Genomic DNA, 144,179 nt, shown 5'->3' on the forward strand with positions numbered 1-144,179 from the left:
GGAAAAACAATGGTAAATGAGAAAACCACCACCACATTTTAGGAAGAAGAACATTGATAAGAGAAAAAACAACCACATTTTAGGAAGAACATTGGTAAATGAGAAAATGTTCAGAGGAGTATAAGGCTGTTCAAAGATCTCAATTTCGTGCTCTAAGTGGGATAATGAATTGAGTTTGACCCAAGGTGGAGAGGTAAAAGACAGAAGGGAGAGATGGCTGTTAGCTACCTGAATACCTTGATGCCGTCTGCTTCGAAGCTTGTTGGATTTGGTGTTCACTACATTTCAGCCTGGGCCCTCTTGGTTGCTGGCTATCTTGGCTGAGCGGTGGAGGTGGGCCAGGTGTGCTGCCCAGCCCCTGCCATCACCGCAATCACCTCCAGCTGTGAGTCGTGAGGTCGTGCTCGTTGGCAGACAGTGGCAGGGCAGTTTCTGCAAGCCAGTGTGGCCGCATGTAGAGTCTCCCGGCTCTCAGTAGTACTGGAAGGGCCATGGAGCAGCTGTGGTGGCCATGGCCCGAGCCCTGGGCAGTGGAAGCCCCACACCCAGTCTCCCCGGTCCCCCAAGTTGGCGTGGAAGGAGAACATAAAGACCACAGTTCCTCAGACAGTGAGTTGGGGTCAGGGAGAAGCCTGGCTGGGATAGGCAGGCTTGTTTCTCTGAAACCCACTTTCCTCTTTGGGAAATTGGGTGGGATGGGACAGTTAGGCTGTGTATGGAGATGTGTTCCTAATGGGAAAAATCTGTCCACTACTCATCCATTTTCACTACTCAAGTGGCTTCTGGAACCAATTAACTGTATCTGAAAGGCTATCACATGGAAAAGAGATTAGACTTGTCTTGGTATCAGATGACAGAAGAAAGGAAATGGATGGAAGTGACAAAGGAGAAGGGATAATCTTTTTAACAACTAGAACTACCCAAAAGGAGAATGTGTGCCTCAGGAAGTAAGCAAAGACTGGAAAACCACTTGTTAAATATGCAGGGGTTTTGAATGGGGTGGATTAGGTAAATACAGTTCTTTCTAATGAAGTTCTTTCTAAATAATCATTTATACTGTATGATTATTATATGATTATGCCTAAACATAGTTGGATGTCGATTTACAGAAACTAATTATAACCAGACTAATAATAAGTGTTTCCGTTTTTAAAATGCCCAGGTTTATTTCTACATAGTATTCAACTTCAGCAAATTATAGAATGAGGAGATATAAAGATAATTTTAAATGGCTGTTGCCATTGGAATAGGTAAATTTTTAAAACAGGTAAAACTTGGTGCCTTCCATCCCCCTTTCACCTCTGGGTCCATCTTCCATCATTTTCTCCAAGTTACATAGTATTCTGATTCATATTCTTTCAAGGTATGTAGTATTCTGGGGATGACAGATGATGATCTGAAATGGACTCCCCAATACCTCAACTATATTGTGTTGACAGATTCAACAAATTGCTTGTCTACCCCAAAGTGCTCCTCAGCCTAAAATTTATTTCTTCCCCCTTCACTTCTGATTCAAAACTGCTGTTCCAATAAGTTGTTGATTAAGTCTTAGGCAATTTGACAAAAATGATACATAATCTCTCCACTTACCATTTCAAGCCTTGCCACTTCACGATATTTAAGCAGAATCCACCCAAGTTAGGAAAGTTTTTGAACACAGTGGGGTATTGTATTGTAGTATGTCTTCCAAGGACCAGCTAAGTTTAGATAAATTTATCACAAGAATCTTGACTACCTCAAGTAATGAATTTTTTTCAATTATAAAACCTTAAGAAAACTACTCACATGGGTACACTGTGTTTATAAACTGGATATAACACCTATGCCAGTGCTTAAGCAGTTGAAAATACTGGGTCAATATCTACCAGCTAAAATTCCTTGTGCTTCCCCCCTCCCCTCAAAAATAATGCTTTGAAATAACTTCTAATTAATAGAACAAGAATACAAGCTGGAATAATGAATCAAATTTAACAAGATGAAATTTAATAGCAGTAAAGAGTTAAAAATAAGAGGTTAATCAGCTGAAAAGATTAGATACACAACAAAATGAAGCAAACAAACAGTAGCATAGTTACAAAAAACCCAACTCACTGGGGGAAAGACTCGCTGACAAAAACAGCTGGGAAGACATAAGACAACAGTCTGGCAAAAATGAGGTTTATATCAACACCTCATATCATACACCAATATAAATTCCAAATCTATCTATAAAAAGTCATAGCATAAATTAGATGAACTAGGAAGAAAATATTTTTCAGATCTACAAGAGAATTCATGTCTAAATAAGTAATAATGATAATAGCCACCATTTATATAGAACTTTAAAGTTTGCAAATCTCATTTGATCCTCACGACAACCCTAAGGTAGGTGCTGTTATTTCTATTTTACAGATAAGGAAACTAAGACTGAGAAGTTAAGTGAGTTGTCCAGGGTCTAAATAAGTGTCTGAGGTGAGATTTGAACTTAGGTTTTCCTGACTTCAAGTCCTATATTCTCTTCACTATGACACCCATCATCTTCAAGTAGGGGAATTAAGGAAAAGGAAATAACTATTACATGCCTGGCACTGTGCTAAGCACTTTACAAATAGCATCTTTTTTTTTGATATCTCAAGTGACTCAGATCATACAAGACAAAATGAACAATTATATTATAAAAATTATATAAAATTCTGGTTACCTATAATTTCTAAAAGTTTTGTACAAATCTAGCATAACAAAATTTTGTATAAGACTTTGTACAAATCTAACATAGTAAAATTAGAAGGGAAACAGGTAAATGGGGAAAATATTCATAGCATGTTTCTCTGATGAAGATCTGATATCCAAAATGTACAAGGAACTGATATAATGGGCAACTTTCAAAGAAGGACATAAGTTATCAATGATAAAATTCTCTAACTTACTAACAATTACAGAAATTCAAATGGAAGAAACTCTAAGGTACCATTCTCATAGCCATCAATTGACAAATTTGCCAAAACAAGAACATGACAAATCATGAAGGGACCCTGAAAAATGAGCACAATAAATGCACTTTTGATAGAATCTCATTGATCTAGACACTCAGAAAAACAATTTGGAACTATGCCTCAAAAGTTACTGAGCTGTGAGTAACCTCTGAACTTGCTAAACCACTATTATTTGACCTGTATTATTGGAGGAAGTACTCTCAGGGATAACGCAGGGATATCATCAAAGTATTACAGTATAAGATCCCTTATGAAAAATATAGTATTTTTATTGTTCAGTCATTTTTCTGTTGTATCCAACTCTTTGTGATACTATTTGGGCTTTTCTTGGCAGAGACACTAGAGTGATTTGCCATTTCCTTCTGCAGTTCATTTTGCAGATGAGGAAATTGAGGCAAACGGGATTAAGTGGTTTACCCAGGGTTACACAGCTAGTAAGTGTCTGAGGGAGAATTTGAATTCAGGAAGATGAGTCTTCCTAACTCCAGGTTCAGTGCTCTATCCACCATCTAGCTGCCTCAAATAAAAAGACAGAATATTAAACATAATATTTCTTTGATGAATAAAACTTAAGACTGCCATTCCTGACAAATATAATCATTGTTCATTAATGTAGCTATAATTACAGTGTTTGCACCTAAATTTTGTACATTTCTCAGTGCAGTGCTGAGGACAATAAATGTGAATGTATTAGTCCTAGCACTAGTATATATTTTGGAAACAAGGGAATCAACTAAATTCTTAATATCAGTTCATTTTGTTGTAATTTACTATGCTCCAGTAAGAGGAGTGAAAAAACAATTGCTGATTGTTGATATCATTAATTGGCTTCAAATTAATGCTAATCCATTTAGAATGTACAGAATTTGGCATATATTTCAGGTCCATATTGTTTATATCTTTGACTGTATGAAGGATTATCCTAATACAAAAGCTTGGTTGGTTCATCAGACAAAATTATTTCAAATACATTGAATAAAATTAGAGAGGCAACTTGATGTAGTGGATAGAGAACTGGATTCATCAAATCCTTTCTCTGACATATGCTGCTCTGGTTCCTTGGTCAAGTAATTGACTTCTGAGTGCCCCAGGCAATTCTCTTAAGACTATACATTGCAGCCATACCAATCAAACTACCAAAAAATTATTTTACAGAATTAGGAAAAAGATAACAAAATTCATTTAGAAGAACAAAAAGTCAAGAATATCAAGAATATCAAGGGAATCAATGAAAAAACTAAGGAGGAAGTTGGCCTAGCAATATCAGATCTCAAACTATATTATAAAGTGGATATTCTAAAAAATAATCTGATACTGGCTAAGAAATAGAGTAGTGGATCAATGGAATACATTAGGTACACAATACACTGTAGTAAATGACAATAGTAATTTAGTACCTGATAAATCCAAAGTTCTGTACAGGAACATAAAGAGTATAGAGAAGTTGATTTCAGATTATGCTTCTTTTCCACTAAGAAAAGTTTCCTATTCAACTAGCTTTAGAGAGAGGTGTCAAAAATCCTTACAAGATTATCCTAAAGCTTCTGTCTGCTTACACATGTAGTCTGGAAGTAGACATAAGACAATCATGGGCTAATTTTGCCCACTTCATACAGTCAAAGACATAAACAATATGGACTCAAAATGTATGCCAAATTCTGTACATTTTCTAATTGTTTGTAACCAAAAAAGAGATAGTGAACATTATAAATGTAAAATGGATAATTTTGATTATATAAAATTAAAAAGCTTTTGCACAAACAAAATCAATGCAATGAAATTAGAAGGAAAGCAGAAAACACTCTGTGTGTATGTGTGCGTGTGTGTATGTGAATTTGTAGCAAGAATCTCTGATAAGGGCCTTATTTCTCAAATACATAAAATACTAAGTCAAATTATAAAATTCAAATCATTCTGTAACTGATAAATGGACAAAGGATATGAACAGGCAGTTTTCAGAAGAAGAAATCAAAGGTGTTCTAAATAACTATTGAAAAATGCAAATTAGAACAACTCTGAGGTATCACTTCACAGCTATCAGATTGGCTGATATGAGAATTAAAATGATAAATATTGGAGGGGATATGGGAAAACTGATGTACTATTGGTGGAGTTGTGAAATGATCCAACCATTCTGGAGAGCAATTTGAAACTATACCCAGAAAGCTATTAAACTGTGCATATACTTTGACCCAGCAATACTATTAAAAGGTCTGTGTCTCAAAGAAATTTTTTTAATGGAAGGATCTACTTCCACAAAAATATAGCAACTCTTTTTGTGGTAGCCAAGAACTGGAAATTAAGGGGAAGTCCATCAATTGGGGAATGGCTAAACAAACTGTAGTATATGATTGTAATGGAATACTATTATGCTATAATAAATGGAAAGCAGGATGACTTTAGAAAAAAAAATGAAAGACATGAACTTAAAGAAAGTGAAATGAGCAGAACTAGAACATTGTACACAGTAACAGCAATACTGTACAGTGAAGAACTGTGAATGACTTAGTAATTCTCAACAATATGATGATCCAAGACAATCACAAAGGACTTATGACGAAAAATGCCATCTGAATCCAAAGATAGAACTTATGTCAGTACTACTCTTCCTTCCTTCCTTCCTTCCTTGCTTCCTTCCTCCCCCTTTGTTTTCTTGTACAAAATGATTAATATGAAAATGTTTTCCATGACTGCACATGTATAACTAACTTCTTATATCAGATTACTTATCATCTCAGGTATGAAGCAGAAGGGAGAAGGAGGGAAGAATAGAATTTAACTCAAAAAAAAAAAAAAAAGCAGATTGTTAATTGTTTTTACGTGAAATTGGGTAAAAATAAAATATTTATAACAAAAAACTATACATTGCATTAATGTTGACTAAATCTTTAATATTAAATCATTTCATTATAATTTACTACTAAAAGTAAAAATAAAACAATCATTAATTGTTGATTTCATTAATTGTAATTGTATAGGTCAAAGGAATTTAATCATGAAGAATTCTCTTTACTGAAAGATGGGAAAACTCTACAATGACAATATTAGAATGAATACAAATACAACTAACTACCCATAATTGCCACAAGGTATGGCTATTTTCTTAATGCAAGTGTAAAAGGTATAGACCCTGATCTCCTTAAAAAAACAGTGATGATAATATTTTCCCATTAACCAAAACTTTGTCAGGTCAATCTAGTGTTTTTAATTATTTCAAACTTCTTCATTCCAAAATAAATATCCCATAAGTTCAGCTCAAACAGCATGCCTCCTACTTGAACCTTTCTTGATCTTTTCATCTGCTAGTGACACTCCCTCATAATTTCGTATGGGCAGCTAGGTAGCATAGTGAATAGAATGCTAGGCATGAAGGCAGGGCAACTTCTTCCTGAGTTCAAATCTGGTTTCAGATACTTATTAGCTGTGTGACCCTGGGTATGTTATTTAATCCCTGTTTGCCTCAGTCTCCTCATCTGTAAAATGAGCTGGAGATGGAAATTGCAAACCACTATAGTATCTCTGCTAAGAAAAGCTCAAAGGGTATCACAAGGAGTTGGACACAACAGAAAAATGACTGACTGTATTTACCATCTCCTACTGCAATACTTTGATGACTTGTGATATTCGTAATGAGAGTGCTCTCTCCAACAATGCAGGTCAAAAACTACCCACACCTACTCATCCTACTGTGACTCTTGTCACACTGTGCCCTCTGGTAACTCTTCCATTGAGGGGTCACCACATGTGCTGGAGGCCTCCCCATAGTTCTAATGAGATGACATGGCTAACAGTGGGAGATAGGGGCGATCAGTTCTCTCTCACTCTTGCTTTATGATCAGCCCTCCTCCTTTTCTGATGATCTCAAACAATTCGGAAACATTTTCAACAACGAGGGTTCAAAGAAAAGGAATTACCTCGTTTGTAGCCAGTTCCCCAGCACCACTCATTTTCAATATTACTTATTTATTTAACTTAAGTTTTACTGAACAGAGACAAAAGTAGAAAACAGAATAAAAAAAGGAAGCATGTCAGTAAAGATGCCGGCATAAAAGCCTTCCAACCAAAGACAGTGGAAAGAGCACTAGATTGGAAGTAGGAAGACCTAGGTCTGATAGCTGGCTCTGCCAAAGCACTGGACCTTTCTGACGTTCAGTGCTCTGTTTTTGTTTTGTTTTTTTGTTTTTGTTTTTTTTTTTAAAGAAAATGAGAAGACTTAATATTACCTTCCTCTTGGGATTATTCCAGAAAAACTATGTAGTTCTCGAAGCACTACATAAATGATAAGCACTGTGGTATGAGTGGTTAAATGAAAAAGCATTTAAGCTTTTACCATGTCCTTGGTTGGTATAGTACATGCTGGGAAAATAAATAGAAAAAAGAAGGTAGTCCCTGTTGTCTGGAAATTTATATTCTAATTGGGGAAGACAAGACAATAAGAGAATTTAGCTGAAGGATGGACAGAAAGGCCCAGGAGTCCTTAGGAGATAGTTTGTACTCCTGCTAACAGGCAAGGAAGTGGTCCCAAAAGTCAGAGTAGAGAGGGCCTGGGTCCTTCTAGCAGTGGGTGGCAGGAGAGGAGGAGGAGGAGAGAAAGGGCAATGTCTAGCCAGGAAGGACCTTAGGGAAAGGAAAGGAAGCTGGGGCAGGAACAGCTGGGCACAGGCCCACCTGTTACCAGCTCTGGATACGGAGTCCTCCTGAGCAGAGAAGTGCACTGGAGTTAGAGACCTGGTTTTAACTTTTTCCTGGTCAGAGCTGGACAGCTCACAGCCTCCCCATGCCTCTGCCTCCTCATCTGTAAAAGTCTCTTCCAGCTCTGGATCTATGGCCCTACTATAATAGAATTATCTAGTACAAACAAGACTTAAGAACTTGCTTCTTCAGCCACAGTCAGGCAAACACTGTTAGTAGCCATCTTTGAGCAGAAAAGACAATTAACATCTACACTCATATAACAATAATGATATGCTCGGTATGGAAAACACACACAGATTGACTTTTCACAAACAACTTACAAAAAAATATTGATAAGTGAGTGAGGAAGCTTATTTGTACTTGCACTTTTCAGGGAAAGCAATTCTAAGGAATGAGAAAAAAAACAAGAAACCTTTACTCCAAACAAGGTCCGTTTTGAAATGTACTGATTTGGGACTAAGAATGTTGTGACAATAAATGCTACTTATGTCTTGCCTAGGGTACCACAGCGCCAGGGAAGGAAAAATGAATTTGGAATTAGAGGTTCCGAGTTCAGACGCAAGCTGACAACTATGTGTGAGCTTGCACAAGGTAATAACTCTTTTTCCCCTCAGTTTCCTCATCAGTAAATGAAGTTCCTTGCTGCTCTAAATCTCTTATCTTAGGAAGACTACTCTTACCAAAGCTAAGTAAATACTAGTCTCCATCAACAAAGAAATCCTCCAGTTAACACAGAAAAATGATCTGGTTCAAAAGTTTAGTTGCTCTTCTCCTTCTTATGGAACAAAATGATCAACCTTTTTGCCACCACTTTAGTCATCAACACTCTTTCACTTAATCATAGCTCAGTCTGCTTTTTGAAATGGATTGATAGTGAGCCAATTTCTCATCTTATTCTACCTCTATAAAAGATAATTTTCATGACTATGAGCAAGATATCATGTGACAGAGTTCATGCAACTTAGCCTTTTCTTTGTATAGGATGGCTTTTTCACATTTCAGAAGGGGAGATTAAAGCATGGGAAAATGATCAAGATTAAATCTGAACTTTAGAACCTCTCATTTCCAAATTGAATGGCTGGCTCATACATGGAATTCCCTAAATGATCAAGATTAAATCTGAACTTTAGAACCTCTCATTTCCAAATTGAATGGCTGGCTCATACATGGAATTCCCTAACTAGAAAATGCAGTGAGAACATTCTAGCTATATAGAAGTAGTTGCATACAGAAATGTGCTGTTTCTTCAAATGTTATCTGTCCTGATAAAGGGAAATGATATAGGTGGGTGATAGAGAAATAATCATTAGGCAGTCATATTTAAAAGTTACATGGCAGAATTAGAGAATAAATTCAACATCTATCCTCATTTCATTTCTGGAAAAAAAAAAAAAAGATATCCTTAAAGGAAAGTAATGATAGAGAAAAGACTACTTTTCCTTTCTTTTTGTGTATTACAAAGATATAGTTGTGCTAAAGTTCAGACTATAAACTCTTAACTAATGCATATAAAACAAAAAAAAAAAAATCCCCAATCAATAAATTTCTTAAGGCTTGCAATCTTAAAATGCCCTATTGCAGTAAGGATTTTATGAATGTTCAATTTACACTACTCACTTTACTAAGAAAGTAACCATTATATTTTTACTAAACTAAAATAGTTACTTTAGTGTACAGCATTTAAAAATTTCAAACTGTTGACTAAGGAAAGAATAATGAATAAACATTCCAGAGTAAATATAATTATTGAACAGAGAATAGACTCACAATCACCACTATACCATAAAGCCTCTTCTATCTTGACAATATTCCCAATTACAGACTAATGGGCTCATTTATTTTTGCAACCAATCACAATGTAGTATCTTCAGTGTTATAATCCAGATTTACTTTTGAAGAAAAAAGTACAAATCCTAACTGAGTTTTATAACGAGTCATCTGTTATTATATAATCATTCATTTTATGACAACATACATTCACAAATTTCATCAAGAATATACAAACATACTACAGGTTCTCGTCTAATGTCACACTGTGGCATGAGTGTCCCCGGGCTTTTCAAAGATATGCCAACTGAACAGAAGCTTTTCTAAGTCCGACAAACTATTAGTATAGTTGTGAACTTGAATGTTTATCCCAAGGAACATAATAGCTAGTTTGGAGAGGTTCATCACCAAGTTGGCTGCAGGGTGAAAAATGTCAGGAATAGCAACTTTTAAAGACTAAAGACAGCTTTCCAAGCTGGGGACTGGAGGGAGATGGGTATTAGGGTTCAGTGGTAAGGTCTACTCATTTAATTAGTCATAGATCTGTATTGGTGGTGGGAATTATCCACACTGATGAAACCACAGATCGTTGGAAGTATATGCAATATATTTATTTATTAAAGGCACATTAACACCATGAAAGGTCAGGTTGTGCATAAAAACTGATACAATTAGAGCTACTTGATTTCTCTAGATATCATTTCAACATACCAGACATGGCTGCTGAGACAAATCGCCCAGATATTAAGTATGGTTGTTGTACAAGATGGTCATAGAATTAAAAAAAAAATAAAAATAAAAAGCCACCTACCTCTAAGTACTTTATTAGACTTTGTATTCTGATTTATTTCTGAATTTTCCCTATTTTCCCCCAACATTTCTGTAAGAAACTTTTTCTTACACTATCATAATTGGACTTCAAAGTGTCCATTTTCATTTTACTGGTAAAATAACCTAAACCATCAAATGAAGTTTGTTAGCTCTTACTTTCAAAGAAAGTCAGCCTGAAATGAAAAAACATCAGGATTGATTACAGAAAGCTTTCATTTCAAGAGCAACTTAAATATAGGAATACATAATGTTCTATTTTTGAGGGGAAGGTTTCAAAATGTTCAAGTTTTATCTGAGTTCTAGCACCATTTTTGAGGGAAAGGCCACTTTATCTGTCTAGTTTTTGTTAAGTAACAATTCATGACAATATCTGTGTACATTTCAAAGAAACTACTCAAGTTAATATCAGCTCTGTACACTAGAATTCTGGGTAGAGATCCACTATGTCTGTATGAGCTACCGTCTTTCTTTCTTTGAAGGAGGACAGCTTTGCAGTTTATTTTTTGAAAAGATCTGTAGTGCTTATGATGCCTGCGGGCAGTTGTTTTCCAAAGACTTGCTGATGCTTCATTTAGGAAGATACACATTTCAAGATTCAATCCTCTTGTGCTATTGACAAAAATCTCTCCAAAATGAGGAAATTCTAATACAAGGAAATCTATTTTCAGGACACATATAATACTTTTTTTTTTTTTTTTTTTTTTTAAGATGTTGCCCTTATCCTTGAACTCCAAAATTAATTCAAAGAACAAATAGCTCACATAAAATTTAAAACTTCTACAAAACTAAAATACAATTTATTGGAGGGAAGTAGATTTTAAGAAAAATCTTCCCAACTCCCTCCAAAACACAACTAAAAAGGGTATCTGCTTATACAAGAGCAATAAAAAAAATTAAATATTTATTTGAATAACAAGTTTTAAGTTCAAGCTGCAATGTTGGCAATGTAGATTTTAACACAGATCACAAAAAACGTGCACAAAAAATATTGGAGAAAAGGACAAAATAATGCTAGGAATTATGCTAAACAGCTGCTGATTTTTAAGAAAATGGTCTGTAACCACTATACAAAATATAAAATGTATTAAACACTACCATCCACAGAACAGTCTTTTTATTATTGATTATATTTAAAAATTATTTGTGTAGTTAATTATATACTGAATTGTAAATGAATATTATACATTAATCCCCTTTTGGTCGGCAATTCCTTGCTGCACTATAGCACATCCAATTATATTGCAAAAAGTTAGCAATTCCCCCCCTTTTAATAAAGAAAACAATTATTGATATTACAGTAAATATTATAAGATCTACAAATATGAAATGAAAATTTCTCCTTCAACTTCAAAGTGCTTTCCATGCAGAGTTAAGCACTTGCCTTATTTAACTGAGTGCACTACTAAGTCCAGGGTTGGAGAGATGCTCTTGGATCATAAGACTAGACTTTACAAATAAAAGACTGAAAGTAATCATGCAACCCTCTTACTACTACTGGGTATACCCATTGTGTCACCTAACCATTCTGCCTCTCCACTATACCATTCAAGACATCAAAAAATTATTAGACTTATAATGATAAATATACATGTAATGAAGACACAAATTGCTAAATGACACTACTACTGGTAATGTCTGTGCTACGTGAAAGCACCTTTAAAAAGAGCCTATGCGGCAAGAGATAAGTGTCTAAAGATTCAAAATGAATCAACAGTATTGGATAACAATATAATTCTCAACTCAGAAGCTGCCTCAAGATTAGGTGCATCTTCAGTTAATGTAACAGGAAAAAAAGGCAATGGATTTTATTTTATTAATTGCATCCACTCACAAATTGACCTAAGGTCACCAGATGCTGCGTAGACACAATGAGATTTTTTTACAGTCTTTAATTGTAATGATGATAAAGGAATAGATCTATTTAAAAACAAAACCAAATAGCTATTTTTGTCTAGATTAGGAGGTGGCACCAGGCGTGGGATTCACATTTTGGGTGGCCACTTGTGGTGCTACTTCGATGATCCGGGGCTTGTCTATAATTCTGGCTGTACGGTTGCCTTTCTCTACAATCCCAATAATCCATGCTTGGTGACCTTCCCCATATTTGGGGGATTTAATCTCTGCGCAGAAACGAGCTGCCTGCTCACGTGGTAAACAGATCAGAAGGCCTCCTGGCAAAGAAAAAAGGACCATTCATTAGTTTTTGACTTTCTGAGTGACAGAGTATTTCGGTACTCTTTATCCTCTTCAGCTATTTGCAAAGAAATAAACTGAATACAAATCAATTTGTTTTTGTTCTATGAACCACGTCCCTTTTATTGTCCTTAAGCTGAGGCCTATAGCCTATTCTGCCTTTCCTTCTGCAATGAATTTTCATTTTATTTAGTTATTTTCTGATGAAACTATAGAATTTGGAAATTTGCTTTCTTTCTTCCTTTTTTTTTAAAGCTTTTCAAGAAACTGCAGCTAAGTGTGGTGGGTTTGGGTGCTGAGTTAAGGAATTTGGACTAGTATTCATTTTTCCAGTTTAACATTAAAATAAAAATGAAACAAAATCAAAGTTAATTCTCCCAGTTCTAAATAATCTTTTCATGAATCCCTAGTTCTAAATACTAATGGTGAATAGTTCCCACCATTCAAATTTTTTGGCTTATACTCACATACTGGAACCGGAGGAAACAATGAAATCAGTGTGATAGTGTCAATTGAAAGTTTATGCTAAATATTTATCTCAAGTGGGTTCCTCACTGGAGAAAAGAAATCCTACTACATCCACAACTGACTTCCCATCCTATCCCATTGATTACATTCATACCTTTTCTTCTCACTTCAAACTTACTAGGGCACCATTACCCTTCTCTCCTGACAACTGAAAACCTCACCTCACATTTCACTGGCAAATTTGAGGCCATTTGTTTAGAAGTCCCTTGTCCCACATGATAATATCCACTATTTCCTCCTTCACTTTACTCTCTGATGATGAGATAACCTCTTTGTTCTCCAAGGCCAAGCCTTCTGCATGTACTTTTGATCCTATCTCATCAAACCCCATCTTCTCTAAGAGATGCCTCTGCTCTAATGTTCCATTCCTGTCTCCCTGTCTTTCCTAACCTCTGCCTTGATGACTCCACAACTTCCTTTAACATGAAATTAAAAAACTATCACCTGCTGGAGGCCTTTGCTGTTCCCCCCTGATGCTGATATGAGCTTTCCCCGCTGTGACTAATTTTCATCTATTCTGTATGGGCCTTGTATGTAACATGTTGTCTCCCACATCAGAATGTATGCTCCTTGAAAACAGGAGCAGTTTTTGCTTCTTTTTTTTCTTTTTTAATACCCCAAGATCTTAGCACATTGCGTGGCACTTAGTAAGTGCTCAATAAATGCTTATTGATCGATTTCATCTCATTTTGATTTTCTGTCTTACCTTAAAAATTTTTTTTTAAATATATTTTCTAAAAATCACAGTAAATTGAAGACTAATGTGAGAGCCAAGAGAGATATAAGTCCAGCCCCTTGTTCTAGTGCTATGTAACTGTGTGTCTGACCTGGGCATTCACCTAACCTGTCTAGGCTTCAGTTTTCTCGCCTGTAAAATGAGTTGAACTAAGATCTCTAAGACCTCTTTTAATTCTTAACAGAATCTGGTACAAGAAATTTACCTGCTTTGCTTTGCTAATCAAACAAATATTTTCTCAAATTTGTTTACCTGCCATTTTTATAAGATATTCATTTCACTGCCATCACAAGCTCCAAAAAAAAGTACAACAAATACAAACTTGTATTTTTTTTATTTTTATTTTTTACCTTTACATAGAAAGTGTTGAAAATAATTTTATTAATTTTGAACAGCAAAAACAAAGTTTAGTCTGCTACTAAATTTTCTGAGACAAGAGCTGTTTAAGTGCTTAAAATTTCAGTAACACTAAAAACACTAGAAAAGCTTGTGTCTGCCAAAGCCTGTCAGAATTTCTTTAAAAATACACCATTCTCAATGTACTTTATACCTGTTTTGACATAAGCTTGGAAAAAGAACAATAATCATGGTCACAGAAAACAGAGAAGAACAAAAAGACTTAAAAGATGAAAAAGTATAATCAGACAATAGGGAAAAGGAGCAGATAGAGGAGGTAATAACAATAGAATTGTTCTCCATAAAGAATACACTTTAAAGTCTGATACATAGAGTCTACTTCTGGTCCAGTATAATAATAATAGATCATGTCTATAAGTAGAATCTGTGGGATTCTAATTTTAACTAAGTCAAAGATCAAGTTTCTAAGGATAACTCAGCTATCAAAAAAATCACCTTCTTCACGAGAAAAGCTGAAACCTTACAAAACCATAGAAGTACATCTGACCCTCAAACTATAAAGAAGCTCAAGAACATCTATGTTGATCTTTCCTCAAAAAGAATAACATCAAAATCATGTCTTTTCTTTTCACACCGGTTCCCTGAGGTTTCCACAGAATTTTCTGGTACACAAGCAATCTGCCTTTACAAAACAACAACGAAACAAATATGATCCTATTGCCCCACCATCATAATGAAGCATGAATTTTGAGGTCTGTCAGCATTCGTGATCAATTTCAACTGAACTATCCACATTCTGTCCTAATTTTCCCCATCTCTACAGCAAAAATCACCAAAACCCAGAAATCCCTATGAACAGCATGCATTTGTAGGACTAGAGCTATAAGGGACCAGGTAAGTCAGCACAGAATAAAGCTACAGATACTGGTCCACTTAGAAACTGAATCTAAGTCTTTGATATCTCATTAAGGACAGGCAAAATGTGCCAAGTGGCCTCACCTGATGTCTCTGGACAGGTTCCATGCATAAGGCCAAACATGTTTCCACAGGCCTTACTAACGGCAGCCATCTTGGCCAACACTGGAAGATTGTGGATGACAAAGGATACTTCATTCCTCTGCTGCTTGGCAAGGTTCTGTGCATGGCCCAAGATCCCAAACCCTGTGATGTCCGTGGCTGCGTGTGCATTAAAAGTGTGCATGAGTCCAGCAGCTAAAAGAGAAAAAAAAAAAAAAAAAGATGCCACTAATTACTTATATTTGGTTATCTGATAAAAAGACCAAATTTGCTATCTTTCCCAAAAATCCTCCACAGGCTGTTGGTCTTAAGATTTCTCATTTGACAAATGTGGACACAAAATTCTCATGCTTTCTTCTACCGTCTCTCTGTTGAAAAACTAATAATCAAAAAAATCTTGGATCTAATTTTCTATCTTGAACAATAAACTTACAAACCATAACTTTAATCATTATTATTTAACAGATTTAAAATTTGTAAAGGGACTCATGAAAAAATAAAACTCTAGCAGATGATGGAACAATGGACTATCTAGAACATCCTTAAATATTAAGATAATATAAAATTAAGCTGTTTTTGTATAGACATTTTCTAAAAAGGAGACCAGAAAAAGGTTTTGACATGAAAGCACATGGGTTTCAATCTCTCTATTGTCCTTTAATGGCTCTGTGATCTTTGACAAATCATTTCCCCTTTCTGGAGCTAAGCTTCCTCATCTCTAATAAAGAATTTGGGTTACATTATTTTTAAAATTCTTCCAACTCCAAATCCTAAAATGACCTTTTAATCTGGATGAGATAGTAAGTAAAACAGTCCTAATAATTATTACATTTAAATAGTTTAGGCACAGTCCATTCAGGTTAAGTTGCCAGCAGTACAATTACAAATAAGGGGTGACTATGACTTTGTAAAACCCTGATTTGCATTTTACAAGTTTTTCACAATTATCTTAATATATAGAAGAAGAAATCACAAAGGGAGAAATGCTTTGGAAAAAGGTGGGATTGTTTCAGTTTTTTAATTTCACGATCACTCCTCCATCCCCAACTACTCTTATGTGATAAGAGTAAAATAAAGTCCAACAAAGGAGTACACTAGCCATGCTTGACAATGTAAGCCCCATTCAATGTCTAGAATATTCCCTACTTCATTCTCAATAGGATGAAAGTTCTTATCTTCTCTCTAAAAGCAGTTCTATCTCAAAAATCTATAGTTTCATATGTGTGATGACTTATTCCACAAAAGTAGATTCTGATCCACACAAGAAGGTTAAGTAAATTACTACTCAATAGAGGCCAATTCTCTGCTGATGTGACTTTTTCAACTTAAACTGTACTGAATAGATATACAATCCAATTTTGGTCCTGTACCTGAAGTCTTTCCAGTCTGACAGGCTTAGTCAGAAGTAAGAAAATAGCAATGTAGATTAGCCAGATTGTTTATACTTCACTGACACAGAATTTGAGAATCATCTCCTCTCTACAATAAGGCATTAAAAGTAGGATATTAATGGACAGAAGTATCCATTATCAAGAGACCAAGTCAGTTAATAGGAATGTTTCTAATGAGATACTGAGGTACTGACTGCATTCTTTCCCCAATACAAAGCTTCTTAAGTGTTTAAATCTCAGAGATTAATCCAGATGAAAAATAAGAAAGCCATCACTTGACACTCAAAGAACATTTACAAAAACAAAAACCCAAAACCAATTGTTACCTACTAAGATTTATTTGGCTTTATATAAAACAATTAAAAGTTCAGAAAAATAGAACTGTGAGTAACTAGGGGAGAAGAAGATTTTGGGAAGAGAAATCAATCAGAAACCTGGAGTCTTAAAGAAGAAAATGAAACCTTTTGGAAAGAATCAGAAAGTGAAAAAAGTTAATAGCTAAGATTTATATAACACTTTAAAGTTTGCAATAGCTTTTACTTATATTATCTCATCTGGATCTCAAAACAACTCTGTGAAGTGGGTGACCTTATCCTTGTTTTCTAAATAGGGAAAGTAAATCTTAATGAGGTTAAATTTTTTGTCCAGGGTTATACACTTAGTAAGTGTCTAAGATGAGTTTCAAATTTAGGTGCTTTCTGACTTCAAGCACCATATTCTCACTAAGCTAAAAAGCTGTCTCTTAAATGAAAAATAAATGATAAACTGCTATTTTAAAAAATTACAATAAAAGCAGGAAAAAGCACAGGAAACAAAATTAAAAATTATTTCCAAACCCTTTTTCTAAATTTTTATAAATAACTTTATTAAAACTCAGAATTAAGAGGAAAGCCAGAAAGGATTCTGGAAATAAATCCTAGAAAAGCATCATGAGAGTGGATATTCCTGAATATAGAACCAGATTGATATAGGCCAAAATTCTTCCTCCCTTACTTAATAACAGTACTGTGGCACTGATGCCAAGAGCAAAACAGGGTCTCAGTTCCAGCTTCCAGCCCAGTCTGAAGTCTGCAGAGGAATAACCAGGACAGGAATCCCACGTTATAGGCCAGAACTTTGAAATAAGGATTCTTATAAGGTTTTAAGTCTGTGGAATTGATGAGACAATGGTTATCTGGTTTAGCATGGTGATTAATAGTTCTCTAGTTCAGTACATGTACTTAGTACTTAATATAGTCACACAAGATTCACACCTATGATAATGGAGTATATAATAGTCAGCAAGGACTAGACGAGATTCATTCCATCTTTGGTCAGGCTCCTGGTGGCTGGCCTACCGCACTTCTCCACTGAAGTGGACTCCATAGGGCCTCTAAGAAAACTAGCCAAGCCCCAAGTGAAGGAGATAGGACTCTGAAGGAGATAATAAAGGATTTGGACTTTAACACCTGGCTATTGTTGTGGTGATTAATCAACTGAAAAGAAAGCTGCCCCAGAAACCTCCAGGAAACCACCAATCCTAGACCAAAGGAGAGTCAGCAGTTCCATCACTCTGAACCAGCTGGCTATAAGTCAGCAGAAGAATAGTTATTTGAGTTTGTAATAAGATCCAAACCCAGGCCAGGAATTTGTGAGCTTAAACCAGGGACCAGCAACTAGACCACTTTAGAAGAATTGAAAGCTCATTTTAATTTGTGTTTACCTTTTCAAATAGCAAATTAGTCTAATTTCAAATCAGATGGGGACCAACTTGAAGATTCCTAGACTGAGATATCCCTAAGATTTTGGGATAACACAACACTAAACACTCCCAAAAAATGGCAGAAGGATAAGACCAAATCTTCTTCCAAGAAGTATGAAAAGCCCAGCCTTGTCATAAAATCTGAAGCCCAAAAATAATTGGGAAGAATAAGCAAATAAAAAAGAAACCTACAATAAGAAGAGTGACAGGGACACTCAAGACATAAACCATGAAGAAAAGAATGAGTCCAGAACATCTATAAAGCAAGCCTCAAAGAAAAACACGTAAATTGGGCACAAATAAAACTAGAATTTCTAGAAAAAAATAAAGTAATTTAAAATTATTTGTTTGTTTGTTTTTTATTAAAGCCTTTTGTTTACAAAACATATGCATGGGTAATTTTTCAACATTGACCCTTGCAAAGCCTTCTGTTCCAAATTATCCCCTCCTCTCCACCCTGTCCCCTAAATGGCAGGTAGTCCAATACATGTTAAATATGTTAAAGTATATGTTAAATCCAATATAAGTATACATATTTATACAGTTACCTTGCTGCACAAGAAAAATCAGATCAAGAAGAAAGAAAAAAAATTGGGAAAGAGAACAAAATGCAAGTAAACAACAACAGAGTGAGAATGCTATGTTGTGGTCCACACTGAGTTCCCACTGTCCTCTCTCTGGGTGTAAATGGCTCTCTTCATCACTGAACAATTAACTTGGTTTGAATCATCTCATTTTTGAAGAGGGCTATGCCCATCAGAATTGATCATCATATAGTCTTCTTGTTGCCATGTATACTTAAAGTAATTTTTTAAAAGAGTTAAATATATTTTTTTAAATAAATGAAATGAGAGTACTAGAAGAAAGAATTAGAAAATAAATGAAGCCATGAAAGAAGAAATAGGAATAAAAATGAATAGCTTGGCACAAAAGGTACAAAATCTTAGCAAAACATAAAATTTCCTGAAAATTTTAATGGACCAAAGAGAAAATAATGGTTTGTTGAGAGAGAACAAGACATATTAAAACAAAATCAAAGGACAGGGGGAAAAAAAGAGAAAAAAGCATAAGTCACCCTTGAAGCAAAAACTGCCTTAAAAAGCAGATTGAGAAGATAAAAATTAAGAATCAGTGGACCACCTAAACATCATGATTTTTTTTAAAAAAGCCTATATACCATATTTCAAGAAATCATAAAAGAAAACTGCCCAGATCTCACAGAACCAGAGAGGACAGTTAAAAAAAAAAAAAAATACACTTATCAACTCCTGAAAGAAACCCCAAAAGGAACACTTACAGGAACATGGTAGCCAAAAGCCAATGCTTCCATGTCAAAGGAAAAATATAGCCAAGCAGTCTAAAATAAAGAATTCAAATACCAATGGATCCATACTTTTGATCACACATGATTTAGCAGCCACCACTCTAACAGAGCAAAGATGCTGGAATGTAATACTCTATAAGGTAAAGAGGACAGAGGTTTGTAATAATGAATAAGTTACCCAGAAAAATTAAGTATAATTCCACAGGGGAGAGAAAATTAAAGACAGGACTTCTGTGAATTCCTGTTGAAAAGAACAGAACTGTGTAGAAACTTTTAAGTTCAAACAGAGGTGTAAAAGAAGTGTAATAGAGAAACACAAATGAGTAGCTATAAGAGACTAAAAGAAACTACTTACATTCAAATATAGGGAGATGATACATATGTCTCTGAACTTTATTCTCAAGGAGTCATATATATATAGAAAGAGCCTAATTAGACAAAGCCCAGGAATGGCTGTTATGTCTAGATGATTATTATTATTATTTTTAAATGGAAGGAGAAAAGGAAGACAATAGGAGTGAGGGATGGGGGAAAGAAAGATAACTGGGATGCAAAAGCATACAACAATACAATTAAAGAGGAGATTTAGGGGAAGCAGCTGACACTTGAATCTCAAGTCAAAGGAACTGGTCAAAGGAAAAAAAATATACATATACATACATACATACATTTGGGTACAGATATACATTTTACTCAATAGGGAAAACTCAAATGGAGAATTAGAGAGAGAAGAGATTAAGGGGGTAGATTAGTTAAAGCAAAACAAAGTAACTAAAGATGTACAAATTTATAGCTCTTTTTCACATGTCAAAGAATGGAAATCTGAAGAAGAGTCCAAAAAGTGGGGAATAATGGTAAACAAGTTATGGTATTCAAAAGTGATAGAATACTATTGTGTTGTAAGAAATGATGAAGAGAAAGCTAGGAAGACTTAAGTGAACTAATGCAGAATGAAATGAACAGAATCAGTAGAACAATTTATATAATGAAAATAAAGTGGAAGAGATAAGTTACTCCAAAAGAATTAGTGACCCTGAGGAGTGTTAATGACCAGACTCCTGAGAGAGAAGTGAAGAACCCAGAGAGTAAAATGAGAAATTTTTTGGATGTAGCCAATGGAGAAATTTTTTGTGTTTGTTTTAATTTTGTTCTCAATTGAGAGGGAGATTTGGGATAAGAGGAAGAAGACAGATTTTTACTGATTGGAAAAAAAGATAATTTATCTAAAAAGATAATTTAACTAACTCTGACTGTAAGTGCCTTAAAAAAAATTCCTGTAATTACATCTATTTACTTCACTTACCTCAGACGATATAAAAACAGCCCTTTGCATCACCCTAATCCTTAAGTTACAATATAAGATCAATTAAATTCTATGTGAATAAAAAAAATATTTTGGGATAGAGTTCTTTTAGTTTGTTTTTTGCTTTGCTAAATATTAAAAAGAAATAAAACAAAAAGTATCATTTTGCTATTCTAAAAAGTTGTAAGACTTCAAAAAATAGTGTGTAGTAGTTAAAGGTTCTGATAAAGGCCTTATTTCCAAAATATATAGAGAATTGACTCTAATTTGTAAGAAATCAAGCCATTCTCCAATTGATAAATGGTCAAAGGATATGAACAGACAATTTTCAGATGATGAAATTGAAATTATTTCTACTCATATGAAATCATTACTGATTAGAAAAATGCAAATTAAGACTCTCTGAGACACCACTGCACACCTGTCAGATTCGCTAAGATGACAGCAAAAGATAATGACAAATGTTGGAGGAGATGCAGGAAAACTGGGACACTGATACATTGTTGGTGGAGTTGTGAATAGATTCAACCATTCTGGAGAACAATTTGGAACCATGCTTAAAAAGTTATCAAACTGTGCGTACCCTTTGTCTCTGTGCAGTGTTACTACTGGGTTTATATCCCAAAGAGATCTTTTGAAGGAGGGAAAGGGACCCACAAAAATGTTTGTGGCAGCCCTTTTTGTAGTAGCCAGAAACTGGAAACTGAGAGCTAAATAAATTATGGTATATGAATGTTATGGAATATTATTGTTCTGTAAGAAACAACAGCAGAATGATTTCAGAGAGGCCTGGAGAGACTTACATGGACCGATCCTGAGTAAAGTGAGCAGAACCAGGAGATCATTATACACTTCAACAATAATACTATATGAGGATCAATTCTGATCGAAATGGCTATCCTCAGCAATGAGAGGATCCAATTCAGTTCCAATTGATCAATGATGGATAGAAGGAGCTACACCCAGTGAAAGAACACTGGGAAATGAATGTGGACTGCTTATATTTTTTTTCTTCCCAGATTATTTTTACCTTTTTAAATCTGATTTTTCTTGTGCAACAAGAGAATTATATGGATCTGCACATATATATATTTTTATTTTTTAAAAATATGCTTTAACATGTTTAACATGCATGAGACTGTCTGCCATCTAGGGGAGGCGGGTGGAGGAAGGGAAGGGAAAAGTTGGAACAGAAGTGAGTGCAAGGGACAATGTTGTAAAAATTACCCATACATATGTTCTGTCAATAAAAAGCTATTTAAAAAAAAAATGTGTAGTGCTTCATTCCTGATACAAGAATTGAATTATGGTACTCCTTAAATATAAACAAAAGCTAATCAATCAATTAACAAGCATTCATTTACTACTTTGTTAAGTGCTGAGGATGGAAATGAAAGGCAAAAACAAATGCAGTCCCTGCTCCCAAGGAACTTAAATTTTAATAGATGAGATAATATGTACATAAAAATATAATTCTAAGATATAGAGCAGATAGAAGGCACCTTAAGAGGGGAACTGGCCAAGTGAGGATAATGAATTCCTGACTTAGAAATCAAGTTATTGTCTTTGCTATGCATTGCTGCCTCTCTCTAAGAGACAGTCTTATTACTATATAATTTTTCTGTTTCATTCATGGTGATTTTTTTAATAGCTCTTATCTTGGTAGAGGGTCATAATAACTATAATAATAACAATGAAATGGATTTAATTATAACAAGGTCACATTTTTAAATAGCAAAACAAAATAAAACAAAAAAGCTTCACGTTCCAGAAAAGGTAATGGTAGAAAATAGGGTAAGTAATGACAAAAACATAATTATCCATTTACATACCCCAAATCAAAGAATCAAAAAGGACATTGTTAACATTTTAATTAACTGAAAATTATTGTGCAAATATTAGGAACTGCATACATGTTTTTCTTTTATTTCATTTGAACATTTTCTGAAACTTCAGGGACATCTGAATTATAGAAATTTAAATATGAATCTAAGTTTAATGTCAACATCATTTTCCACCTGATTGTTCTCCTAGATTTCACAATGCTCAGAAACTCAGTATTGTGCAAGATGAAGTGAACTCTGAAGCTTAAATCTCTTCTGCATTCCCTGCCCCTGGGGTCTCTCTCTCAGAGTAGAGGGTGAAGAGTGGACAGTGAAGAGTTCCAACCAGATCCTCTACCATTTAAGAAAGACACTCCAGGAATTCATCTTTTTATTTCCTACCTTGCTGTTCTCCTGGATTTCTTGCTGTCCAGAATCTCATCATTTTGCAAGATGTACTCAACTGTAACTCACACCTTCTCTGATTGTATCTTGCCCTCAGCTGTAGGATACTGGTTGACCCCTTCCCTTTTCTACTACTTTTAATGTGTTGTTTTTCTTCATTAGATTGTAAGCTTCTTTCTGGATGCTTGCAATATTTTCTTCTTGACCTGGGAGCTCCAGAATTTGGCTATAATATTCCTGGGAGTTTCCATCTTGGATCTCATCCAAGAATTATAGGTAGATTCTTTCAATTTCTAATTTACCCTCTGGTTCTAGAATATCAGAATAGTTTTCCTTGATAATTCTAGAATTTTCAATTCTCTCTCCTGGATTTATTTTCCAGGTCAGTTGTTTTTTCAATGAGATATTTCACAGTTTTCTGTTTTTTTATTCTTTTGGTTTTATTGTTCCTTGATTTTTCATAAAGCCATTAGCTTCTATTTGCTCACTTCTGATTTGTAAGTAATTATTTTCTTCAGTGAGCTTTTGTACTTCCTTTCTCATTTGTCCAATTTTGGTATTTTTCTCCCAACTAGTTTTTTGTATTTCCTTTTGCATCACTCATTTCTCTTCCCAATTTTCTTCTAACTCTCTTATTTGCCTTTCAAGATTCCTTTTGAGCTCCTTCATGGTTTGAAGCCAATTCTAATTTTTCTTACAAGCTTTGGATGTAAGTGCTTTGATTTTGTTATCTTCTGTGTATTTTGATTTTCCTTGTCACCATAGTAAACTTTCTATGGTCAGAATCTTTGTCTGTTGTTTGCTCATTTATTTAGCTTATTACTGGGCTTAATTTTAACTATGTGTTAAAATACAACTCTATTTCCAAGGATGTAATGTCCCAAGATTTGTGCAGCTGTTTTTAGAAATTCTGAAAATTAGGAGGCTTGTACTATGAGCTAGCACTGTAATCCAAATATGGGAAAATCTCTGCCCTCAGTACTTGTAAAGAGACTCCAGGAATCTCCTTCTGACCAGTTATTTGGTCCCTTACCTGTGGGCTTAGATCTCCAGAAGCCACAGTTACAATACAGCCACTGCTATTGATTCAGAGGTTCCCAAAGTCCATTCCTAGTTTGCTGAGGCTCCCCTCATACCCTAGTACAATAAACCTTTACTGCTGAACTTCCAAGTCATCTTTGCCATCTGTGAGCTGAGAGGCGTGGAAAACACCATCTGCCACTGATTTAGCAGCCCCAAGGCCCACTCTGGGTTTGCTGGGGCTGGGGTTGTGCTGCCTCAGTTCCACCCTGGTACAACTGACCTTTCCTGCTGGCCTTCTAAGTCGTCTTTGGCTGGAAAATTGTTTCACTCCATCTTTTTGTGGGTTCTGGTATTCTAAAATTTGTTTAGTCATTATTTAAAAGGTATTTGGAGGAGGTTTGGGGGAAGAGCTTTATGCTGCCAACTTGGCTTCACTTAAGATTGTAAGATTCTTGAGGGCAGAGACTGTCTTATGTTTTCATTTGTATCCCTACTGCTTAGCACAATGCCTAGAACACAGTAGGTACTTAATAAATGTTTACTAACTGATTTAATTCCTACACTTTGTAGGCAAAGAAACTGTCACAATCCTGCTCCACCATTATACTTTTCTATAGAGTTAAAGGCAAATCACGGTTCTTTATCAGTCTCACAAACAACTTGCCATTTTTGTCTTGTACAGCACTATTTTTGACATCTTGAAGATACATATAACAATAGCAATGACCTACATAGTATTTCAAGGTTGCAAAACACATCACTAAAGTATTAGAGCTAGAAGAAATATTAAAATAACCTAGGTAAAACTTGTCATTTTATAAAAGAGGGAACTGAGGTCAAAGGAGATAAGAGACTAGTTGAAAGTGCCTAGTTACTAATAGCAGAGGCACAATACAACCCAGGTTGCCTAAGTCCGCTGTTTGGGTTCTTTTTCCATGAGGTTAACAACCCTGAAAGAACAGATGGATGAAGAAACTAAGACACAATCACTGTTAGTAAATACCAGAGTCCAAACTTGAAGCACAGTATCATAGGATGTGGAGCTAGCAAGGCCTTTAGTCCAACTCCCCCACTTTACGGACTCTTTAAGTGCAAAATTTTTCTATCCTACAAATTTCATATATTTAATTGACCATAATGGGGCATATGACACCAGGATTTTAATAAGCTGCTCTTTAAGGAAGTAAATGTTCATGCTGATGCTACCTTATTTTCAGAACATAAATAAATCCTATTGATCCCACAGAAGTTAACATATCCAAAACGAAACTCATAATCCTCTCCCTTTCAAACTTCCCATGGAAAGGAGCACAATCAATCTCCAAATCTACTAGTTGTGAGTTTAACATTATCTCATATATCCACTCAGCTGGGGTCTTTTTTTTTTTTTTTTTTTTTTTTTAGCTTCACAACCCCTTTTTTCATTCATATTTTTCTCACATTACTGTCAGTCACAGGCTTAATTCAGGTCCTCCTCACCTCTTGTCTGGACTGCTGGAATGGCTTCCTAATATATATATCATTTTGTACTCTGAGTCCTTCATCTTTCCATTGGGAAGATGGGGAAGGGGAGGTTAGCATGTTTCATTGTTAGTCCCAAGTGACTTTCCTACTTCAAGTATCTATTCTACCTACACTACACTACTACTCCCTGACAAAACTGAAAATGTAACTTCTCTTATATAGAAAGGGGCCTATGTCACTTCTCTACTCAATATCCTGAACTAACTTCTTATTGCCTCTGGGATTAAAAATATAAACTACATTCTTTGGCTCTTAATGCTGTTCAGAACCAAGCTCAACCTACCTGTCCAGAGACATATAACATAAACACTGTTGAATAAGCAGTTCCTTCTTGGCACTCATATTCTCAGTTCCTGGCAGGGTGCTTGGGTTCTCTCTATTTAACTTTGATTCAGAGAAATCTTTTACCCACATTAAGATCCAGCTAATGCATGAAGCCTCTCAGGATCCCAACACCTAGAGCCCTGCCTCCTAAATTATCCAGTGTTTATTTTGCATATGCTCTGTATACACTTATATATGTAGTACAAGTTTTCTTCCCCTACATTCTCTAGGGGAATTACTGTACCCTACATTACTGTAATAAGTTTGGGGGAAGTTAGACAAGACACGATTACTGTCTTCATCCAATAAGCAGTCTAATGGAACAAACACAAATCACTAGAATATACAATACTACATAATAAATATTTTAGGGAAGAGTCAGAACAAAGAGCTACATGGAGAGGGGGAGAGGTTGTTGCTGTTGGGTAAGAATCTCAGAAAAGCCCAGAAATGGAGGGAGCATTTAAGACAGACTTCAGACGACAAATAGGGATTCACCAGGAGGCAACAAGGTGGATTAGTGCTGGGCCTAGAGTCAGGAAGACCTGAATTCAAATCTGGCCCCAGACACTTAGTGTGAAACTTAAGTCACTTCAGCTCTGTTTGTTGGAATGCACAGGAGAAGGAAAGGCAAACCATTCCAGTATCTTTGCCAAGAAAACACTATAGACAGCAGTGGAGTGCTGCGTAGTACATGGGGTCAGGAAGAGTTAAATACAAGTGAATGATTCAACAACAACATGAACAACAAAAAGATTCACCAGAAAAGAGAGGAAGGAAAGACATTTTAGGTTGAAAGAATGTGTAAGCAAGGGGAATTCACATGCCAGACAGAGACATTCAGTAACTGACAGGGAGCCATTGATTTTTTTAATAGCATAGCATGACCATAACTGCATATTTCAATTCAAAATCACTAGGTAAATGCCTATGTGTGAAGCACTAGGGATTATAAAGACCAAAATCAAATACTTCTTCCTCTCAAAGAGCTTTTGTTTATTTAAAGACTTTTTTGAGATTCTCTGGGTATCTCTGAAGTCAAAGAAGTAGAGATCAACTATCCCAAATTCTACAGTGTACTTTGGGGGGAAAAAGGCTACTGGAACCACTGATGAGGTCACTGGAGAACATTGAAAAAGCAAACTGTGGTGGGGACAAAAGCTATATTGCATCAGAGGTCAAGGTGAAAATAGAAGCATAAGGAAGTGATTAACTGAGACAGGGAGAGATGGGATGAAAGTTTAATGGAGTAAAAGGACCAAGGGACAGGGCTGAGAAGAACTGAGGATATCTGTGAGTAGGTAGGAAGGAGTCAGGGGCAAAGCAAAGGCTGAACAAAGATGAAATAGGAGAAAAACTTCTGGAACAAGGTGCTGGAGGTGAGAGGAAGTGACAGGAGGATCAAGTATAAAATAAAGTAAGAGGGATTCCTCTTTTGGGATCAGAGCAAAGGAAGAAAGAGTGGGTAATAGAAGAGAATGCAATGAAGCCTCAATTTTATCAGTGCAGCAGGAAGTAAATTAGCTGCTGTAAATGCAAGAAGTGATGATCAAATTGGATATTTGAGACATTTAGAAAAACTCTGGAATAGCTACTATGGAGAAGGAAATAGGGAACATATCTTCATACCTTCCTCAGAGACTTGCACACCATTTTATACATGAAACATAACAGATGTTGATTAAACAAAACTTAATGATTTATATAACAATGAATAGCTTGCCTATGATAGGTAGAAAATCAGCCAATTTAGAGCTCAAGAAATAACAATGAAGTGCCAATATCTAAAAGTTTAAAAACAAATTCCATCCCAATACATTTAACTTATCTATGTTAAAACTCTAAAAGATGACTAAAGTTTTCAATATTCTCAATTCTCTACATACTGAGCTATATTAAACCCCCCAAAACAGGCAAGAAGAGGAAAATCAATCCGGACAGCCAGGTGAATATGTGCTACCTATTAGCTCATACAACTTTTTATCCATGCATTTACTCAAGTTTGAAAATAACACTTACCAGGAATGAAGGAGATTCCACAAAATCAATATAAAATACGTTGATTTCATGTCCTTCGCAATTTATGGATCTTCACGTACAAAGATGAAGAAGGCTAGCAACTATATTGTGGTTACCTACACATTTTGCGAGTTTTTTTTTTAAGTTCTACATAAAATTATGACTTTATTGGATTCAAGACCCAAAAGATTCCCCTTTTTCCTACCTGTTCGGTTGAGCCTAGCCATGTTCATCATTGCTTCTTGATATGCCAACTCCACATCTTCCTGGGTGACCACGAGTTTAATTTTATTCCACTTTTCTGGCTAATGGGAAGTTTAAAACAAAAAATAGAAGAGACAAATATCATTTACTTTCTTTTCATTGAACCAGTAACATAGAGTTGTTTTTGGTTTTGGGGTTTTTTTTTTTTTGCATCCTTCAGATACTCTTTATTCCAGAGGTTTTTACTTAGGTAATTCTGTATATAAAGTTTATATTTTTGACTTCCTAATGATTTTTTTCTATGACCAGTATTGTGAGGTGTCCATCAGACACTGGATCATGAAAAGCCTGCCCTCCCTCAACTCACCCTTTTGTAATCAGATATTGCAGCTCACAGGATATGTAAGACCAGCGACTGACTGTTCACGTGTCCTGGCAGAGGAACATACTGGCTGCAGTGTGTAGGCAAGAAAAGTTGGGTGTTAAATTCAGGGTCGTAGCTCCCCTCTCATGGAGGTGCAAATCACATTCTTAATCACGCCAAAACTTCAGTTGAACTTTTCTCTTCTTCATTCTCATTATATGGCTGGTTCTCATCTTTTATGTTATAACTACAGAATGGTTTTTTAAAATCCCTTTAATATATGTTTTGGGGCAGTTTACTGGTCTACCCTTGTTGATACAAGTCTTAATGAAATTGTCAATGAAAATAATTTTGATGGACTGAGACTATTGGTTAAAGGAAAGCAAAGTTTCTATCAAAGCAAACAACCCTACACATACCCCCCACTTCTCACTGGATGATTTCTGTGTACACACACACACACACACACACACACATACACACACACACACACACACATCTTCCTGGATGACCTCTGTATACACAGATCTGCAAATAGACACTCCATTACCCCCAACATGGACAAGCTCTGTGTCCAAAGGAGTAGCAACAAGGGAAGAATCTTTCTTCTTTCATCCTCATTCTGCTCTCATGAGAAATTGGCAAAGAAAAACTCAAACTGACATCAACAGGAAGGACATCTATCAGTGTAACTGAATTTTATTCTTGCCTATTTTATTCTTGCCGACCCCTCTCCCCATGACAGTTAAACTGGAAAAGGCTAAGAGACAGGAAAGGTAAGACCCAGAAAGAGAAGTTTCCATATATTCTCAGCTTTATATATATAGTTCTATAACTTACTTGCTAAAATACTCAAGCCCTGGAAGATGTTTTGAGCAAAAGGAATTCAACAAAAAATAATACTGTTATAACCTCCCAGTCATATTCAGAGATGCTGATATATGATAGCTAAGCTCTTATTTATCATCATGAATGAGAACAAGAAAAATGAGAAATGAATGTTACAGCCACAAGAGAATTCCTTGCTTTGTCTCTCAAGTCATGATATACTTTGTTGATAACTAATACAAAATTATTTATTTCTCTCTTTCAATTGTTCTTCAAGACTGATATGGCTTCAGGTGACAGGTGAGGAAAATTAAAACTTCCAAGATGTGTGAGAATCTGCAATGATCTTATTAATTTGTTACATCACTGAAAGAACCAATCTGAAATAAAGTATAGCTGTGGCTTAGCGGAGTAGTGACTCCAGAAAAATATCTTGGTGCTCTAGATTTATTCTCCACTAGCGGCTTACACATCAAATGCTCTCAGTTTACTAGCAGGGGGAGGGGGAGAAAGGACTAAAATGATCTTGATTGCTATTGGTCCTACCTCAGAATGATATATAGAAGCCCAAGCTTACTGAACTTTTTAAAGCTCACTGCTTCTTTTTGAGATATACAAGGTAGGTAAATATAAGAAGCCCCTAAGATCACACACACTCACACACACCCCCCTACCTTAAAAAAATTTTTTTTCAAACCCTTGTCTATGTCAATAGCTGACAACGCAAGATGGAATAAAATTCATCTAATGAAACAAAAGAATATTAACAATTTCTAAGAGTTTATTAACTTACATTATCCTTTCTGTGAATAAAACAAACCAATGACATTTAGAAGTACTGTTGAAATGAATACCATGGGAAGTGCCTGCCCTATAATATCTTTTTTTCTTAATCACCAAAATCAGTCATCTTATAGACAATATCCATTCAAATAAGCATAGATACATCTGTGTATAAGCACAATATAGCATGTAGGAAATAAAGCAATAGTTACATACACAATTACAGTAAGAGTCTCACTGACATACCCGTTCAAATTACTTTATAAGTATCTTCCCCTAACTTCCCAACTTCCCCTGATTCCATGTATTATGCTTACTTTTTTTTTTTTTTTTTTTTTTTTTACAAAATTGCAAGTATATATTTGTATATACACACACCCAACAATTTACTTACAATATCCAACCACTGGTGCACAGCTACAGCTACTTGTGTTCCCAGGGGTTTTGTCAATACAAGCACATCTCCTGGCACAGCATTATCAGGCCTAAAGAAAAACAATGTTAAATGATTAAAAAAATTTATTTTAATTAAGTGTGTATATGAGTGTATACACCACATGCATATATACACACATAGAGGAAATTATGCTACAAACACATTTTTTTACACACACACACATACACATGTATATATAGATATATCTATCCATACACACATTTAACTTTTTTTAAACTTATATTTGTTACTTGATATGGAAGGGCAAGGCAAAGCATTAACATTTTTTAAAATCAGGAGTCAATGATTTAGAAAATGACAAGAATTAAACAAAGTCTAATCATCCACTGAGAAAATGGGTACTTCCCATCTGGCTAGGTTTACAAGAAGAAAATAAATCACTCAGTTCTAAGCCCCTCATGGCACAACACAAAAGGCTATTTTTTCACGAATAAATGTGAAGAATGACTGCCTATCCTCTAGATCTTATTCAAATTAATTCAAATTTAGGATTAGGAAAGGGAAAGGGGAATAGACAGTTTTCTTATAATTTTTTCTTACATCAACTATATGTATTCCCTCAATTCCGATATATCTATGCAACTGTATAAAATCTAGTGCATTTAGACACTATAGAACACTATAAATTAAGAACTAAGATTATGGCTAATTCAAAGGTCAGTAAAAATATGCATGGGGGTATAAGCAACAGCAGCATGTTAACAGTAACAATCTGCATTTGAGATGTAGTATCGAAGACTGGATCAAGAAGATGCATGGCTGGAACAGAAGGTGGACCAGTCATGTATCAAGAATGACAGAATAAAGAATCAGTTTGAATATTCAATTAAATTCCCCTAAGATACTCAGAGAACAAAAAGAAGAATTTAAATGATTAGACAAATCCTCTATGAAAGATTTATGGAGAATTATGGACAAGATTCACATAGAATGAAAAAAGAATAGATTACCCATAGTATTCATAGGTAGCTTCAGCTCATTATGAATTTTAATGTTTTAAAAAGTCCTGTAAACCAGTAGTGTCAGATTCATGGGCCACACTGGCTGAGTCACATTAAAATGTTTTTGGGAAATGTAGCAAAATAACTAAAAGTATAACACTCTGGTAAAAGTTTTCACAGTAGCCATGAGATCTCTCCTTATTCTAGTTCACCCTCCACTCAAAGTGATATTTCTAAAGCACAGGTCTGACCCTGTCATCATGTCATCTACCTAACTCTATTCAACAAACAGTGGTTCCTTATTACTTTCAGGATCAAATATAAAATCTTTTGTTTGCCTTTTTAAGTTCTACAAAATTTGGCTCCTTTCTGACCTTTCCAGTCTCCTTATACCTTATTTTCCCTCCACATTCTCTGTGATTTAATGACACTGACCTCCTCACATGAGACATTTCACCTCCTGATTCTATTAATTTTTACTCATTGTCCCCCATGCCTGTTATTCTCTTGTTCTTCATCTCTGCCGTCTGGATTCTTCCACATCCCAGCTAAATCTCATCTTTTATAATAAGTCTTTCCTGATACTCCCAAGATCCCCACATTTAATGCCAATGCTTTTATTCCAGTTTATTTTGTACAAACTTTTGTACTTATTGTTTGTACATTGCTGTTTTGATGTTGTCTTTCCCATCATACTACGAGTTAACACCAGAAACTGTTTTTTGTATCTTTTTTTATATCCTCAGGGTGTAGTAGAGTGTCTACCATCACTCTACCAATAGTTGATTAATAAATGCTTGTTGATTTGACTTGATTTGTTGTCTATTATTCTTGATGATTACCAGGAGAGTTGGCCATTTTATGGCAAAACAACTTTTGACCTTTCTTACTTGGAAAGACATTCTAAAATCAAACCAACATTCTGGTCTACAACATTTGCCTATTGAGGTATATATTTTTTTAAGGTTTCAAAAGCAAAAGTCTTTTGAGACAGTTTTTCTAAAGACAAATATAGTTCATGAGAAGCATAAAAATAAATTATTGACATAAAAACCAAGATAAATTCTGTATTAGGAAAGGTATCAAATAATGGCCTAAGAACAGCTTCTACTTCTTCTGGAAAAGGGGCAAGGTAGCCAAGTAAGTAGCTTGTGCTAACAAAGAAACACACAGCCAAATGAGATTTAACATTAGAAGATAATTCTTGATTCAAGCTCAGGACTGCCAAAAAAGTAAACTTACATGATAAACTCATTGGGCTGACAGACTGTTGTAGCTACTCCACCCAATACGATCCAGGGATTCAACACTGTTTGGCCACCAGTTACAGATGTTCCTGCTTCCTCTGCTGCATCTTTAAAACCCTGTATAATTAAGGGTATCACTTTGTCCCTTTCCTACAGATTAAAAAGGAATAAATTAAAAGTCAGTAAACAAAGGAGGTCAAAGAGGAATCTAGTGACAACTTAATTTCCTGGAGAAGACCACCAACTTTTTTCAGAGTTCAAGTACAAAAAGGATTACAAAAGTCCTAAAGGCACTTTCTTCAAGTTCATATAATAGGCAGAACAGTTAACACAAGCCAAGAATTATTACTTCATAAACACAAGTCAAGAATTATTACTTCATAACTGTTCTGCTAAATGCTGGAAGATGTTTTGGGTAATTTGTAGAACAGTTACATAGATAAAAAATATAAGTTAACAGTTTTTAAAAAATTATTTTAAATTCATCCTCACATCATCCTTCACAATAGCTGGAAAATATTTTGAAAAGGAAACAACTTGGGGCGGTTAGATGGCACAGTGGATAGAGCTCCGGCCCTTAAGTCAGGAGGACCCGAGTTCAAATTTGACTCCACTCACTTAATACTTCCTAGCTGTGTGACCCTGAGCAAGTCACTTAACCCCAATTGCCTCAACAAAGCAAGAAAAAGAAAAATAAACAACTGAAGTGATCAGATAGTAGTTTTTGTTGTTGTTTTCTTATTTGAGAGGGGGAAGAGATGGTCAAACCTACGATTTCATTGGTGCTGGGAGATGCTACTGTAGAAATGCCTTCTATGAATGCAGAAAAACTGCTCATCTGTAATAGCCTGAGAGAGCTGATAGAACAGAAAGAGTTTAAGTTGAAGCTGAAGATCACTTGAGGGAGATGTTGTATTGAGAAAAAATCCCCAAGACCCTTCTAACTCAGATTCTAATTACTCCAGCCTGCAAAAAGGGCCCACTCACAAAAAAAAGTTAATCTGTAACTGACTTTGGCTGCTATTGTAGAAATATCAAAACAATTAAACCCCGCCCCAAAACCCATCCACCCACATAAGACTAAGTGGCACTAACAACACCTTCTTTATTTTGGTCTTGGTTCCTTACACTTCATGTATTTTTTCCTTATGAGGGGGAAAAAGTGCCAATTCCCAAGTAGGCTTGAGTTTTGCTAAAGCTTACTTAGGCATCTGATAATATGGAAACTACTGCGTTTAATATAAAGAACAATCCAAGACCTTTCTTATATGCTGACTGCAGAACTCAGGATGACATAAGGGGTCCAGGACTAGGAGGTTAAGAGGCCTGGGTTCTAATTCCAGCTCTTACATTAACTAGGTAACTGATCCCTTGGCCATGTACAGAGGCTTCGGTGTTTTCATCTGTAAGAAGACGGGGTTGGACTAGCCCCAAGAATCTAGGTAAGAAATGTGATTGTTAGTTTTGTGGCCTTACGCTAATCACTGCAACTCCCCTGGCCCTCAGTTTCCTTATCTGTAAAATGAGTTAAAAGTCCCTTCCAGCTCCAATATCTATAATTCTATAAAAGTGATGTAGCTAAATAAAAAAACACATTAATAATTCATGCAAAAAATATCAATACAGTAATAATTAAAAGTACTAAGTGAGGGGGTGGAGGGATGAATAAAATATGTCCTCCTGCCTTGTCTACTAAGAGGGAAAAGACATGTACCAAAAAACAAACAAAAAAAAAAAACAAAAAAAAAAAACCCTACAATAAACAATTGTGTTAGATATTATAATAAAAGTAAAAAGTTCAATGGGAGTTCAAAGGAAAAGAGATCCCTTCTAACTGGGCGATAAAGAAAAACTTCATAGAGAAAATAACATTTGAATTCATCAAGATTTGCATAGGCAGAGATCATTTATCATGAGGAAAGAATAAATAAAAAAGAAATTTAAAGTAAGAGGTTGAATCCATACTATGAAAATCTTTGAAAGCCAGGTTAAGGAATTTGGAGTTTAGAAAAGATATAATATTACTATTAGTCTTCCCCATTTACCAACTTCTTTAGAGAATGTATAGATTTAAACCCTGAGTCTTTATAACATCAGGACGAAGTGATTCCTAGGATTATAACAATTCATTTTTCCCATGTTTCTAAAAGTTTTGGATTTTCCCTAAATTGTTTTAATTCAAATCCCTTGTTCAAAATACACCTAACAGAATGCAGAGCTAGAAGAAACCTTTGGGATTATCTAGTTTAGCCTGAAGGTTAACAAATAAAAAAACCATGATATCTAAAAATTAAAAGATATTCCTGAGGTATTAGAGTAAGTGGCAGAGCTGAGGACTCAAAGCAAAGGTCCACAAACTCAGAAGTATTTCTCAATCTTACCTGACACACAGGAGGAAAAATATGTATGTACTAATCAACCAAGAGAAAGAGAACATTCTTTTTTCACAGACCCATAGTCCATAAGGCCCCTCCCACCCAACAGGGGCAGGAAGAAATCATCACTAGCATAGTTCCAGTTCTTTGTGATATCCTCGCCCCTACCTTTCCTGGACAGGGGGGAAAATCAGAATCCTCATTTTATTAATAAGCTCAGGAACTGAAGTTGAAAAGTATTTATTAAGCACTGGCCCAGGCACTGGGCTAAGTGATAGGGATACATGCAAGCCAACCAGACTTGACTTCAAAAAGCTTACATTATAAAATGTGATAGAGTATGCACTGGAAAGCAGAGAAACAGCATAGTGATGAAGTCAAAGAATGTTAGAAGGGGCAAGGCTCACAATCCTCATTTAGTTCAATCTCTTCCCTCTAAAGATGAGAAAACACAGAGCTTCAGTGACTGGCCCAGATGACATGAGCTAACTGAGCAGTTAACATAAATCTTACCCTGTCTGTCATTTTATTACTAATTCCAAGGAGCATCAACATGTTGTCACATTCCGTGACACCCATAGCGTAAAGGTCACTTAGAACATTGGCACAGGCTATCCGGCCCTGGGGGAAAAAAAAAGAGGAAAAAGTAAGCAACTTATCTACAACAATATGTTCAGCATAGCACAAATCTATAAACAAGAGGACACTTTTAATATGTCCTACATATTCCTTTCAAAACTCTCCTGCTTGTCTTTGCTTACTTCTTTTCTTTTTCTTCATTTGAAAAATATTTCAATATTCCTTTTCTATTATTATTATTATTATTATTATTATCACCTTCCCTTTCCAATTAAAAACCAAGAGAAGAAGAAAAACCCTTCTAATACTTAAGAGTAGTCAAGTCAATTGAATACACAATGACTATGTCCAAAAATATATTTCTTTCTGCCCTGTGAGTCCATAGCTTTCTGGTCAGGAGGTGGGTAAACATACTTCATCATAGGTTCTTTGGTGAGATGGTTGGTCAGTACTTTGATTAGAGTTCTTAAGCCTTTCAAAGTTTTTTCCCCCCCCTTTACAGTGTTGTTGCCCTTGGTATAATTTCTCCTCCTGGTTTTTCTGTCTTCACTCTGAATCATTGCATACTACTCAGGATTCTTTGAAATTATTTATTTTACTTTTTCTTACAGCTCAATAATAATGTGTTATGTTATTGTTAACATGCCATAATTTGTTCAACTATTTTCCAAATGATGGACAGCCCCTTAGAATCTAATTATTTTCTCTTTTTAACCTATTTAGGGGGTTTTTTTCAAGGCTGCTTTTGAGAACAAAAGATAACTATCTAGAAAACTTTAAAAAGCAGGGGAATTTTTAAAAATGGTATTAAAACAAAAAATTCTTTTCTGATGACAAAATAATAAGAACTTCCTACAAGTTCTTAGGAAAAGGATTCTTTTTAAATTTATAGTACAATTTATACAAAGACTACAATAATGGAAGAGAAAGACTTCAAAACTGATCAATGGGATGCCAATCATGACTTCAGAGAACTAATGGTAAATGTTCATCTTCTGCCTCTCAGGAGTAGGAGGGAGACGTATTTAGACAAAATAGAGGAAAAATATTACACTATTGAAGTACCTTAAAAAAAAAGTGTTACAGGTCCTTGCTTTTTTAACTTTAAATTTTTAGCATGCTATTCACTAGGCTATAGTAAGCTGATTAGGAAATTTTTCTTTTGCCACTAGGATAGTAAAACATTAAAATGTTTGCTTGTAACAACAAGCAGTTGTGTCTGACTCTTCATGACCCCTTATTGGGGTTTTCTTGGCAAAGATACTACAGTGATTTCCTTCTCCTTCTCCAATGTCACCATTTTACAGATGAGGAACTAAGGTAAACAGTGTTCAGTGATTTAGTCTGGGTCATATAGCTAATGAGTGAGGTGGAATTTGAACTCAGATCTTCCTGACACTAGGTTTGGTGCTCTATCTACCATACCACTTCACTGCCCTGTGAGGGCTTGCTTAGTATAATCACTAGTTAACATTTTCTTATATATTTCTGTTAAGGCATCAACTATAACAAATAAATTTTCTAAACTAATAGTGTAAAATCATTGTATAAGATAAATAGTTTGCCTACAATCCAAGGCTATCAGCTATTCTTTTATTTTGACACCAGCTGAGGACATGGCCATGTGTGTAGTTCTCTTGACTATGGCTGGAATTGTGGTGAAGGAAAAGGTCCATAATCTGTATCTATTCTCAAGCTACTCAAGTCTAATATTTGAAGAGGAGCATCTCTGAGTACTAATGTTTCTTCCTAATAAATGTAAAGGCCTTTGAAGGGTAGGATTTTTTTTATCCCTATTGACAGTATCTGGTACACAACAAGTACCCATTAGAAACTTTCTGAAATGATCTAAAAATAGAGATCTATAGAGACAAAAGCAGAAGGCACACAACTCAACTCTTTAAACCCTATCCAAAAACTCTTTTGCCAAAGGAGTAGAATGAACATTTTGGTAGAAGAAAGGCTTTTCCTGACCTCTGCTTCTCTTCCAGTAGAAGCAGAGTACTGAGAGAGCTGCAGAGATCCCTGTCGCCCCTACTTAGTCCTGATGCCCTTGAGAAATGAGCCTATACTGGAAACTGAATGGATGTCCATCAGTTGGAGAATGGTTGAATAAATTGTGGTATATGAAAATTATGGAATATTACTGTTCTGTAAGAAATGACCAACAGGATAATTTCAGAAAGGCCTGGAGAGACTTACATGAACTGATGCTGAGTGAAATGAGCAGGACCAGGAGATCATTATATACTTCAACAACAATACTATATGATGACCAGTTCTGATGGATCAGGCCCTCCTCAGCAACGAGATCAACCAAATCATTTCCAAAGGAGCAGTAATGAACTGAACCAGCTATGCCCAGAAAAAGAACTCTGGGAGATGACTAAAAACCATTACATTGAATTCCCAATCCCTATATTTATGCACACTTGCATTTTTGATTTCCTTCACAAGCTAATTGTACAATATTTCAGAGTCTGATTCTTTTTCTACAGCAAAATAACGTTTTGGTCAGGTATACTTATTGTGTATCTAATTTATATTTTAATATATTTAACATCTACTGGTCATCCTGCCATCTAGGGGAGGGGGTGGGGGGGGTAAGAGGTGAAAAATTGGAACAAGAGGTTTGGCAATTGTTAATGCTGTAAAGTTACCCATGTATATATCCTGTAAATAAAAGGCTATTAAATTAAAAAAAAAAAAAAAAAAAAAAAAAGGGAAATGAGCCTATAGGGAGGTGAGGTGGAGAAAGGGAGGGCTTTACAATATACAGCACCTCAGCTCGCTCTCTCTCTCTCTCTCTCTTCTCTCTCTCTTCCCCTTAAAGCCCACATTTCTCCCAATACTGGCTCTGCTTCAAACAATTCTTTATTAGCTGAGTCACTGAAAGTTGGCCTATGATCAGCAGTAATTCTCTAGAAGACCAGCAAGAGTAACTCTTCTCCCTAAAGGTTCAAGAATATACAACTTTTATGTGCTTTTTAAATTTCAAGTGATAACTAGAGGAATAAAGAAATGGTCCCCAAAAATATGAATTGATGTCTAAGGAGTCCATTTTTTGATGAAATATATAGGACATCCACTTCTGTTAGAAAATATTCGAGATTTGTTCTACTAAAGGTGACATATTTTGGAATATTTTGGAAGAAAATGGCTAGCCTGATTTCTTGTGATACCAAACAAATGAAATCAACTGGAGAAAGACTATACAAAGTATGGCTCAAGAATGAAATGGAATATTACTATGTAGTAAGAAAGGATGAATATGAAGATTTCAGAGAGGTATGAGAAGACCCATGAGAACTGATGTAAAATGAAGTAAACAGAACCAGAAACAATGTATATAATGACTACAATGCAAATGTGGAAAGATCATCTTCAAATAAGAATAAATATATGTTCAAATTCTATCTTTTCTTTGCAGAGTGGTAGGGAATAGAGGTAGGTACTATAGGTGTACATAAAATACTAGATATAGCTTCCTTTCCTCTCACTTGTTTTTAAATCCTCTCTAATCTGGCTTCTGATTCTCACCACTCAAATGAAAAACAGATCAAAATCTGTAGAAATCTACAGATCTCACTCTAATTTTTTTTCCTCCCTTTCCATTCACACAGCTAACATTCTCACTTCCCAGATATATCTGGACTACTGAAATAACCTTCTTGTTGGTCTCTTTGCCTCAAGTTCTTGCCACTCCCACCCATCTTTTAGTAATCTATCAAATTGATTTTCTTAAAGGACAAGTCTGACCATGTTATCTCCTCACCATCCCCCTACTTTCCCCTACCCATCAATAAATTCCAATTGCTCCTTAACATTCCCAGAATCAAATATAAAATGCTATTTGGCATTTAAAGCTTTTCACAATTTGGCATCTTTCTAGTTTTCTTGTACCTTACTCTTCCCCAAACATTCTATTAATATAGTTTCACTGTCCTCCTTGTGATATGACAATGACATCTCCTGATTTCATGTATTATCTTTGGTTATTCCCCCACATCTGGGATGCTCTCTACCTTCACCTTTGCTTCCTGGCTTCCTTCAAGTGTAGTTCAAATTCTACCTTTTAAGGTAGGCCATTTTTAGTTTCTTAACTCTACTACCTTCCGAAACTGCATTTTATATATCATGAAGACAGGGATCATGTTGCAGAGGGCTGAAACTATTGAGTTGATGCACTGAGGTCAGGACTGCCGAGCACTTGAGGCTAACTACCGATTGGACAATATGGGCATATGCTTGGAAAATGGTCCTTTCCACTATCTGTGCTGGCTCAATGATTGGTGTATACAGAGGATTGTAAGAGGGATTAGAGGGTAGAGTAAGACTAGCCAGGGTCTCTCTTTGGCGGTAGACAAGGGAGAAGGCGGTTGGTGGAGATTCTGCTTCCATCCTATTCAATCCTATGTCTAAGACTAAGAATAAAGACTAGGGACTTTTGCTTATCCTGACTCTGGCTGATTCTGGGGTATCCTGGGTGCTAGCGTGGTCGTCACATCATGTTTTTTACTTTTTTGTATTTTCAGTGCTCAGCACGTTGTAATAACTTAATAAATGCTCAATGAACTTAATAAATGGTTGTTGATAGATTGACTCAGTTAGTTAATGCATTGATGAGTTTGCTGAACTGGTATTTTTCCTCCCCTCTCTTTTTATGATTACAATGGTTTGGATATTATTAGGAAATGAGAATGATATCTAAACAAAAGACAGTAGGGGACTTAAGTCTAAAATACAAGTGTGCTAAAATAAAATACTAGAGTATAGGCAGGATAACAGAGATATAAAGAAAACTACACAAATGTTTATCATTCATTGAAATAGTTGAAAATGAATAAGTATGTATGTGTACAAAGGTATACATAAAAGATTGAGAGTTCCGCAATTTTTACCTAATAATTTTGCTTATCTTTATATGTTATTGTTTATGTGATCAATGTGAACAATGGACACAATAAATTACTGTAATATAAAGTATATGTGGGTGTATTAGGTAAAGTATAATTTGGATGTTTTTCTTTTAAAATAAATCCAGTTGAAATACAGAAACTTATGGACCAGACTCACCATCATGTAAGGATCATCCACAATAGGATAAATGTAATCTGTGGTCTGAACCAAAGAAAGACCACCATGTCTCAAAGGAATAACACAAGTATCCATTCCAATGCCTGTAAAGAACAGAATTACCATCAATAGAACTATCTCTTACAATTAAGTTCTGAATCAGAAGAAACTTGTTTAATACTATACAATGCCAAAAAATATATAATTCTTATTAAAAAGCATAACTGAAGTAAATGTGAAACACAACCAGCTTAAGCAATATAAGAACCAAAAAAAGCATTATTAATGTAGCAATCTAAATGAAAAATTTTACCATAAAACATTTGTGAATAATAATTATTTCTGTATAGTACTAATCTATGTGATTTTTACAATCTATATTATCTTTTCAATAAGAATTTCTTTAACATCCATCTGATATCAGAGCATGAGGTTGCTTAGTTTACAACTGCTAATTTTTACACAGCATTCTCTTTTCAGATCAACAAGTTTGCAAAGTATTTTACATTAAAAAAGCCTTTTCTTTTAGTCAGAAATATTACAAACTAAGATGAATCTATAATTCCTAAAGAACCAGAAAACATATATTTAGACACAACTGTTACCATCACTCTGATAATCTATTAGTCTTGAGATGAAAGAAACCAAATTGTGAAGTTGTCGTAGAAGTATTATTTTGCCCATTTTACAGTAAGAAAACAAGTGCATAGAAGTAAGACTTTTCTACTATCACAGTCATAGAGATTTTTAAGTGTTTGGAACTAGAACTGAAATCCAAATCCTCAAATGTAGTACTTTCTTTATACCACATGTCCTTCTAAATAATAGATGCCACTCACACAGCATTTTAAATCAATATGCATTTATGAATCACCTATGGTGTAACAAGGCACCATCCTAGGTACTAAAGATACAAATACAAAGAGTGAACTACTCTCAAGGAGCTTATATTCTTAATGGAGTTAACAAGTATACAAATATACATACTGCATAAACATAAAGGTAACACATAGATACACATTTGTTGCTGTTGTTCAGTTACATCCGACTCTGTGATTCCAATGGGGTTTTCTTGGCAAAGATACTATAGTGGTTTGCCATTTCCTTCTCCAATTGATTTTACAGATGAGGAAACTGAAGCAAACAGGGTTAAGTTTGATTTGTCTAGGATCATATAGCTAGTAAGTATCTGATCTTAAATCTTTCTGACTCCAAATTTGCCATTTTATCCAGTAAGCATCTAGCTGTCCTCTAGGACAGTTGTCCTCTACACAAATTACAAAGTAATTACAGTTATCACTTCTACACTGAAACTTTCCCCATTGTGGTCCAATATAGTGAAGGTCAGCATAAGAAATTAAATGAGTATTTTTTGGGAATTTTACAGAAGTCTTAGATGATATGCAAAGGCCAGTAGATAACACAGAGAGAGCCTATGATCCAAATTTTACAATAAAGCACCCCATAAAAGAGAAAGAAAAAAAAAGCAAACTTCTTCTCTGGCATAAAGAAAGGGTTAAAAATTTTTACTCCAATTTTTTAGATTGTGGGGATACCTCATCCCTAATTCCCCAAGATGTGGAAGGGATAATTATAATTACAAAGCAATTAAATATAAGCTATTATGAGAAAGGGTACTGGCAGTTTTGAGGAGGAAAATCAGCAAAAACCTTAGGCAAAAGGGCAAAAGATGGTCCCTGAGCTGCATTTTCAAATGGGAGGGAGGGGTAGGTTTCTTCCCTCTCTCTGGAGAGGGCAAGATTGCATCCCAGGGATGAGATATCCATTGCAAAGACAGGAGAATGGAAGATAGAAAGTGCCCAGGACGAGTTAAGGAGCACAGAGAGAGAGCCAGTTGGCAGATTCTCAGAGTTTGAAAGATAAATTGAAGCCAGAGAGTGTAGGACATTAAAAGCTAAATGAGGAGTTTATATCTTAAGGCTTATAGTTTTAAAGTATAAAAATTGATTTGCAAACATCTCATTTGATCCTTATAAAAACTCTGAAAGACAGATACTACAGGTCTTATTTTACAGATGAGGAAACTGAAGCTGGTCACAAAGCTGTTAAGCATCAGGGATTTTTGGACAACTGTTGCTAAACATTCTGAGGTAGGTATTAACATACAGTTGATATCAATTCTAAATAATTTTTATCTATTCATGAAGTAATGTGATTCAGTGAAAACAGTAATGGATTTGAAGTCCAAAAGTGTAACACAGATGACTCTGGCCCATTTAGCAGCAAGATAATTCTGGGCACTTTTTCTGAACTTTATTTTTCTCATCTGTAAAATGGGAACATCTACCTGCTAAGACGTCATGGGACCATTTTTGTTCAATGTATCAAATACTATATGTAAATAGTTTTTTATTTCAAAATCAGGTTCAGACCGCTACTGTAGTAATTTTAAATTAATATAGCTACAATAAAAAAAATTTTTTTGGCTCTTCTATAAATTCTGACTGGTTTTTTTCTCTACTTAATTTTGGTAAAAGAGGGTTTTAGTACATATTTTTAACAGGATAGCATAAACACATGCACACTATAATTCCTACATCCTTCTATGTAATAAATAATACAAACAAACAAAGGCACACAGAGTTACAATGAGATTTAAAAGAATCAATTAAAATTTTTTTCTAGACTCCTAATTAAACAAGAAATAACTAAACAAAGACAAATTAATCCTGAATCAAACACTTAAAATACTACCATACTACCACTCATATTTAAAACACATGATTTGAAGAGACCAAAGAGATAATAAACAGGCCAACTATAAACTTAAAAATTTAACTTAAAATTTGCACAAAAATAATTTTACTCATTTATCTAAATCAGTATTTGGATAATGCCATAAATAACTAAACCCAACATATACACACATACATATGTACATACATACATATGCACTTATGGAATTAATATGTAAAATGTAAATATACATATTTTAAATATTAATTAATCATAGCACTAGTTCCTTATGTGGATAATTTTTCACTTCTTATGGAATTAATATGTAAAATGTAAATATACATATTTTAAATATTAATTAATCATAGCACTAGTCCCTTATGTGGATAATTTTTCACTTCTTTTTCCATCACTGTAAATCCAAAATTGAAACAAGAATAGCAAGAACCACGCATTCCAAGGAAACAAGAAATAAAATTCTCTTATATAAGAAAACAGAAAAATTAAAGCATGACTCAGTGGTAAAACTGAAAATTTTGCTTCAGAAATAAGAATTATAAGATCCATGGACTAGATCATTTCCCTAGTAATCAGTTTCAGATTGTATTCAGACAAAGATCTTTGCAACAATTCATCATCTGAAAGGTATCTATAATCTCTAACAATTAGAGGATCTCTAAATGAACAAATAGACATTTTTCCTTTCTTGAATTTTCATTTCAAAAATTCATATTATTTTAGAGTAAAAAAAAAAAATCAACGGTCCAATCTTTATTTAAAATATGAAATTTCCCTTTTTATATTCCTATCAAGGGATCATCCCAATCTCTAACTTGAAAACTTCAAAAACCGGGAACTCACTGTCTAAAGCAGCCCAAGCATTTGTGAAACCAATCCAATAATTTAGTGTCAATTTTCTTAGGCATGATACAAGGAAGTAATATCCATACTGAAAAGCAACATATCCAAGTATCTAGAGAGTTGACTTCAAACCATTCTATAGGAAGTTTCAGTTCATGTCCGCCTCAGATAAACACTGGATATGTGAAGCTAGCAAGTCTCTTAAGCACTCAGTGCCTCATGCAACTGTCTAAAACCATAAATGTTAAGAGAATTGGTAGAAGTTTCCTACTCAAAGATCCCTACACTGAACATACATTTAGGTAATAATGAAAGGTTCAGTAAAAAGAAAGCAAAACAAAAATCTCTAACACTGAAGCTCACTGTGTTGTTGTAAGCATAAATGCTTTTAGTTTTCCTTGAGGATTAAGCCCAACTGACTCTCAGCAAATTTTATCCATCAGTTTTAGTTCTCCCTGCAGGGGCCAAATAGAAATTTAATAGTTCTCTTAGATGATAGTTCTTCAAATACTTGAAGATAGATAACATATCCATTCCTCATCACTTTTCCTTTTGGTAGACTAAACATCCTTATTTCCTTCAGCTCAGCTTTGAATGGATCTGGAGTTGAAAGACTACAGAAAAAGCTACTAAACAGTAATTGTTGAAGTTTTCATTAGTTTGTAATTATAAATCAAAAAACTTTATATGTGATTTATATGTAAACATAATATTTAATTTATACTTTTGTTTATAGCCTTAATTAATTAATAATGTATTTTGATAAGATAGACTGCCCAAACTCCAGAAACTTCCTTGGTCTCATTTTTTTGGGAAATCTTTTATAATATAGGAATATCTTTTGGTATTTATATGTAACTTATCACTGTGGTATTTCAAAGTGTATTGGGAATCTCAGATATTCTGACAAGGATGAAAAAAGGAGCAAGTAGCTTATGTTGTTTTCATTAACTCTTTAGAACTGAACCTCTTTAAAGCATGAAATATCTACCCATTATGTTCAATGCTATAGACATTGACAAAGATTTATAAATCTGTCTACCTCGGCTCTAAAACACCTAAAACAACAATCTCAAAAGGAGAGCTGCAACCCAGATTTCATTCATTTGTTTTTAAACTCAATCACTTTACAAATTATTTTCAAAAACAGATTCCAAAATTCATGACTTATATAGCATGTCATGGACCTACTTCCTCAATTTAAAGGAAATCACATTCCATTTTCACTAGTAACTCTGGGTCTTAATCTCAAAACTCTTTTCGGAAGCATAGAATGAATTATCACCTTCATTAATATCATACATAGAGAGCTTGTGATAAGTCATTGGCCAGGTTGATTTGATGGATTAATTAGATAGCACAAAATAAAATTTGGATATCATGATTTCTAGCCATTTCCTTTGAATCCTAGATGCAATATACAGGTAGTGGTAATAAAAGAAAACTTCAACGTTTAGAACCTTCTAGATAACTGAGGAGTTACTAGTTATTTAGTTACATTATTTTAACTATTTCGAATATTAATCGTTATAAATGTATAGCATTTCTCAGTCCTTTTAAATTAACAACGTAAGAGATACATAGTTATATGCTTTTTCCTGATGATTGTTGCCTTTATGAACGTCAATTATGGAGTCATTATGAGCACTGGACTTGGAATCAAAAGACCTGGCTTTCCCATTTAAAGCCCTGTGACCACAAGCAAGATACTTTATAAGCATTAGTTTCCTTTGTAAAACCAGGAAAATTACACTTGAACTATTTACTTCAGTCATTTATGAATAAAGCACTTTATAAAAGCTAAAGTGATACATAAATGCAAACTATTTTTTCTTAGTTACAATTACTATTACCCTACAGTGATTCTATCCGATCTACAAGGGTGATAAGGCTATTTGCTGGTATGCTAAATTGCATATCACTAGCTTTCTGGTGAATGCTTTGAATATTCATATATTTAGAGGTCAAAAAACTCTTAGAGGCCTGTTTTGTTTTTTTTTTCAATCTCCCTCAGAATCATATTGTTATATTTTCATTTACTTTGGAAAGCAAACAACTGATACTACAATTGCATATGAAGGAAAAGTGGAGAGGTTTTAAGTAAAAGGCAAAGGGGAAATAAAAAGGGAACAAGAATTTATAAAGCACCCACAACATATGGGTCCTTGTAATGAATAAAATGAATGAGATTTAGGGCATGAGTTTGATGCAATTACTGTGCTGTATTTCAGAGTATTTTCTGACAGTTATTTTTTGGTTTCAGATCAGAAAAAAATAAGTTGTAGATTATATGAAATGATGTCAAAATGATATTCAAAACAAAGGATTTAACACATTCCCACTTAGAGCTAGAGAATATGATTAAATATTAACAATAATACCATCTAGTTTTACCCTTTATATTTAACTAAGCAGCTTATCTCCTTTACCAGTTTAACACTTTGATGGACATAGTCTTCATGTTTTCATACAAACATGTTACTTATTCTTACCTCTCCTCTGACTCATGATATAACTGAAATTACATTATTTTAATTTGAAGCACTCTATATGTCTAAGTCTAATGACTATACTAAAGATATTAAAGCAAAAACAAAAAAAACAAACCCATAAGATTAGACAAAGTGTGCAACAATTAAATTCAAATTAGAACCACAGGATTATAGAAATTCCCAGAAAATAGATCATACTCCTAGAATTCAAATGACCATTTGCTTGTATTATGTGCTTATCAACCTAGTTAAACACAAAACACCCATTCTAGAGCTCAAGCCTGGAAAGGAATCCTTTCCATGGTTTTTAGAAAAGAGAGACAAGTATAAGACAACTAGTTAATGCCAGGCATTTAGTAAAAGAAACAAAAAATATTTTGAGGTGCTTTTCTAGAATCAATACTGATGTTCAGAATAACTCTTCCTGTTCTTCCCTCCCCACCCCCAACTATAAAATCCTCAAAGAAATATTATTTGTAAAACAATAAAGTTACTGAGGCAGGAAGCAGAACTCATATATTTTATAGGGTTTGAGGTTCTTCTTAATACTGATATTCTATGGATCTCAGTAACAAGGATAAGGTAAAAAAAAAAAAAAAAAAAGGATAAGGGTGTATGGGAGGTATTGCTTGTTATTGGAGTTAAACAGAAAATTTAAATACCTAGATCCATTCTGAGAATTTTACTTAATGGAAGGTTTTGATCTTATAGAATGATGCTCTTATCTTAAAATGGCAGGACTGCTTGAATCACATACTATATGTCCAAAGCTATTAAATTATACCCATGATGTCATTCAATACCTCTTCTCTAGCACTTAACAAATTATAACTATTTGACCTGGTTAATTGTGAATTCCTATTTGGACTATTTTTGTTTGGGTCAAACAATTTGCTAGTAAAGGTGCTAGAATTAGCAGAAGAAAAAAAGTCTAATTATAGATAGATTTGTCTATACATATGGTATTGAAATATCAAGGTATAGACTTAGTTTACATACCTAGCCTTGGCATAACTGCTCCCAAAAACTGTTCATCTTCCTGGAAGTGATTCTCTTGTAAGCATTCCAGCAATTTCTGTAGGACATCTTGTGGTACCTTGCAGCCTGTGCCCTTCAGTTCAGTGAATCGGGTTAGCCGGAAACTCTTATCCAATTCGTAACTTTCTGGGTTAAAAGTTTCCCGAACAGACATGGCTCTTCGGCACACACTCTCACAGTTCAGCCCTTTTTCCCCCCTCCTCTAGTCTATTGGTTTCTTGCGTGGTCCACCTATATGCAAGTCACAAAAAGGCAACATTAGAATATTTTCGAGTACCTTTTCAAAAAGCAAATTGCTTCCTCTCCCCCCCCCCCTACTTTCCCAATCCATAAAAGACTAATCAAGTGATTTAAAATCTTGTATAATTTTACTATATATCATTATTTCTTATATTAATTATTTTACAAACCAGAACAATAAAGACCCATCTCCAAAAGTTATTTGTATTAGGGGAAGTGGAGGAGGAAAAAGAAAAGCTTTTGTAGAGTGCTGATGGTCTGTCCCTAGCAAACTATATAGAACTCACAGAGCTGATCTAAAGAATACATGATGTTTATAGCATTATTATATCTTAGGGTCAAGCCAGAGGAAAGATAATATAAAAGTTAATGGAGATTACATCAAGTTTATTTCATGTAACTTCTTTCCCCCAAAATAGGTCCCAAAGATCTTCAAAGCACATGTTAAAATTAAAATTTAACACACAGACACCCCCCCTCAGAAATTTCAGTTGACAACTGGCCCGAAATATATTTTAAAAGTTTAAAGTTCTTGGCAAAAATAACTGTTTTGTGGCAAATCTTTCGACAAGGCTGCAAATATTCATGGAGAGGTAGTAGGGCTGTTAGAAAATCCATGGAAAACATATTAATGCAAATTCATTTGATGAAATTTTCTATAATGCCAAAATCTAATTTTAGAAGAAAATGTTTTTGCTCTGAGTCAGAGATATACAAAATAATCCAAAACTAATAGGAGATCCCACAGAAGTGTACTACTTTCAAATGGGTGTGCCTATTGTCCACAGTATAACATAGTTGCACAACATGGTTGTACTACTGTAGATTTCCTGATTTTTAAAAGATGAAAACCCATTTTTTAGACAGCAAATATGCTATCCAACAATAGGTCTTCTCTGCATCACTGACAAAGCACCATAGATACTTTAATACTCTAATTTCATTGAAAGGTTTACAACAATTAAATCAAACTAACCACCAGCACTTAATGTGCTTTCTCAGTGCTAAAGGCTACTCCAAAGTTTTTTGAGTCGAGTGAAAACCAAAATTCAGCTCTTAGATTTAACAAACCTTCAGGATTGATTCTTTTTTTAAAAATTTAATAGGGTATGGAATTACATCGGCAACTCAAGTTTTAGAGCCACTTTCCCTTACAAAATTTCGGATTAAGAATGTAATTTCCATTTGCAGCAAGTGTTTCTCCTCTTCTGGCAGGCATACCACTTACTGAAAACACATCTTATAAAGCCTAAGCGTGGGCAGTAATCCAAGCCTTAGTTACCAAAAAAACGTGTCTGGGATGAGCAATGATTTCAGTTTCAAACTTGTACACAGCACAGGGCCTGTACCACTGGATTAAAAAAACCAACTTGTCAAAAAACACGGTGTGGCATTACCACTATAGCAAAAGTCAGAGATTGGCCATTTCTTTTGATGGTTTGACAATTTATAGGAAAATATCTAAGTAGACTCACGGATTAAAACCAGACCCTCTTCATTGAAAATGCCTACGGACAAATCGATCTATTGGACACATCTTCACTATAACCCAGAGTGGGGAACCTGGAGAGAAACCAGTTTTGACCGAGGTTGTGTAACATTTACAAGTCAATTCCCAGGATTTAAAAGTAAAAAGTTAAGAATGTGAAGTCGGGGGAATCCCGAAGATCAGGAATGCTCCCATTCAAACTTGAAAGAGAACATGAAGCACCAGAGACGCAATTGTGGAGCGGGGGAAACAGGAAATTCCCATTTGGGGGGCTAGCGATAGGCAGGGACCAAGGAATGGTCAAGGAAACCGGCAATTCCCGGGGTGGTGGAGGTGAAAGTCAATTTGCTTAACAAGAGGCTACACCTCCCAGCGCTACTCCCGCCCCCAGATGTTTACAATACTTTAAAACAATGACATGAATACGGAGAGCGAAGTTTAACCCCTTCCTTCTCAGGCGCGTTTCAGTGTGGGAAGGGGGAGGGAGAGAGGCGCGCCGAGCCCGCGGCCGCTGCCTCCACCTACCTACCCGAAGGCTCCGGGAAATAAACAATGGAGCAAGCACCACCACGCGGGGGCGAGGCGGCGGCGGCCCGGCTGTCCATGCGGCCGCCGCAGGCTCGGGACACCTTAAATGCCAAGCCGCTGCCTTTAAAGGCAAATCAGGCCTCGGCCGCGGCAGGCGCTCTTTGTGCGGTCGGCGGGGGCGGGGGAGCCGACGCTTTGCACCGGGACATCCTCCGCCCGCCCCGCGGCGGGAACACCCCCCGGCCCCCCCTCCCCGCCGCCGCCGCCGCCAATGGGGAGGGAGCGCGCGCCAGGGCCGCCGACCCCCCCCACCCCCCATTACTCGGTTACGGTGAGGGGGAAGGGAGACGCGAAGGGCCGTTTTTTGGAGGGGGGAACCAGGTAACAAGGACAAGTGACAAGCGGAGGACGGAGTTAGCTCTTCGCGGGCGTTCAGAAGGGACAGAGAGGAGGAGGAGGCTGTGTTAAGAATGAGCTTGTGTGCTGGGGAGAAGTGTCGGGGATGGGGGCGGGAAGGAGCTGGAACGGGAGGCGCCCGGGAGCCGCGCGCGCTGCGCTCCCCGGGACGCCCGAGCAGGATTCCCTGAGCGGCGCGCGCACGCGGGCGGGCGGGCGGGCGCGGGGGCCCGCGAACTGCAGCGGCCAAACAAAAATGTCGGCGGGTGAAAAAATTAACCCGTGCGCTGCCATCGCCGCCGCCGCCGCCGCCCTCCCCCCCACTCACCCCTCCCTCCTTAGTTCCCTCCCTCGCTCGCTCCCTCCCTCCTTCCTTCCCCGACTCAGAGCGGCTGCTGGCGGCGGAGGCGGCAGCTACGGAGCGGGCGGTGCTTCTTTTTTAAAGCGGCCCCAACCACCCGACACTCGGGCCCCCCGCGCCAAGCCGGGCTCCCGCGGGCCAGCGGTGCACGTCTCCCAGCCGGTCCGAGGTCCCACGGAGCGGGGATTTGCAAAGGGCGCTACAGAGCTTATTGATGAATATTCCCCTTTAAGCCAGGCGTGTCTCTCCCCCCTCCCCCCCAGTCAGGCTCTTACCGGTTCGCTTTTCGCCCTCCTCCTCCTCCTGAAAACGGGACTCCCGGCCGTTCCCACAATGCACCGGGCGCAGCCGGGCTCCCTTAAGCGTCGCCTGAATAAAAATGCCGCTCCAGGCAGCTGGGAGGCCGCGGAGGAGGGGGTGGGGGCGGGGGTGAGCCCCAGACCCGCAGCTGGGGGCCTCGCCGGATCCTCGGCTCCTCAGTCCCGGGTCCCCGGCTCCGACACAGGGCTGCCAAAGGCATGCTGAGCACAAGGTGTGAGGGTCCTTTAAGGGCTGGCTACCTCCCTTTAAGGGGCGGTAGGGGCAGGAGACCTCGGAGCTGTTCGGTGGCGTGCGTGCGGCTCGGGGAAGGGGGATGCCTAACCCTGAGCCATGCAATGATTGGTCTCGGGGGAGCGGGAGGAGGGCGGGGGAGGCGTTTGCAAACTCTCGGTGCCACAGGCATCCGTCGCAGGATGCAAAAGGATTGGTTTCAAAAGTTGCGAATTGTATTGGCACGGACGGATGCGTTCGCCAGCGCACCGGGCTTCTGGTCGTCCTAGGCTCGGACGCGTTCCAGCTCCGGGGGCCGTCCTTCCCGACGTGTCCGGGCTGAAGAGCGCTACGTGGGGCACGTTGTCTTACCTGCTCCGGAGAGCCGCCTTTCCTCCTAACCAGAACACATCGGGGAAGGCCGCACGGTTTTTTGTAAAACATAGAATAAGGGGCCAGAAAAACGGTTTCTGACACTATTAAAGAACTTGAAACGTAAGCGATCCAGTTGACTTGAAAATTAATTTATCTCCCTCCTATTTTGTCATTTTTCAGTGAGAGACAAACTAATAAATTATAAAAGTCTCTAGAAAACTTTTTTGAATATTGTAATAAGCTGTATTGGATAAGTTCAAAACCGGTGTAAAGGCAGTATATTCCTCCTATTCTTTCCAATAAATGGAGTCTTAGTGTGCTATAAATCTGTAACGTAATTGTTTTTGATAACTCATGACTAGCAATTTAAGGTTTATAAAAACACGTTATATACGTACAGGAATCAAAAGATTTTGTTTTTGTTCACTAGTGCCCAATTCTTTTATGAGGATCTTAACCCATATTATCCCGTGAGGTTTTCTTGGCAAAGGTGATGGTTTGCCATTTCCTTTTCCAGTAGATTAAGGTAACAAAATTACCTTACCTTGTGTAACTCAAACTCTTCTATGGATGTTAACTTATGTAGCCCTAGACAAGCTTCTTATTAACCTCAATTTTCTCATCTCTAAAATAATAATACTCCAGCAGATAGAATGATAAGTACCCAATGAAATAGCAGATAAAATGTTTTGTAAGTCTCAAAGTGCTTATATGAAGGCTTGATAGTATTATAAAACTTTGAATATATTATTCAATATGAATATATTATTGTGTGCGCCTGAGTCACACAATAAGTGTCTGAGATTGGATTTGAACTTATGTTCTCCCAACTATCTGCTCCACCTAACTGTCCCTGAAGTCAGAGAGCTTGGGTTCAAATATTGGCCTAGCTTTTAAGTTTCTATGTAACCTTGACCAAAGCCTGTAACTCTGGTCCTTAATTCCTTTGAAGAGGTTTGATTAGATGACTTTGTCCCTCTTACATTTTGATCTAATAAAAACATTTGAATAATAAAGTGACCAAAAAAAAACCCACTTTCATTTTTCTTTACTGCATTTCATTAAAGTTGACATTTTCTAAACTATTTTGTCAGTAGGCCATCTGGGAACTTGAATACTGAAAGGACAAAAAAAAAAAAAAAATGGTGTTAACTTGACTGCTAATCACAGAAATGGGAAGGAAAGATAGAAGATAAAAGGACTTTAGGGGAATAAAAACATTAGAGATCACCTTGTCCAACCTCTTCATTATCCAAATGAGGCAAAGGCCTAGAAAAGTTGTGATTTTTTTTTTCTCCATGAAGACACATTGAATGTAAGCACTATAGTAGAGCTAGTAATGAAGCCCATAGGTAGGAGTTGTTTGAGCAAAGGAGCTGGGTTCCAGTATCCCCTCTGCCACGTACAACCTTGGGTAATTGATAGAATCTCCCTGGACCTTCCATTTGCACATCTCTAAAAAGAGGAAGTTAAATCACTTCCAGGTCTAGCTTGATGTTCCCATGTTCTTTCAGCTCCAAAATCATCACTTTTTGCCACTATGTTTCACTGCCTCTCAAGCCCATTTTCATTCAGAAATTGTTTCTATGTAATATATATTTGATGTGTAATTTAACATTTGATGTTTTAAGGAAAGACTATCTCTTAGCATTTAAATGGAATTCATCATGTGCAGACAAGCAAAATGTAGTTTTTCTTTAAACTTTTTTTAGGAAAACAAGCCTAAGTTCTATGATTCTTAGAAGGAATCCTATCTAAGAAATTCTACAGAGAACTCTGTGCTGAACAGGGTTCAAAATTCCTTTGAAAAATAATGATAATCCCTGATACCACGGTAGTGCTTTATGGTTGTTAAAGTATTTATTTGCTTAGTACATTCTCATTTGATGACTGCATTTTTCTTATTTTTATTACTTAAAACAGACCAAAAAAAACCTTCATCTTATTTTTCACCTAGTATCTGTTCTCCCATGTACTGATTGCCCTGGACAAGCTTATTATTTGAATTAATTCTTAGTTTTGTATTTATTGTATAATGTTGCATATTTGTATATACATTGCTTCTGCTTCTCTAAGAAACCATGTCTTCATTAACTTTGTACCACGTGGCCACTCAGCATGACATTTTGGACATAATATTTAACAAAAGAGTTGAATACTAAATAAATGCTGTTGATATATAGTTGTTTCATCCACTCTTTGTGATCCCATTTGGGGGTTTTCTTGGCAAAGATACTAGTGTGATTTGCCATTTCTATCCCCAGATCATTTTACAAATGAAGAAACTAAGGCAAGTAGTAGAAGTGACTCGTCCAGGGTCACACAGTTTCTGTTTGAGATCACATTTGAACTCAGATCTTTCTGACTCCAGACCTACTGTTTTATCCACTTCAACACCCAGCTGCTCTACTGAACAAATGAATCACCTTCAAACTGGAAACCTTGAGACTGGGCTTAAACATTTTTTAAAAATTTAAGTGGGTTTTTTATTTTGTTTCTTTTTACAAAGTTAACACTAAATAGAATGAACATTTTCTACTAAGTAGGACAGAAGATTCTAGAGCTTGAATTGAACTTGAAGTCAAAATAAACTGAACTCAAACTCTTCTATGGATGTTAACTTATGTAGCCCTAGACAAGCTTCTTATTAACCTCAATTTTCTCATCTCTAAAATAATAATACTCCAGCAGATAAAGTGATAAGTATCTAATGAAATAACAGATTAAATGTTTTGTAAATCTTAAAGTGCTTATATGAGGGCTTGATAGTTTTATAAAACTTTGAATATATTATGTACAACTTGCTTTTTTCTTTAAGTATATAATAAATTCAATAAGTTCCAAAGAAGGACTGCTTGTCATCATTTCCTTCTGAACTCTTGTACTCTGGATTTGGAAAAAACTTTAAAGATCTTTTTTTTTTCCAATCCTATTGCCACCTCCTTTTACCTTCCACTACTCCCCCCTCCTTAAAAAAAAGGGGGGGGGGAATTTCTTTGTTAATCAAGCAAAACAAAATCCTTGTTGGCCATGTTTATACATGCATATCTTATTTTGTGCCTTGAGTCTATTATCTCTATTGGGAGGTGAGTAGTGTGCTTCATCAGCATTCTGGAATCATTGTTGGTAATTGCATTCATCAAAGTTCTAAAGTCTTTCAAAGCCATTTATCTTTGCAGTATTGTTATTGTGTAAATTGTTCTGGTTCTGTTCTCTTGATTCTGTATCAGTTCTTACAAAGCCTGTCCCCATTTCTTTGAAAACATTCCTTTTGTCACTTTTTACTATTTTACTATTTCTTACTAAATACATTGCATTTATGTACCATACTTTAAGCTGTTATAAAGAGCTGCTAAAAATCTTTTTTTTTTTTTTTTGCATAAATGGGTACATAACTATTTGATCTCTCTAGTAGAAGCTTAGAAGTTTATTGCTGAGCCAATGGGTAGGCATAGTTTAATGAAAGGGCATAATTCCAAATTGCTTTCCAGATTGGCTGTACTATATTCATAACTCCATCGGAGTAAATACTGTTTTCCAAAGTACTTCCATCAGTTTCTTTTTTTGTGTCATCTTTCCCAAATCTGATGGATGTGAGGTGGAATCTCAGAGTTGTTTTAGTTTGCATTTCTCTATAGTAATTTAGCACATTTTCCCCTCTAACATGCTTGTATTTGTCTTGATTTGACTTGGTTTTTCCATTATATTGTAAACTCATAGAGAGCAGGGAAAGGTATTTGTTAGTTTGTCAGGAATGTAAGTAAATATTTTTTACCTGATTGCTAGACTGAAAAGAAAGTTAGTTATAAAGCAGACTGTGAATTTGAGGAAACAACCTTAGAATGGACCAAGAACAATTCACATTATTATAAGAGAAAATCCTCTTTTATTTTATTTTAAAAACACAGATCTCCAATCATGAGTATTATTCCTATTTGCTAATTTCATATAGAAATTAATTAGGAACATTACCTGGGGCCATACAGAAATATCTGATGAGATGAACATGTTCAAAGGAGTTTATGGAATGGAAATGAGATTTTCAGAGTATAAATTGTTGTCCTGTTTGGCTAATTTGTATCCTGTTAGGAAGCTGGAATGATTTCCTGGAAATGTTTGAGTCAAGTGAGTGTATATATCTAATTCTGAAGAGCTTTGTCCCAGAATCATTTAGACTACTGAAAACTAAGGACAAATTAAAATAGAAAATGGGGATAGTAAGGATTTCAATAGTATTTTTTAATAAGAGAGTTAACACAATCTGGAGTCAAATTAATAGACGCTTAAGACTTACAATGAGAGATGATGCTTCCACTATACTCTTCCCTACTTGTAGACCATTTATATCTAGAGAACCATGTACACTCAGTGATAAAGGTTAGGTAAGAATTGAGGGAGAAAATGGCCTTTTTTACCTAGTCAAAAAAAAAAAAATCCAATATGGGAAGGGAAAACCTTCAACATTTATGGCCAAAACAAACAATTACCATTGCCATCTACATTCACTCTCAGTCAGTTGGGGTCCAAAGAATGGACAACTGAAGCCTGGACTGAGATCTGTTATTGGCCAATCAATGAGCAGAGTGATTTGGATTTAAGGCATAATCCTTAAGAAAGAAATATAGTCAGTAAATCCCAAGATATCTTGGAAGATTTCAATGATCAAAAAAAATTAACATTCCTTTGGGCAGAGGACCTCCAGGTAAGGGTATGATATTCTATTTAGAAAGAAAGGAAGGGAGGAAAGAAGGAAAAAAGCTGTTGCCCAACTGAACAGTTCAGTTGGGTCCCCAGTGGGGCACCTCTACTCACATGTTGTTGCCTGAGATGTGTTGAAGACTTTAGTTTAAAAAGACCAAGGTCTATAGTTGCATCCCCTAAGGCCATCTTTGGTCATCCAGGATCCCTATCTATCCACTGGACCCAGATGGCTCTGGAGGGGAAAGTGAGGCAGGTGGCCTTGCATGGCCCTCCCTCACATCCAATTCACATGTCATGGTATCCCCTCTCTGATTTTGTGGGCCTCTTTGAGAATGAAGCACAAACAACAACAGAGGGCTATGTCCAGTTCTGGGGGCTACTTTTTAAGCAGGAGATTGGTAGCGTAGAAGACATGCAGCTAGGTGTCAATCTGGTATTTAGAGTACCAGGCTTGAAGTCAGGAAGATTCATCTTCCTAAGTTCAAATCTAGCTATGTGACCCTGGGTAAGCCACTTAACCCTGTTAGCTTCCATTTCCATTTCTGCACAATGAGTTGGAGAAGGAAATGGTGAAACTCACCCTTTTACCAAGAAAATCCCAAATGGGGTCATGAAGAATCTTAAGACTAAAAGACAAAGCTTGCAAGGAATGGTGAGGAGACTGAATTCCTTACCTAATGAGAATCACTTAAGTGCACTAGGGAAGATTTAGGCTTACAAAGAGAAGATTTAAGAGAAAAAGGATGGGCGGAGGGGCTGACACAGAGGAGCAATATGTGTATAAATGAATGACTACTTTTTAAAAAGCATTTATATTGAGCACCATATGCCTAGCATCATGCTAATTATTGAGGATACAAGGCAAAAAAAGTAGTCTGTGCTGTGTAGAACTCACACCTTGATTGGGGATATATATATATAGGATAGTTTAGCTGCAGTTAATGACAAGGCTTGAAGTCATTAGGCTGCACTGGGGAGTGAGCCCCACTGCTGACCATCATTATTAGGAAAGGGGTAGTAGGCCTAAGGGTCAAAGTAGTAAGGAGATGCTTTGTTCCTTCCAACAGTTAGGGATGGGGATTAGGCTGGGGAGGGGGTGGTTCAGGGTTGGATCAGGATGGAAACTGAGGAAGGAGGAATTGTCAAGATTAGAGGTGGGCTCTGTTGCAATCCAAAATGGAAGAGTTTAGGTCTAGCCTGACACCAGCTCGGGTTTAGGCCCTCCAAATGTCCTTCAAGGGGAAGGGAAGAATTATTGAAAATATAGTAGAAAGAGCACTGGATTTAGTGTAGAGGACCTTAGTTTGAATGCATCTCAGCCACTTAGGTTATCTTTATGTCCTTGAACAAATTGTCAAATCTTTGGGACTGTCTCTTCATCTGTAAGATGATTCAGTTGGACTATGTGACTCATATATACACCTCTGACCCTGTGATCTAATTACCTTCAAGCCTTTGAAGGATTGTCTTGTAGAATGTTCTCTTTGGCCTCTGGGGATAGAATTTGGATCAATGGATAGTAAGTAGGGAGTCAGATTCCAGCTGAATATAAGGAAAAAAATTTGCTAACAATTAGAGGCATCTGGGTGGTGCAGTGGCTAGAGCACTGGCCTTCAGGATGACCTTAGTTCAAATTTGATCTCAGACATTTACTTAGCCCCTGAGTACCTCAATTTCTACAATTGTAAATGGGAATCATAATAGCACCTCCCAGGATTGTGGTGAGGATCAAGTGAGTTAATATTTGTAAAGCATTTAGCATAGTACCTGTCACAAACTAGACACTAAATAAGTGCTTGTGACTTCCTAAATGCCCCAAAGTGGAATGGGTTTATTTAGAAAATAGATTCTTCCTCACGTGACTATTATGCTAGCTTTCCAATTGGGTCATACTGTTTCATAACTTTCTCCAATCCACCCTCATAGTTGTCAAAGTAATTTTCCTAAAGCTCACATGGGTCAGACCATGTTACTACACTTTTCAGTAAATTCCAGTAACTATTGCCTCCAGTATCAAATACAAACTCTGCCTGGCATTTAAATCCCTTCGCAAATAACATTCCACTTATCTTTCCAGCCTCATTACACATTATTCCCTTTCACATATTGTATGACTCACCCAAACTATCATTATGCAAGGCGTTCCATGTCTTGTCTTTATGCCTTTTGCACTGGTCCTCCATGCCTCAAATACATTTCTTCATTGGGAAATTTTTTTTTTTTTTTAAACTCTAAACCATGTGCCTAAACCAGGTATTCCTTCTGACTCTTTAGTACTGTCTTCCCTGTGTCCTATATGTGTGTCCTCCTATTTGCCTTCTCTGGTAACAGCCTACATCCCTCAAGTATTTTGTTTTGTTTGCTTTTCTTTTTTATAAAATGTCTTCTGTCCTAGGGACTGTGACTGGGTGATGTAAGGACAGGCCTGAACCAACTCAGATTAATTGTAATGCTCAGTCTTGGTCCTGGTGAACAGATGACAGAACATGTTTCTTTTCTCTTAGTTAAGAGGTTGTGTAAAAAATGTTGGTTTTGCTCAACTTTTCCCTTGTTATGGGGAGGGTTCAGTGAGAATGAGGTGTGGGGTAGCATATTGGGATGTAAATGAGGGATAAAAATGTAAGCGACTATAAGAACACATTTATTTATTTATTTTTAGTAATTGTTAAAGATAAGACAAGGAAGGTAAGACTGCTGTTGACAGATCCTCCCTCCTAAGAATACTCTCCCTGAGCCACTCCCTAATCCAAAGGGTATGTCAGTACCTGGAAACTTCCAACATATATAATAGAATTTGCTTTTCCTCTTTTCCATCATATTAAACCATTTAGAAAATCAATTACATTTCATTTTACCCTCACAACAATCTTGAGAGTCAATTATTACTACTATTTTATAGATATACTGAGGCTGAGATAGATGAACTGACTTGTTCGAGGTCAAAGAACTAGTAATCTTTTTGATACCAGGCCACAAAACTGTGGGGCAGAAGTGCCAAGGCAATTGGGTAATTCTGCCTTATTTATTAGGGTAAGTAGGTGACACAATGAATAGAGTGCCAGGCCTGAAGACAGGGAGACCTCAATTAAAATCTGACCTCAAATACTTGACCACAGGCATTTAACCATGTTTGCTTCAGTTTTGTCATCTGTAAAATGACCTGGAGAAAGAAATAGTAAACCACTCCAAAATCTTTGCCAAGAAAACCCCCAAAGGGGTGATAAAAGAGTCTGACAGGACCAAAATGATGGAATGACATCAATTATAATTAATAACCAAGGCACAGGAAACCTCTTAGTACTTTCCTTTACCAGTATCAAAGGCCTTGGTCAAATCAACCAAAATTGTATACAGACGTCTGCTTAATTCGAAGCATTTCTCCTGGAGTTGTCAGGCAGCAAACACCTTTTCAATTGTTCCTCAGCCCTTTCTAAAGCCACACTGGCTCTTGAGTAGATGACCATCTTCTAGGTGAGGGATCAGCCTGTTAAAGAGGACTGTGGCAGGATTTGTCAGCAATGACTAAGGGAGAGACTCTTCTGTGATTGTCACTTTCATTTATGGAGGTATACAATGGAGGTATCCTTGAACTCTTAGGGAATCACCTCCTTTTGACATATAACCCAAATAATTTCTGTCAGTTTTTGTATAAACAGTGGACGTCCTGTCTTGTAAATCTCATTTGGAATAGAATTAGCCCTGGGTTCTTTGCCGCACAAAAGGAGTCTAATACCTTTCTAAATTTCTTCAGTTGGAAGCCTAGCTAGAGGGGAATTGATTTTGACTTGAGATATGCAGTCAGTGACTTCAGCATTGGTTGATAATGGTCTGTTGAGAACATTATGGAAGTGTTCAGCCTATGTCTCTAGGATCATGTATTTATCACTAAAAAAATGTGACTCCATTAGGGCTGTAGTTTAGGTGTACCATCGGTCTTTGGCCCTTAAATAGTCTTCAAAGCATTATAAAAGTACTTTGGATTGTCACTATAAAACTGAATTTTATCTGCTTCTTACTGAGCCAAGAATTCAGATCTCTCAGGACTTTGTTTATACTTTTGCTTTTGATGGAATTAAATGCTGTCTTCTTAGAGGCAGATGAAATATCCTGGTAAGCCCTGTGGGGTTCTTATTTTTTTGTTTAGTAATTTCTGAATTTCCCTATCATTTTCATCAAAGCCATTCTGATATATACAAGTATTCTGGCCTAGATAAGGACATGTGGTGCTATATACCAAATCTCTGAAAGCTGCCTATTCCTTTTCTGCTCCACTGTTGTCAGTCACTGTTATCATTGTTGTCAATAGGCTTATTTCCCTCCAAGCTGGCAACAAACTGTTCATACATGGAGGAGTGCTCTAATCCATTGACATTAAATCTTCTGATATTTGTCTTACCTTGGAGCCACAATTTTTGTTAAATGTGAATGTTGAGCTTGGACAAGATAAATCTGTGATTGGTCTAGCACTCTGTACCATCCATCACTTTAGTCACCCTCACAAACTGTTTCTTCTCTTCCAATGACACAGTCTATTAAATGCCAGTGTTTACTGTGAGGATATATGTAATGTTCCGGGTTGGTGTTCTGGAGGTTTTGGAGCAGCCTTCCTTTCAGCAGGGTAATCACCACAAGAATAGCCAGGTGTTAAAGTCCAAAAGTCTTTATTGTCTCCTTTGCCTGGTACTTAGCTAGCTTTCTTGTGGCCTTCAGAGGGGACTTGGTTTCAGTGGAGAAAATGCAGGAGGACAGACCAGCTACAAGGTGGCTGATGAAGATGGAAATGAATCTTTCTCTTTGGCTGCAAGAGTTTGAACTCCCACCTCCAGGCTGCTTGTCTTCCCTGGCTCTGAATCCCTTATGTTTTACACTGAGTATAAACCAATCATTATATCACTAGGAAACCATTATTTGTTGTAAGATTAAATCAATCAAACTGAACTTAGAGAACTATCAATCCCCATGCTAAACTTGATAACCATTGTCTCATCAATTCCACTGAATTCACACCTTGTAAAAATCCTTATTTCAAGCTCAGAGTTATGGCCCATAACAGGTATATTCATAAAAATTTTATTGATTTAGATAAACAGGAGACAGTGTTGATGATGAGAAGGTCATGAGACATTTAAGTCTTTTTTTTTTTTTTTTTTTTTTTTTTAAATTTAATAGCCTTTTATTTGCAGGATTTATACATGGGTAACTTTACAGCATTAACAATTGCCAAACCTCTTGTTCCAATTTTTCACCTCTTACCCCCCCCACCCCTCCCTAGATGTCAGGATGACCAGTAGATGTTAAATATATTAAAATATAACTTAGATACACAATAAGTATACATGACCAAAACATTATTTTGCTGTACAAAAAGAATCAGACTCTGAATTATTGTACAATTAGCTTGTGAAGGAAATCAAAAATGCATGTGTGCATAAATATAGGGATTAGGGAATTTAATGTAATGGTTTTAGTCATCTCCCAGAGTTATTTTTCTGGGCATAGCTAGCTCAGTTCATTACTGCTCCATTAGAAATGATTTGGTTGATCTCGTTGCTGAGGATGGCCTGATGCATCAGAACTGGTCATCATCTAGTATTGTTGTTGAAGTATATAATGATCTCCTGGTCCTGCTCATTTCACTCAGCATCAGTTTGTGTAAGTCTCTCCAGGCCTTTCTGAAATCATCCTGTTGGTCATTTCTTACAGAACAGTAATATTCCATAATTTTCATATACCACAATTTATTCAGCATTCTCCAACTGATGGACATCCATTCAGTTTCAGTTTCTAGCACTACAAAAGGGCTGCCACAAACATTCGTGCACATACAGGTCCCTTTCCCTTCTTTATAATCTCTTTGGGATATAATCCCAGTAGTAACACTGCTGGATCAAAGGGTATGCACAGTTTGATAACTTTTTGAGCATAGTTCCAAACTACTCTCCAAAATGGCTGGACCCGTTCACAACTCCACCAACAATGCATCAATGTCCCAGTTTTCCGCATCCCTCCAACAATCATCATTATTTTTTCCTGTCATCTTAGCCAATCTGACAGGTGTGTAGTGGTATCTTAGAGTTGTCTTAATTTGCATCTCTCTGATTAATAATGACTTGGAGCATCTTTTCATATGACTAGAAATAGTTTCAATTTCTTCATCTGAGAATTGTCTGTTCATATCCTTCGACCATTTTTCAATTGGAGAATGGCTTGATTTTTTATAAATTAGAGTTAATTCTCTATATATTTTGGAAATGAGGCCTTTATCAGAACCTTTGACTGTAAAAATATTTTCCCAGTTTATTGCTTCCCTTCTAATCTTGTCTGCATTAGTTTTGTTTGTACAAAAACTTTTCAGTTTGGTATAATCGAAATTTTCTATTTTGTGATCAGTAATGATCTCTAGTTCTGCTTTGGTCATAAAGACCTTCCCCTTCCACAGGTCTGAGAGGTAAACTATCCTATGTTCCTCTAATTTATTAATAATTTCATTCTTTATGCCTAGGTTATGAACCCATTTTGACCTTATCTTGGTGTACGGCGTTAAGTATGGATCAATGACTAGTTTCTGCCATATTAGTTTCCAATTTTCCCAGCAATTTTTATCAAACAGTAAGTTCTTATCCCAAAAGCTGGGATCTTTGGGTTTGTCAAAGACTAGGTTGCTATATTTGTTGACTGTTTTGTCCCTTGAACCTAATCTATTCCACTGATCAACTAATCTATTCCTTAGCCAATACCAAATAGTTTTGGTAACTGCTGCTCTATAATATAATTTTAGATCTGGTACAGCTAAGCCACCATCATTTGATTTTTTTTTTTCATTAATTCCCTTGAAATTCTTGACCTTTTGTTTTTCCATATGAACTTTGTTGTTATTTTTTCTAGGTGACATTTAAGTCTTTAGTCATAAGTTATCATTGTTGCTATTTCTGATTCCATTCCGTCACAAGGAATCCCTGCCATATCTGTTACTCTGTGCATACTCTTGCATTAAAGTCACCCAAAATTATAAGCTTGCCCTCTTTCAGCAAACTGATAATGAGGGTATCCAGTTCTTCATAAAAATTTTCTTTGATATCATTTAAGTTTGTTTTAATAGGAATATAAGTATTGATGATAACAGTATGGCACTTTCCTGCAAGTGCTAGTGCATTGCCATAAGAATATTGTTCCTTTCTTTTGGGAGGCATACAAGCTTGTTGACAAGATTATATTTGCTTGTGAAACAGAAAAATATGTGTCCAGCTCCAACTTTAGTAAGCTGGCCTCATTTGCTAACCTTATTTCATCTAGGGCAGTTATTTGGATGCAGTATCTGATGAGTTCTCTCATGCAAGAACTATTAATGTTTCAATTTTGTTTTGTATTGTGGGACACACGTTCTATATATCTGTTCTAGACTTAAATAGAGAAAATGTTAATAATGCACATTAAACTTAAAGGTGTGCCCTTTGTATATCATCATTTCCCATGCTTCTCTCTCCCTTGTTCCAAGCCAGTTGAGCCAGCCAATCATGAGAGCTTTGAAAATAGTAAGATGGTGTAATGGATAGAGTTCTGGTTGTAAAGTCAGAAAGATGATTCAAATGGAGTCTCAGATATCAGCAATGTGGCTATAGGCAAGTCTTATAATCTGTATCTGTCTCAGTTTCTTTATTTGCAGAACAAGGATAATAATAACACCTGTTGTGCAAGGGGAAAAAATAGATAATGCTTATGAAGTATTTACAAACCTTTAAAGCACTATAGAAATGCTAGCTCTGATTATTTCTGCAAGTTGTAATGGGTTTGTTTCTGTGAGGATATAGCAAGGAAGGAGCCAAGTGAGCTATGTCACCCACCCTTGATAACTTTTTGAGCATGGTTCTAAATTGCTCTCCAGAATGGTTGGATGAATTGGGGTTCTACCAACAATGTATCAGTGTCCCAGTTTTCCTGAATCTCCTCCAACATTCATCATTATCTTTTCTTGTCATCTTAGCCAATCTGACATGTGTGTAGTGCTATCTCAGAGTTGTCTTAATTTGCATTTCTCTGATCAATAGTGATTTGGAGTACCTTTTCATATGACTAGAAATATTTTCAGTTTCTTCATCTGAAAATTGTCTGTTCAAAACTTTTGACCATTTATCACTTGAAAAATGCCTTGAATTCTTATAAATTTGAGTTAATTCTTTATATATTTTAGAAATGAGGCCTTTATCAGAACCTTTGAATGTAAAAATGTTTTCCCAATTTATTGCTTCCCTTTTAATCTTGTCTGCATTAGTTTTGTTTGTACAAAAACTTTTTAACTTAATATAATCAAAATCATCTATTTTGTAATCAATAATTTCTAGTTCTTCTTTGGTCATAAATTCCTTCCTCTTTCACAGGTCTGAGAGGTAAACTATCCTATGTTCTCCTAATTTGTTTATAATATCATTTTTTACATTTAGATCACGAACCCATTTCGATCTTCTCTTGGTATATGGTATTAGGTGTGGGTCAATGCCTAGTTTATTCCATGTTAGTTTCCAAATTTCCCAGCAGTTTTTGTCAAATAGTGAGTTCTTATCCCAAAAGCAGGGGTCTTTGGTTTTGTCAAACATTATATTGCTATAGTCATTGACTATTTTGTCCTGTGAACCCAACCTTTTTCACTGAACAACTACTCTGTTTCTTAGCCAGTACCAAGTGGTTTTGATGACCACTGCTTTATAATATAGTTTTAGTTCTGGTACAGCTAAGCCACCTTAATTTGCTTCCCCCCCCCCCCCCCCAATAATTCCCTTGAAATTCTTGACCTTTAGTTCTTCCAGATGAATTTTGTTATTTTTTCTAGGTCAGTTTCTTGGGAGTTTGATTAGTATAACATTAGTTTAGATAGTATTACATTCTTTATTATATTCACTCCACCTATCCAAGAGCACTTGTTATTTTCCCAATTGTTTAGATCTGACTTTATTTGTGTGGAAAGTGTTTTGTAATTTTGCTTATGTAGTTGCTGATTTTCCTTTGCCAGATAGATTCCCAAAATTTTTATACTATCAACAGTTATTTTAAATGGAATTTCTCTTTGTATATCTTACTATTGGATTTTGTTAGTGATATATAAAAATGCTGATGATTTTTGTGGATTTATTTGTTATCATGCAACTTTGTTAAAGTTGTGAATTATTTCTTTTTTTTTTTTTTATTTAATAGCCTTTTATTTACAGGATATATGCATGGGTAACTTTACAGCATTAACAATTGCCAAACCTCTTGTTCCAATTTTTCACCTCTTACCCTCCCACCCCCTCCCCTAGATGGCAGGATGACCACTAGATGGTAAATATATTAAAATATAAATGTGAATTATTTCTAGTAGTTTTTAGTTGATTCATTAAGGTTCTCTAAGTATACCATCACATCATCTGCAAAGAGTGATAATTTGGTTTCCTCCTTACCTACTCTAATTCCTTTCATTTCTTTTTCTTCTCTTATTACCAAAGCTAGCATTTCTAATATAATATTGACTAGTAATGGTGATAGTGGGCAACCTTGTTTCGCCCTTGATCTTATAAGGAATGATTCCAGTTTATCATCATTACATATGATGCTTGCTGATAGTTTTAAATAGATGCTACTAACTATTTTAAGGAAAAATCCATTTATTCCTGTACTCTCTAGTGTTTTTTAATAGGAATGGATGTTGGATTTTATCAAGTGCTTTGGTTATTGATATAGCCAATTATACTAATAGCTTTCCTAACCCTACATTCCTGATATAAATCCTGCTTGGTCATGGTGTATTATCCTAAGGATGATTTTCTGTAATCTCTTTGCTAATATTTTATGTAAGATTTTTGCATCAATATTTATTAAGGAAATTTGTCTATAATTTTCTTTCTCTGTTTTCATCCTACCTGATTTAGGTATCAGTACCATGTCTGTGTCATAAAAGGAATTTGGTAGGAGTCTTCATTCCCTATTTTTTCAAATAGTTTATATAGTATTGGAGTTAATTGTTCTTTAAAGGTTAGGTAGAATTCACATGTAAATCCATCTGGTCCTGGGGATTTTTTTCTTAGGGAGTTGATTAATAGTTTGTTCTATTTCTTTTTCTAAAATGGGACTATTTAAGTAATTTATTTCCTCTTCTGTTAATCTGAGCAATCTATATTTTTGTAGCTATTCCTCCATTTTACTTAGGTTATCAAATTTATTGGCATAAAGTTGGGCAAAGTAACTCCTAATTATTGCTCTAATTTTCTCTTCATTGGTGGAAAGTTCTCTCTTTTCATTTTTAAGACTAACAATTAGATTTTCCTCTTTCCTTTTTCTAATCAAACCAACTAAAGTTTTATCTATTTTGTTGTTTTTTTCATAAAACCAACTTTTATTTTTATTAATTCAACAGTTTTTTTTTTTTACTTTTAATTTTATATTCTCCCCTTTTATTTTAAAATTTTAAGTTTAATATTTGATTGGGGGTTTTTAATTTGTTCTTTTTCTAGCTTTTTTAGTTGCAAGCCTAATTCATTGATGTTCTCTTTCTCTATTTTATGTAAGTAAGCCTCTAGAGATATAAAATTTTCCCCTCTTACTGCTTTGGCTGCATCCCACAAATTTTGTTATGTTGTCTCATTATTGTCATTCTCTTGGATGAACTTGTTGTGTCTATGATTTGCTATTTCACCCATTCATTCTTTAGGATGAGATTATTTAATTTCCAATTACTTTTTGGTCTATTTTCTCCTGGCCTTATATTGCATGTGATTTTTATTGCATCATGATCTGAAAAAAAAAAATACCTTTACTATTTCTGCCTTTCTGCATTTGATTTTGAGATTTTTATGCTCTAACACATGTTTTTGTATAGGTTCTATGAACTGTTGAGAAGAAAGTGTACTCTTTTCTATCTCCATTCAATTTTCTCCAAAGATCTATCATACCTAACTTTTCTAGTATTCTAGTTACCTCTTTGACTTCTTATTTATTTTGTGGTTTGATTTATCTAGTTCTGAGAGAGCAAGGTTGAGATTCCCCACTAGTATAGTTTTGCTGCCTATTTCTTTTTGTATCTCTCTTAAATTCTCCTCTGGGAATTTCCATGATATACCACTTGGTACATATATGTTTAATATTGATATTGCGTCATTATCTATGACATCCTTAAGTTAAAGATAGATCTAATACTATCTTTGCTTTTACTTGATCTGAGATCAGGATTGCTATTCCTTCTTTTATTATTGCTTTTATTATTTTGTTTTGCCTCTTCATGAGATATAATTTCCCTTATTTTACCTCTACTTTTCTCTTTTTCCAGTATAATATCCTTTCTACCTCTACTTTCTTTTTCATATTATCACAATAAAATCAAATTATACCCAAACTTTCTAAGTATCCCATAACAGAAATATAGTTCTCAATAGTTTTCTTTTTACCTTTTTATGCTTCTTTTTTGAGTTCCATATTTAGATATCAATTTTTTTTGTTAAACTTTAGTCTTTTCATCAGAAATAAATTAAATTCACCTGTATCATTAAAAGTCCATTTTCATTCCTGAAAGATAATCCTCATTTTAGCTGGATAGCTTATTCTTGGCTGTAATCCAAGTTTCTTTAACTTTCAGAATATCAGATTCCAGGCCCTTCCATCCTTTAAGGTGAAAGCTGCTAGGTCCTAGGTAATCCTAATTGTGGCTCCTTGCTATTTAAATTTTTTTTCTGGCTGTTTGCAGTATCTTTTCCTTGGTATGAGAGTTCTGAAATTTAACCACAATATTCCTTGGGGATTTAATTTTGGGGTCTCTTTCAAGAGGTAATTGGTGGATTCTTTCGATGGCTATTTTGTCTTCTGTTTCTAAAATACCAGGGCAGTTTTCTTTTATGATTTCCTGTAGGATAATGTACAGGTTCTTTTTTCATCATGGCTTTCAGGAAGCCCAATAATCCTTAGATTGTCTCTCCTAGATCTACTTTCCGGGTCAATTGTTTTTCCTAGGAGATATTTTATATTTTCTTCTAGTTTTAATTTTTTTTTTGTTTTTGTTTGATTAATTCTTGAAGTCTTATTGAGTCAATCACTTCCATTTGTTCAATTCTAATTTTTAGTGTATTATTTTTTTCAGTTATCTTTTTTTAGCTCCTTTTGCAACTGGCCAATCAAGTTTTTTTGTTCATTGCATTCTTTTCCCATTTTTTCCATTCCTTCTTGCAATTATCTCATTTTATTTCTCCATTTTTCTTCTACCTCTCTTTTAAGATCCTTTATGCAATCTTCAAAGAAAGCCTTATGAAATGGAAACCAGCTCATGTCTCTCATTGGGGCTTCTTCTGGAGTTGCTGGTACATTTGTTTTTAAAATTCCAGAAATTACAATATGCCCACAAAATATCCTTCTTTATTAAAAAAAACAAAAGTTAAGAAAAACCAGCCAAGCAAACAATGGTATGTGACAGCACTTGTCATCTGTCGTCTCTTCCATCTTTACTGAGAAGGACTCAGTAGTACCCATTGCCTTTAATCTATATTCAGCTGCCTTTTAGTGTTATTTTCATTCATATTGTAGTCATTGTGAGTGTTCTTGTCTTAGTTATGCTTGTTTTGTACTATATCAGTTTAAACAGTTCTTCCCATCTTTCTCTAAATTTCTTATAGTTGTAACTTCAAAAAAATATTCTCAATATTCATTTATTACAGTTTGTTCACTCATTTTCCAATAAATGAATGCCTATTTTGTTACTGATTTTTACTAGTACCAAAAATGCTACTATGAATAGTTTGTGATCTTTCTTTGTAATCTTGGGGTATGTTACCAGGCAAATAGTATAAACAGATTGGTAGTTTTTCTCACATAATTTCAAATTGATTTTCAGAACGATTTTCCAATTCATAGGATTATATGGAGTTTTTCAGAAAAGACCAACACTTCTGTTGTGAGGGCTTTCTTAACTCTTTTCAGGGTTGCTCATCCACCATTGATGTCTACCTGTCCAATTCTCATCTGTGACTCTAAGAAGCTGTAACATGCACAGTGATCACACCCCACAGGCTAAACCAGTTGAGGGCAATTGATAGGTTCCATAACTGTTGGTGAATTAGCACATGAAGCATATGAAGACTTCCCCAGTAGAATGGGCAGATGAGAACAATTTCTTTCAACAGTGATGAAGGCAGCTGAAAGCAAGTGCTATGAAGCACTTAGAGCCTGGTCAGATATCTAAATGTCAGAGTCATCCAGTGCATCCTGGACCATTGCCAGTCGTCTGGCACCTTACTAGTGAATGATTCTTGAAGAAAGAGAGGGGCTGAAAACTTTGTGTAACCAACTCACTTAAATCCAACTCTTATGCAAGTCATCATCCAGTGATTTCATTAGTCTTCTTCAAAAATGAAGGATGAACAACAACAATTTACAGGGACTGCAAATTTTTGGTATGGGGGAAGAATGTAGAAGGAGTTCACTTAGTTGCAAGGAGCTAACTCTGCCTCTTCCAGAGTACACTGACTCTCAGACTCTTGATCCTTGGAGGTTGCTGAGCTGTTGAAACTGCCAACACCACCAAAGATAAAAGAGAAATATCTCTGGATTCACACTTTCTCCCTTGCTTAGATAAAGGCATACTTCTGAAGGGGGGCAAGTTCTTCCATCTCTACTTGACCATGCTTTGTAAACAGCCAAGAGAACATCAAAGAAATGGGAGGTTAGGCAGCAGAACTGCAACAGCCAGAGTTCTGGTAGAGGCACAGTGACTAAAGGCAAATGATCAGGAAACAGATTCATGGCAATGAGCCTTGGTAAACAAACTCGAGGAGGAGTCTGATGGCAGTGGCAGTGATGTGTGAGAGACAACAAGAGAGAGGCCAGAATAGCAAAAACAAAATAGGAACAGAAGTGATCAGTGGGAAGGGACAAGCTTTGACCTTGTCTTTTGTGGCAGCCCTATCTAGGCAAAGTATTTTTAATCATAGAAACTATAATGGTCCCCAAAAATTAGGAAAAGGGGAACCTACCAGAAGGTTGAAATAACTTTTCTCACTTTGTGGTCTTAGAAATTATTTCCTTCTTTGTTCTCTACAATATAAATAAAATCTATTCTAAATCTGATACCTTGTTAGTTTGAGTACTTTTAGAAGAATTGTTAGATAAATACTCTTTGAGGAATACAATACCCTTAAGTTCCTATTTTCATCTGGGTGGGGGCAAGTGAAACAGAGAGATAGCATACCTGGACTCTTGATATCAAGATGGAGTCTCTTACACAAGAATTGCAAATGTTGATTAAATGTTTGTTGATTTGAAAGGAGTTCAATTGAGGTAGCTACAAGTCCCTGTCCAGTTCCTATTCTCTTTCTGCCAGTTTTATCTGCCAGGCACTATCTATTTCTTTTCTAGATTGAACTGATTCATGGATTATATCATAATATACCACCAAAAGCATGATGATTTTATGGCTCTGACAACTAGGGCTCAGGAAAGTTTTTTGGGGGAAACATGAAATAGAATTTAAACTCAAGTCTGAAGTACTAACACATGGGGTCATTACTAATCTTTACAAACTAGTAGATCTAAGTGAAAATACTGTCCAAGCTCAGGAATGCTCACAGAAGGAGGGTGCCCCTTTCCATTGGACATGTAATCAGTAGAGTAATAAAACACTTTATTAAATTTGACCTTCGACCCAAACTTAAACTTACATTATAGAGTCAACCTTGGCTCTTTATAAATAGAATTGTTTCCAGTATAGTGAAGACAGATGAGGTCTTCTTAACCACTCAAATGACAATTTAATTCATGCTTTAAGACAAATATTTGATTGCCTGCTCCCAGCAAGTATCAAAGGCTATAACATCATTGTTTTCCCTTGTTCTGATGTTATATGAAAGAATAAAATTGGAATGGTGTTATGTGTTCCTTGTTTGTAATATGATGCCCCTAATCTCCCCAAAAGATTGCTTCGGTTCTGGTGTCACAATATTTCTCATATTATTATGCACTTTACTAAAGCACCCTAGACATTCTCCCCCTCCCACTTGAAAGCAGCTGTTGCATATAAACTGGGCGGCTATCCCTAAGGCATTCACAATGATTTCCAGTTTTCAATTTATAAGGGATTCTGAGAAAACAACATTATACATGAAATGTCTATTATCTTGCCTCAGGTACACTATTTTTGGTTTATCTAAATGAAACTTAATTGGAAGATCTGTTATGAAATCCTGTCCCTCACTGTTTAAGTGTATCTGTACTTTGTCATAGGGAACTGAAATTTTAGAGACCAAACTCCCCCTAGGTTGTTGGATTTTGGAAGCGAAGGTAGAATGAGAAAGCTTGAGTCTTTTTGTTCATTTTTAATAGCTGCCTACCTGCTTCCCTCTCCAAGAAATTACTTAAATAGAAGTGGCCCTAGAACCATAGCTCAAGTTAACCAATGTGTTCATTCACTACTCTTTCATCAAAGAAACAATATCTTATTCCCATTCCCATTCCTATCACATTACCACCATTTAAGCCATAACATATATCATCCTCTGCCCTGTGATCAAGTATCACCCTCAAATATGATCCATAACTAATTTGGTCAGAAGTCACTTGGAAATATAAGTATTGTAAATTGAGTCCATTTTCCTAAGCTGTGACTGTCCTTTGTTTAGTGTTTACTTAGTGTCAATAATGTGCCAGGTATTACACAGATCATAGATTAAGAATGGGTCTTACCTCAGGGCTCTACCATTTAAATTAAACAGACTGAATTGATGAAACATGAGGAAATGACAGTGGAAACGGTTGTTTTTGTTTTGTTTTGTTTTTTCAATCTTTCTTAAAGAACTCATGCTAGGAAGAAAGGTCAGTTTTTCTTTCCAGATACTATGGAAGTTGGGCCTCCCTGACTTTAAATTCATAGGATTATAGATTTAGAGTTGGAAGTGGGGAGGGAAGGAAAAAGAATAAGTATGTCTGGAGTGCTAAGTACTTTTTATTGATGTCTCATTTGATTTTCACCAACAATCTTTTGAGGAAGGAATTATAGAGGCTGATGATTCCAATCCCTTTATTTTACAGTTGAAGAAACTGAGGTAAAGGCTGTGACTTGCCCATAATCACAGAACTCAGAGAAATATATGGAACTACACTGGATAAGGCATTGTAGTATGGAGTCATAAAGATATATTTTGGGATCCTGCTTCAGGTACTTAGTCCTGTCTTCTGTCTTTCATTAGGTAATAACAATAAAGATGTCTCCAGTATGTAAGTATGTTTAAGTCATTTCTCTACTTAGGAGAGCAATAAAATTCCACGGTGGGATGGGGTAGGGAGGAGTAGTCTCCACATTTATACAGAAGTAAAGAAATTCTTGTGTAAGGGTGAAAGTGAGAGTTATGAGAGGAGTCTTTCATTTTGAAAATATCCTTGACCACCAATAAGTTGCTATAAGGTGAAATAGGAAGATGTAAACACCAGCAAAGTAAAAGATACCAAAATGGTGTTCAAGGAAGACATCTCCCGTAATGTTCAGGTTAGCTTTCTGGAGTTCTTCCAGATGGGCCTTGGTCTCAGCAGGATAGTCACCACAAGGATGGTCAAGAATAGAATCTAAAGTCTTTATTGTCTCCTTCACAGTCTGTTCACTCTGACTGACTGACCCTGTCCCCGGTTTTCTCAGCTCTTATACCCTATTACAATTACATCATTACAGCATACTGAGTATGTGTGAACTAGAGAACCATTACATCACCATACCAAATACTAAGTATATATATACTAGAGAACCATCATCTTATCAATCACACTGAGTTAACATCTTGGTGTAAGTATCCTTGTTTCAAGTATACTTCTTCAGAGTTCCAGCCCTCTACAATCTCCTTTCTTCACTTTATTTCAGGCTGAATTGACCCTGGTTTAAGGGTATTATCCCCCTCCCCCTGTGCCTCCCTCCTTCCCTTCTTTCCTTTCTTCCTTCCTTCCTTGTCAGGAAAATAACTTCAACCTTGATAAATCCAAGTCTTTTTCTAAATCTACCAATTCATCATTTCCTACACCACAGGAATATTAAGTGCCTGAAACAGTTTGTGATTTCCTAGGGAAGTAATGGTAACTCTGCCACCTCCCCACATAGCTCCTACTGGTGGCTGAATGCATTTCTGTTTCTCTCAGACTGACCAGTTTTCCTAACCTCTTCTACAATGTAACACTGATTATACAACAAGGTTATTTACCACATTTTATATAAAGAGAAGTGGACAACACAGTAACAAAGGAGAAACTACAGTTTATAGTCTCTGAGATACTTTCACATTAGCTCACTCATGATTGTTCTCATCAGTCCAACAAAAACCTTCACTACCTGAATGGATGGGAGAGGGAGGAACAAAACAGCCTCGTGTCCAGTCTTTCTACATGATATAAAATGGGTGATGTTACTTTCTTACTCTCATTCCTCTTTCCCCCATTTCTCTTCCAGAATTCTCAATGAAAATAATCCCACAGTCCTTTAATGATGATGGATTTTGAGAAAACCACTCATCTCCAGAGTTATAATTACCTTCTGTTTTCTTTACAGCAGTATGAAGGTGGAATGTCTTCTGTGATTCATTTGTAGGGGAGCCCTTGTTTCACTGTCCCATTTTCCAGTGCTACTTTATACTGCTCTGGGAATCAGTAGCTACATGAAAGCCTTGAAGGTACAGAAATAGCAAGAGTTTATGCCCCATCCTATTAGCAGAGGTATGGTATGAATTTCTGCTCACATGGTATGAACTAAGGGATATCAAAAACACTTGCCCACTGGGGAAAACATTTTTATTTTTACTTTTATAGCATTTATTGTTTGATCTTCATTGTCTAGTCCTTCTTTCTCAAAAGAAATTGCTTTCTGGTATTACATTGATGTAAATCTCATTTCTGGTCTTGGTGTCTTTGTAGAAATACTGAAATACACTCCTTCCTTTCTTCTTAAAATCATTAGCTTTTTTCAAAGTTTAATTTATATGCCTTTCTTGAATAGAACCACATTGGTTGTTAGTGCTTTCTCCCTTCTTCAGTAATGTTATTTTGACATAACAACTAGCATTTATGTAGTACTTTATGGTTTACAAGGCACTTTACAAATATTATTTCCTTTCACAAGAACCCTGGGAAATAGATTCTATTATCATCTCCATCTTATAGATGAGGAAATTGAGGCAAACAGGGGGTCAAATGACTTGCCTAGCCAGGATTACATAGTTAACTAAGTATTTAAAGCTAATTTGAATTCAGGCCTTCTTGACTCCAAGGCCAGTGCTTTGATCCCCTATTGCACCTAAATGCCTCACTCTCTATGGTAGAATGATAAACTCTGTGAGGGAAATTGACTGTTTTTCATTTTGTCTTTTTATTTCTAGTACTCAGCATATTGCCTTAAATATAGCATGTGCCTGGTATATGCTTGTTAAATTGAGTTGAATGATTTCCCCAAAGTGTATGTTATAAGAAGCTTTAAGGCAGAGAGAGACTGAACCTTCCATATAATTCTTTTGTACCTCCCAAGACACTTAACAAAGAGCTGGACACTTGTCAAAATGAATTACACCAACTTAACAGGCACCAGAAATTCATACCATCAAAGTCACATGTTTGGAATAAGGCAAGATCTCCATATCTCTCTGTTAATATGTACACATTACCATTTGAAATCTGTTTCTATGCTTATTGATATCCCTTTCTCTTTCAAAACCCATTTAATTTTTTCCTCTGTTCATGATACTTTCCCCAAATCCTTTGGCTCACAGCGATCCCTTTTGCTACCTTACTTGCTATAGCACATTATTTCTTGTGCTCTCCCTAACTATACCCTAAACTTCTTAAGAGACCATGCAACTTTTTTGTTTAAAAATAGAGCTGAGCCTGAAGTCAGAAGACTTGTGTTCAGATGTGATCTCAGACATTTATTAGCTGTGTGATCCTAGACAAGTCATTTAATTTTTGTGTGCCTCAGTTTCCTCAACTATAAAATAGAGATATTAATACCAGGGTTGTTGTAAGAATCAAATGAATTAATATTTGTAAAATGCTTAGTGTAATACCTGGCACATTGTAAACACTCAAGAAATCCTTCCTTCCTTCCTTCCTTCCTTCCTCCCTCATTTTATACCATACTTCTGGATATACAGCAGATACTTAATACATATTATATATATTAGAAGCAGTTTTCAGTAGAGGAGAAAGTTTGGAGGTGAAGAGTTAGAAAGTAATATAATTTGAGAATGAGATGAAAGTTCTCATCTAAGGTAGTTACAATGCTAATTTAAAGGAAGGGATGGAGGCAAAAGACTTTCAAAGAAAGGATAGAAAAAAATTTGGTGATTGGGTGTGGGAACAAGGAAGAAGGAAGAGTTATAATTGATTGAAGTTACTAGACTCTAACTGGGGATAGTTTTAGGGGAGGAAATGTTAGTTTTGGCCTTAAACATATTGAGCTTAGTGCATTGGTGGAGCATCTGATGGGAAATATCCATCAAGCTGTTGAAAATATCTGACTATTTTTCAGAAGACTATTTCTACTTAGGCCCCAAAGTAGAGACTTGGGATTTATGCAGAGGTGAAAGGTATGAGTTTATGGTATCAGTGAAATGCCAGAATGGATGACATGCTGAAGGACAAAAGTACACAAAGAAAAGACTCAGGGAGATACCTACATTTGTTAGGGGAAGATACCTACATTTGATAGGGGAAGATAGCTACATTTGTGTTTATTGTAAAGGAGGCAGAGGAAAAGAAAGAGAGGGAGGAGAAGAATTAAGAGAGTGTAGTTTCACAGGATAAAAGAAAGAAAAAATTTTCCTGAAGGAGAATATACTGCTTGAAAAGGTACAGAGGTCAAGCAGAATGGAGAGGTGAAGACAAAGTCATAATTACCGTAGTCAAAGCCATGACTAGGAATTTTTGCACCTCAAACTAGAAGCAAATAAGGCCCTAGTCAGCTGGATGCCGGGCAACAGCAGAGGAACAAGGGAGACAGAGACCTCAAGACATCAAAAGGAGCTTTGGGAGGAACTCATTTCTACAGATCATCTGGTAACTTCCAATTGAAAAAACATTTATGAAGCCCCCATTTTATGCTAGGCACCATGTTAGATGGAGGGAATAAAAAAGAAAAAGAAAAAAATCATCCCTGCCCTTAGAGAGTTTCCATTCTCTTGTGTGAACTGACCCTGTGATTTCATTGGTAAAGGGAACTTCTTCATGAGGAAATTTCCTTTACCAATGCAGGTCAGCACCACCTCTGTAACTCACTGTATCTTCCTGGGTTTAATTTAATTAGGTATTGTTGATTTCTATTTTCATGGATAAAGAATACAGGCATAAGTAATAATAGTGGGACTAGAGGATGGGGCCATGATATCTCAATGTGTCAAAAACAATCATGCTCCATGTAATTTCATACTTTTATCATATGCCCTTTTCTTTGTCACAGCAGCATCTCTGAAAGCAATGGTAAAATGCCAGTCTTGAATTTTAACCTTTTAACCCTCTTAGTTTTTTAGCATAGCCCAAGCAATTTGGGTGGGAGTGGTAGATGGAGAGGGAAAGGTCACAATCTGTGATTTCATTCTAGCAATGAAGAGAAATAACTATGTCCCAATTGTATCATATTAGAGTTTTCTAGAATTCCCGAGATGTTAAATGATCTGTCCAGGATCACATAGTAGGTGTCAAAGGTTAGACTTGAACCCAGGTCTTTTTGATTCTAAGACTGGCCCATAGTTCACTGTATCTTGCTGCCCAAGCCTTATTCAAAGATTAATATCAGTGTCATTGCTGCTTTGAATAATTTGTGGTCTTAGTTTATGTAGAGTAAGGATTCTTTACCTTTCTTGCATTATGGACTCTTTTGGCAGTCAGATGAATCCTGTCACCTCATTCTCAGAATCATGTTTTAAATGCATACAATAAAACTCATGAAATTACAAAGGAAGATAGTTATATAAAATATAGTCATCAAAATATTTATGAAAACAAGTTCACCAATCTTAGGCTAAAAACTTCTGCTTTATAGATCAAAGTGAATAATGTGTTGGGTATGAGGTCAGGATGATTTGAGTTCAAATCCTTTCTGACAATTATTAGCTATGTGATCCAGGACAAGTCACTTAACTTCTCTAAGTTTTCTGTGTTGGTGGAGGAAATACCCCAATTTTATCCCTTCCCTATTTCTATCGATAGTCACTGATATAAAGTATTTACAAGTAGGAGGGCAGCTGTGGGTTTCAGTTTCCTTATCTGTAAAATGAAGGGGTTCAAAATCTATCTTTTACCTCTGTTTATGATTCTACAACATAAAAACACACTTTTAATTTGAAAAGTCCTCTTGACCAAAAGAGAGGCAGTATAATGTTGGTATAGAACCAGGAAAATTTGGGAGTAAGTAATCTGTCAATTGTAAGACCTCCATTGGTAGAGTTTTCTCATTCAGGGAGTTCCTTGATGGAATCACAGGTCCAATCTTTAACGTCTTCACCAGAGAGCTCATTCTTAGGAGCCTAATCAACTTCACAGTTGGTTTATAACAGTAACAAATCAGTCTTCCCTAGTGCTTAGAATTACTTTGTGGCACCAGATTTAGATACTTGGAGAGACACATTTTTTTATTATAGATAACTAGCTGTACAAGTTAGTGGAAGAAACTCTTCTTGATTCTTCTGGAACTCAGTAAGGAATATAACTCTGTTTTACTCTTTACTCTTTCCTTTTCATTATCAGATTTAGCTTGGATGGACTATAGAACGTCCTGGTCACTACTTCCCAAGGTTGGTGAAAAGAAAGTTCCCTAAATGTGTATGTGCACTTGTTTTTTTTTTGTTTTTTTTTGGTGGTGGTGGTTGTTTTTTTTTTGCATATTTTGATTCTCCCTTCCTTTCAACTTACAATGACAACTCTACCCACATATTTGGTAAAGTTGGAGCAGCTCTAAATGAAAAAAGAAAAAGGAAGCAAGCAAGGAAGGAAAAGGAAGGGGGAGATGACAGGAAAGGAAGGAAAAAGGGAGGGCAGAAAAGGAACAGTAGAGGAAGCTTCTGAAGAATAAACAATGAGAAAAAGAGGAAGAACTGAGGCAGCATAGTATAATAGGAGAGTTCTTGACTCAGATTTAAATTCCACCTCAAACAACTACTAGCTGAATAACTTTGGACATTAATTTAGTTAATGCCCCCAAATTAATTAAATTAATCAATATTAATTTAATCACTGTAACTCAGTTTCCTTCTGTGATCCCATATACAATACAGTATAACTGGTCTTCTTTGAGAATTGGAAGGAAAGGAACAGCTTCGTTGGTTCCCATTGGCTACAAAAGGTAACTTCTGCATCCATACACACATACATACCATAAAATAGTATAATAATTATATTGTATCACATCACACCATATTGTATTAATTACAACTGAAAAGCATGAAAGCAACAGATGAAGGGAAAAAAGAAAAGTTAAGTGAATCCGTTGAAACATGTTTATTCAGCATCTGCTATTAGTTAGAATTCTTCCAGGATCTGGAAATATAAAGGCAAAACCAAAACAGTCCCTGCCTTCAAGGAGCTTGCATCCATAACGACAGACAATCAGTTCTGCTGTTATGTATATTTTGAAAACATGAATTTGTTCCCACGATAAGTTGAATCGAGTCCTTCTCACAAAAGAAAATGAGAGAAGTGCTTATGAACTGCAACCTTTCAGATACCTTCTCCCATAAACTTCAGGTCTTTGTCAAGGTAAAATGCCATATTTATTGTTTATCTTTTGTCTCCATGGGCAGAAAGAAGATTCCAAAAAGACACCAACAAAAACCAGAACAGCCCTGCAGTGACAGGGCACTAGCTCCTTATTACAGAGTCCTAGATTTAGAGCAGGATGAAACCTTAGAAGCAACTAATCTAGTCCTCTCATTTGCAGGGGAGAAAACTGAAGCCAGGGCGTTTCGGTGACTTGTTCAGTGTCTCAGAGTTAAGAACTGAGAGACGGAGGATAAAGCACCCAGGATCTCCCACCCTGGACCCAGTGGCATTTCTACTCCAGCTCAATGTCTCCCTTGGATTCTGCCAATATCACAGTATCATACTGTGTGCCATCACTATTAAAACTTTGTATCCCAACCGTCTCTGGAATGATTATCTGCCGACTATGAGGGAATTTAGTGCAAGGACAAATTAAATACTACTCATTTCAATTACTCCAATGACTTCCTTATATTACAATAATTAATCTTCATGGTGTAATGAGGTCTGGCTCCTGTCCAGAGCACCTGAGACAGCTTCTTACCCAGTACAGGATGCTAAGGAACTGCTTCTGGAAGAATCATGAGGATGTGTAAGGAAAATACAGTGGAGAAACTAGGGCACGATTCCATGAGGGCTTTCTGATTGGCTTTGGAGGCATTCAAAAAGACTGTCAGCTTTGGCTACCTCTTCTTTGTTTCTCTGACCCTCTTTGCCTCATTGCTTCAGCTGTGCTCTGATGGGGATTGCAATGAGAGAACCATACTATCAGAGTAGGGCCATAGAGTACTCTCTCGCTTCCCCAACCCCCATGAGGCACCTTTGACTTGGTTAATTGTTTTCCTTTTTAGGTGTAGTCTCTTCAGCTTTGGTTGAGAATGAGTCTCACAAGACTTTTCAGAAAGACTTTTGAGACCCCAACCCAGGGGAAGAATTCATATTCTTAGCAGTGTTACTTTTGGACTCAAATTTGGTGAGACTGATACTATATAGGAACTGAACTAAATTTTGAGCTTTAATATACCCTCCCTGTTACCCTACCCCACCAGACCAAAGAAGTCTAGGGGACTTTATCTCCACAAGGTTTGGGGGAAATGTTTATTCTTTTTTATTTTTGAATTAATATTTTGTAAAAGCTGCATGATATTAATTAAGTAGTTAAATGGAACTGAGAGGCCCCTCAAATAAAATAGCAAACAGGAAGCAGAGAAATTATTCAAATTAGAATATTCAATATAAAGATATACAAGACTGAAAGAATTGTTTTGATGGGCACAAGATGCGATTTTAACTCATTCAAGAGAAGGGTCCTGATCTGACCAAAATCGTTAGGGAAGCAAGCTATAAATTAGGGACATATTGAGAAGTTGGTTGTTTCTACATTTGTGCAATTTCCAAAAATCTTTCCACATGCTTGGAGTCAGTCCTGAAGAGGCTCTTATTTCCTCTTTGAAAAAAGAATAAATCTTTCTCCTGTCCCAAATTTTTGCACCAACTCTGTCCTCATGCATTTTCAGTTGGCTTCAGTATTCTCTCCATTTGTCTAGTCATAATTCAGCAGCAGCAGCACACAAAAAAGCACCAAACTTGATTGAAAGCATCAGTCCATATGTCTTCCAAGAATTCTCTATGGTCATCATTTTTTATTGCACTAGTAATATTCCACTTCATTCATGGAACCATAATGTATATATTTTTTGTTTTAGATTATCTTATTTTCTACTTATTTTTTTTTAAATTTTGATAATAGCATTTTATTTTCAAAATACATGCAAAGATAATTTTAATCATTCACCCTTGTGAAACCTTATGTAACCACAATTTAGTCAGTCATTCTCCAATTAATGAAAAAACCATCTTCTTAACACAAATATTATTCCAATGGTACTATATGATAAGATAGTACAGTATCAAACTTTTAAAGTTGTTGGTCACCAAAGGGTAATGAAAAACTGTGTAGTAGATAGAAGGATACAATGCATTAGAAAGATGTCTATAGGATGTCAGAGATACTTACGAGAAAATGGAAAAGGGAATGAATTGGTCATGTATCTAGAGAGATAGCTCATGATTCCATTAGATTGTGAGCTCCTTGAGGGTGGGAACTGCCATTTGCCTTTTTTTTTTTTTAACCCCAGTGTTTAGCATAGTATCTGGCACATAGTACAAGCTTAATAAATGTATGTTGATTATTTAATTTGTTGTTCAGTCATTTTTCATAACCCCATTTGGGGTTTTCTTTGCACAGACTGGAAATGGGGAAAGAAAAGGGAAGAAAATCCCAAGGGGTAAAAAATGAGATAGGATGGATCTTTTGGCAACCTGCCATCTCTCCATTTACCCCATTCCCTCCCAACCCAATTGAGCAGTCTTTTTTTACATAAAGAATATAGTTCATGGGATTGTAGGAACATAGATTTAGAATCTCAAAGGATTTTTAAAGGGCATTTTAGTCCATTTTATAGATGAGGAAACTTGAAATCCAATGAAGGATAGCGATTTATGAGAGGTCACACAAGAACAAAGAATCTAAGGTGGGATTTGAACTCATCCCTCCAAATTCAGCAGTTCTTTCAGGAATTCCAGATAGAAACTGCTTTAAAAAAAAAAAAAAAAAAAAAAGACTAAGATCAAAAGAAATTAAAAGAAAAAAGTTTTAACTCTTAGTGAACTAAATTTTAGCAGTCTCAGGTGACTTTGAGTAGCCTCTCTCTGGTGACTGACCCGCAGAGGGTCCCAGGAACAGACTAGACTGATGGAAATGCTTTTAAGGGAGAAACACAGGACAAGAGCTTGAGCAATGACCCTACTGCTTGTTAAGCATAAACAACAAAATTCTGTAAAGGAATGAAGGCGGGTGCCACCTACTGGCAACTGTGGAGAACTGCCGAGCACAAAAGGCATTGCCTCCTAGAATCCACACTTGGGCCCCCTCCAGCTTTCATGTTGGACAGAAAGTGAGTCAGGCTGTTCAGATCATTGGAGAAGGATTACTCAGGGGAGGAAAGGGAAAGGAGTACCGAGAGACCCTGTTCGTACTTTCCAGGCGCTCTGATGAGCGCTTTCTGTTTTCTTTGGCTTGTAAACTCACTCTCCACTCTACCCCCATCTTTGAATTTTTGTAATAAGTGAGCAATGTTCTCAGACTTTTGGGGTGGAGGTAAGAACCAGAGAGATAAGAAATATCCCAGAGGTATCACATCCTAAAAAGAGACCCTCTCCCCCAAATTTTACTAACCAGAATATTATGTTCTTCAATCATGCTGTATAACAATTTATTATAATTCCATTTAATTCAAGAAGCTCAAGATAAGCAACTTAGAATTTATAACACTTCAGTTGAAAAATGCCTCCAGAGAGGTGTTTTTATTGTTACTACTAGTTATTATTAATAATGCTTACAATGAAAAGCATTTTTATATAAATTTATTATACATCATTTAGGATGAATGACCTTAATATATGTTGCATCAGATTCATTATGTAATTAGGTATTTACCCTAGAGCATGAGGAATTAAAGACAATAGATATATTTACAATTACTTATTTGTACTACTAAAATCTTTTTCTTTCCTCAACAGTTTGTCTTCTTGTTAAGTTTTTGTCCATCTCTTTTATAAAAATGTATTCAAATATTTAATTGATTTATTTTTAAAAATCTTATCATGTTCTTAGTAACTGAATTTTAAAATGTATTCTCCCTCCCCCCTTCCTTCTATTCTTTTTTCCTTTCTTCATATAATCTACATTTTCAAATAGAAATATAAAAAGGCTTAAATATATTTGGTTCAGTTTGATCTTGTCTTCTGGGATAATAATAATGGCTAATAATAATGGTTTATAATAACAATGGGATAATGATAATAATAATGGATAATAATATTATTCTTAGGATGATAATAGTAGTTATGATGATGAAAAATTAACATTTATATGGTGCTTACTATATGCTAAGCCCTATGCTAAGTACTTTGCAATTATCTCATTTGATTCTTATAACAACCCTGGGGAGTTTTTACAGGGAGCTTTTACAACTGAGGAAACTGAGGTAAACAGAGGTTAAGTGACTTTCTCAGTAAATATCTGAATCTGGATTTGACCTCTGTTCTTCCTGACACCATGACCTCTATCCACTATGCCTCCTATCTGACAAAAGACTCTGGACCTATGATTTCAATGAAGAAGGAATTCCTGGGAACAGCAGGTCTGTACCTACTCTATATAACTTACAATCTTAGAAAGCTGTCAAGAGACCTGAGAAGCTGATTGCAGTGACTTGCTCAAGGTCACCCAGCCAGAATGTATTAGAGAAGGGATTTAAAGTGAAGTATTCAGTCTTCTCTCCATGTTGCCCATATAATGAAGTGATTGGTAAGTATCTTAAAACATGATGCCCTTTTTAACCGACAAATCTGGTCTCTGAATTAAAAGCCTTATGCTCCCCTTCTGGAATTAAGTTAAAATTCTTTAATAAGATAAATGAATTATTTATTAAATCTCCTTTTTCCTCTTCTGCTACATATTTTCCCCATGATTGGTTAAGGAGGTGTGGCCAAAGTTGTATATTTTTAAGGTCAGTTTTGAATCATGGGAAGAAGAGATATGACTTTAATTTTGCAAAGTAGTTATCTATTTAAGGAATTGGCAGTCTGTTTCATTTGTGATCAAGGTTCACAGAACAAGAATACATTAAAAGCTAGTGAAATAACAAAATTAATATGCAACTTTCACAAAGTCATGGCCCAGAAGAGCGGAAAATCTAAATATAAGAGTAGCTTCCAAACATGTAAGGTCATCAGGAGATCATGGAGGAGATAAGGGTTACATTAAATTGAGGCCAGTAAGTTAGAATGAAGACAGCCCAGGAAAAGGCTTGAATTCTAAGATAAAGTCAAATTAAGTTCCTTGCATAAAGTGAAAACAAATTGAAAGTTACTTAATGAACATGATCAGCCTTCTTTAGCCTTATATTTGAACTCATTCATCTAGATTCAAAACCTTCCAAAGCAAAGTACCTGGCACACAATGTTTAATAAATGCTTATTGTTGCTCACTGACTTAATGGCTTGTGTTATGTGACTTTCCATTCTTATGTCTATTCTATTTTTCCTCAGACTGATCCAATTTTCCTACCCCCTCCCCAGGTCTGATATCCTTTCTCTCTATTTCCAATGAAGACACTATTCTTTTGATTCTTGTGATTCACAAACTCAAAACCTTCAAAATTCATTCAACAACATTATTTTTGTTTTTCCCTCACCCCAGCTTCCTAACACTTTGGTAGGTCTATTTTCAAATATTTCCTTCCATGAGCCTGATAAAAGATTTTATACAACTGTTTATTAGTCCCTGTAGCTCTTAGCACCAAGGAACTGTGTAATTGCACCATGAACTATGATCATGTCAAAAGAGTTCATCTCTGAAACTGGACTGATTATGACTTAGCTGCAGATGTGGAGGAGGGATGATGACATGAGTTGAATCAGAGGCTGAACTCTTGTTCAGTAGAATTGCCAATTGGCCATAAAATTCAAGTGGAGAGCATATTTTTTTTGAACCTGTTTAGAATTTATTTTAATCTGATTTAATTTTTTAAATCAATCTCTTTGTGTCTCTGTCTCTGTCTTTGATTTTCTCTGTCTCTCTGTGTCTGTCTGTCTTTGTCTCTGTCTCCCATAATTGTTAACTGAAGAGTCACTCTCAATTTTTGCTTTCTCCTAAAGTTACTGCATTAGTATCTTTTTTTGTTTTGAAAAAGGGTAATAGCATAATTATTCCAGCCAGGTCTAAAGATACCTGATCCTGGTCAGCAAATCTCCTGAGGATACATCTTAAACTCTAATTTCCTAATTTGCCACCTTAGCTTGAGGTGGAGGTAGAGAACAGTGTAAATGAACCTAGTTAGCTATCAGATTCCAGAGATGGGAAGTAAATAGAACATCTGTCCGTCCTTTAGAATAGTGCTTGATGTAATTATGCTTATGATGTATATGTAATATATGCATATATGAGAAGATCTAGTGCTCTGAGTGATGACACCTGGTTTGGATAATTTTTTGGCAGATGACCTCTTCCAGAAGTCAGGATTTACCTCTAAGACAAATATGCCCTGATTTCACTTAGGATCATAGGTTTAGAGCTGGAAGTGACCACAAAGGTAATATAGACACACTTCATTTTTCAGAGGAGAAAACTGGGGCCCAGAGAGAAATTAAGTTTCTTAAGGATACACAGGTAATAAATGGCAAAGTTCTACCTAATTATTCAATTCCAAATATTTCGTCTTTCTAGTACATCATGCTGCCTCCCATTCTAGCTATTGAACTTTTTTAAACAGCCTTTCAATCACTCAATTATCTGCTTTCCTGGGAGTTGTAACAAGTTTTAAGGGCAGAGACTGTTACTTTTGGTTATTTTATATCCTGCACTGGATTGAAGACTAGGAACTAAGAGTTTATGGAAAACCATAGACTTCAACATTATGGGAGATTGCTGCATTTCTGAGATCCTGAACTTTGAAATTCACCTCCCTGGGTCAGACTTTTCTGTTCTTCCACATCTCCCACTGTTTTATCCTTTCCACACCTGTATTCATCCTCACTGATTCCTCCCTGTTCTGCTAGTCCATCATAAAATCTCAATCAAATTAATACTATCCTAGAAAACTCACCATATCTCAAACTAAGTTTATCACCTTTCTTCCTAAGACTGCCTCTGCCCCAGTTTTGTTTTGTTTCTCAACTATGTAAATAACATGGTTTTAAGAGGCAGAATGCTGTATCTATCACAATAACTATCCGTACAATATAGTGGATAATTAGCTAGTAATGGAGTCCAGGAAAGTAGTGCCTCTGATACTTTGTGTAATCCAAGCAGATCACTCTGCCTCTTAGAGCCCCAGGAAGCTCTTGAAGACTCTAAAGATGCTGTTACTGATCTGCTTTAGTTGAAAGCTGTTTCCACCTTCCTAGTCTTGCACTTGACTCTCCTGAATGTACTCTAGGATCCAGCTACACTAGCCTATTTGTAATCTCACACATTACACTCATCTCCCATCTCTCTGCCATCATTTTATGGCTGGAATGCTTTGCCTCCTTACCTGTGCCTCTTTATTTTCCTGACTTCTTTTAAGACTGTTCAAATCCCTTATGTAAAGGACTTTTTCTAACTGTCTCAGATGATAGTGACTTCCTTTCTAACATTACTTTTCATCTACTTTGTACACATATTGGGTATACCTAGAAGCAGCTAGGTGCTGCAGAGGGTAGAACACCAGGTCTGGAATCAAGAAGACCTGAGTTCAAATTCAGTCTCAGATACTTCCTAGTATGTGACCCAAGTCACTTCCCTTAACTCTGCCTCATCTTCCTTAACTGTAAAATGGGAATCAAAATAGCACTTACTTATCCCAAGGTTCTTGTGAGGACTGAATGAGATAATATTTGTAAAGAGTTTAGCCACAGTGCTCCGAACATGCTAGGTGCTTAATAAATGCTTAATCCCTCCCCCCATCTAATTGTTTATACATCATCTAGTGTAAGTTAGAATTTTGTCAATTTAAATTTTGTTAATGAACAAGAAATTGATTTTCTTTTTCACCCAATACTCTTTTTTTTTTTTTTTTTTTTTTTGCAAAAAGAAAAAGAAAATCTTTGTGACAGATTATATATAGGCAAAACCAAATTTCTACATTGGTTGTATCAAAAAACTTTATGTCTCATTCCAAAAGATGTGATAGAAAATGCCATCCACATCCAGAGAAAGAACTATGGAGTAGGAATATAGATGAATGCATACTATTTTCACTATTTGAAATTTGTTTTTTCTTTCTCATAGTTTTTTCCTTGTGTTCTGATTCTTCTTTCACAACATGACTAATATGACTATATGTTTAACATAATTGTACATTGGGAGGGAAGAGATAGAGAGAGGGAGAAAAATTTGGAATTAAAAATTTTACAGAAATGTTTTAAAGTATCTTTACATGTAATTGGAAAAAATAAAATATTAAGTGGAAAAACTATGTCTCTTTGTGCACCCATAATTTATTATCACCCTTTTAAGAGGTAAAGAGCTTTTTCTACATTTCTTGAGGGGATCATATGATTTTTTTAGTGATATGTTCAATTATGCTGATAGTTTTCTTAATACTGAATCAGTTTTCCATTTCTGCTATAAATACCATCTGACCATAGTAAATGATCTTTGTGACAAATTGCTATAATCTCCTTGCTAGATTTTTTTTATTGAAAATTTTTGCATTAATGTTTATTGGGGAAATTGATCTATAGTTTTCTTTTTCTGTTTTCACTCTTTCTAGTTTAGATATTAACACCATATTTGTATTATTAAAAAGAATTTGTTAGGATTCTTTCTTGGCTTATTTTCTCAAATAATTTATGTAATATTGGAATTAATTGTTCTTTAAATATTTGGTAGAATTTACTTGTTAATCCATTTGGTTTTGGAGATTTTTTTTTTCTTAAGGAGATAATTGATAACTTGTTCAATTTCTTTTTTTAAGATAGGGTTATTTAAGTGTTTTATTTCCTCTTCTGTTAATTTGGGCAATTTAAATTTTGTAAATATCTATTCATTTCACTTAGAGTATCAGATTTATTGTCATGAAATTGGGCAAAATAGCTCCTAACCATTGCTTTAATTATAGTTTCACTGGCAGTACTTTTACTCTTTTAATTTTTGATACTGGTAATATACTTTTCTAATTTCTTTTTTAAAAATAAAATTAATCAACGGTTTGCTTACTTGTTTTTCCCATAAAATCAGCCCCTCATTTTATTTATTAGAGAAACTTTTTTACTTTCAATTTTATTAATCTCTCTTTTGATTTTTAGGATTTCCATTTTGATGTTTAATTGGAAATTTTTAATTTATTCTTTTTGTAGGTTTTGTTTTTTGTTTTTTTGTTTGTTTGTTTTTGTTTTTTTGCTGAGGCAATTGGGGTTAAGTGATTTGCTCAGGGTTACAACAGCTAGGAAGTGTTAAATGTCTGAGCACAGATTTGAACTCAGGTCCTCCTGACTTCAGGGCTGATGCTCTATCCATTGTGCCACCTAGCTGCCCCCTTTTCTAATTTTTTTAAAATCCCATTTCCAATTCATTTGACATTCTCTTTCTTGAATTTATTGATGTAAAGATTTAGAGATATCTTCCCCTAAATATTGCTTTGGCTGTATCCTACAAAGTTTTGATATATTGCCTCGTTGTTATTCTCTTTAATGAAATTATTGTTTCCATAATTTGTTCTTGACCCATTCTTTAGGATTAGGTTATTTAGTTTCCAGTTAAATTTTAATTTGTGTTTACATACCCTTTCTTGAATGTAATTTTTATTGCATTATCATCTGAAAGGATGGATTTAATATTTCTGCTTTTCTACAGTTGTTAATGAGATTTTAATACCCCAATAGATGGTTAATTTTAGTGAAGGTGTCATGTATAGTCAAGTACAGAAAAAAGCATACTTTTTAAAAATTCCTGTCATTTTTCTCCAAAAGTCTGTAATGTCTAACTTTTCTAAAATTTTATTCATCTGTTTAACTGCTTTTTAAATTGTTTTTATGGTTGGATTTATCTAGTTCTGATAGATGAAAGTTGAATTCCTTTCCTAATATAGTTTTATTATTTCTTTCTGTAATTTATTTAATTTTTCCTTTAAGAATTTGGATGCTATGCTATTTGGTGCATAGATGTTAAATAATATTACTTCATTGTCTATGGTACCCTTTAGCAAGGTATTGTTTTCTGTTTATCTTTTAATTAGGTCCATTTTTGCTTTTGCATTGTTTGAGAACATGATTGTTATCTCTGTCTTTTTTTAAATCTGAGCTGAAAATAATAGATTCTACTCCAGCCCCTTATTTTGACTCTCTGTGTGTCTTTCTGTTTTCAAGTATGTTTCTTGTAAATAACATATTGTTGGATTCAGGTTTCTAATCCATTCTACTATCCACTCTCATTTTAGTGGTGAGTTCATCCCATCAAATTCACAGCTATGATTACTGCTGTGTATAGGGAATGCTATATATCCTATTTTTTCCTGTTTATACTTCTTTTTTTCATTTTACCTTGTCACTTCTCAAAAGTCTCTCTCTCTCTCTCTCTCTCTCTCTCTCTCTCTCTCTCTCTCTCTCTCTCTCTCTCTTTTTATTTGTCTCCTTTAACTGCCCTCCCTGTTATCAGCTCCATCCCCCTTCTCTTTTCAGTTTCCCTTCCTGCTTTCCTGTTGGGTAAGATAGATTCCCATACAATTGAGTGTGTATGTTATTCCATCTAAATCAATTTTTAAGAGAGAAGTTTAAGTGTTACCCCTCCACCCCCATTTCCTCTTTACTGTAAAAGATCTTCCTTGTGCACCTCTTTTTTTTGGGGGGGGGGAGGCACTGATGGTAAAATGATTTACCCAGTGTTACTGGGTAAGTAAGTGTCTGAGGCTTGGTTTGAACTCAGGTCTTCCTGACTCTGGGACTAATGTTCACAGGACAATGTGCCACATAACTGCTCCTTTGCATCCTTCTTTTGAATGAGATGACTTCCTCCATTCTATCTCTCCCTTCCATCTTCTCCCAGGGCATTCCCTTTTCTCACCATTACATTCTTTTTTTGGAGATTATCCCAATACATTAACTCACACATGTGCTCTCTCTCTAAGCAGACAATTGTTTTTTTTTTTTGGTTTCCTTCTTTTTTTAAAAAATAAAGCCTTTTATTTTCAAAACACATGCATAGTTTTCAACATTCTTTGCAAAACCTGGTATTCTAAATTTTTTTCTCCCTCCCTTTTCCCACCCCTCTCTTAGAGTAATCCAATATATATTAAACATGTGCAATTCTTCTATACACATTTCTACAATTATCATGTTGCGCAAGAAAAATCAGATCAAAAAGAAAAAAAATGAGAAAAAACCAAAAGGCAATCAAACAACAACAACAAGAAAGTGAAAATATTATGTTGTGATCTATACATAGTCCCCACAGTTCTCTCTCTGGGTGCAGATGGCTCCCCCCCATCACAAGACCATTGGAACTGGCCTGAATCATCTCTCTGTTGAAAAGAGCCACATACATCAAAATTGATCATTGTATAATCTTCTTGTTACTATGTACCATATTCTCTTGATTTTATTCACTTAGCATCAGTTCATGTAAGTCTCTCCAGGACTTTCTGAAATCCTTATTTAGACTCTTTCTAAATGCCCTAATAATGATACAATTCTTAGGATTTAGATATATCATTTTTTCATATAGGAAAACAAACAGTTTAACTCCATTGAGTCCTTTACACAATTACTTTTTCATGTTTACTTTTTTATGCTTCACTTGAATCTTCTGCTTGAATATAGTTTTCTATTCAGATCTGATCTTTTCATTAAGAGAGCTTGGAAGCCCTCTATTTCATTAAATATCCATTTCCATCTCTAATGATTATACTTAAGTTTTTTTAGGAAGATTCTTCCTAATTGTAATCCAAGATCTTTGCCTTCTGAAATATCATATTCCTAGTCCTCTACTCATTTAATATGGAAGTTGTTAAATTTTGTATGATCCTGTCAGTGGCTCCATGATTTGAATGGTTTCATTTTGGCTATTCGAAATATTTTCTCCTTAACCTAGGAACTCCAGAATTTGGATATATAATATTCTAATTGCTATTTTCCCCTCAGGTTCTTTGGTATCAGGGCATTTTTCCTAGATAATTTCTTGAAAGATGATGCCTGGGCTCTTTTTGTGATTGTGGCTTTCAGGTTGTCCAATCATTTTTTTCTTTTTTCTTTCTTTCTTTTTAAAAAAAAATTATAGCTTTTTATTTACAAGATATATGCATGAGTAATTTTACGGCATTGACAATTGCCAAACCTTTTGTTCCAATTTTTCCCCTCCTTCCTCCCATCCCCTCCCCAAGATGACAGGATGACCAATACATGTTAAATATGCTAAAGTATAAATGAAATACAATATAAGTATACATGTCCAAACAGTTATTTTTCTGTACAAAAAGAATCGGATTTTGAAATAGTGTACTATTAGCCTGTGAAGGAAATAAAAAATGCAGGCAGACAAAAATATAGGGATTGGGAATTCTATGTAATGGTTCATAATCATCTCCCAGAGTTCTTTCTCTGTGTCCAATAATTCTTAAATGATCTTTTCTAGGTCCTATTGTCTTCTAGGTCAATTGTTTTTACAATGAGATATTTCACATTTTCTCCTGGTTTTTTCATTCTTCCAACTTCATTTGATTGTTTTTGATGTTTAATGGAATCATTATCTTCTACTTGCCCCATTCTAATTTTTAAGGAATAATTTTCTTTATTAATCTTTTGTACCTTTTCTAGGAAGGTGTGGAGGTTTTAAGGAAGCAGCCTTAGTCTCAGTTGAAATAAATAATTACTCCAAAATCCAGCCAGCTGGTAAAAATGCAAACGTTTATTTCTCCTTCCAAATTAGCCCGGTTAGTTCAGAGACCTATCTCTCTGCTTGAGCTCTTGCAGCTTTGTCCTTGGCTTCTGCCTCTGCTTTCTTCAGCCTCCAGCTCAACTCCAACTCGTGGCTTCTCAATCTCCAACTGAGGCAAGTAGTGTCCTGTATCTCCCAGAGTGTTCTATTTATGTTACTTCTCTGAGAGTGGGATTGTGGGATATCTCGCAGCATGCTCTCTGGCCCTAAGGGAAGTGTGAATTCAGATATCTCTTTCTAAACCTTTAATCTCCCAAAGGTGTGAACTCCATTGAGTACTTAGATATTTATGAGCTCTCTAAAGGTATGAACGCAAGCATTGTTTCCATCAGTATTAGCAACTTATCACTTTGTAAGGATTCGCTCTCAGGTGTGAACCAATAAGCACTGTATCAGTTCTATTGAGTTAAAACCAGGATTCTGACATCACCTTGTTTCAAGTTGAGTTGACACTAGGATTCCAACATCTCCCCTTTTCTTTTGATTTAAAATATAGGTGGTCGGAGTTGAGCTGGAGGCTGAAGAAAGCAGAGGCAGGAGCCAAGGACAAAGCTGCAAGATCTCTTGGAGCCAGGCAGAGAGATAGGGCTTGTGGGTTCCAAGAGCTCTCTCCAAGTAAAACTCTCTGGAGCTCCCAGAGTTTCTAGTAACTCCTCAAGTAACTAACTCAAGTAAGTACCTCAAGTAAGTACCTCCAGCCAGTTCCCAAGCTCCAAGAGCTCCCTCTATTTATGTGATCTCCCAAAGGTTAACTCCACCTTCTGGAGGGAGAGGGATTCTGGGTTATCTCCCAGAGTGCTCTCTGGTCCCAAGAACTTCAAGGGAGGTGTGAATTCAGACTAAGCCAGCCCTGAATTCTCCCAAAGGTGTGAACTCCATTGAGTACTTAGATACTTATGAGGTCTCTAAAGATGTGAACACAAGCATTGTTTCTATCAGTTCCACTTAGGACTTTGTTTCAAGTTCTGGCCCAAAATATCTCTTTCTAAGATCAAATCAACTCCAATGGCTTAACACTTTGTAAAGATTCCAACAGGAAGGTTCCTTGCTTCCCTGCAGCCACAAGTGCTAACATTCCTTCTGGTCTTGGAACAATCTATGTCTGAGCCCTCTGCTCTCCTGTTGCTACAAGTGCTAGTGCTGCCTTGGGAGTGAGAACAGCATCCTTGTTCCTCTCTGGCTGCAAGACCTAGTACTTCTCTTTATTCTGAAACTCAGAATGTGCATGAGTAATGCAACAAGGTCCTGCACTCAATGCTAGCAAAGGATCTCCTATAATCTCTTTCTGATCAGTTGTCTGATCTCCCCCTTCCCCTTACTATCTCTGGGCTGAAAACTCTCACAGCTACTGCTGCTACTGTCACAATCATCTCCAAGTCCTGTTGCTAGTGTTGCTCCTATATGTACTTAAGGGGGGTCTCCACCTCAGTGTCATAGACCTCTCCTGCCTACCTCTTAAATTCCTCTAGGGCTAGAAAAATATTTTACTCCGACCTTTTGTTGGTTCTGCCATTTCAGAATTTTATTTGAGACATTATTTTAAAGTTGTTTGGAGGAAAACATTGGCTGAGCCCAACTGGGTTGCTGCCTCTACCATCTTGGCTCTCTCCCCTACTCGGCCCCTCAATTTGTCTGTTTTTACAGTATTGGTATTATATTTACTGTTTTATTTTTTTCAGCTCACTTCTCTCTAGAGGGAAATATATACAAGTCTTCCCAGGTTTCGCCAAAATCATCCTTTTTATTATTTCTCATAGCACAACAGTATACCATTATAGAATGTAAGATTCTTCTTTTTTTAAATTTTTATTTATTTTTAAAATTATAACTTTTTATTGACAGAACCCATGCCTGGGTAATTTTTTACAACATTATCCCTTGCACTCACTTCTTTTCCGACTTTTCCCTCCTTCCCTCCACCCCCTCCCCCAGATGGCAAGCAGTCCTATACATGTTAAATATGTCACAGTATATCCTAGATACAATATATGTGTGCAGAACCAAACAGTTCTCTTGTTGCACGGGAAGAATTTGATTCAGAAGGTAAAAATAACCCGGGAAGAAAAACAAAAATGCAAACAGTTTAAGAATGTAAGCTTCTTAAGGATGAGATAGTTTTGTTTTATCTTGTTTTTTATCTTTCTTTCTTTCCCCATTTCTACTTCTTTTTAAAATTATTAATCTATTTATTTAAAACTAAATACAATATAAAAAACACAAATAGAAGGAAAAAAAAAACATTGTCAGATGTCCAGCAGAATATCAAGCAAGATTAAAATATTTAATGATAAATTTCCATGTCAAGAAAGTATCTATAATAATCGAAGACATTCTATTCATGACTTTCCATCTTACCTTTGTTTCTTTATAGTTATCTTGACTTATGTCTTGCCATTGTACTTCAGTGACTGGAGGAGAGAGTGAGCCTCTTTTACTTAAATCGAGTTCACATGCAAATGTTCTTTGCTGTGCATTTTTTACCTTAATTCTTTTTTTCCCCCCTTTCATCCCACCCACTTCCTCCAAGCAGGCTACAGTTAAGCACAGATATATTTATGTGGGTGTGTGTTTTTATGTGTGTTCACACAACACACACACACACACACATATAAACATTTATCTTTATGCAAACATACATATACTTACATGCTTATCAACACACATAAATATACATGCACATTAATTTTTTTAAAAATCTGCATCTAAAGCAGTATCAATATGGCTGATATATTATGTAGATTTTTCTCCTGAATGAATTTTTAAGTTTGATTTAAGTTTAAGATTTTTTTCCTGATAAATTCTATTCCTAATCTTTATTATGTTTGTGTATATTTCTTATTTCCCATTCCTTCTAAGTCTTCTACTTTAGTTTTATTCCATAATTTGCCTTGTTTCCCCAATTTTTAGCACAATTCTTGATGCATAATAAGGGCTTAATAAATGCTTCATAGTTACCTGCTGTGATGAAATGGTAAAATCATTGTGATAGACAAAAAAAAGCACTATTATCTTCTTAGTTACTCATGGTAGTAACTTCAGAGTTGTTCGATTGTTCTTTGTTACTTATCATCCATTTCCGGGGAGTTTGTCAATTCATTTCTTATTATGTTCAGAGTATTTCTCATATCTAGTCACTTCTGTCCATCCTGACCTATAATCACCAGTTTAATTCTCTTTATCTTTTCTAGAACATTGTAATAGACCCATTGTTTCATCATGGAACCTTAGGGATTATATAATTCCACCTCATTTTGTAGAAGAGGAAATAAAAACTCACAGGAAATGACCAATAGGTAGAACAAAGATTTGACCTTGAGTCCTCTGACTTTAGATCCTTCTAGCATATCATATTCTTCCTGCCTGCAACTAAGATAGGCATAGCATTTATTTATTAAAAAATCTTAATAATCTCTCAATTTCTGCTAACAAGGTTTAATTTCTGAGTATAGAATTCAAGATATTACATAAGCAGGAATGGCAAATCTTAACTCTGGAGACAGAGAACCTATATTCAATTCCTGCCTTTGATTCTTATCACCCATATGACATTGAACCCGAGTTCAAATCTATCCCCAGATACTTACTATCTGTGTAACCCTGGACAATCACTTAATTTTGATAACCTTAGTTTCTTCATCTGTAAAATGAGGGGGTTAGACTAGGAGCTTCTGAGAACACTTTCAGAACTAGATCAATGATTCTTCAAGACCCAACTCATTTGTCAATTCTTCAGTTTGTCAGTGAAGGGCCCTCTGACACCTAATCATCCCATCTCAAATGAAAATGATTCTCCCTCCCCAGATTTCTCCCAGCATTTTGTCTAGTTCTCTCTTTTGCCCCTATCCCATTTTATTTGTGTCACACTTATTGGTAAACATGTCATAACCCTAATATTAATTGTTAGGTCACTGAGAGCATACACTATGTTATTTTTTTCAACTTTATATCTCCTGTGCCTTACATATTGATGTCTAACTTGTGTTTGCTAAATTAATTTAACTGCATTAGAAGAAGCTTGATTAGCTCATTACCTCTTGCCTGGACTACTGCAATGACCTCCTAATTTGTTTTTCTCAATCTAGTTTCTTCTCTTTCCAGTCTATCTTCTAAAACTAATTGGTATTCCTAAAGTATAGGTTTGACCACATTTTTCCTTACCTTTTGTGATCTCTATTGCCTCTATAATAAAATACTCCTCTATCTGATATTTACAGTCATATAGACTATCTTTTCAAACTTCATTCTTATTACCCTCCTTAATGTGGATGATATTACAAACTGACCAACTTGCATTTCTAATTCTCTTGGGTTTGCACAGATAATCCCCAAGGCCAGACTGTTCTTTATCCTCACTTCTCCTTCTCCTTTTTCTTTTTCTTCTTCTTCATCATCTTCTCTTCTCTTCTTTCTTTCTTTCTCCTCCTCTCTCTCCTCCTTTTTTTCTTCTCTCATTTTCTCTCTCCTCCTTTTTCTCTCTCCTTCTATCTCTCTTTCTTCTGGCTGTCTGAATGTTTGTATCTGTCTCTCCCTCTCTGTCTCTGTCTCTCTGTTGCTCTCTGTCACTCTCTGTCTCTTTCTTTGTTTCTCTGTCTCTCTGTTTTTCTGTCTCTCTCTCTGTTTCTCTGTTACTGTCTCTGTCTTTCTATCTTTGTCTCTGTCTCTCCCCTTCTTCCCCTTTCTCTTCCTCCCCCTTCTCCTTTCTCCAACAGTAGGAGTATGGAGACAGCATTCATATGATAGCAAATGACTGTACTTACTTAGGTGATTATGTCGGAGACTTTTTCTGAAACCCTGTCATCCCTATTACACACGAAATGTGGAAAACTTTTACTTAGCCCGAGGCACTGTTTTAGCCATTTTGAAACACAAAACAGATTGCTTGGTGGAAGGAAAGTCATCTTTATCTTTCTCTGTGGCCCTGTGGAAAGGATTGATTCCTTTAATTAATTGATTTTTTTTTTATTCTGTGCTTGACAAATGCCAGTTTCTGCCTTTCTGCCTCTCACCAACTGAATCATCCAAAATCTCCCTTATGTCAAATATGCCCAATCCATTCCATTCCCCATGCTATTTAAAGAATGTTAATGCTGATGTTCAAGTTTGTCATGATAGTAAAATCTAGCCCTTGGAGATATATATATATATATATATATATATATATATATATATATATATAATCATGGAACAACTATTAGATATATGAAGTATATAAGGTGTGAGATGAGGGAAAGATGTACACACAAACAGAGATAGAGAGACACAATCAGATAAAAACAGAAAGAGATAGACAGAAACAATGAGAGAGACAGGCTTTTAGAAAGGCAGAGAAAACAAAAGGTAGATCCGTTGAGTGCATGAAGAATCAGAGAGAGTAGGATTGAATATGTGGAAAGAAGCACATCTATCTGCAAGTAGACTCTTAGAGATGATTTTACTTTTAGGGAGTAAAAGGAGGGGTTTCTAGAGTAGTTTCATAGTGGGTAAATGGGGAGTAGGTTCTTCTGAGGCAGTCAATCCATAACTAAAACAAATCCAAATTAGATCCCTAGGTACAGAACAAGGAATGGTACAACATCCAGTCCTAGTGGGCTTAGAATGATTCCTTGCTCAGTACCATACATGTCATAGGGCTGTACCCCAGCAAAGCTTATATGGAAACCTGTGTGTGTGTGTGTGTGTGTGTGTGTGTGTGTGTATGTCTCTCTGTGTGTGTACACACACATATATAAGCCCAAGTATTATAGAAGGTAGTGCATTTCTAAGGAAAAAACATGATTATGATGGAAATTAATCCTGAAAAGGCAAGCAAATTTGAGAAGGTGAGATGAAGAGTAGAAAGGACAAAGATAATGAAACAGTGTGAAATGCTGTTCTCCTTTCAGGGTATATAGGATTGATAGGAGATACTGAAAAAGATATAAAGGCTATAAGGAGTGTGAAGAATGCAGGGAAAATTAGAGACTTAAATCAGCACAAGAAAGGGGAGACAAATCTACAGGAAAATATCAATAGGATAGGAAGAGGAAGGAAAATTTATGTAAATAATGGAAATGAAGGAACAAATAAGCAAAATATTTATAAAGAAGACAAAAGTAATATAATAAGAAAAGGAAAAACAGGCACTAAATAAACCTGTCTATAGACTTAGTAAGATATATCAGGAGATAGAAGGAAGAAAAAGTGGTCTTAATGATGAAATATAAAAGTAGAAAAGTTAAAACTAGACCAGAGTAAAGTTAGGAAAAAGGTAAGATTTTTTTTTCTTCACTTTTTCTCATGGAAAAAAAAACACATCTCATGAGGTGTTATAGATAGAAGGAATGTAAAAAAATGGAGAAGCCAGAATCACAGTTCAAGAGGCAATAGACAAATGAGGAGGTGTATTATTGGACTAAATAATCTTTGAGTTTATTTTTTTAAATTTCAAAGCAGTTTTGGAAAAAGGGAAAACGACAATCTATGCTATAAGAGCTGATTTTTTTGGATAATCATTATATATTTGAGAAAATGGTATGTTATAATGCTTATTCATTCATCTATCCTCAAACCATTTATTAAATTCTGTAGTATATAGAAAACTGTACTAGTCAATAAGACAGAGAAACAAGTAGATTTAAGACATGTAAGAGAGTTCCCGACTTCATGGAGTTTATAGGACATATATAAGATACAAATTAACACAAATATATAATATTTCATCTAATGAATGACAAGGTAATAAAATAAAGGGCTATGTCAAGAGGCTCAGAAGAGACATACATCAGGCTACAGTGGGGGAAAAACACACTAGAATTAGGATCAAATTATGTGGCTTTGAATTCCATTTATGTTATTTACCTCCGTAGCCATGCGCAAATTACTTTATCCCATAAGGTTCCATTTTTTTTCTTTTGTAAAATGACAGGGTCAGTCTAAATGACCCTGAAAATCCCTGGCAACTAGGTGTCACATTAGGTTGAACACTGAGTCTGCTATCAGGAAGACCAGAATTCAAATCCTGCCTCAGATATTCCCTAGCTTTGTAATTCTGGGGAAATCATTTAACCCCTGCATACTACTGTTTCCTTATCTCATGAGGTTATCATAGCATCTACTTTGCAGGATTGTTATGAAGATCAAATGAAATAATATATTAAAAAGCATTTACTACAGTGCCTATTATCATTATCAATGTTAAACAAGTTAACAATAGCTAAACAATATGAAACAACATAAATATTACTATTATCATTATCATTAAATTCTATGAAACTAAAATGTCAAAGTGATGATACATTTCTCTAATGGAGATCCTATGACTTAATTCTACAAATATTTATTAAGCACCCATTATGTGATAGAAACTATGCTAGATGCGGGGGGATATAAAGAGAAAATAAAACAATCTCTTCCCTCAAAGAAATTACATTGTCTTGGGTGGAGGGAAGGCACAACATGTGTATACATACATACACACACAAATATATAAATGTACATATATATATATAGAGAGAGAGAGAAGCAAAGAGAGACAGAAAAAAAAAGACAGAGACAGAGACAGAGAGACAGAGAAAGACACAGAAAGACAGAGAAACAGAGACAGCGAGACAGAGAGAGACACACACAGAGAGACAGAGAGAGACACACAGAGAGAGACAGAGAGAGAGAGAGACACACACACACACACACACAGACAAAGAGAGACAGAGACAGAGAGAGACAGAGACAGAGGGAGAGACAGAGACACAGAGAGAGACAGAGAGAGAGAAACAGAGAGATAGAGAGAAACAGAGAGACAGAAAGAGAGAAAAAAACAGAAACAGAGAGAGAGAGAGAGAGAGAGAGAGAGAGAGAGAGAGAAGTTATGTACAAAGTAGATGTAAAGTAATTGTTAGAGGTGGGGAGAAAACTAACAAGTAGATGAATCAGAGAGGATCTCTCATACGAGAAGGTACTTGAACTAAGTCTGTCTAGGAACTAGAGATTTAGAGACAGAGTTGAGAGCGAGGAAATCCCAGGTAGGGAGAATCTAAGAAAAACCACAGCAGTAGGAGATGGAGTGATAAGAACAAGGACATTATGGCTGATCAAAGAAGTACATAATGAATATGAATGTGATTCTAAAGCTTACTGAATAAGGGTGCAACTTGTTAGACCCAAGCTTTCAGAATATCAATTTGGCAGCCATATGGATGACTGACAAGAGAGAAAAGAAGCTGGATACAGGGAGTGTAGGAGGCTATTGCAAGAGTTCAGGCAGGAGGTGGGTATTAGAGGGAAGAGAAAGGTATAGATGTGGAAAATATTTGAAAATAGAAGTAGCCAAACTAGGAAACTAATTGGATATAGGAAGTGAGAAGAAAATGAAGTATCAAAGGTCATGAACTGAGTGACTGGAAGGAAGATGATATCCTTGTTAGAAATTGAAAGATTAAGGGGAAAATAGGTTTAGGGATCAAGATAATGAATTCCATTTTGACATGCTGAGTTTGACATGCCTATGGGACATCCAGGAGGAGATGCAGAATAGGCAGTTATTGATGAGATATCCAAGATGTGATTGGAATCCATTTATTCCTCATTCTAAGTCCAGTGCTCTGTCCACTAAATCATGCTGCCTCTCTCAGGCTGTGGCTGAGGAGCCTGCAAAAGAAATAGATTGGAACTCAGAAGAGAGATAAAGGAGAGATATTAAAATCTGGGGTCACCCACACAGAGATGATAGTTGATAAGATGGGGGAGGTGATAGATGATAAGAGGTAAGGAAATCACCAGGAAAAGATAGAGAGAGGTGTGAAGAGGACTCTGGACCGAGCACTGGCATACTCCCATGATGAAAGATGGAATCATAGCTACAGAGCTGAAATGAACTTAAGAAACCATTGAGATGGAGAAGGATGAGCATTTATTAAGTGCCTGCTATGGGTTAAACACTTTATAAATATCTGATTTTATGTTCATAGCAACTCTATGGTGTAGGTGATATTATCATCATCTTCATTTTGTTTTTATTGAAGAAATTGAGACTGACTTGGCCAGGATTACACAGCTAGTGTCTAAGGCCAAATTGGAATTAGGTCTTCTTGACTCCAGGTTCAGTTTTTTATCCACTGTGCCATTTACCTGAATAATGCTCCTCTCTCACATTTAATAGATGAGAAAACTGAGGCAGAGAGGTTAAGTGATTTCCCAGATTCTCATAACTAGTTAGAGTCTGGGGTGTGATTAGAATCTCTTTATTCCCCATTCCAAGTCTAGTCCCCTGTCCACTAAATCATATTGCCTCTCTTAGGAGTTAAAAGAAGCACTTGCAAAAGAAACTGAGAAGTAGATGATAGAAAAACCAGAAAAGAGCAATGATATCCCAAGTCATGATCCACAGAGTATTCTTTTTTTTTAAATTATAGCTTTTTATTTACAAAATATATGCATGAGTAATTTTATAGCATTGACAATTGCCAAACCTTTTGTTACAATTTTTCCCCTCCTTCCTCCCACCTCCTCCCCTAGATGGCAGGTTGACCAATACATGTTAAATATGCTAAAGTATAAATTAAATCCAATATATGTATACATGTCCTAACAGTTATTTTCCTGTACAAAAAGAATCAGACTTTGAGATATTGTACTATTAGCCTGTGAAGGAAATAAAAAATGCAGGCGGGCAAAAATAGAAGGATTGGGAATTCTATGTAGCGGTTCATAGTCATCTCCTAGAGTTCTTTCGCTGGGTGTAGCTGGTTTAATTTATTACTGCTCTATTGGCACTGATTTGGTTCATCTCATTGCTGGAGATGGCCACGTCCATCAGAATTGATCATCATATAGTACTGTTGTTGAAGTATATAATGATCTCCTGGTTCTGCTCATTTCACTCAGCATCAGTTTATGTAAGTCTTGCCAATCCTCTCTGTATTCATCCTGCTGGTCATTTCTTATACAACAATAATATTCCATAACATTCATATACCACAATTTATTCAGCCATTCTCCAATTGATGGGCATCCATTCATTTTCCAGTTTCTAGCCACTACAAACAGGGCTGCCACAAACATTCTGGCACATACAGGTCCCTTTCCCTTCTTTATAATCTCTTTGGGGTATAAGCCCAGTAGTAACACTGCTGGATCAAAGGGTATGTACAGTTTGATAACTTTTTTGGGCATAGTTCCAAATTGCTCTCCAGAATGGTTGGATGTATTCACAGTTCCACCAACAATGTATCAGTGTCCCTGTTTTCCCACATCCCCTCCAGCATTCCACATTATCTTTCCCTGTCATTCTAGCCAGTCTGACAGGTGTGTAGTGGTATCTCAGAGTTGGCTTAATTTGCATTTTTCTGATTAATAATGACTTGGAGCATCTTTTCATATGGCTAGAAATAGTTTCAATTTCTTTGTCTGAGACTTGTTCCACAGAGTATTCTTGCTAGGTCAGGATTCAATACCTTTCTGGCTTTTTAGCATTTGTTAAAGCTTGTGCTATACTGGTGTCTCCTTCAAGGTTCAAAACATTGTAGATTTGGAGCTGGAAAGGACTCTCGAGGTTACCCAGTTCAACCTCCTCATTTGACAGAGGAGGAAACTGAGTCCCCATGATTTGTTCAATTGTCCGAGGTCACATAGACAGTAAGTGATGAAGGCAGAATTTGAAATCAAGTCCTTTGATCAAAGTCTAATACTCTTTCCATAATGAGCCCAAGATCATCTTCAAACTCTGATTAAATGTCATGGGAATTTTGTAGAGAATGAGAAATAGTAGAACTTGCAAATGAGGTAAGATGGCCGTATTATCAAGTGACCCTAGATTAAGTAGAGGCATTCAGCGGGACAGATTTCAACAGGATTTCAAAAGTCACAAAGTAAATATATTAACAACCACATTTGAGAGAAATACACAGACAACATGTACAGAATATATCTGGAGTGCCAGTGGGTGGACTTTTCTAAAGTATCCATTAATAGTATTCACTTACTAATATTACATAACACTAGCCCACATTTCTTTAGTCAGTCAATATATATTTATTGAGCACTCCTTATGTGCCAGACCTTAAGCTAAGTTTGGGGGAATTAAAGACAAAAGACAATCCCTGCTCTTTTTTTTTTTTTACCAGTAGATGTTAAATATATTAAAGTATAAATTAGATACACAATAAGTATACATGGCCAAACCATTATTTTGCTGTACAAAAAGAATCAGACTCTGAAATATTGTACAATTAGCCTGTGAAGAAAATCCAAAATGCAGGCAGGCAAAAATATAGGGAGACAATCCCTGCTCTTGAGGAACTCATAGTCAGGAGGAGACAATATGAAAACAAACAAGCTATGTGCTGGATAAATTAGAAATAATCAGCAGAGGAAGGCATCTGAATTAAGAGCATTGGGAGAGATTGGGAGAAGGATTTTGGCTGGGGCTTGAAGGAAGCCAGGGAAGCCAGGAGAAGGCAGAGATGAGGAAGAATTAAGTTCCTGACATGAGGATGTTATGGAACACTTAGATAACAACATAGTTAATTTAAGTGTACTGAGAGGTTTGCCTTTGGAACATGCTCAGATCATCTGAGATGGGGCACCCTGAGAGGCCAGTCCTGGGTTTGCCTCGGTCTCCTAAGACTGGAGCTCTCTTCACCCTCTCGCATCTGCAGAAGTGTAACCTCCTCTGACTGAGAGCAGGCTGTATCTTTAAAACTGAATCGATTGAGAGAGTCAAATAATTGAGCTTTTTCCTTTGCATACTTTCCCCAAAGTGGGTTTTGTACTTGGAACTTGAAACTTTTCTCTATAGGAACTGAATTAAGCTATGAACCTAATCTCCTTCCCCAAAGGCTGGGATACAAGAAATTCTATAGATGGGGACTAAAGTATCTGATTTGGGGGAGTAAGTTTGTCATTTGTATATTTAGGATTATACCCGTTATAAAATTAATTTGTAAATATTTATAAAATATTGTTTTTAAAATTAATACATATTAGTGGTTAAATGGAACTTAGGTGCCAGCGGACCCACCCCTACAATTAAGAGAGCCATTGACAGAGAGCTTGGACACCTCAACTCTTATAAGGGTACCAGAGAAGTGAGAGTGGGAGGGAGTGAAAATATATCTGGTCTTCAGGCTTTGGGGACCAGAGAAGTCTATGCTACATAAGTATTATTATTCTAATTCAAAGCCAAAGCTTTATATTTTTTTACCTTAACCTTATGGATGGAAATTACAAAATAGATGACTTTAGACCTTATGCTATGAAAATCATATTACCCATCAGAGTTGTCCCAACTGATGCTGCCTAACAGAAGCTCAAACTAGGTTCTGCCAGATTTTCCCAGATTGGAAAGACTCTGAGTGATGAAGTGAAGGACCAGCTCTGCTTTTCAGTTCCACTCTTGTTTTAAAATGACCCTTGCTGCTGCTTTGGAGGTGAGAGGGTGGAGAAGGCCGCAGCCATTCATACCACTATTTTAATCAATCACAGAGGCACTGCCATCTGGACTGGGGGAGGAGATAGCGAGACTGATGAAATCACAGTTTTTTCAAAGCAATCTTCATAATGGTCAGAAGACAAAGATGGCTAAATAAAAGACAAGCAGATTTGGGTAGTCTTTTCTCACATGTGTGTATGTGTAGATATAGACATACATACACACATACATATATAAATATAGATATACACATATATAAATACACACACACACACACACACATGTCTTGTCAGGACAAGAAAATATATACCATACTGAGAGCCACTGCAGTGAAAAAACCATATATCAAGACTCATCATGGCATGTGCTAGTGACAGAGAGATATCCAGGCTTTAAAGTATGATAAATAGGAAGCTGTATACAGGTTTGCTGTCGATATAAGTGAATGAAAAATGAGATCTTCAAGGAGAAGAAAAAAAGCATGAAAGTGGAAGAATATGTTAAAATTGTGTGTGTGTGTGTGTGTGTGTGTGTGCTGGAAGGGACAATAACAACTGGTATTCATGTAGTACTTTAAGATTTACTCCTCAACTGCATCCTTGCCACAGCCCGGTAAGGTAAATAGTGCCAGGTATCCTTTCCAGGTAGATGGCCCTTGCTGCTCACTTCTAGGGGCCGCTAGGTGGTGCCACAGTGAGTAGAATGCCAGTCCCGATGGGTTTCTGACTCATTTTCCTGAGTTCAAATCTGTCTCACCCATGTATCAGCTGTGTGACCCTGGGCAAGCCATAGACCCCCGTGTACCTCAGATCCTCCTGTGTAAAAGGCCCACCCGCTCCAGTATTTCTGCCAAGAAAACCCCAGCAACAGCAACTCCTTGGTAGCCATCTAGGCAAAAGATAGCTGCTGCTGGCTGATTGCTTCCCAGGAAATTTCTGCCTTGTAAAGAAATGGGCAGTGCCGTGAGAAGCGAACCCTGAAAAAAAGGCACCCACAGTGGAGCTCCAACTCCACTCCTGTGCTATGGCAAGAGATGCATCTAGTCTATGGCAGGATTTCATAAACTTTTTCAAGTTGTGTGACCACTTTTTGCCCAAGAAATTTTTGCTTGATCCCTAGATATGCAGGTATACAAATACAATTACAAAGATTAAAAATCTGGGTTCTATGGAACACTAAAATTATAATTCAATAATTGTAATTTCTATAATTTCTTTCATAATTCTCTTTGTTGGTTTATCCTTTTCAGTAGACTGGCCCTTTAGCATATCCTGTATGTGTGTCTCTGAGAACTAGCTTTCCCATGCAATTACCTCTCTGGCAAGCAAATGTAGAAAAATCACTTTCAGGTCTTCACTCCACCACATGGTACCATGAAAGAAAGAGCTGGCAAACAGTAAAACAAAAGAAAGCAAGCCCTAATCCAGTCTAGCCAAATTGGCCTTCTTGGTATCCCTCACAGGTGATATTTTATCTGTCTCCCTGCCTTTTCAAGGCAATTCTTTATGTTTCTATCTTTTTTATCCTTTTTATCCTTACCTTCTCCAATAACTAGTTTTCTGCTGGTTGGTCTCCTTGTTTCACTCCTCTCTATCCCAATCCATCTTCTACTCAGCTATCAAATTTATCTTCCTAAAACACAAAACTGAGCATCACTTCTCTATTCAATAAATTCTAGTGGTGGTTTCTTCTCTTCTCCAGGATCAAATATAAAGTCCTTTGGCATTCAAAGCCCTTCACAATTTACCCCCCTCTTACGTTTCCAGTCTTATACTTCTTATTGTCCCCATAATCTCTAACCTAGTGAGTGGCTCACTTGCTATTCCTTTAACAAGAAACTCCATCTCCAGACTCCCTGCATTTTACCTGATATTCCCCATCCCTGCAATGTTATCCCTCTTCACCTCTGCCTTCTAACTCCCTTCAGGCCCCAAATAAAATCCTATTTTCTGTAGCAAGCCATTTCTGATACACCTTCGTTCGAATACCTCTTTCCATTATTTCCTGTTTATCCTGAATATAACTTGTTTGTGTGTGTTGTTTCTCTCATTAGACTGTAAACTCTTTGAGATCAGGGATTTTCTTTAGTCATTCTTTGTATCCCAGAACTTAATACAGTGTCTGGCACATGGTTGGTTCTTAATAGATGCTTATTAATTAGATGATTCCTTCAAGACTCAGCTGAAACCCTACTTCCTATATTCCATTTCCCATAACCTCTAGAGTTTTTCTAAATTACCTTAATATTTATTTTTGGTAAAAATTTATATCCTTGTATATTCTTAGTGATATTTATGTTGTTCCTCATCTTAGTAGAAAGTAAACTTGAGGGTGGGAACTTTAATTTTTTGTTGTTGTATTTCCAGTACCTACCATAGATCCTACATAGTAGGCACCTAATAAATGCTTCTTGATGATTGATTGGAGCACTATTTTTTCATTTTATAGATGAAGAAGTGAGAAGAAAGACTGGAACAGGTTGTAAAGAAAATATCCGTGGGAAAACTGCTTCTCTAGGATAGAATTTGTTGAAGCACTTTTTTATTCTAGTCTAAAGAATGAGTTTGGAAAATTACTTTTTTAAAATAGCTTTTTATTTACAAGTTATATGCATGGGTAATTTTACAGCATTGACAATTGCCAAACCTTTTGTTCCATTTTTTCCTCTCCTTCCCCTTCCCCCCTCCCCTAGATGACAGGATGACCAATACATGTTAAATATATTAAAATATAAATTAAATACAAAATAAGTATACACGCCCAAACTGTTATTTTGCTGTACAAAAAGAATTGGACTCTGAAATATTGTACAATTAGCCTGTGAAGGAAACCAAAAATGCAGGCAGACAAAAATATAGGGATTGGGAAATCAATGTAATGGTTTTTAGTCATCTCCCAGAGTTCTTTCTCTAGGCGTAGCTGGTTCAGTTCATTACTGCTCCATTAGAACTGATTTGGTTCATCTCATTGCTGAGGATGGCCTGGTCCATCAGAACTGGTCATCATATAGTATTGTTGTTGAAGTATATAATGATCTCCTGGTCCTGCTCATTTCACTCAGCATCAGTTCGTGTAAGTCTCTCCAGGCCTTTCTGAAATCATCCTGTTGGTCATTTCTTACTGAATAATAATATTACATAACATTCATATACCACAATTTATTCATCCATTCTCCAACTGATGGACATCTACTCAGTTTCCAATTTCTGGCCACTACAAAGAGGGCTGCCACAAACATTCATGCACATACAGGTCCCTTTCCCTCCTTTAAGATCTCTTTGGGATATAAGCCCAGTAGAAAAACTGCTGGATCAAAGGGTATGCACAGTTTGATAACTTTTTGAGTATAGTTCCAAATTGCTCTCCAGAATGGTTGGATGTATTCACAATTCCACCAACAATGTATCAGTGTCTCTGTTTTCTCACATCCCCTCCAATATTCCGCATTATCTTTCCCTGTCATTCTAGCCAGTCTGACAGGGGAAATTACTTTTAACAAAGATTTTTCTGGTCAGAATCCGTTTGTAAGCCCATATGCATTTATTAAGTGCCTATTATGTACCAAGAACTGTTTTAGGGTTTTGTTTTTAAGAACACCCATCTCCCATTAAAAGCTGAGGCTGGTTAACATACAGTCATAGGGCTTATTTAGTTGGTTTTTGGTGGTTGGTGTTGGGAAAGATAAATCTGAATGGATGAGGGGAACATTGAGTGAATTTTCACATTTCTACCTCTTCTTTCAGAGTTCTGAAAGGAGCAAATAGCAAATGCAATGATATTATAAAATCTACACAGAGCAGGGGAGACCAATTCCCAGGAAGTTGAAGACGAGGTCAAAGTTTCTATGGGTAGCAGGCAGCTGCATTTCTTCTCTTTGCTTTGGATAAAAACTGGGGAAATGTCCATGTTGCCCCAATGGCAGTCAGGCAAATCCCTGATGGCCCTTTGGCTAATTCTGTTCAGAACTTTTACTCAGAAAAAGATTAGATTATGGAAAACAGGTAAACAAAAGCAAATGAGCATGCAGTTTAAATATCCAACAGGAGGAAAAAATATACAAGGAAATCCTTGAGGGCAGAGCACATTTATTATGTGAATCACATGTGATTGCATATGGATTTTGAAAGCTATATTGTTTCTAAAAGGAAATTTGAAGTTTCAAAGAATAAAGGAGGAAATATATTATAGGGCTGGATCTGAAAAATGAAGAAAAGCCAGAATGACAGCTGGTTTTCAACAGAAAAACCTCAAAAAAGTTTTAGTCATGACCCCAGATTGAAAGGTGCTGACTCCAAAGGATGATGTTTTCTTTCCCTCAAGTACCTGGACATATAACTGAGCAAAAAAATATATTTATTAAGGGTTCACTACCAGCATGGTATAGCGTATCAGAGATGCAAAAAATAAAAATTATGAGTTCCTATCTTTAGGAATCTTACATTTTAATAGAGAACAACAATGTGTAGGGGAGTGGTAGCAGGGAGGGAATGTTTTGATCTGGGAAGCCACAGAAATGAGTAGGGAATAAGATACTTAATTGACAACTTTCTAGGAAGAGTAATGTTGATTTAATCACTATTTATCATCTTTGGGATGAAACTCTTCTAAAAGCTGCCAACTTCTAGAACCTTCCCCTCCAGGGATGTACTGGTAAAATGTTTACAGCCCTTTGGGGAAATAAAATGTGTCCCCAATAAGCTTTTAAGTTTAATCTGTCTTATTAGCATTTTCATCACTAATTTCCTAAGTCTTGAAATCAACAAAATAATAAATCAAGCCCTGATTTGTAATGTTTGCCCATTTCTGAGGTATAATTGTTCACCCTGAAAATTTAACAATTTCTTCTCATCAGAGTCAGAAACTAGCTGCAGCACACCTCAGTCTATCTTCCGCTATCTTGTATTTAACTATTCTGTATAGGTTATTAATTTTGTTTATAATATATATCTTTAAATGGATTTATTGTCTCCTCCATTAAAATGTAAGCACATTTGGGGCAACTAGGTGGTACAGTGGATAGAGCACCAGCCCTGAAGTCAGGAAAACCTGAGTTCAAATTTGATATCAGACACTTAACACTTCCTAGCTGTGTGACCTTGGGCAAGTCACTCAATCCCAATTGCCTCAGGAGAGAGAGAGAGAGAGAGAGAGAAAGAAAGAGAGAGAGAGAGAGAGAGAGAGAGAGAGAGAGAGAGAGAGAGAGAGAAAGAGAGAGAGAGAGAGAATATAAGCACATTTCAAGTAAGAATTGCTTTATTCTTTGTATTTGTATCCTCAGTGCTTAGTACAGTGTAGACTCTTAAAACATACTAGTTTATTCATTGGAAAGCTGAGCATGAGAGATTTTCTGAAAGGAGATGTCCTCTGTGAGAGGACAATCTGGTGAGATGTATCCCTTGCCTGAATGAGCATTCTTCAGTCGCTTAAAATTAGAAACTTTTGAGTTCTTCCTAATTCTCTCCCAAATCCTTTGAAAATCTCCTTGAGGACAATTTTATGGAATTATTCAAATTGCCTTGGGAAAGTGGATGAGTGAAATCCCCCATTTTTCTTGCCAAGCTGTGCCCTAGGAGAGTGGAGGGGGGAATAATCATTACTTTTTCCCTTAGATAAAGTATTTGAAGCATAAAAAATGGTAAACACAACAACTTCAAAAATGCAAATGGAAAGAACAACTATAAAAAAATCAAAAGTGACTGTTTTAAAATTATTAAGAATACACATGGCTCAAAAGGACAGATATGAAAATACAACCACTTCAAATCTTTGCAGAGTCAGAAGGTCCACAAGTATTATACATTGTACATATTTGCAGACATTTTCAATATACTGATCACATTTGAATTTTTCCCTTTTTCTTTATATGTTAAAAATATAATTTATTATATAGGATGGTTCTCTGAGAGAAAGAGGGGAAGAAACTGTGGAGAGGTAAAGAAAACATTAAAAACATTTTTTTTGGGCAATAGGTGGTGCTGTGGATAGAACACCAGATCTGAGTTCAAATCCAACCTTACAGACTTAACACTTATTAACTGTGTGACCCTGGGTAAGTCACTTAACTCCAATTGTCTAAAAAAAGAAAGAAAGAAAACATTTTCTTCAAAGGTCATTGGACAGTATAGTAACTTTTGGGGTATTTAACTTTTCAGAATCACTGGATCAATTAAATCATAAGTCTACTAGCTTCAAAAGTGTATTCATATGCCTATTTCCCCAAAGTCTACTGAACAGTTATCATTTGCTTTTTTGATAAACTTTGCCAATATGATGAATTATGAGGTAAAACTATATAATTGGTTCGATTTGCATTTCCCTAATTTTTTTTCACATGGTTATTATGGTTGGTTGGCATTTTTCTTTTGAGAACTATCTGTTCATATTCTTTGACATTCATATCCTTCATATCAATTGAGAAAAGGTTCTTATTCTTATAGATTTGAATCAGTCCTTAATTTATATCTTGGAAATAATCTTCTTCTCAGAAATACTGGTGGCAAAGTTTCCTGCTTGATCTTGGCTCATCCAATTAATTGGTTTCCTTTTAATCTTAGCTAAATTGAATTTGAGTAAAATATTTTTAATTTTTCTGAAATCAAAACTGTTCATTTGTATTCTGTGGTCATCTCTCTCCTTTGTTTGATCATGAACTCTTCCTCTATTCATAGATCTGGAAGGTAATTTTTTCCTTGTTCTTCTAATTTGTTTATGATGTTAACTTTGGAGAAAACAGTTTTAGTTGAGTGATGAAGTAAGTCAGAAGCCAGACTGTAAAAGGGAGTGAGTTAAAGGAGAAGAAGTAGAGACAGTGAACATAAGCAGCTTTATCAAAGAGTTTGGCTGAATAAGAGAGAAAAAGCATATAATGAAAGTTTGAAGGTATGGTGGGGCCTATTAGAAAGGTATTTTGATTTTTTTTAAAAGAATGAGAAGACTTAGGCACCTTTGAAAGCAATTTAAGGGACTAGTAGGATCAGGAGGGGTTGCAAATAAAAGAACAAGAGGGGATGATCAAGAGTTCTCTCAGCTAGAGAAGACAGGAGGAAATGGGATCAAGAATATATATAAAAGAGGATTTGCCTTTACAAAGAGAAAAGCTATCTCTTTGTCAGACTGGGGGAAAGGAAGAGAGTGGGAGATCAAAGAATTTAGAGATGAAGAAGAGAGAAAAAAAGAGTTTGTATTGGGTAGTCTCAATTTTCTCAATAAAGTAAGAAACAAGATATTTAGCTGACAGAGAATGATAGTTAGGTTTGGGATGTTAGAAAAGGGAAGAAAAGATTTGATAGTTTCTGCCAGGAGTGAGATAGGGGAAAGATATAATTCTACATATTGTAGACCTGTTCATTTACGGGCCATTTTTGACAGCATGCACGCAAGATATTCCTCTGATACATATCTAAGTGTTATGTGAATGACATCTTTGCTTATTATTTTTGAGGCATCATAATCATTCCAGCCACTTGGCTAAATAGTCCAAACACTTCGGTGGTGAATTGTGGCCACTTGTGTTTGTTCTGACTTTCTCATTACAGAATCATTGGAGAAGTTGTCTTGGGGAGATTTTGGCCTGTGTCCTAAATTCTTGACCCAAGGAAAACAGAACAAATGCCATTGCTATAGCTACTTAGGAGAACCCTGAGAGTTGATAAGGGTCTGTGAACTTTAGGAAGACAGGAATGCTGGGGAGCTAAGAGAATTGCCACTATGTGCTCTCTGTATTCTAGCAGGGAACAGGGAAGCAGCAAGACAGAAAGATAGCTGGATTTAGATTTAGTTTCTATCCCCTGAATAGCCAGGCATTTTCTATAGGTCTGCACAGAATCCCAGAAACTAAAGAGTTGGAAAGGACTCTAGGAGTTATCTAGTCAAAACCATATCTAACAAGGAATCTCTTCTACAGAACTGCTAACATGGTCAACCAGACTTTGCTTGAACACCTTCAGTAATGAGAAACCTCCCCAAACAGCCTATTCCCCTCTTAGATGCTCCAACTGTTAAGAAGTCCTTCCCCTCCTGGTCTCCCCCCATCACTGCTACATCAAGTTTCTATCATTGCTACCCAGTGCCCTGAATTCTTTCTGAAACCAACCAGAACAAATTCATTCTCTCTTCTGAATGATAGTCCTTCAAATATTAGAAGGCAATCAGGTTCCCACTGCTACCACCATAAACCTTTTGGCCTCCAAGTTAAATATCATCAGTTCTTTTTATTTGTTCTCATAGGGCACGCTCTTCAGTCTTTCACTCTCCTGGTCACCCCTTTCTGGATATGTTCCATTTGTCTAGGTCCTTTCTAAAATAATGTTATCACAGAGAGTGATAATATTAAAATAAAATAAAAATTTAGCACTCTAAACAAAATACTTGAGACATGTCGGGCCAGGGTAGAATAAGCCAAAATTATTCTTTCCCTTATTCTAGATACAATGCTGAGAATAGCATTTGCTTTATTTTGGATGCCATATTATATTGAAGATCAGTTTTGAGTATGAAATCTGCCATAACTCCCAGATCATTTTCACAGACACTGCTGTCTAGCTGTGTTTCTCCCTGCCCATATCTACGAGACCGATTTCTTGAACCCAATTATAAACCAGAGCTCAGAACTACAATTCCTACAAACTGAGTTTAATCTTGAAAATTTCTTAATAACTCTATGGATTCATCTTATCCCCACCCATTGAAACTCTGGGATATTTAAATTTGACTCATTTTTGGCTTCCCACTGGGGGCCTTCAGTTCCTCTGCTAATAGTATTTATTAAAATCAGTTTATTAAAAGGCATGTAAAGGATTTTTAAAAAGGAATTTGCATCTGAATTCATTTAGCAAAAGAATAGTTATAGCCCCATATCCCAGTGAACATTTTTTCCTTCTTTCTTTTCCAAAGGTTTAGTCATCATCTTAACAAAATTCAAAGCACCAACTAGTGAAGACTATGCCTCCATGACTTCAGTTGTGGGCCATTGGGCTACCCCATTAAAAAGAAACAGAAGAAAATGAAAGGGATTCAGAAGGGGACATAAACAGGACAATTTTGTTTCTATCTTGTTAAATTAAATATTCACTTAAAAATCTTTATATGATAGAAATTTCATTTGTAATCCTTTTGATTCACTTGGTTCCAGAGGACAGAATTAGAAGTAGTGAATAGAATTTGCAAGGACACAAATTTAGGAATGATGTCAGGAAAAATATTTCTCAAAATTAGTTATCCAATGTGGAAATAAGTATAGAAGAATTACACATTTAACCTATATTGGATAACTTGCTATCTGGGGGGGGGGGGAAGGGGAGAAGGAAGGAGAAAAATTTGAAACACAGGATTTTGCAAGGATTAATGTTGAAAACTATCTTTGCATATATTTTGAAAATAAAAAGCTATGATTAAAAACTTAGTTATCTACAGTTAAAATGGGCTGCCATGGGAAGTAGTTGTCTCTTCTTTGAGGTCATATGATCATAGAATTAAAGGTAGATGCAATCGTGGAGCCTATTGAGTCTATTCATTCATTTTATACATAAGATGATTTAAAAGTCTATTTCAGAGACTTACTGTGTGATCCTGAGCAAGTCACTTAACCTTTATCTGGCCTTGAAACTAACTTGTTTTATTTCTGATCTGGGCTAATTCACCCTCCTTTTCCCTTTCCCCTCTTAAAAGCTCAACCTATTAAAAGCTTAATTAACAGTTTATAAGTTCAAGGATTCTAGCAACCTAGCCTCACCAATAGCGGGAATTATATATGTTTATATATTATCATTTGTTTAAGGTGTTCTGGGAATATTGAATATATTTAGGACACATAGGAAGCAAATCTCTATCATTAAGTATGTAATCACATAAATTATCCTGATCAATAACCATTTTTGGTAAGACATCCTCCACTTATTTGTTCAACAAAGTCAGCTTTAGATTGTTGCAGGTTATATGATTGAAGCCCAAACTCTTGGAAGTTCTATCAGTTGGAAAGGTTTGGGTTCCTGAATTGATGATAGACTCTAATTCTGTTATGTAAGTAGCAATCTAGTTAGTACAGAAGCGGTCTGTCAACGAGCTAGTTGCAGGATGATGAGTATTTTGGCCCCAACAACTCTCTAAGATGTTCAATGAGTCATAGAGGCTCCCTGATTTTTCTTAGTACCTATAATGATGAACTCCCAAATCTTTAAAATGTTTCTTTGCAGATGTAATTTCATATTTAATATCTTAAGGAAGAAATGTCACTAAAACCTAAATTTTCTTACATTTCATGTAGCATGTATACCAGGATTCTATTAGAACCCATCTTGGAAATGTGACTTCAGGTCATAGTTTTCCTTTCATAAGTGCTCATAGTCAACACAAGAGGCAAATGGAGAAAAATCTGGCGGTCGAATAAGTTAAAGAGAAAGCCTAGAAACAATTGCATTGATAGAAACTTAAAAGGATAGTTCGGGACATATGTAATCCAGTTCTTCCACTTTGGATTGCAAGTCAAACATGCTCCAGAAAATACAATGCTACATGCCTTCTGACCTTTGGAGTCAAACTACCTTACTTTTCCACATTCATGATGTTCCACCTCCTGCCTCCACATCTTTGAATAAGCTGACTCAACCCTGTAATGCAATTCCAGTTCTCCTCTTAGAAACAAGTTTCCTTTCAAAACTCAACTGAAATACCGCTTTTTACATGAAACTTTACCTGATTCCCCCTTATTTCATACAAATTTATTTTATATGTGTGTAGATATTATTTATCTTGTTATTGTGTAAGCTCCTTGAAGACAGTGACATTTTTATTTTTGTTTTTAATGTCATTAGGGCCTAGTATAAGAGGTAGCCTCCAAATTAGGAAGAGACTGGAGTAGTAGCTGCAAAGTCACTTAATCTTTTAGTGTCCTAGGCAACTCTGTAGGCTATAAAGTGGGGAGGAACTTCCAATCTGCATTGACAGAGGGAATGTTCTTACCTGGGAGTTTCCTGTATCATAAAAATCAGGTCTCATTCTTATCCCTAAACACAGTACCTGTCACATAGATGGAACTTGATAAAAGCTTATTGATTGATTGATAAAACACTGTCTCTTATAAAATCTAGCTTTGGATATTTTTGGTTCTTTTATTTTGATGTCTGCTTAATGGTCCAGTGTTTTGTCCAATTAAATTAAGTTGGAATATTGTGATATAGTTGTCCTATTTGAACTAAAAATGAATGTGGCTGGTCCCATTTAGTAATGATTTGTGTGCTTCATCGCCACTTGCCTTAGCAGTTCTTTTGGAAGCTTCTGCAGCACACAGAATTCTCTCAAGACTTGGCTCAGTGAGATCTATTTGGTATTTATCCTTTCCAAGATGAGTTGGGGTATAAGGATGAAGGAGAATTTTTTAAAGATATAAGATCATGGATTTCTTTGGCGTAAGAAGGAAAATGAGGTATCCTTTTTGAATTTGAGCTTCCTGTTAGAAGAAGCTTTAATTTCCAAGTTGGAACCAAATCTGTGATTTCACAAATACAGAGAATTAAAAGGTGAAGAAATTAAAAGGTGAATTTTCTTATCTCTTGGTTCACTTATCATTATTCAGTCACATCTGACTCTATGATTCCTTGGATCATTGCACTTCAGGCCCTTCTAGATTTGTTGTTTCTATAACACTATCTATTCATCTCATCCTCTGCCATTCCCCTTTCTTTTTGCCTTCACTCTTTCCTAACATTAGGTTCTTTTCCAATGAATCCTGTCTTCTCATTATGTGGCCAAAATATTTCAGCTTAAGCTTCAGTATTTAACATATTTTTGTTTTTTATGTTAGTCACAAATTAACATAAAGAACTAAATTCTAGTTACTAGACTGAATTATAATAACAATTATAAATTGATATAATTATTATTAACAAATATAAATTGGCATTCTCTATGTCAGTTATAAATTGCAGATAGCGCTGCAATTTATATTTTTGAAGAATTTCCTGGAGTCCCCATGTAGTTAAATGATTTGCTAATATATATCACAGGTGGAAATGGTATGTGTTTTTCTGGCTCAGACAGACATCAGCTCTTTCTCTATTAGGTCAGGCTGAATTTGAGGCAATAAGGTGATACAGTGGGTCAAATGTTGGACTTAATGTTGAGAAGACCTGAGTTTGAATCCTACCTCAGACACTGACTAGCTATGTGATTTTGGGCAAGACACTTAATCTTTTTCAGCCCATTTTATTATCTGTAAAATAGAGATAATAACAGCATGTAACTCATTGTGTTAGTAAGAGAATCAAATGAGATAGCATATGTAAAGTATTCCACAACCATTAAAATGCTATGTATGTGCCAGCTATTATTATTATTGTCATTATTGTGTTAACAGTATTTAATCAAATAGTAGCCAGTCTCTTGATTTTGCTAATCTTCTAAGTTCTATGAAAAAACCAAAATTCTATTCCAACATCTCACTTTGATTTATTGAGACTCTATACATCAAGGATGAAGGTATTGTAAATAATTAGAAAATGGGTAAGCCAAGTGAAAACATTTTAATTGCTTATGATATAAGTGAAGCTCAGAAAAATCAGAGGATCAGATTGTTTTTGATTCACGACAGCAACCAAAGGAATAGCTACTAAGCCCAGTCAGTAAGCAGAATGTCAGACTGAGGAAATGTTGGTGTTGGTCTCACAGATCACTTAAAACCAGATGTTTTACATATTTGTAATTATAGTCATATAACTGAGCTCGTAAAAGTATTTTTATTCAGCCGCATTTTCCTGACCCAAATCTCTTTTTATTTTCCTTTGCAAAGTTGATTTGACTGTGAAATAAGCCAATCAGGTTTATTTTGTGTCCCTATCATCACTAAACAGAAGGATTGTGGAATTCTGCTGTGGAATTGTGTGAGGAATAATACTCTCAAACCCAAAGAGTTGTCAGAGGTCAGCACTCCTAAGTCAAATGAGCCATCTGTTTCTCCAAAATGTACTTAAATACTGAGTGGACCCACGATTCAGATGATGTGGGACCTCCTGTAAGTGAGGCAAAAAATATTAGACTAGTAAATGGGAAAAAACCCACAAGAAAGAAAACAAACAAAAAAAGATGAAAATACTATATTTCAATTCACATTCAATCTCCATAGTACTATCTTTGGATGTGGATGACATTTTTCATTCTGAGTCTATTGTAATTGCCTTGAATCAACACATTGTTGAGAATAGCCAAGTCCATCAGAGCTGATCAATCCCATAATCTTGTTACTGTATACAATGTTTTCCTGGTTCTACTCGCTACTCTCAGCATCAGTTCATGTTAAGTATTTCCAAGCTTTTCTGAAATCAGCCTGCTCATTATTTCTTATAAAACAATAAAATTTCATTATTTTCATATAGCATAACTTATTCAGCCATGGTAGCTTATATTCTAACGGAGATAGACAACATGTACAAAACTGAGTCTTTTAGATACATATAAAAGGAGATGCCTTAGGGAGATTAGACTACCTTTAAGGTCTTCTCCAATTCTCACTTAACATTAAGGAAGAGTAACCTAAAATAACTAGGTAAATGTGATCCAGAAACCTCCGAGATAAAAATAAATATAGAACATCATTCTGAGAAAGTCCATTTTTAAAATTGCACATTGTCTAGGGGATATTTTCTGGTATTGCTCTTGGTAACAGTTTGGAATTTGATATAAAAAAATAACAAAGGAGGAGATGGAACTTGTGTTATTAATTTTCATTTTCTGCTTGGTTTTCATTGAGATATTTCCTCCCTGTGCCTCTTACCTGTTCTTACATTGTATTTGGTTTGTTTGTGTGTAGAGTCAAAAAGGAAAAAGTGGCAGGTGGTTTTACCGTTGACTGTGCTTTCAAATTATACAATTATGTAAAAAAGAAACTTAAGACTCCTCAGATAAAGAAGTCATTTGGAAAAACTCTAAAACTGTGCCTAGCAGCTGCAGTATTTCATAGGATTCTAGTTCTCTGTTAGTTATGTGTATACCAATATAATAGAATGGGCAGTTGGGGAATCCTCAACACACCCACCTTTCCTTTAAAAACCATTGCCCAGTCAGCTAGTAAACTATGCCGGGCTTATAGTCTGGTCAATGTTGGCAGCTGTGCTGTGTCCTCCAGGTGCAGCCCCCACAGTCCGACTGCCACCACATGAAGGAGATCTGCTATCCCCCCAACTCTGCCCAGAGCTCAGGTGACTCTGCTCATTGCACCTGTCTGCAACTTAATGAATGGTTATTGTGTTTAGGGAACTTAGCAAATTGAGAGTAATAAATGAATAAAATGCAACATTGGAACATAGTTTGGTTTGTTTTAAAGCTTTTAATTAGTAGAGAGATGATGCTTTTTGAAAACTACCTATACCTAGTACCCTAGTTAGGTACCACTAGACAAAGTACTTCTTCCAAATGTCAGGCTCCTTGAGATAAGGATTAACAAGAGTTAATGGGTCATTTGGAGAAAATAAAATTAAAGACTGTTTCTTAGGTTGTTGTTTGTTGTCCTTTTTGCCAAATTTTGACAAATTTGTGTTTTGTCGGAATTCTTTCAGGGTGGCATAGACTGAAAAATTATGCTATAGCCTTTAGGCAACATAAGAGGGATGGACACAACAGTTTATTCCTCTGTTCAAAGAACTAGATATGAAATCTTTTAAGTTCTAGAGTTAATCTTCTGATCTTTGTTCTAGTTTACTTGAAAAATTTGGGTAAAATTTTAACTTTTTTTTACAACTTTTTCAATGAACAAACATCTATTTTCTCTCCTTTTTATATCCCTCTTCATTAAAAATATAGATAACCCAAATCTTAAAAACAATTATAATCAAGCAAAACAAATTTCCTCACTAGCTGCAACCAAATAACATATCTTAATTCCCAATCTGGGTCTGTCATCACTCTGTCAGGGCATGGATAACAGCCTTCATCATCTGTTCTCTGGAGTCATGAGTCATGATTGGTCAGAGTTCTTAAATCTTTCAAAGTTGTTTGTTTTTACAGTACTCTAACTTTTCTGTACTGCGATTCTTGACTATAAAGTGAACATAGTAATGTACATACCCCCTTTTGCATGTGCAGATTGCTTTGTAGGTTAAAATTTCCCTGGTTATTCTTAGTTTGAAAATCAGAGCAAGATTCAGGGTCAAATGGCTCAGCCTTTTTAGGACACTGATATTTAGAGGATGCTGAGAGCACTTTTGTTCCCATAGCAACTTAGAAACAAATTAGCAAAAATTATCAGTTCAAATACTAAGCTCCTGGATGGATCACTTCATCTGGCCTATTGGCCATACTTACAAGTGAACTCTTTCCCTACTATATAGACCCACTTTCTTCCCACCCTCTTCATCCCTGAAAGCAGCCTTATGGTGTTCTGGAATCTTTATCTCTCCAGTATGTAGAAGTATACCAGCAGTTTATTTTCAATCAATCAGAAAGCATTTATTAATTGCCCAGAATATATCATTATGCTGGGGATACAAAGGTAAAAAATAGTCCCTATTCTCAAGGAGCAAGGACATATTCTTGCTATGGCCATTCCAGGGACTGTCCTTCCCTCCTCCTAATCCCCCTAAATTTGCCTTTAAAAGAGTGTATTTAAAAGGTGTATTTTGGCTGCTTGCTTTGAAACCCTAGCAAACAAAATTGCTAGTTATGGCTCTAGTCAAGTCAACAAGCATTTATTAAGTGCCTACTATATTCCAAGCACCTCCATGGCTGAAACCAGAGTCACAAAACAATTTATTTATTTTTTCAAATTTTCCCTTTGCATTATCCAGCCATCAAACAATTTTCAGCAGCCAGTGATCAAAGTTTGGGTGAAAAGTTGGTGATGGTGATGATTTCTCAGAATCCAAATAAAAAAAAAGTTGATCCTATTCTTTCTCCAGTTCCTTTTACAAGAGAGCTATTTTAGACCTTTGAAACTACTCCACCCCCAACCACAATATACTTGAAATTTCTTAAGTAATAGAGACATAAGCTTTCATATATAGTTAGAGAAAAGGCTTAAAATGTAAATCAGTCAGTGAATCAACAAGCATTTATTAATTGCTTAAGTAAATACTGGGGATACAAAGACAGAAGTGAAACAGTCTCTGTCCTCAGAAAAGATATGAGAGGCCTCACATTAACATTTAGGTATGACAGATGCTTTCCTAACAGGTTTTGATAGGAGGGAGGAAGAGCTTCTGAGTACAACTGATAATAAGGGTTAGGGAATAATTATTCAAAGGAAAAATGTTGGTGTATTATTTAGAATTTTGTTGTTAAGTCTTTTGTTTTTGGTCCTTAAACCACTGATTATTTTTATTACTTTATGGTCTATCAACCATATTATTGCCTTTTTAACATTTGTTTGCAATACCTGTGTCCTAATGCGTGATCAATTTTTGTAAAACTTCCATTGGAGCTGAGAAAATTTATCTATATCTATTCTTTTGCAGTTCCATTAGATGACACCAGAAGTCTTTTAGCTCTAGTTTCTCCAGCTCTTATTCAGTTCCATATTTTCCTTTTTGTTTATTTTTCTGTTACATTTATTCAAAACTGAGAGAGGGTTATTGAGGTTTCCTTTCACTACTGTGTTACTCTCTGTCTTCTTGTAGCTCAGTTAGTTTCCTTTATGAATTTGGATGCCAAAGTACTTGAAGGATATATGTTTATTACTCATGTTGATTTGTTGTCTATGGTTACTTTCAACAAAATATGGTTTCTTTGATTATCTCTTTTTATTTTTTAAATGTTTGTTTTTGTTTTGTTAGATAACATAGACTTGGAATCACTTGATGCACAGTAAAATTTCTTCCTATCCCTTCAATTCTGTTTTGTGTATGTCTTTGTTTTTAAATAATTTCTTGTAAGTAACAGATTGTAGGGTTTTGTTTTCTTATCCATTGTTATTCTTTTTCATTTTATTGTTTAATCCATTCACATTTAAAGTTATGAGAATTAGATTTATATTTTCCTAATAATGATATTTTTCCAATATGCATTTTCCCTTCTTCTATAAACACAGTAGTATATATTTTTAGTTATTTAAATTAATATTTTTAAGTTGGCACTATGCCTGCTGTCTTTCTTCCTTCCCCTTATACTACCTTGTATAATTTGACTCTTGGTTTTCCCTTTTTCCATTGTGCCTCATTCCCCCCATAGTAGGACCTATATTCCACTCTGCTGTTTCCCTAAAGATGTTTTTTTCCTGTCTGTGCCTTTCTCCTCTCTCAGGTTTCAATTGCTCATAGGAACAGAAGGAGAATGAATCAAATCCCGTAGATGACACCCAACACAAGATCCTTATCTTTCTTCACAGAATATCCCTCCTCACTCATGGTGTATTCTTCAGTGAGACTTTCTCTTATCACCAAAACAAGGTCTCTCTTCTTTCCCCTTTACCTTTGCAGTTCTTTTCCATTTTTCCTCACTCACTCTCCTCTGACTCTTTACTTCCCCTCATTACTAGCCCTCAATTTAACTCAGTAAAATCACATACTCTCCTCTACTTCTTCCCTCTTCTCCTTTTCACATACCCTCTCATTTTGTAATTTAGTCCTACAGAGAAAAATGATTCATCTGTAGGCTGGGTATTGCAAGGTTCTGTGCATAACATTCCAGGTCCATCTTATTACTGTTAACTTTCCACCTGACTTCCACATTCACTCCTGTCTCCCTGTGTACATTTAGAGAGAAAAAGGCAGTTTTCTGGTCTTTTTATTGTCACTCTATTGTCCTTACTATCCTTGGATACTGTTGTTGTTGTTTGTCCTTCATTTTCAAAGTGGAACAATGACATCATGAGGGGGATGACTTGTGTGTGAATTAGATTTAAGTGAGGTAAAATTGCACAAGTTGTCAGTCATACAAGATAACTGGCTATTGTATTCATTCAGCTGTCCTACATTTTTGTTGTCTGATATGTTTAAGAAGCAAATAATCTTTTTAGGTCTGATTTTCTTTCTCTTCCCCTCTCCCCACTTAGTAGTATTTTATTTTTTCCAATTATATGTAAAGATAGTTTTCAACATTCAGTTTTACAAGATTTTGAGTTCCAATTTTTTTCTCCCTCTTTTGCTCCCATCTCCTCTCTCTTTCCTACTCCTTAACAGAGCAAAAACTGAGACAGGTTATACATGTGCAATCATATGAAACATAATTTCCACATTAATCACTGTGTGAAAGAAAAATCAGAACAAAAGGAAAAAACATAAAAAAGGAAAAGACAACAAAAAAGTTTTTCTTTAACCTCCATTCAGACTCCAAAGTTCTTTCTCTGGATATTGGTAGCATTTTCCATCATGAGTCTTTTGAAATTGTCTTGGATCATTATATTACTGAGAAGAGTGAGGTCTATCATAATTGATCATTGTACAGTGTTGTGATTGTATACAGTGTTCTCCTGTTTCTGCTTACTTCATTCAGCATCAGTTCATTTAATTATTTTCATATTTTTCTGGAATCTACATGCTTACAGTTTTTTGTTTTGTTTTGTTTTGTTTTTGCTGAGGCAATTGCGGTTAAGTGACTTGCCCAGGGTCACACAGCCAGGCAGTGTTAAGTGTCTGAGACCAGATTTGAACTCAGGTCCTCTTGATTCCAGGGCAGGTACTCTATCCACTGTACCACCTAGCTGCTCCACTGCACCACCTAGTTGCCCCATGTTTATAATTTCTTATAGCATAATAATATTCCATTACATTCATTACCACAATTTATTTAGCTATTCACCAATTAATTAGCATTCCCACAATTTCCAATTTTTTGCATTGGTTTTCTTTCTAAAATACATTTTAAATGTCTCATTATTATTGAATGTCCATTTTTCTTTCTGTTATTGTTAAATTCAGATTTGCAGAGTAGGTCATCCAGGTCTTCTTCCTGAGCTCCATTGTTTCCTTCCCTCCTGTGTTTCCTTATGGGTACAGAATAATCTTTATGTTATTTGATTTTCCCTTTCTTTTTATTTGAAAGTCTTTCTTCTAGCAATATGGAATTATGTCCCTATCAGCTGGAGAATGATTGAATAAATTATGGTATGTGAATGTTATGGATTATTATTGTTCTGTAAGAAACTATCAGCAGAATGATTTCAGAGAGACTTGGAGAGACCTACATGAACTGATGCTAAGTGAAGTAGTAGAACCAGGAGAATATTGTACACAGTAACAACAAGATTATACAATGATCAATTCTGATGTACATGGCTTTTTTCAGCAATGAGATGATTCAGGCCAGTTCCAATGGTCTTGTGATGGAAAGAGCCATCTGCACCCAGAGAAAGGACTGTAGGGACTGAATGTGGATCACAACAAAATATTTTCACCTTTTTTGTTGTTGTTTGCTTGCTTTTTGTTTTTTCTCATTTTCTTTTCTTTTTGATCTTTGTTCCTTTATATATATTGGATTGCTTGTTGCCTAAGGGATGGGGAGAGGGGAATGGAGGAAGAAAAAATTTGGAATACAAGGTTTTGCAAGAGTGAATGTTGAAAACTATGCATATATTTTAAAAATAAAAAGCTTAAAAAAAACAAAAAAAGAGAGTCTTCTGATTGCTCATATATTATTTCATAATTAAATTGTTTAATTCAACCACTATGTGTCTTGGAATTTGCACCCTTAGATATTTTTTTCTGGAGGTGATCTATGAAGTCTTTCATTTGGCATTTCATTTTCTGTGTTCAGGAGTTTTAGGCATTTTTCTTGCATTATTTCTTGTGTTATAGTGTTGAAGTTCTTTGACTTGTCATGTTCTCCTGGGAAAGTTTTGATCTTTAGATTTTCTCTATGCAACTTGTCTTTGAGATTAGTATGATTTGCTTGGGTAGAAAGCACTTTTTTTCTTTTAATGTTATTTTTTCTTTTTTTCTTTTTGTATTATCTTTTACTTCTATGTATTTATTTACATTCCCAATCAATTATTCTCTTTTTTGTTTCTTTGGTGAGACTTGCCATAACAGATATGAACTTTTTTTCCTGTCATTCATTTTGTTGTTCAAACCATAAATTCTGCTCTCACAATTCTCATTATTTTTTAAAAACCACTCTGAAACAATATTTTGTGGTTCCTTTTTCTTCTCAAACTCCATAGAGTCCTCTGTCTTATCTATTGATCAATATTATCTTTTGAATCATTTCCCTTGGCTTGGAGTATTTATTCATAAATGCTTGAGCTTATTTACCATCTAATAGCTAATATTTAAACAGTACCTACTACGTACTAGGTACTGTGCTAGGCATTTTTACAGTTATCTCATTTGTTCTTTAAAACATCTCCAGGAGGTGCGTACTATTATTATCCTTATTTTACAGATGAAGAAACTGAAGCAAACAAGAAGTTAAGTGACACACATCTAACAAGTGTCTGAAGTCAGATTTGGCCCTGTTTCCTTTGGTTTTTAATGTTTTCTCTGATGATTTTGTCTGCTCATGCTCAAGGTTTAGAGTTTTCTTTTTTCCTGACCATTGTTGGTAATTTCAATCTTTTATTTTCCTCTTTTTTTTTCTGATTTCTTTCTCCCTGATGAGGATTTCTCTGGAAGGTGGATCTCAAAGCATCTCAATCTCTTCCCATTTTGGGCAACTCATAATTCACTATCCAGGTCTTTGCCCCAAGTTAGTTTTGGAGGGTAGGCGTCAGTTCATATTGTTTTTTTTTAACTTTCAAATATCCTAGATTAAGATGTCCTGAAGTTGCTTTAACTTTGGCACATAATTTCTATTTCTGGAGAAGTTTGAGAGGTCAAGGGAGTTGGAGAAAATGTCTAGTCCTCCATCTTGTGGGTTACATGACCCAGACTCCTCTTAGTCATTCATTCTTTCACATGAATTAGTTTGAAGTTACTTTCCCCACTGAGCAGACATTTGAGTGCAGAGTTCCCTGAGGTATAGTGTCACTGGTCAGGTAGCTTTTGATTTTAGGCAGAAGCCAGATGTTATCCTTAACTCCTCACTCTCTCTTTTTCCTCACATTCCATGAGTTGCCTAGTCTTCTCAGTTCTATTTTTATAACATATTTCCCCCTTTTTTCCTCTGACATTGCCATTACCCAGGTATAGTCTTTCATCACCTCAAATTTGGATTATAACAATAGCTTGGTAGTTAGTCTCCTTGCTTTGAACCTCTATCTAATCTAATTTCCCTGCTATCAAAATGATCTCTTCACTCAGCTATTAAATGCTCTTCCTAAGCATAAGTCCAATCATGTCATCCCTGGCTCAGAAAACTTCAGTGACTCCCTAATACCTCTAGAATCAGATTGGGAATCCTTCATTTGGCTTTTAAAGGCCTCCATAACCTCTCCAGTCTTTTTATACTTTACTCTTTTCCCCCTTCTATATTCTGTGATACCATGACAATGATTTCCTTGCTGTTGTTTCTCATACATTTCCCAGATTTGTGCATTTTCACCAGCTGTTTCCCATGTTTGGAATTCTCTCCCTTCTCACCTTTGCCTCCTGGCTCTTCTAGTTTTTTTCAACAGTAAGCTAAAGTCCCATCTTTTGCAAGAAGTCTTTCCCAGCCTTCTTAATCTTAATACCTTCTCTGAGAGTACACCAAATTTATCCCATATGTATTTTTTGTTTGTACATAGTTTGCACGTTGCCTTCCCATTACACTGTGAACTTCTTAAGAGCAGAGACTATTTTTTGCCTTTTAAAAAATCTCTCATACTTAGAATAATGCAGGACACATAGTAGGTATTTAACAAATACTTGTCTTGACTTGTTAAAATGGTTAGCTTTAGCTTAAAGAATTCCTGAGATACCTTATTCCACTTTGGAATGATTCTTTTAGGAATTTTTTCTTTGTCAAAATTTCTGTCTTTTCAATTTTTACCTTTATTTCCAGTTTTTCCCTTTGGGGCCAAACCAAACAAATCCAATCTCTTTTCTGTGTGACAACCCTCCAAATATTTGATGACAGATATCCTGTCTTTCTAAGTCTTTTCTTCTCTAGGCTTAACATTGTCCATTTCCTTCAACAGATCTCTTTAGGAAATAGTTAAAAATGGTGCCTAAAGGATAAGCTTCAGTTGCTTAGAAAATTCTTTTATATATACATATTTTAAAACAACCTTATTTTTGCTGGCTTTGGTTAAATTACCATAACTTCCTTCTCAATTTAGTGCTTCACATTTTTTTTTCCTCCTTAGGCTGGCCTAACTTCCAAAGATTTAATTTTCTTCTCACACAAAGAACAAAATAAGTTAAAAGAATATTTTTTTCTGGAAAGCCTGGAGCATCTCATAGGATTTAAGAGATTGAGTTTGGAGAAGAAAACCTGAGAAAGTCTAAAAGTTAGAACCACTGCTGAGCTCAAAGAACTAGGACAATACCCCTCTCCTTCTACATTAAAAGGTCCCTCTGTTCTGTATTCATCATTGGGAAAGTCTAACCATGTAAAAGAAGGGTAAGATTCCTTTTCTTGGACATTTTAGCTCATTATACCATAATCCCTCCTTCTAAGGGGGGAAAAATACTTAAGGCTTATGCTTGATTCATATATAAGGTCTCCCCAAAGAGGAAAGAAGAAAATATTAAATGTATAATTTAGGTAAATAAAAAGCATTCAATTTCTAAAAGAAATGAAATACACAAAAAGATTCTCACCAATACCAAAAAGATTTAATACAGGCTTTAGGAACACATAACTTCTCTTATACTCAGCACAAGGCTGAACAAAATTTACAATAAACTACAATTATATTCTCTGTGGGGAGAATTAAACAAACACAGAAACATGAATGTTTATAGGACTGCTGAAAAGACATTGTTATCTTCCATTAGACTGTAAACTTCTTGAGTGCAGGGAGTATTTTTTGCTTCTTTTTGGTCCTCAGTGCTTGGCACAGTGCCCAGCACAGAATAAGCATTTAAGAAATGTTTATTGATTAACTGATTGTGTCATCTTTGTACTGTCCAAATAGCTATGGGTCCCCATATTCTAGAAAGCCAAGAAGGGGCTTAGCTCAGCCTCATGTCACCTTTTTAGCAGCAAAAACCTTCCTCCCCAACAGTCAACTCCAACTGATGGATACAGGATCTCCAATCTCTTGAACTCAGGAAATTGCTTCTGGGATTGGACAGTTCTATCTCAGGATTCCTGTTTGATCACCTATAATGAAGCAAAGAAACACAAAACTGAAAAATTAATCAGAATCTCAGGTTTTCCCACCTTACTGAATCTCTCTGTTCTGACATGTGATAGTAGTCACCACATAATTGGGGAGGGGTAAGAGCAACAAGCTCCAACTTCGTACCCCTTCTACATCGGCTTGAAGCAGGGGTCCTCAAACTACAGCCCGGGCCAGATGCAGCAGCTAAGGACGTTTATGCCCCTCACCCAGGGCTATGAAGTTTCTTTATTTAAAGGCCCACAAAACAAAGTGTTTGTTTTTACTACAGTCTGGCCCTCCAACAGTCTAAGGCACAGTGAACTGGCACCTATTTAAAAAGTTTGAGGACCCCTGAAGGATACTTTTACATGAGAGAAGAAACAAGAGAGAGCAGGTCATTTGAGTCATTAGCTCTTCTTGCACAGTGATCAACAAAAGGACTGCTTCACTACTTCCAAAGTGCCTTAGTCCCTCAACATCGAGTTCCACAATGCGGAAAACAAGTAGAGGTTTTATCAGTCCCAAAGTATCTCAGTACTGAGCTAGCTTCATTCTTGCTCTCATTGTGGGAATGACTAATTCTATAACCTCCTTCAGCTTATAGATTTTTAAAGCTGGAAAGGAGCATGTAAAACAGCCAACCTTATCATTGTTCATTTATGATTCACAGCTCAGAAGGCACTTTTAAGAGCTGTTAATCAGATAAAATGTAGAAATCCAGGTGTCAGGGCTTATGGTTTTCCTTCTTGGCTTTTGTAGGTATTATAATCAATAGATTCCCAGAGCTGGAGCCAAGAAGACAAGTTCAAAATGGCCTTAAATACTTGTTAGCTATGAAACTGAGCAAGTCACTGATGACAGTAATAGCAACTACCTGACAGAGTTGTGAGGATCAGAGAAGGAAAGGGAACGAGTATTTATATAATTCATACTATGTGCCAGGTCTTGTGCCAAGCTCTTAACATCTCATTCCATCCTCACAATAAGCTATTTTTTTTGCTATTTTTATCATCATTTTACAGTTGAAGAAGCTGAGGCAGATAGAAAAATGATTTGCCCGATCTGCTCAGGGTCACACAGCTTTTTACTTTTGAGGCTGGATTAAATGAGATAATATTTGTAAAGTATTGAGCAAAGTGCCTGGAACATAGTAGTACTGTATAAATGCTTATTCCTTTTCATCTGCATATTCTATCATGTGACATGTAATTTCAGGGCTCTGTGCTCAGTCTTAAGATGGGGATAACAATTCTGATCCCTGTTGTGCTGCTAAATGTTGAATGCTGACTGAAGCCAGTTTGGGGTTTTGTTGCCTACATAAATCAACAACCCCCTGTGTAAAAGAAAATTTAGGAGATGTCAACAAGAGAAGGACACAATGTTTACATTTTTAAGGAAGGGTTTAAAAATTCTTTATAATTGCTTGTGAGTCAGCCAGAAAAAATAACACGTACAAGACATTGTGTTTCAGAATTTTTTTGAGCTTCTTTGAAAATTGTCATGGGAATATAAGGCCATTCTTTTTGTTAGACCCATAACTTCCATAGGATTGAGGGATGACTGTTCCCTGATGGATAAGTCCCTGAGCAGCCCCAGTGAAAAGACAGAAAGATTAATTTTCTATGCTTATTATGGATCTTCAGTTTAGCTTGGCAAACAGCTATTCTCACAGGTGATGATAACATGTCTGAGGTTGTTCCTGACATCTGCCTTGCCACTGAAGGGATAGATTAGAGGACTAAGGAGTTCAAGTAGAAACCAGAAGAAAGAAAAAAGCTAACAAGCCCTGGAATTTGAAATATTGGAAGGTGTGTGGGTTGTTGGTGACAATGATAGTGATTTTTAAAATTTTATTTTATTTTTCACTTAAAAACAGAGATAGGAAAAATCCCCTTCCCCTAACTCTACTTGATAAATATTTAAGCATTTCAAACATCAATTTAAAAATTGCTTTAAGTCAATGACTCTGTAGTGGCTCCCACCCCCACTTCTTTACATTCATATTTTTAAAAATGTATTTGTTAGTTTTTGAATCGCTTTTCCACCATGGTTAGATAAGGCAAACCGCAGCAGATCACAAATGCCACAAGATGGCAATAGCTGTAGAACAATTTGAAAGCCAAGAAGATAAAGTGCGAGCTCTGCTTGGAGAAGAAATAGTGCTTATTGAAAGATGGAGAGAGTGATGATTTATCAATAGTAAAGCAAATATTTTATGTTTTACACAGATCCAATTAATATATACATAAATATCTGTGTTTGTATGTACGCGTGTGTACCTGTGATTTCACATTTCTGAGGTCTAGGAAACTTAAGAAGAAATTCCCTATATCAATGCAGAGGGTGCAATTTATATTCTTAGAGAATTGCCTTGAGCTCTAAGAGATCAAATGGTTTTCCCAGAGTCAGAAAGCCAGCATGTATTGATTCCAGGTCCTCCTGACTGCAAGGTTGGATCTCCCTTACTCCATGCTGCCTTCACACACACAGCATCATATCACATCATATAACTCCAAAGCATATGATAGCATATGTGGAATAGATTTAGAATAGGGAAGAACTTTAGAGTTTATTGAGTCTAACCCACTTCTTTTATAGATGAGGTCACATAACTAGTAAGTGGCTGAGGCAGTTTGAACCCAGATATTCCTGACTTCCAGTTCATCTTGGTTCACTCTACCTGAGGTGTCAAATATGCAGCCCATGCTCCATCACCAATACTTAACAAAATAAGCAAAAATACGACAAAATATAGATAACATTATATTTTAAAACTAAGTCACGATGTAGCCTATAGGAATTATTCCATGTAGAATAGTATTTCACATACTGCAGTGTGACATCATTACCCGATACCATGTTGCTTCTTCATGACGTATCACTATGACAAATAGTCTATCACAACAGACAGAGAATCACAAAGATGTGGGTTCAAATTCTGTCTCTGAGATATACTAGCTGTGAGACACTGGGCAAGTCATTTAGCCTGAATAAACCCACGGGACTTACTGTAACTTTATAGAATAGTTGCCACCTGCATGTACAGAGGGAATTTTCTTACCAGGAATTCCCTGTCCCAGTGAGAAAACCTTTAATGATATAAAGCTAAGACTATGGCCATCCAGGGAGGTAGGACTGAGGGAAGCCCCTTTTTGCAATTCCATTGGTTATATGCACTGCTTGCACCACTATTGGGTCTGTATCTAAAGAAATCATAAAAGATGGAAAAGGACCCAAAATGTTTGTAGCAACTTTTTTTGTGATGGCAAGAAATTGGAAAATGAGTAGATATTCATTTTTTGGGGAATGGCTGAATAAGTTATGCTATACGAAAGTAATGGAATATTATTGTCCTGTAAAAAATGATGAAGAGACTGACTTTAGGAAGACCTGGAAAGATTTATATGAACTGATGCTGAAAGAAACAAGCAGAACTAGGAAAACATTGTGCATAGCAATAGCAAGATTGTATAATGATCATCTATGATAGACTTGGTTCTTCTCAATAGTTCAGTGATTCCAAGCAATCCCAATAAACTTTGAGTGAAAAACACCATCTGCATCCAGAGATGAAATGTAGATCAACATATACTATTTTCACTTTTTTTCTCCTTTCATGGTTTTTCCCTTTTGTTCTGATTTTTCTCTCCCAACCTAATACATATGGAAATATGTAAAAAATGAACATACATGTACAACAAAAATGTTTTTGCATGTAACTGGGGAAAATTTTAAAATGATAAAAAAGTAATATGCACTGCTCATGGAACTCCACAAAGAGCCAGTTTGAGCCACCTTGTTGGTCCATGGCTTGTAGTTGCTGTTTCTCACAATTCCTGTGCCAATGATTCCCAAAATTTATTTAGCAGAGGCCAAAACCTTTTATTTCATAGAGATAAGCCTTAACTGCAAAGGTTCTAGGAGAGACAAATGGTTTAACTTAAATTTACATAGATGGAAAATACTTGTTTCTTAACTGAAAACAGGTTTGATAGAGGGAGGGAAAAGAGCAGGTTGGCCCATGTCTAAAGGGAGTTAGTTTTTCAGGAGGAGAATTTAAGAAAGAAAGGGGAATAAAGGAGAAAATAAAAGTTCTGAGACAAAAAAATGAACTCTGACTACCTCCCAATTCTGCTTAGGGCTTCCTTCATCTAGCCACTTTGGACTCTAGTCAGAGGTGTTGATTCATTGACATACACACTTTTCTCTGTTTAGCTCATAATGATGTTCACATCTTTTAGTTTCTTGTGAAAACCTGAAGAACGGGATGTTACTGAAGAAAGATAACTGCACCTGAATCAACAAGACCTGGATGCAATTTCAGGCCCTGCCATGGAGGAACTTTGAGAACTAGAGCAAATTATTTCACTTCACTAAGCCACTGTTTTCTCAGATTTAAAATAGATTTAATATTAGCCCAAGCTATAGTATAAGATTATTGTGAGGACTTCATGAAATCACATTTATGAAAAAAGTTTATAAATTATTATATAGACCTATATTGTTACAGGTATTGTATAAGCCATTCCTTTTCTCTACTTTCCATAATAGAGAATGCTCAGAGCTGCCCTCACTGGTTCCACTTGATCATATGAGGTCTGTTTATGGCTCCATATGATTCATTGATGATGATTTGGTACCCACAAAAAGCCATCTAAATTGGCTGTTGAGCTGGAAGAATTGATGTCTCCTTGGTTATGCATAATGGGAGGATATCATGGCAACCTGGTGACTATTTCTTAACTAGGTGAGTTTTGTTTCATTTTCTGAGTAGGTAATCAAGCAACAACCTCCAGATAAATGTGTCCAGACTTAGAAGCAACCTTGTAAATTCAAAAAGTCAAAAAGTTTATGAGGGTGGTTGTAACAGAACTTACTAGAACAGTTATGATTGTATTTCTTAAAATATTTGGTTAGGGAGGAAGCTGAGTAAAAAATTCCAAAAAGGATGGATTTGGAGTAGAGCAATAGTGCAAAACCAAAGTGAAATGTAAAATGTAAAATGTAAAAAGCAGTCCCACACACTGTTTTGAATGTTTAAATGTTATACTCCCAACATATTGTTAATAGTATTTATAAGTTATCAATGAATCCTGTTAATGTAGTCTGTGAATGTTGTTAAAATTTTATTTTTGTGATCAGGAATAAATTATCTACCCTGTTTCAAATTGTATATTGAGTATATTTTTTACTTTTCCCCTTTTGGAAAATGACTTGGCTTTTGAATTATAATCTAATTTACTCTAATTAAAATGATTTCTCTAATGGTGAGAGATTTAATAATCCAATGAATGTTAAAAATGGAAGCTCCCCTTCTCAAGAGTGAGGCTTTCCAGGACCGAACCCATTCCTGGACATGGAAGAGAGAGTGGTAGAACACTTCAACCCCCGTAGGCCCTAAAATAGTATCCCAGTGCCAGACTAGCATTACAGTATATATCATTTTGGTCTTGTATTTGTATCTCCAAAGAACAGTATCTTGTGCATAGCGAGTATTTAATACTTGTTAAATTAAATTGCTTTTATGGTACCTCAGGGATGTGAAATAGTAGTAATGAGGAAGTCTGGTAATCCTTGAATTGATGGTCCTTTGGAGAAGGATCATCTACTTTCTTCCAAGCAGAATTGAAAAGGAAACACAGATTTGGGGAGGGGGGCAAGACATAGTTCATCTTAACTAAACAGAGGCAGAATCTGTGACTTGAGTCTTCCTCCTCATCTCACATGCCCATAAATATGGGAGTGGGGGAAGCTTTAGAGGACAAAGGTGTGCCACACTTTGGGGGAAATAATACAACTCAGTTTCTTTCTTTGTAAAATGAGGGAGTTTGACTAGTACCCTTCTCACTCTAAATCCCATGATGCTGTGAGCTCTTTGTCCTTAATGGGGTATGATTCTTTCCAAAAAGCGGACAGTAGCAGTGGTCCGTGGTCTGGGAGTTCCAAGTCAAGTGTGACACTGCAGAAGGCTCCAAACAGAAAAATTACAGAACTTCTGAAAAATACCTCAATGTATTAATAAGGAGAGTTTTTAATCTCTGAAAAGTGTAAAGATGGTGCTTATCCAGTCTCATCAGCGGAATAAAGTACTGCTGGGGCAACTTACATCAAAAGGAGACCACAAGGGAATGGTATGCTCAAGAAAGGCAGTGGATTAGGTAGAAAAGCATTACTAATGGAACTTGAGAACAATAGAATTGGTTTGGTATGGACCTGTAGTTTAATCTCGTTAGTCCATCAATAAGCATTTATTAAGTGTCTACTATTTATATGGCATATATATATATATACACACACAACACTGTATAGATGGCACTACAGTGCTAGACACTGTGCTAAATGCTGGGGGGAATGCTTTCATTAAGTTTATGGTCTATTGGAGGAGGCAACATACAAGCAAGAAACATATAGAATAAATGGGAGCTAATCAACAGAAGAATTAGAATTAAAACAAATTAGGAAAGGCTTCTTGTAGAAAGTGGGATTTTAGCTGGGACTCGAAGGAGATCACAAAGATGAATAGGGAGAGTTCCAGGCATAGAAGACAGCTAGTGAAAATGGCTGGGAATAGGGAAACATAGTTCTCGTGAAAGGAACAGAAAGGAAACCAGAGTACATGGGAAGAGAAAGGTGTTAGCAGACTGAAAACACATGGGTGAGGGCAGATTAGAAAGGGCTTTCAAAGCTAAAAAGATGATTTTATATTTGATCTTGGAGATGATAAGGGTACATTGGAGTATCTTGGGAAGGAAGTGATAATCATTCATGCATATGTCCTGTCCCATGAGGAGGAGAACTAGCAGGAAGGAGTAGAATTGAGTTTTGCTGAAAGCTCATGATTTAGCTTGTACACTTCTATTGTCACAGCATGATGGGGAGGTGTTGGGTGAGGGGAATTCTTAGCCTTCGGTGTGTTATTTCATCAGATTTTTATCTTAGTTGGGTTCTTGTTGTCCTACATTATGGAGACAGCTAAAATTGCATTATCTTTTTTGAACAATTTCTTTCTTGAAGAGATGTGGAAAGTTATAAAGAATGGAGAAAAATGACTAATTCCCCACCTCTTTGGTAATGTGACCCAGAAATCTCAACTTTTATATTCTTCTAGGGTGCATTTCTTCACAAACTCAGACCTGATAGGAATGTTAATTTTCAGCATGAATTTGAGGAGAATGGCTAAATCCATGTCTTATAGGAAAAATTCATATGAACGATGCAGAGTGAAGTCATCGGCACCAGAACAATTAATATTATAAAAACGAGCTATTTTAAGGAATTTTATAAATTAATGAAGAAAAAAATTAGAAGAATCAGCAGAACAATTTATATAGAGATAGCCACACCCTAAAAACTAACAAATTTTAAGACTATGACAACTATTGGGGCAGCTAGGTGGTGCAGTGGATAGAGCACCAGCCCCAAAGTGAGCAGAATCTGAGTTCAAATCTGACCTCAGACATTTAACACTTAGCTGTGTGACCCTGGGCAAGTCACTTAACCCCCATTGCCTCACTAAAAAGACTATGAGAACTATTAATGTAATTTGTGCTTTCAGAGGACCAATGATGAAACATGATATCCATGCTCAAAAAGTTATCAAACTGTGCATACTTTTGATCCAGTAGTGTGTCTACTGACTGAGAGATCTTAAAGGAGGGAAAGGGACCCACATATGCAAAAATGTCTGTAGCAGCCCTCTTTGTAGTGGCAAGAAACTGGAAACTGAATGGATGCCCATCAGTTGGAGAATGGCTGAATAAATTGTGGTATATGAATATTATGGAATATTATTGTTCTGTAAGAAATGACCAACAGGATGATTTCAGAAAGGCCTAGAGAGACTTACACGAACTGATGCTGAGTGAAAAGAGCAGAACCAGGAGATCATTATAGACTTCAACAACAATACTATATGATGACCAGTTCTGATGGACCTGGCCATCCTCAGCAATGAGATGATTCAAGCCAGTTCCAATTGTTCAGTGATGAAGAGAGCCATCTACACCCAGAGAAAGGACTGAGGGAACTGAGTGTGGACTACATTTTGTTATTTGCCTTTTATTTTGCTTCTCTCTCTCTCTCTCTCTCTCTCTCTCTCTCTGTCTCTGACTCTGTCTCTCTTTTTTACTGGTGTGATTTGATTTTTCTTGTGCAGCATGATAATTGTATAAAGATGCATATATTGGCTTTAACATATATTTCTATCATGTTTAACATATATTGGACTACTTGTCATCTAGGGGAGGGCATGGAGGAAGGGGAGGAAAATTGGAACACAACGTTTTGCAAGGGCTAATACTGAAAATTGTCCATGCATACGTTTTGAAAAATAAAAAAGCTTTAATAAAAAAGGAAACATGACATCCATTACAGAGAGGTTATGAATTTAAAATGAGAAATAAGGACTGGAAATGCAAACAAAGGCAAAAGACAGTGATCTTAGGGTAGTTGTGGAAAATGTGAGAAGTGCCTCAGAACTGGAGAAAAGCAAATTTCCAGACTTACAAAATGAAAGAAAAAGACTACAAACTATAAATCAATTAGTTTGATTTCATTTCCTTACAAGAATCTAGATTTTATTAGAGGAATGATAAACAGGTAGATAGCATCAAGCTTGAGATCAGGAAGATTCATCTTCTTGAGTTCAAATCTGGTCTCAGAAACTCAGATACTTACTAGCTATATAAATCTGGGCAAATCACAACCCAGTTTGCCTCAATTTCCTCATCTATAAAATGAGCTGGAGAAGGAAATGGCAGTTATCCAGTATCTCTGCCAAGAAAATCCCCAATGAGGTCATGAAGAATCAGATACAACTGAAAACAACAACAAAAAGTACAAATATTCAGCATGTCTTCATCAAGAACATCATGACAAACTACTGTCCCATTATATATTATTGGACTGGTAGATTGGGGCAGGGTTGGGGTTGGGGTAGAATGCCATGGGTATAGTCTACCTATATTTTAGCAAAATATTTGACAAAATCTATCATGCTATCCTTGTAGATAAGATAGAAAGATACAACTAGATAATAGATTTGGAATTATGTGAATAGCAGGACCAAAAGAGTCATCATTAAATGTTCCAGTTCAACTTGAATGTAGTGTAGTACTTGATCCTCCTTTGTTTAACATTTTTCATCAGTGACTTAGAAATATAATTGTCATGTTTATGAATTCTGCATATGACACAAAGCTAGAGTCACGAATGTGTTGGATGAAAGAATAAGCATATAGAAACATACTGACATGCTAGAACATTGGGTCAGAACTAATTGGATTTAATTTAATGAGGACAAACATGTAGTCTTAGAATATTTTTTTTTTAAAAAAGTCAACTTCATGAGTAAAGTATCTCATGATACTAGACAATAATTTGATTGAAAAAGATCTGAGATAATTGGTGAACTGGCAGCTTGAGATGAGTTAACAGTGATCTAAACCAATAAAAAATGCACACAATCATAAACTGCATTGAGAAAGACATGATTTCCAAGCCTAGGGAGCTGAAGGTTCTGGGCTTTTTAAAATTTGTTTTATTTTTTTCCTCTGTTCAATATTATGTTTCATTTGGGATACTGAATCTGGGGATGGATATTGATAACTTGGAGAGTATCTGGAGGACTATGAAAAAAGGTCTTGAGATCATGCCATATGAAGATTAGTTGGGAGAGCTAGAGATGTTCAGCCTAATGAAGATGAGACTTGAGAGGAACATGATAGCTATATTTGGAAAGTTGTCCTAAGGAAGAGGTATTGGAATCAATTTTCTTAGCTCAAGGGACAGAATAAGAAGAGTTTTAGAAGGGCAAATTTCAACTTGTTTTAACAAAATTTTCCTATTGATCATAGCTGTCCAAAAGGGGGATAGCCTACTTAGGAGATAATAAGAATCCATTTCCTTGAGGCCTTAAGGGAAGGCAGGATGATCAGTCACATCAGGAATACTGTAAAGGGGAGTCCTTTGCAGGTCCTTGTTAGACTAGACCTTCTCTGAGGTCCCTTTCAACCATGAGACTCTGTGAGTCTATAAAACAATATGCCAAAGATATGCTGATAGGATTATTGTTATGAAAATAGTTCCTTGGTGACCTGCGTTGTGAGGAAATGAACTCACAGGGGAACTTCTTTTTCCCAGGAAGTGCTAACTGAAATATAATAAACATATAGAAGATTATCCAGGCCCCTTGTATCTCAGGTTCTTGTAGCAGCAAGGTTTCACCTATGTTGGATATTCTGAGTCTCGAACTGTAACTGGTATAGAAAATAGGACTTCCACTCAGGTCCCTAATGTTGCAATGAGATAAAGCAGCCCACCTAGGGCAGCCAACATCCTAAGCTTTTGTTTCACAGTTCTCCACTAGTTCGGGCTGCTGTGTGAGATTTTTGCTGTTGTAACCCTCTCCTGGGCCCACCTTCAATCCCAAACACCATGGGAAACAGGACCAGGCTGGGCCCTCTCTTACCATTCAGTCAGACTCCTCTGCACACTGTAATGCAGACCTCCCTCCCCCACTCCAACCACCTAGAGTCCATCTATTTCTGTCCCAGGTTTTTAAAAAAAAAGCCTCTTTATTGGCCCCATTCAGGACCTCTTTAAAATGACTATAACCTGGGCTGGAAAGCCCTCTTGAGTGAGTTTTCCAACTTGTTTATTCATTGTGCTCAAATATCCCAGACTTGCCCAGAGTTGAAAATTTTGCATGTGTGGAGTTCTCAAGTGCCTCAGTTTGGAATATGATTCATGACTAACCACGGACCTTGTGCATATCTAAATTAAATCCAAATGAGCAGTTTCCACAACCTCTTCCTCCCCATGGAAGCCAAGTTTAACTCTGCTTCATAAATGAACGCTTCATACTTTTTCTGTCCAAATAAAAACATTTTTTCCTAGTTACAGGCCTAGAGTTTCCACTGCTGGGCCTTTGGCATTTCTTTTGTCTGAGAGGCCTAATTGGTAACATGGCTGCCTAAAAATAGCTCTGGTAAACACTTCTCAAGACAGTCCAGGAATTGCAAATCAACTTTTTAGGTTCACTCCATTACTATCCACCTTCTCCTTCTCTCCGGGGATCAGGGAGGCCCCTTTCTCAGGGACTTGACATTTACCCTTAGAGAGGCCCTCTTCACCTTAGCGGTCAGCTGAGCTGGTGCTGGAGGCCTCCACAGCTATATAATGAATGGACCTATAAGTTTAGCCTTCACCGCTGACACATACAACAGAGATAGGTTTGCTGAGGTGATAAATGTTAAAAATAGTATGTCTAAAGCTTTTAGCACCACAGACTCTTACTCCCTCCATGTAATTCCTTCTCCCAGGGCCACAAAAGTGGGTTTGGTACAGTGGAAAGGTTATGTGAATTTAAGTCAGAGTTAGGTTCAGACTTTAGTTCTGTAGCTAAATAGCTCAGTGACTTTGGGAAATCCCTTCATCTCTTTCTATTTCAGTTTTCTTATCTGGAAAGTAAAGAGATTGGACTAGATGACTCCTCTTTAGATCTTTTGATCCAAACTATAGGCAATGATCTGAAAAAGATGGAGGTCCAGAAATTTAATGCTGTAGGGCAGGGGTCCTCAAACTATGGCCCGCGGGCCAGATGTAGCAACTAAGGACGTTTTTCCCCCTCACCCAGGGCTATGAAGCTTCTTTATTTAAGGGCCCACAAAACAAAGTTTTTGTTTTTACTATAGTCCGGCCCTCCAACAATCTGAGGGGCAGTGAACTGGCCCCCTATTTAAAAAGTTTGAGGACCTCTGCTATAGGGTATAAGTGGTGTAGTTTGGCTTAGAAAAATTCTAAGATTTTGTTGGACTTGATTCTTGAAGTCCTATCTTAATTTTCAGCCCCTGGGTTTGCAAATTGATCCTTTTTGACTAGGGTAAAGTATTATAATCTAATAGCTATAATGGAAACTATTAGAATCAGGAAGGACTGGATTTCAGGTTCCATTTCCAAAGCATCCTAATTAGGTAATCCTGGGGTTCTTAATGTCTCTGCACCCAAACAGTTCTTTAAATGCTCCTAAATAGCTATCTAGGATAAGAATTTACAGAGCAATTTTTAATCTGCATTGGTAGAGGGAAACTTCCTACTGGAAATTCCCTATACCAAAGGAATCATGAGTTCACTTAAAAAAAAATGTTGCTACAAGAAACAAAACCAAACTAAAGAAAGATGCAGGAAGTTCCAAATTTGCACACAGTTTGAGTTCTGGCTTGTCAGTTGTTTTGGCACATAAAATACATTTCCACATAGAGTAATGTTATTAATGGTGGTTAGGTTTACAGACTAGCCCATAGAAACCTATTTAACTCACGCTGTATATTTGCAAAAACAAACCATATACACCTTGTGGTTGAAGTAAGCTTTTGGAAACCTATTTATAACATTATTTGTACTGGCAATCTCAGAAGCAAGGGTAAGGTGAAAAGAACAGAAGACTTAGAAAGCTGGAGAACAAGGGGCAAGTCTGAGGAAGTCAAGTCGGAGAGCAGACGCAGAGATGCCAAGAGTGGTGGTGAAAGAGATCTAGGTTCCTGAGAATTACTCCCATATTCATAGAATCCAAACCTTCTCCTGGATCCCCTCCATGTCCAGACAAGACCTCAGACCTCAGCACAAGATACTCATTCCTGGTCCTATCCCAGCAATAAAATGTGTAATAGCTGGGAATAGAAACACATTTCTTAACTCTCTTAATTAGACTCTTTTTTTCCTACTTCTTATCCTAAATCTCTTAATTCACTTCTACAACAGCCTTAGAAAACGTTGGACACCTTGTAGATATCAAAAAATGGAAGAACATGATTTTTGTTACACTGGTTTCAAGGTAGAATCTTCTCTGGGGCTATCCTTGCCCCATCCCCAGTTTGGCACTCCCACTTGTAGGTTAAATAACTATAAAGTGGTGACTATTGTTCTCAGGTGCTAGAGGCCATTTTATGGGAGGCTTCTTGTAATATTATATAGTTTCTGAGATCCTACTTCTTGTTTCCCCTTAACAGTCAGCTGATATCCTTAATTAGTTTTTAGTAAAAAACATCTGTTAAAACTATCTAACCAGAACAGTTAATATAAAACATTTCTCACCATAAATTTAGGGCTTAATCTTTCATAAATACACAAAATGTCAATGGAATTTAGAGTATAATGGTAGAAAGGTTCTTATGTAGTGAATATGTGGCAAAGAGATAATACTGCTTCTCCCTTAATTCCTCTCCTGGATCTGCTCTTGACTTTCTGAACTTCAAAAACATGCTATCACAACCTGAAGCTTCCCTGTTTTTCCTACAGTTCCTCACCCTGAAACCACCATTCTTGTGGCCTGGATAAAGTCCTCTCCTTTCTCCCATTAGTGAGTTCTTTCTGAGAGATCCATTTCATAGAGAGGCCCAGGCTGGCCAGACTTCATCCCTCTCCTGCCTCTACTCTTACATTTCTGAACTTCAAACTATGCTTCCATACATCCATCTTTTCCCAACTCCCTAGATTTTCAGTTCCTTTTTGTGTGGTGTTTTTCCCTCTAAGATATAGGATCCTTGAAAGCAAGATAGTCTTCTTTTTGATTGAAATTTTATTTTCAGTATTTAGCACAGTACCTCACACATAGTATGTGTGTTGAAAAAACTTTCATAAATGCTTCTTGTCTTGCTTTCATAGAGCCTTCATGCAGCTCCTCTTGGGTATAGCTCTTTACTGGCCAGGCCACTCTTCCAAGGACAGTTTCTGTTTTTAAGTCTAAAACTAGGCACTTCTCTTTGCCACAAGGAGTTCTCTGTCATTAACACCTTCTTCTGGCGGCTTTCCTTTTATAGTTATTTGTGTAAATTCCCATTGAAGTTGCTTCCCCTGCCATCAGCCACTGCTACACTGGGGACACTGGATCTATGATTTCTCAGATTTCCCAAAATCATCAGACCTTTTGGTACTCACAAAATTGTCTAAACACTTCCAATCAGGAGAATATTTGTTCCTAAGGTCAGGAAGGAACAAATACAAAGAGATCAAGGTGGCCATATACTGATGATCATGATAGCCAGGACGAGGAATAGGGCCACATGCTCATTCCCTTCCCAGCTCTCTATAGACAGCTCAAACTAAGCCTACAGCTGCTGCTTCCAGGAAGAAAAGAGAAATGGAGGGGTAGGGTGCTCCTTTTATATACTCTCCAGTTCCAGTTTAGTAGTCAGTTAGGGAACTCATCATTATTTCCCATTGTAAGCCCGAGAGTAACCATCTTCTCTGGCTCTGCATCCAATAAGGGAATTTTTCATGATCATAAAGTAGAAGCTAAGAATAGGTTCTTCCCAAATTTACATGTTGTGGATTAGAACCAGACAGATAATATCTGCACATAGTCCCTATTGACCAGTTTATCTATAATATAATAGTGTTTATATTCAAAAAACTCACAGAATTTGATATTTGTAAGATAGGACATTGTTTTATTATCTTTTGGGGTGAGATTTAAAAAAACCTAGATGTGATATCATTCTTTGGGATAGTCTTAGATAATGGTAATAATGGAGGGGACCATCCCCCCACCAAACACAATTGCCCTCTGATCTGTTAGATAAGGGACATATCTCCCTTTAAAGGGAAAGATAATTTATCATCTCCCTCTCTTCTGCATCTGTATGAATGTATGACTTAGAACTTTGACAGCTCTCCTTTTTCAAAGTTGACTCTGACATAAGCTCATCGAGAAGAATACCATTATGAGAATGAGCTCAAGCCATGCCCTGGCTTGCTAGAAGAAATTGCTTAGAGGCAAAGTAAAAGTCAAATACCTTGAGCAGTCCCACAAAGAATTTCATGTTTTCAGTATCAATCTCCCCCGAGAGTATAATAGGAGCTATAATTCATTATTTCATATTTTAAGTATTTTGTCATAACGAGCTTATGAGTTTTTTGTATATTAAGTATTTCTTTGTTAGTGGAGAAAATAAATATCTGTACTATAACTGATCTATGTTGTACATAGAGTACCTTTCTGGAAGAGACCCTGCTAATCTCTGTTCGGAAGACTCCACATGAACTATCCCCTAAGCTTTGTTTGAAAGACTTTACCCAGAATTCCCCAAGTGGCGGCATAATAAGCCAGAGACAATGAGAAAAAATTTGACTTTTCTCTTTAGATGCCAGGCTTTTCTCATTCTGATTTAATTTTATCTATCTGTGAAGTGAAAAAAATCAGACATTCCTTTCTATCTTAAGGATTTGTGATTTTTATATAAAGAACATTAGGAACAATATGATAATAGCAGAAAGCGCGCTAGTTTGGGAATCAACTGACTCAAATCCTATCTCTGATGCTATCTGTATCTTAACTTTGGTAAATCACTAATTCTGGAACTTGAGTTTCCTTATTTGTGATTGGATTGGGGATTGCCCTTTGATGTCTCTTCTGGTTTTAAATCTTTAACCCCTTGCTCCTTCCCTCTGCTCTCTCTTTCCCCCTTCTTCCTTTCCTCCTTTCTTTCTCTCTTTCTCCCTCCTCCATCTGCTTCCTCCAAATTAGATGACCACATGAGTTCAGGAGATCCAGAGGTCACAGAAGAAGTCCCACTGGCCACTGAAGGTGGTAGTAGAAGTTACCAGAGTGTTAAGAGCTGATGACAGAGGGAATACTTGCAGATGGATGTGTAAAGATAGACATCCAAGAAGAGCAATAGCTTTAGGGAGTGAGACCTGTCAAGCCATAGAAAAATGCCAGCTGTAAACCCAACAGAGATACTGGTCCTTATAGCCCAGCAGAGTTCTATATAAAAGGCTAATTTCATGAGAATTCTATGAAGGAAGAAAAGAACTTTCAATAACAAGGGGCTATGAAATATTCCTTTGCCACATGTGTTCCCTACTCTGGATCTCACTACCACTGTACTTTGAATTTCAACATACCTCACCCAGAACCTCACTAGTTTTTTTGGGGGGATATTTTGTAACTATTGTTCTTGTAATACCATTTCAATAACTGCATTAGCTAAAAATTGATTGAATCTACTCTTTGATAATCAGTGGGATACAAACTGCTGGGGGCTTATACGAAATATTAGTAGAAATGAATCCCCTCAGAATTACTCCCTTACAACACTGAGGGTAGCAGTTATAGTAGATATTCTCTAGGGACTCAAACTTTTGAATATTTGTGAAAGCTTGGGAGGTAGTAAAGAATATTACAATATTATTTCTACAGTAAAATGCATTGTCTAGTGTATATTGAGAATGCTATCCCAACAAGGGCAAATGATGGGGGAAATAAGAATGTCCATTATCACCATTATTAACACAGTTGCAAGATATAAAATAAGTCCACATAAACCATTATCACTTCTATATATTACCAATAAAATCCGGAAGCAAAAGATAACAAAAGAAATTCCATATAAAATAACTACAGACATTATATAATAATATTTGGGAGTCTACCTGCCAAGACAAACACTTACAAACACTTCTCACACAAATAAAGACAGATCTAAACAATGGGAGAAATATTCATTGCTCACGGGTAGGCCGGGCCAATATAATAAAAATTACAATTCTAGACAAATTAATTTACTTATTTAATGCCATGCCGATCAAACTATCTTAGAATTATTTTACAGGCTAAAAAAATCATTTAAAAATTCATAGGGAAGAAAAAAAAAACCAAGAATATCAAGGCAATCAGTGAAAAAAGAAATGTAAAAGAAGGCAGCCTCACAGTACCAAATTGGAAACTGTGTTACAAAGTAGTAATCATTAAAAAATTTGACACTAAGAAATAGAGCAATGGATCAGTGGAATAGATTAGGTATACTGTTGCTCAATCATTTTTCAATTGTGTCTGATTCTTCATGAACTCATTTGAGATTTTCTTGGCAAATGGCAAATGTACTGGAATGGTTTGTCGTTTCCTTCTCCAACTCATTTTACATATGCAGAAACTGGA

The 144,179-nt window shown here is 36.1% G+C and overlaps 2 protein-coding genes and 1 long non-coding RNA gene across 8 annotated transcripts in view; 1 reads left to right on the top strand and 2 right to left on the bottom strand.

Moving 5' to 3' along the window:
- Positions 1-9,603: 9,603 nt before the first annotated feature.
- On the bottom strand, positions 9,604-94,889 carry SEPHS1 (selenophosphate synthetase 1). 4 transcript variants are annotated; one of them, XM_031938596.1, is made up of 9 exons: positions 94,692-94,889; positions 47,877-48,146; positions 40,828-40,931; positions 35,686-35,793; positions 32,793-32,947; positions 30,547-30,637; positions 28,179-28,278; positions 15,079-15,291; positions 9,604-12,436 (listed from the first exon to the last, which is right to left on the bottom strand). In XM_031938596.1, exons 2-9 carry the CDS (start codon positions 48,067-48,069, stop codon positions 12,222-12,224), a joined length of 1,179 nt encoding a protein of 392 aa, XP_031794456.1. In that variant the 5' UTR covers positions 48,070-48,146; positions 94,692-94,889; the 3' UTR covers positions 9,604-12,221. The 4 variants fall into 4 exon arrangements, with proteins under 4 accessions (XP_031794456.1, XP_003771478.1, XP_012406358.1 ...); XM_003771430.4 differs by lacking the exon at positions 94,692-94,889 and adding an exon at positions 50,174-50,409; XM_012550904.3 differs by lacking the exon at positions 94,692-94,889 and adding an exon at positions 49,631-50,148.
- On the top strand, positions 72,508-80,056 carry LOC116419319. The gene is made up of 6 exons (XR_004229589.1): positions 72,508-72,695; positions 74,067-74,187; positions 76,446-76,561; positions 78,248-78,294; positions 78,775-78,842; positions 79,437-80,056. It is a non-coding gene; the product is annotated as an uncharacterized LOC116419319 (long non-coding RNA).
- Positions 94,890-126,738: 31,849 nt separating the features above from the next.
- Positions 126,739-144,179, bottom strand: part of BEND7 (BEN domain containing 7) — a 236,900-nt gene continuing 219,459 nt past the window's right edge. For all 3 annotated transcript variants that reach the window (XR_002770466.2, XM_012550906.3, XM_023504710.2), the window contains one exon: positions 126,739-127,242. Coding sequence is in view for 2 of the 3 variants with exons in the window: in XM_012550906.3 (XP_012406360.1) it covers positions 127,217-127,242 (26 nt within the window). In the remaining variant the exon portion in view is untranslated. The remainder of the gene's footprint in view (positions 127,243-144,179) is intronic.

The sequence above is a fragment of the Sarcophilus harrisii genome, chromosome 5, assembly GCF_902635505.1.
Source record: "Sarcophilus harrisii chromosome 5, mSarHar1.11, whole genome shotgun sequence".
Lineage (NCBI taxonomy): Eukaryota > Metazoa > Chordata > Mammalia > Dasyuromorphia > Dasyuridae > Sarcophilus > Sarcophilus harrisii.

Bases quoted from the DNA above. Each gene is read 5' to 3' on its own strand.
- SEPHS1 (XM_031938596.1), bottom strand. From the start codon at position 48,069: ATGTCTGTTCGGGAAACTTTTAACCCAGAAAGTTACGAATTGGATAAG. The intron at 28,279-30,546 runs GTAAGTAAATTG...ACTTCCCATTAG, and splicing joins TGCACCAGTGGTTGGATATT to CCAGAAAAGTGGAATAAAAT. The intron at 15,292-28,178 runs GTAGGAAAAAGG...TTTCTCTTTTAG, and splicing joins GGCTAGGCTCAACCGAACAG to CTGCTGGACTCATGCACACT.